Source organism: Mustela lutreola, chromosome 7 (assembly GCF_030435805.1).
Source record: "Mustela lutreola isolate mMusLut2 chromosome 7, mMusLut2.pri, whole genome shotgun sequence".
Lineage (NCBI taxonomy): Eukaryota > Metazoa > Chordata > Mammalia > Carnivora > Mustelidae > Mustela > Mustela lutreola.
This window is the reverse complement of record NC_081296.1, coordinates 111,044,025-111,188,203: the sequence shown is the minus strand read 5'-3', so window position 1 is coordinate 111,188,203 and position 144,179 is coordinate 111,044,025. Positions and strand designations below refer to the sequence as shown.

Sequence of the window (144,179 nt, the reverse complement as noted above, 5' to 3'; positions counted from 1 at the left end):
AATTTCATTATATGCATATGCCACGTTTTATTTATGCATGTATCCACTGATGGACATTCGGTTTTTTTCTACCTCTTGGCTATTGTGAATGGTGTTGCTATGAATATTCACATACAAGTATTTATTTGAATGCTTGTTTTCAATTCCTTTGAGTATATACCTAGAAGTGTTACGGTAAATTCTATGTTTAACTTTTTGAGGAACTACTAAACTGTTTTCCATAGGAACCACACCATTTTTCATTCATACTAGCAATATATGAAGATTTTAAGTTCTCCACGTTCTTGCTAATATTTGTCAGTCTTGCTGATTATAGCAATCCTAGTGGATTAGAAGTATTATGTCTTTGTGGTTTTGATTTTCATTTCCCTGATGACTAATGACGTTGACCATGTTTTCATGTGTCTATTGGCCGTGTGTATATATTTCTTCAAATCTTTTGGCATTTTGTACTTGGGTTGTCGTTTTATTCTGATTTCTTTTTAGGAGTTTGTCAAGCACCCGACATACCAAATGTCATTTATCTAGAATGAAGGGAAACTACTCTTAGACTTCCATAAGGAAAAAAATCCAAATCTTCTTTCTTCCATCATAGAAAAACATATATTTAACTAGATTTCCTTTTTAAACATGTAGTAAAAGGACCAAAGTTTAAGTCTTCTGTGTGATGAAGGTATTTGATAATACAATTTTATTTGTGATATGTGAATGAATAATATCTACCTTACAGGGTGGTTGTAAGAATTAAATAGATATTTAGTTTGCCCCTATATCCTAGGGCTTAGTACAGTGCAGAGTATATAATAGATACCCAGATGCTGAATGAATTAATAAAGTACCCAATGAAGTCCCACAGGCATATCAGATACATACATGGTCCCTTCCCATCCTCTTCGGGAGACTTGAAGGAGGGAAGAATAACCATACTACCAGAGATCTAGAATCCTCTGAACTGTGCCTATTGTCACTTGTCACCTAAATACCATGGGGTTTATGGAGCTCGATCATTTAAAGATAAAAATACGTGAGGGGCGCCTGGGTGGCTCAGTGGGTTAAAGTCTCTGCCTTCGGCTCAGGTCATGATCCCAGGGTCCTGGGATGGAGCCCCACATAGGGCTCTCTGCTCAGCGGGGAGCCTGCTTCCCCCTCTCTCTCTGCCTACTTGTGATCTCTGTCAAACAAATACTTAAAATCTGAAAGAAAAATAAAAAAAAGATGGGACTATTGAAACTCCGCTTGTCTCCATTGAAAAATGGGAGTTAGAATATGTTGGAGAGTGGCTGGGTTTAGAAAGGTAAGAAGACACTCACAGGTTATAGCATACCTAACTCTGTGATACTGAGGCCCTTGTCAGTGTGTTTCCTGATTTCATGTTCTGTATGTTGGTACATGAGACCCCCAGCAAAAAGATGCCCATTATCACTGCGTCTTAAATGGAGAGTGCAAAAGCAACTCAAGACACTGAGATGCCTTCAACGCAGGGACGTTGTTTGACTTCTGGAAATTCTGGAAATGGTTGCAGGGCAACTGTCATAATTGATATTTCAGCTGACAATTAAAATTTCAGGTAACCTCTGTCTCACAACCCACCCCCTCATAGAACCCCCCCCCCCCATTTTTTCCCTCCATTTTATCCTTGGTTATTTTATCAGGAAAATTCATTACTCACCTTCTGATATTATCGTCAACACGCAAGTCCAACACATGTGCTTACAGATCTTTATAAACAGTGTTTGATGCCAGACCTGAGGAAAAAAAGTTTATCGCAAACTGAAATTTTCAATCTCTGTAATATGAAATTGCCTATTAGGGGCAAGACAGTTTGTAATATGTAATAGGTGGAAAGTAGAAATGACTTAGTTATAGTTTAAATTAATGCAACGTGAATAACTCAAGTCACAGAAAGGATTATTTTATACTTAAAGGTAATTTAAAAATACTCTAATCAACAAAACTTGTGCTTTTAAAAAGATCTTATTTTTTTAAAAGATAACATTGCTGAACACTTGAATAACCTTTAGAAACAAAATGAAATTTACCTCTTAAACCTTTTAGGCACACAGGCACCTGGGTAGCTCAGTCGGTTAAGCATCCAACTCTTGGTTTCTGCTGGGGTCGTGAGGGCCCTGCAATGGAGTGCCCCATGGCTGGCTCTGTGCTCAGCATAAAGTCTTCTTGAAATTGTCTCCCTCTCCCTCCCTCTCTGCCCCTTTCCCTGCTTGTTTCCTTGCTCGCTCACTCTCCCTCTCAAAATCTTAAAAAAACAAACAAAAATAAAAACCCTTTAGACACAGGGAAAATACTGTGAATCTACAAATCTCTTTTACTTTCAATCCTAAACTGTAGTTAATTTCATCTCTTGGAGATACACCAGGCAGAAGGGATAGACTAAGATACTTTGGTAGCTTGGATGAGTTCCCAAAGGAAATACATTTTCTAGCAATGCCCTGAGGGATAACATCTGCCAATTCTATGCTACTGAAAGATAGTTCTTACTTTATGGGATCTGGAGAGCAGAACTTCTTTCAACCTCTGGGATTTTGTAGCAGTTGCTACCTATGGTCTGATTACACAATGGTGCACTTTAACCAGCTGTGGGTCTTCATTGGGGTTTGAAAGAACATTCAGAGAAAAGCCCTGGCTACTTATATATTTGCAATCTTCTCTCTTTCACGACCCAGACACTGACTCGGCTCTACTGGCTGAGATTGTTAGCTGAGATTTAAGGCCAAAGTAGAGCTAAAGGAAAAGGATGTGCCTGTGAAGCATCATATGCAATGTGAAAAACCATTAGAAATAACATCAAAACAAATTTATGAAAATAGCTGAATTGTTTTGCCTAGTGGTCATATTCTTGGAACTTGAAGCTGCAAAAGATGATGGTGTGGCCTTGTAAGCACTCCTACTCCGAAATACAGGTTTTATCTAAAAGGCTGTAGATGCTGAGAGACAGTAGATGATAGCCTCAGAGTGTCATCCCTGAGATGGACCCCGTTGTCGGGCTCCTAGCTTAGCAGGGAGTTGGCTTCTCCCTTTCCTTCTGCCTCTCCCCTTGCTTGTGCTTTCTCTCTCAAATGAATAAATAAAATCTTAAAAAAAAAGAAGAAGAAGAACTCTCATAGATCACTAATACAACAGCTAAACATACTGGCTTTAATTTTTTAAAATTCAATTTAACATACAGTGTATTAGTTTCAGAGACAGAATTTAGTGGTTCATCAGTTGCATAGAATACCCATGCCCATTCCATTAAGCACCTCCCGAATGCCCATCACCCAGTTAGTGAACCCATCTCCCCTCCAGCAACCCTGTTTGTTTCCTATAGTTCAGTCTCTTATGGTTTGTCTCCCTCTCTGTTTTCATCTTATTTCCATCCCTCCCCCATGTTTATCTGTTTTGTTTCTTAAATTCCACATATGAGTGAAATCTCTGACTTACTTTGCTTAACATAGTACACATTATAAATGACACTATTTCATTCTTTTTGATGGCTGAGTAATATTCCATTGTGTTTATCTACCACATCTTCATCCACCAGTCAATGGACATCTGGGCTCTCCATAGTTAGGCTATTGTGGACAATGCTGCTATCAACCTTATGTACGCCTTTGAATCACTATGTTTGTATCCTTTGGATAAATACCTAGTAGTTCAATTGCTGGGTTGTAAGGTAGCTCTATTTTTAACATTTTGAGGAACCTCCTGTTTTCCAGAGTGGCTAGACCAGTTTACATTCTCACCAAGAATGTAAGACAGTTCCGCTTTCTCCCCGTCTGCACCAACATCTGCTGTTTCCTGACTTGTTAATTTTAGCCATTCTGACTGGTATGAGGTGGTATCTCATTGTGGTTTTGATTTGTATTTCCCCAATGCTGACTTTAATAGCAGTGGCAAGCAGATATTTAAGTATGTACTGCTTATTATTGGCAACCTATCATATCACATTAATATTGTTGATTACAAATAACAGCAAGACAAGCATCTTGATGAATGCAAAATACATGGAAATACACTTTCTGGTTGTAGAGTTCTGTGTATCACAGTGTCTCACATTTTAAAACATGAATTATTGGGGCGCCTGGGTGGCTCAGTGGGTTAAGCCGCTGCCTTCGGCTCAGGTCATGATCTCGGGGTCCTGGGATCGAGTCCCGCATTGGGCTCTCTGCTCAGCAGGGAGCCTGCTTCCCTCTCTCTCTGCCTGCCTCTCCATCTACTTGTGATTTCTCTCTGTCAAATAAATAAATAAAATCTTTAAAAAAAAATAAAATAAGATAAAAAAATAAAACATGAATTATTTTATACACCACACATAGTCACGTAATTAAAGGTCTCTTTTCACTGAAGAAAACCAAATATCTATAGACTCTGACACTGGTTTCTTTTAAGTAAGTTGTTTGGTAAATGTTAACTTTTTTTTTAAGTAAGTTGTTTGGTAAATGTTAACTGTTTTTTTTTTTTTTTTTTTTTTTGCTAAGTCCTATTTCACTGTGTCTACTTTCCCTTGTTTTATTCTCTGGAATACTGCTACCCCAGGAAAATCTTTATCTTCATGATCAGGACTCTCTTATGTTTTCTTTCCTTCTCCCATTGAAGAGGACCACTTGAAGTCTTCCTTGGTAACTATGGCATATTAGTCTGTGTATTATAGCATATTATAACACCATTCATCTTGTTTTGCCACAGGACGTATTATACTACTCAGGCTATTTTCTTTATTTCTCTAATTTGTAAATTTCACTCAGAACATAATAATGGAGCAGAGATAATAAAGATTTAATATGGAATCAAGTTTAAAATTGTGTCTGCTATATAACAAAGGCTAGAATTTAAGACACCAGAAAAACTGTATTCTGTATTTTCATGTTTTTATTACAACTGCTCTTTGTTGGAAACACCTATAAATGCACAACAGTATGTACTTAGTTAACTATATGTTAGCATAGAAATATTTTCAAGATATTCTCTGCTGAACTGACTTTAAAATGTATCTACAAGTCTACATAAAACTAGACTTACCAAAATAACCTATTTTTATGTTTCCTCATTTAACTTTCTTAAACTCTGCCTAAACTGAATTCTATTTGTCTTTGTGACATTTTCCTTGGGACAGTGGGATCAGTTCCTTCCCCCCAAAATTACTGATTTTATAAAATCTGTGTGGAGTCTAATAGTTTATCACTGTTCAAGCTACAAGAACTTATCATCTCATCGCTATGGCAATGCTTGTTGCTCAAGATTTGTACATTTTCTATGTACACATTCATTGTTAAGTTGTACTCAGACACCAGATCTCCTACTTTGTTCTTGAAGTCATCTTGTGGGGGAATTATCCACTTGAGAACTTCCATAGAAGTGATCTATGGTAAGCAATCCCCTTCCCTTCCACCATGACCCTTGGCTCCACTTGCATGTTTCACGCTGGCTGTCATGTCAGTAAAGAGGAATTGTGTGATTGACCATGAAATGAAACAACCCTGGCGTCATTTTTACTTGTTTTATCTTTTTAAATTGGACTCTGAATGAATTACCAAACATGTGGGTTATTAGCTCTACAGTGCAAAGTTGCATTGCTTGACCCTCTCGCACTATGTATTGTTTTAACAAGTGGTGGGAGTAGGCTGAGGGGTGGATTTTAAGAGATGGTAATAGTTGCAAGGGTAGTCATCACAGTATTATAAACTTCTTTAATGTCTTTATATGGTCCAGTCACAGATGATATTTGAACTTAATCCAGTGCCATTTCCATCTTGTTCAAATGAGAAAATGGCTCTCATGGGAATTCTTTTGACTGCGTCCACCTGCCACAGGGTATTAGCAGATTAGAGCAAATGTGTTGGGAGGCGCCTCATGTCATCTGAGTGAACAATAGCACATTTGTTTGCCTTTCTACCTTCAAGGATATTTGAAGGTCGACTTTTGAAGAGAGCACTTTGTGAACATAAAAATAGCCACATATTTGTATAGAAATAGACACTTGACTAAGAGGGGGATCTTCCAACCACATAGTCAGAAATAAGAAAGGCCAGCATGGCAGACCAGTTCTCTTTGTGTCTGCTCTCCAGTGCGCTGAGGGCTTCGTTCCTCCTGGACATCTCCCACTTGGGGAGGCCCTGACTTAGAGATGCTCAGGGTCACACTGAAACTGTGAACAGTGGTCTGCAATCCTGTCCCACTGTTGACACAGGAGAAAATCCAAAAGGGGAGGTGATGAGAGAAATGATTTTTCTTTCCAGAATGTTGCATTCCAGAAAGGACTGAAATGGGCAGATTTCTTGATGCTGTTCCTGTACTAAGAGAGAATAAGATAATAGCGGTTAAGCCATCTTACTGGGTATTATTCCTGGAATTTTTCATGTCCCCACTGCATGGTAGGGGTCTGCAGGAATCATGCAATGGGCCCTTATTTCCTTTTCTACGAAATGGAAAGAGTAACACGTGCCTCATTCTTATGTAATAGGATGTTTTATACACACTTCAGAAATGTTCACTGAAGAAATAAACCCTATGGGCAGACAGTTTTTAAGATGCAATAAGTATCTTATATTTAACATCCATAATATCAAGTGAAAGAAGATGCTTTTTCTTTTTACTCCTTGAAGAAAACAATGATATTTTTTAGAAGTTGATCTACCATGACAAGTGGCAGAATACACTCAGAACAGTGGTCTGTGAAGATTAGTACTCCAGTAAAGAGTAAATGGAGAATTGAAAGCGTGATTAGTTTGGGTTGTCAACCAGTAATGTGGGCAGTAGGAGAACGAATATTAGAGGCTTGTAGCTAATTCCATATGCCTCTGGAAACAGGAAACTGCACTGGGCTTCCGTTACCGAAGAAGAAATTATTTTTAGCAGTGTGTCATGCCTCGTTTTATAGTTCATTTAAAAAAAGAAAAGCTCGAGCTTAAGACTGGTGAAGCCCGAGGTCTAAAATCTCCATTGGAATAAGCCTTCAAACAAATACACAGGAACAACGGGCTTGGGTGACCAGAGTCCTGCCTTCTCACAGTGGAGAGTTTTGCAGAAGTCCGGAGGAGGAGATGTGACCACGCTTCAGCTCGATGCAGGTGCAGCCTCCCTTCTGCGGAGAAAGAACAGTGTCTGGAGTGAGCCGGCATTGGTTTGTCATACCCTGTGGCGACTGCCAGTCGTTTGCGGGCTTTTGTCTATGCTTTGTGTATTACTTGACTCAGCTTGAGCCAAAGGAAGCAGCAGACTAAGCTGGAGTCTACCTTTCTGCAAAGAGTGTAATGTTTGATGTTTCTGAACATTTTTGCCACACGTAACCCCTACCCCGAGCTCCTGCTGCCTTACAAGCTCTTCTCACATGAAAGTACAAGACTCTAAAACAGTACCTTCACACACTCTACTCCCATTTAGGAGGCAAGCAGACAGTGTTTTCTGACAGCTGGCTGTCCATCTGGTGTTTGATGTGTGGCAGAAAAGCACGGTGGGGTAATAAGGGAGATGGATGTTTCTCTGGGTGACAACCTGGCGTTCCAGAGAGCAGACTCCCCTGGGCTCCCTGCCCTTCTGCCCTGAACACTGCCTCTCCCCACAGGACCGCAGGCTCTGTCTTCTCGGTGTAGTGCCGCTGAGCCCTCTCTCTTACCTACCTGGCTTTTCATTGATTCGCAATATCCTTGTCACAACAAACCTTTCTACCACTTTGTTCTGCTGCTGTCGGCATGAATCATTGGTAAAGGTTTGTAACAACTTCCATTCTTTTCCCATTTTGATTCACGCCTGAAATTTTTCATTTTTATTTATCTGTGAACGTTTTCTGGTGTCTGTTCTACAAAAGTAGGAGGAACATTTAGGCTAGACAAAAAGCCATCATCTTGCAAACTATGTCAGACCAAAGATAATTTTTTTAGACTTTGAGAAAAAAAATTCTTTTAAACTTTGATAATCTTCAGTTTGCTATGTTTGACATTAACAAACGGTTCAAATATCGGCGTACCCATTGTCATTTTACGCATACCCAGCTTAAGAATTATTTGGACAGTTAAATTCTGAAACAACTACATTTTAAAAAATTATACTTGGTATCTACAAAAATGTTTTGCACTTTTGACAGATAAATGCTTTACAAGTAATAACATGCGAAAGAAGCATGAATTATTTACATGTCAGAATTGTCTGAATTCCCTTAGTAATAGATAAAAGGGCTATTTCCAAAACAACATCAGTGCCACCCTTAAAAAAATCAATCATTGTATACACTCTAAAACATAGAAAATTATTTAAAATTGTATTCTCAGTCTTAGCATTATCTTAAAATGAGCTTTACTTGGAATTGATTAAGGAGAAGTACCCAAAGGCTGTCACTTGAGCACGAGCAACTGCGGTGAGTTGTGATTATCAGAAAATCCACCCCACTAGGAAGGAGAGAAGCATCCCAAGGGCAGCCTGGCCTTGTCACGGTTTAGAGCCCCTCTTCGGGATGGATGAACATTTTGCTGTAAAGATGACACCGACCTACTCTCTCCCCGTCCAGTGGTCTTTTCTTTGTTTCAATTCCTCTTCATATTCTTTGTCCATTGGCAATGAGAGGGAAGCTGGCGTGATTAGCTGTGTCCTGACATCTAGTCTCAGGAATCCTTTAGTTCACGAGATGGGAGAAAACTGCCCAGCGATGGCCAGCGTCAGCCAGGCCTGCTTTGGGCCTTGCTCCCACCTCCTATGTTGAAAAACCAAGTGCTTCTGTCCTCTCCACAGAGACAGAAGAAAACAATGTACTGAATTTTCTTGCAGCTTGTTAGGCCAAATTGGCTATGTGTGGAGTGTAACAAATATGGAAATCTTTGCTGTGAAATTTATGGTTTCAAATAAGTGAATCGAGGAGTTACTTTGGAGTGTTAGCACGTAGCTGTTTTATTTAAAATGGAGGGAAAATGTCCTGTTTTAAGAAGCACAGTTTGAAGGGGCCTAATGAGGTACCTATATATGCAAATAAGTAGCCTAAAAAGTAGCACCATACCATCTTGAAAATAGACTAAAAGGTAAACCAAGAAGAGGCAAGAAATAAAAAGATGTCAACACAATGTAACAACAAAATATATTTAAAGAAATGTATAATCGGTGTTCCAATATGCACTAATTATGCAGTTTCTGAACTTCAAGCACGATGAAAAGATCAAAAGAAACAGCAGTTAAAAAAACACTTTCATGAGAGGGGAAAAAAATATTTCAACACCTGAGCCTGGTTTTAGATCATTTATTTTTTATCTAAAACATAATGGCTTAATATGCTTTCTGATTTTAATTTTTCTCTGAGGTAGCTATCCTGCAGAAAATATTGCTCACTCCCCACTAGACAAAGGACAGACGGGGAGAGAGTGAACAGCAGGTAGCAGCAAAGTCAAATGAAAGACAGTGTGACCAGAAGTGACAAGGCACAGGACAGTCTCCACCGTCTCGCCCTCTCTGAAGCTGAGGTAGGACTCTGGTTTGATTTCCTAGAAGCAGGCACATGCCACAAAGCATCAGGGAGTCTGGGTTCTGTTAAAATGTCTGGAGAATGTTGGTTTTATTTTTTCGGCAGGTTATCAGCCTGTGTGGGTTTAGATCACAAGCTGGATCTCATCTTCTGTGGACAGTGTTTCATTATCAGTTTGGTTCTCAAAGCCTTCACTATGCTTGGAGGAGAGCCTATGACTGTATCAGTTCATTCACAGAACTGGGTTCGTTCCTCAGATCTCTCTTCTCTGAGATTTTCTTCATGGGTCCTTTTCTTAGGCTTCTCTGGGTATAAGGATGCTTTTCTTTAAGAGTTTTAGCCTCCTGTGCTGAAGGAGATCACAGGCCACACACTGACCACCCCCTTCAGGGTGAAGCAGTAAGAAAAAAAAAAAAAAAAAGAAAGAAAAGAAAGAAAAATAACAGGGCTTCCTCCACACCAGTGCTTCTCATAACAGGAACCCCTTTCCTGCAATGACAGAGCAGCTCCACGACTGGCCCAGGGCTGGGAGAGGAAACAAAGTAGAAAAATGAGACCCTCCCTTGCTTTTCAGCTTACAGGATTCTGCTTCCCACTCCTCTGATCAGAAAGTGAGCATTTCACTGATTTGAACCCTCTCCAGGAAAAGCTATGCGATAAGAAGCAAAAAACAAAAACAACAAAAAAAACCCCAAAAGGCCAAACCCTGCAAAAATCCCAGCAGAAAAACTGTCACCACCATGGTGGTGGTTTTTTTTTTTTTTTTTTTCACTTTATTTTTCAAATTTTGAATTCTTTCCTTAATCTTCCCTGTTCTTTTTTTACTTTTCAGAGTCTCCAAGTAGCATATTCAAAGGGAGACGTAAAGTTAAAATAGAGTTTGATTATATATATATGTAAAAATATATGCGATTACATATAAAACTTCTTTAAAAAGACCAGTAGGTCAAAATTATCATCTTGGTTATTTTGGACTGGTGAGATTAGGTTTCTTCCCCGATTTTCTATTTTTTAAATGTTTTATAACACATCTTTCTCAACTTTTCTTATTTAATTCTGTTTCTTCCTCATCTTTGGTTAGCTAAGTCTTCACTGAAGAAGCATGTAGTTTACAATCATTAGAAACCATTAAACTCTATACCAGCTAGGTTGCTTTCAGCTTCAAGAAACAGAAATCACAAACTCAGTGACTTCAATAACAAAAGTATTTTCTCACCTAACATAAAATGCACAGGAAGATAGTTGGAGAGTTGGTTGACTCTACAGCTCTATCTTATCACCGGCCGTTCTTAGGTTTGGCTTTGGCTTTCAGGTTAGTTCCTTCATGGTTGCACAATGACTGCAGCAGTTCCAGACATCACATCTGAAAATAAGCCATCCCTCTCTTTGAATTAGTATTTGATTTGACTGTAAATGACAGAAAACCCAGAGTAACAGTGACTCAGGTGTGGCTTCTTTTTTTGTTCTTTCAGACATGGTCTCCATTCCTAAGGTCATCTACCATCCCAAGTTGTTATTTTACCTCTAGCACATCCACCTTTCACCTAGAAGAATAAAGGAAACAAGAAAGAGTAGGTAGGGTGCCTGGGTGGCTCAGTGGGTTAAGCCGCTGCCTTCGGCTCAGGTCATGATCTCAGGGTCCTGGGATCGAGTCCCGCATCGGGCTCTCTGCTCAGCAGGGAGCCTGCTTCCCTTCCTCTCTCTCTGCCTGCCTCTCTGCCTACTTGTGATCTCTCTCTGTCAAATAAATAAATAAATCTTTAAAAAAAAAAAAAAAAGAAAAGAAAAAAAGAAAGAGTAGGTAAAGGGCACCTGTCAGTTTCTAATAAGGAAGAGTCTCAGGAGTTGCCACATCCCTTTTCTGTCTTTATCCTCCCTTTCCTCCCTGCTCCTGCTCTCATGCTGTGTCTGTCTGTCTGTCTCTCAAGTAAATAAAAGCTTTAAAAAAAAGTTCACTTGAATTAAGTTCTGAATGTCAAAATTATTTGCATTCAGAATGCAGAATTAGACAAGCTTCCCAGGAAAACTACAACTGTACCTTATTTAGGGTGAATAAGGAGGACCCCCAAGGAGTATAAAAAAGAGAAACAAGTTGGCATTTAGAATTTAGGTCCTTTTGATTAGTCATGGGCTGCTTTTTTTTTTTTTTTTTTTTTTTTTTTGCCACACATGAACTTTTTTGGGAAGAAGGAACCAACATATGAAAAAAAGATGAAATAAAAAAAAAAAAAGGAGGGAAGACAATGGCAATGAATGAAAACAGGTGAGAAAGAAACAAAAAGACGGCATGTATGTGAGAGGGAGGGAAAGAAGGGGCTGTGTGCTTTGGTCACTCTTTTGTTTCTATGGTAGTGAAGCAAAATTGGGCCGATGCTGCTTTATTGATTTTGTTTATAACGAAGGACCAAATATATGCAAGCAGAGTGACAAATTAAGTCTTCAGTAAACCAAAGGGACAGTCCACTATATTTCCTCTAAAAATTCAATATAAGAACTCCTACATTCTTTTGAAATAATAAAATCTAAAGATTCTGTAGACTTATACAAAAAAATTGAAGTTTCTTCTTAGGAATTAATAGTGAATGAAAGCTTTTCAATTATATGTTCACCATAGAAAAAAATTTAAATACATAAAATAACAAAGCAGATTATTAAAAAAGACATCTGATCTTGCCTGTTAATGTTTCCATATATAGCTCTTTAGTCTTTTATTTATATGCTTTTGCCAATTGGGATCACATTTTATTATTGCCTGTGGAATGTTTAAGTTAATTCCAGTTTTTCACTGTCTTACTCAGCTTGGGCTGCTGTAACAAATTACCATAGACAGGATGGCTTAAAAAACAATTATTTATTATTTCTCACTGTTCTGGAGGTTGGAAAGTCCAAGGTCAAAATGGCGGCAGACACAGTGTCTGGTGGGAGCCTTCTCCCTTCTCATAAGGGCTCAGTCCTTATGACCTAATCATCTCCTAAAGACCCCACCTCCAAATACCGTTACAGTGTGTATGGATTAGGGCTTCAACATTTGAATTTTGGAAAGACAAACATTCAGTCTGATTACAAATAAGATTGTACATACTGTTACATATAAGTTTCAAGGAAGACATTTTACATACTTTTTTTGCATCTCCATAAAGTACCTAGAACTATTCTTTTATTTTTACTACTTATTTTTACTATTTTTAGCCATTGAACAGATAGGAATTCCTATTTTCATTAATCATCACACATTGTTTAGTGTGGTCTATAATTACCTTGACTTATCAACTGGGGTTCCTTTCAACTATTATAGAAGGTACCCTGCAGGGGTCCTGTCCAAGAGGATGGCTGGAGGGTTAGCAAGCCTTCTGCTAGAGGGTCCCATAAGAGGCATCTACTTCTCTATGGCTTTCAGAGCTGAGTTTTGTACAACCTACATCCACCTATGCAGTCAGAATTTGGAGATGCCAATTCACATAACTAAACTCACAGCAGAGATGGCCAAATTAATAGAAAATTTCCAATTTTCTATGAGAAATATGACTGCAGGAAGATGGTGCATTTTCTTTTTTTTTTTTTTTAAAGATTTTATTTATTTATTTGACAGACAGAGATCACAAGTAGGCAGAGAGGCAGGCAGAGAGAGAGAGAGAGAGAGGGAAGCAGGCTTCCTGCGGAGCAGGGAGCCCGATGCGGGGCTCGATCCCAGAACCCTGAGATCATGACCCGAGCCGAAGGCAGCAGCCCAAACCACTGAGCCACCCAGGCGCCCCAATGGTGCACTTTCATCTGCAAAATTAGTACATTCTCTTCTTTTTTTTTTTTTTTTAAGATTTTATTTATTTATTTGACAGACAGAGATCACAAGCAGGCGGAGAGGCAGGCAGAGAGAGAGGAAGGGAAGCAGGCTCCCTGCTCAGCAGAGAGCCTGATGCAGGGCTTGATCCCAGGACCCTGGGATCATGACCTGAGCCGAAGGCAGAGGCTTAACCCACTGAGCCACCCAGGCGCCCCATACATTCTCTTCTTATAGTCAAACAACAACTACTAACAAGAAACTCAGATGTCACTAATGCACAGAATCAGATAAAATGTTAGTGTATATGGAGCGTTGTTATTCAGAGAGGTCACTCTTTCATAAACAGTTCATACACTCTATCTCTAGTTCTGGCACCATATAATTCACTACCTTTTTCTAAACACAATTCCAGATGACCTTGATTGGAGTTGTGGAGGTTCCTAATTGTGGGGATGTAAGTCATATACTTAGAGCCACTGCCCTAGTTTACTTCCTTAGATGGCTGTTCGTGGTCATTTTATATAGATACAGCTAGTTTAATTCCCGGGGTAAATGGATAAATTCTTCATCACCATATTCTTTAATGGTCCCTGTTCGTTGGGCATTTTGGCAGAGAGAATTGAAAGGTTTGCTTCTATTTATTAAAATGCTTACAGAATAAAAATTTAGGGGCGCCTGGGTGGCTCAGTGGGTTGAGCTCTGCCTGCGGCTCAGATCGTGATCTCAGGGTTCTGGGATCGAGCCCCCCATCAGGCTCTTGCTCAGTGGGGAGCCTGCTTCCCCCTCTCCCTCTGCCTGCCTCTCTGCCTACTTATAATCTCGCTCTTTCTGTCAAATAAATAAATAAAATCTTTTTAAAAAAAGAACAAAAATGTAAAGGTTATGGATGTATGCTGAAGATATCATTTGCTTGGCAAATATTTTTTGAATAGTTAACGAGAAAAAAGAAGTGGACTGGGGAACATACATTGTAACATTCATTGCTTTACATAGTACCCTTCTACCCTTTGGGAAATAATCCTTCCAAGTAAATGGTCCCAGTTGAGGCTGTCCAACAAGGAAACACACCTTCTTGGTCATAGGGTTGGGCGTACCATCCAAAGCAGTCAGAATCCTTCCACAAGATTTTCCAGTACCTGGGTAAGTGGGTGGTAGAAGGAAGAAGACATTTCCTCCCCAGGTAATGAACTGTGAGACTACACTATCCGGGACAATGCTCCACATGACCTCTCAAATCACTATCTGTGGCTCTAATCACCCTGTATCCTCTACAATCTTCATAGTCGTCCTTATCTGAATGTCTCATCAACCAATGGCCCAGACAGAATTGCTCATTTCCCTCGACCCAAACTGATCGTCCTGCATTACTGCCAGCGCACTAGACATCCAAGCCAGAAATCTGAAGCAATCCTCAACCACTCCCTCTCTGTGTCACCCCCAAACACAATCGGTCACTACCCCCCATTAATTCTACTTCAAAAATATTTGTAAATTTCCTCTTTTATTTCCACTGCTGTATAATTCTTTATCACAAGCTCTTAACTGGACTTCTTGCCACCAGCCTTAAAAACCTCCAACCTGTTCCATTCTGTCCCATGTTCACCCTCACCTTGGGGAGAGCAAGCTGCTCCCTCCAGCCCTTTAGGGCATGCTCCTGCTCCCTGGGCAGCCCTTGCCCTCCAGCCACACTCAGCAGCCCAAGGTTGCCTGAACCGAGTTCTCTCCCTGCTCTAGGCTGCTCACATTACTTAAAATACTTTTTTCTTTCTTTCTTTCCTGTATGTTTTTATTTATTTTTATGAGTAACCCCTGTTGATGGATTAAGATAGGAAGCGGGTGTTGCTGGTGCACGCATCCTTTGGCAATAGTTTTCATCGCTCCCCACTGGGGTCCTCTGGACGTGCGTTCTCAGCACCGTGGTTTATGCTACCACATGTCTCGCTGCCCCATCCGGTGAAAGCACATCTATTTGTGTTTTTTCCCTACTAAGCTGCAAGTTCTTTGAGGAAAGGGATTGGGTCTTGTTCAGATTTGGGTCCTATGCCGGGTTTGGAGTCTGACACATAGTAGACCCTTAATAGTCATCTACTGAGGAATAAATGAATAAATGGGTGAATCTGGGGAAGGCGTGCCATTAACTTCACTTCTTTGACTCTGTGAACCCATTCTCTTCTTGAACATGATGATTCTATGAAGCACTGCTAGATCAAGTCTTGTTTGGATACTATATCCTCATGAAAATTTCTTTTGCTATTAAAGCTGGAAATAGATATCTTCATTTTTACAGATGAGGAAGGTAAGGTACAGAAAGGCTACATGGCACACAAGGGCACACAGCAGAGCCAGGCTGGGTTAGGATCCTGGTCTCCTCTGTCCTGACATAACCCCCCCCCCCCCCCGCCCCCGCACTACTCAGCTGCTTCCCTCAGGCATCTATAATTGTTTCTTTGCGGAATATGTTGAGCATTCTAGCCTCAGGAAATGAACATTCCCACCTTGCAGACAACTCCCAATAGATATTGAACTCCTTTCTGAAATGATTTTACTCCATGTTATAGGCAGGATGGTTAAACTGAGCACCTTCCCATTTGACTGGCCCTGGTTGCCTCAAAGGTCACCTTCTCTTCTCATCTGGCCGGGAACATGAACACAGTCTCTGAGCTAGAATCCATTTGGTGGGATAATGTGCCTTCCTGGTAGGTTTTTATAAAAACCATTCATAGGTTAGTCACGAAACTAAAGCATCTGGTGCTGGAGGTGGTTGGGTGGGTGTTGAGAAAATAAAATGCAAAGCTGAGAGCTGTTTCCAGGATCATTTTTCATAATAGTTTCAGCTTTTTTTCAAGCCAGACCTGGTTTTCGTGCATGCTTCTGTTGTCTTTTCTCCCCTAGGCACTCTGTGTATCTGCCCCCACCTGTTAAAATGATGTCTCTTGGGGGCGCCTGGGTGGCTCAGTGAGTTAAAGCCTCTGCCTTCAGCTCGGGTCATGATCCCAGGGTCCTGGGATCGAGCCCCACATTGGGCTCTCTGCTGGGCGGGGAGCCTGCTCCCCCCTCTCTCTGCCTGCCTCTCTGCCTATTTGTCATCTCTGTCAAATAAATAAAATCTTAAAAAAAAAAAAAAAACCTAAAATGATATCTCTTGATTTGCCTTCACTTTATCTCTCTGATTACTGTACTTACTGCTTATGGCATTTAAACAGGTTTAACAAGTCAGCTTGACTGAGATGTCCTTTAGTTATATAACATAACCCAGTTTAAATATTTGATTTATTCGAATTGTTGAATTCAAAAGTTTGTTGGGCATTTTACATTAATTTAACAAGAAGATGTCTTATATATGGCTGGTCTGCTTGTCAAATGATTGCTTTTATTATTTCTCAGGAGTTTTCATATTTCTTGTGATTGTTAAGGATGTTTATTCACCCAAAGAATAATAGAAAAAAAGCCATAAACTCAAACCCCAAGGGGCAAACTGATGCTGAAGGCTTGCAGTCTTATCAAGGCTTCTCTAGGATCCATTTTGAAGCACAGATTACACACAGTGTGTGTGTGTGTGTGTGTGTGTATATATATATATATATATATATGCATGCTGTGGGTATGTACATATGTATCCATAAATAGATGTGTTAAATATAGCCACCGTGCATGCTTGTTGGAGTCTTAGGTCAAAGCACCCTAAGAAACATTCTCATCAAGGACAGGAATAATTTTGAGCACTGTGGGGAAATTCAAAGGAAGCCTGATTAAAATTATTGCATGAACTGATATTCATATCAGGTATTTATCAGAGAATTTGACGTTTCTTTAAAAAAAAAAAAGGCACTCAAAATGTTTACTAATAAAATCTTCAGAAATCCATTTTTTGCTCACTCATAGTTGAGAATTAATAAAAATTCTAGGTGATAGGAGCACCTGGGTGGCTCAGTGGGTTAAGCCTCTGCCTTGGCTCAGGTCATGATCTCAGGGTCCTGGGATAGAGCCCCGCCCTCATAGGGCTCTCTGCTCCGCATGGAACCTGCTTCCCCACCCCCCACCCCCCACCCCCACCCCCTCGCCCTCTGCCGGCCCCTCTGCCTACTTGTGCTTTCTCTCTCTGTCAAATAAATAAATAAAATCTTTAGGAAAAAAAAATCTAGGTTATATGCTTAAGGTCTGTGATTACACAATAGAGAAGAAATGATTCTGGGACTGATGATGCCTTTGGATTCCGGGGCGGCTCCACCTGCCAAGTGGAGGTCTGAGAAATCCTCAGATTCCGTTCCCACTGCCCGTTCTTCCCAGCAGCCTCCAAGAATGCCTGTCCAGGCAGCGTCAAGCCTCCAGTAGGGGGTGCTGTTGTCTAATATAAGGCCTATTGTTCTCAGTACAATTTGATTATCCTTCAGATCATTTCTAACCTTTGCCCTTTCCCAGGATTTAATCTGTTTAAATTGATATGGGTTATTTGCTCTTGAGTTTAATGTGAATTTAATCTTATGTTACTGTCTAATACATTACAGTGCTATTTTGATTGCTGCCGCTGTACTGATTAGCATTAATTTTCCCCAGAATGTGTTCTGAATATCAGTGAGCCTGTCTAGGAAAGTGAATGATAATTTTGTTTTAAAAACAGTGAAATATTTGATCACCTTATAAAAATGCTTGGAAGTGAATTTTGAAGTGATCGGTTCTGGAATCAAATGAAGACTTTAAGAGGAATTGAAATACTGGTTTTACTATACAAGTTCTGCCTTTAGAATTTTATTTTTCCACTGGTAGACAGATGCATTATATTTGCATTTTTGAGCCTGAGTAATTTTAATTCCATTTTTATTGTACAAACCCAAGATGAACATTTACTTTGTTTTCATTGATTAGTTATACAATTATTCTTTTCAGATACTACAAGAACCATGAACCATAATATTATATTCCTTGCTAATACATTTGGCAAAAGTATTTACATGAAAACACAATACATAAATGTAATGACTTTCTCAAATGAGTACATTGTTGCCAATCACCTTTATTTTAATACAAGTAAAATTCATTAAATTTTTCTCAATTAGCAAAGCGATTTTTCCAAATGAACTAGTGAAGGAAAAACATTGCCTGTTTTATCCTAACCCAGCTGACTGGCCTTTTATTACCAGATGCCTATTTAAAGAAGAGAAAAAAAAGGTTTTAATTTTAATACACTGGATGCAATGCTGACTTCTAGGAGATTAGGTATGCTTCTGATACACTTAGTTTCTTTTTGGTTAGTTTCAAAGTAAAAGTTAGATTCAAATGCAAAAGCCTTTCAAGCAAAGATTCTACCTTCAAGACTCTCTCATGTTGAAAGAAGGAACTTGAAGGCCCAAATGAACAAATCCTTTGAACTGCAAAACTTAATTTAAACAAAAAGAATATTGTATTTGTCCCCTTTCACTAAAATGCTTAAATCTCCCCATAAGTCTAATGACCAGATTAAGTCATTTGACACAGACAGTTGAATTGAGCCTTGTATCTGTAAGTGCAAATGTAGTTTATTGGAAAAAGAATACAATTAACTTTGAATTCACATTTATATAGTATAGATTTCAGATTAATTTAACTGTCTCTTTCTAAAGTAATTTTTAAATTCTAGTGTTGGTTATTCATTTTATGTGTCTAGTGAGACATCTTTTTTTTTTTTTTTCTTAAGAAAAATGACACCAGCTACGTACCCACTGAATAACTCAGGGTATGGGAATTATAAAATCTGTTAGATAGTCCTAATAAAAAGGCAAAGCTAAGAAGTTAACTATCCTATGTATTTATGGGGTTCCTGCTCTTAAAATACTTAATATCACTGAATCTAATTCTTGGAATGCCTGTCTAGCATTCTTCAGATGGGTTGTAAAATGTTAGTCAAATAATATTTCTAAGGATATGTTAAGACTGAAAATTCCTATTTCTTTTTTTTTTTTTTAAGATTTTATTTATTTATTTGACAGCGATCACAAGTAGGCAGACAGGCAGGCAGAGAGAGAGAGAGAGAGAATGGAGGAAGCAGGCTCCCTGCAGAGCAGAGAGCCTGATGCAGGGCTTGATCCCAGGACCCTGAGATCATAACCTGAGCTGAAGGCAGAGGCTTAACCCACTGAGCCACCCAGGTTCCCTGAAAATTCCAATTTCTAACACTGTTCTTCTAGGATAAGGGACAATTAATATAGTCTCTGTCTTGTAAGAAGCTAGAGTAAGGTGTTAAATTCTACACTAATCCTGAGGAAACTTACAAAAATCTTTTTCTTTCCCTATTATTCCCAATAGCTCTTAAATTGACAGAAGGGTGAAGACCTAAAGAAAAAGGAAAAAAGAATCACAGCATTAAATTAGGGCGATATGATATTCTCTACTAAAGGAACCAGGCTCCTTGGGGACATGGGCTGATTATAGGGCTGAGGGAGCAAATATTCAAGATGAACCGAGGGTATCCTGTAATGTTAGAGAGTAAGGAAGTGCTCAAAATACAAGCAGGAAATGAGGCATAATTAAGGAAAACAGGAGCCAACCTAGAAGAGCTACCAATGGACACACCTGGAAAAATTTAGGCAACAAAATAAATAAGACGGTATTAGATTATAATCCAAAGTATAAAATAAATACACAGTTCAACAAATACAAGTAAAAAAGGGAGAGGGGACTATTTCCAGTTGATTTATATAGACACTTACCACCCGTCTTCATTCTTCACCCCTTGCGTGTGGGCTAAGCTTAGTGACTTGCTTCTGGAGAGGAGACTGTGGGAAGGAGAAATAATAGCTTTACATGGATAAATGTGGCAAATGCTATCTGGGCTAACTCATCATGGTTAACATCATCAGTGATGTCACACTGATAGCATGTATCCCAGATACGCTGTGACAAAAATGACACTCACGTCCCTGGTCTTCCTCCCAGTCCTCTTGGCATCTGATTGCTTTTATTCTGAGGACTCCATTTGCCTCTTGAATGTGTGGGATCCCCACTCTGTTGGACTCCCAAGTTTTTCAAAATTGACAACCTCACCAATTTTGGGGGGTCTCTTTCAGTAGTTACATGAAAAAGGACACTAAAAAACAAATTTTGGGGAACTTGAATCTCTGAAAATGTCTCTTTAAGAGATATTTATTTATTTATTTATTTATTTGAAAGAGAAAGCACAAGTGGGGGCGAGGGGCAGAGGGAAAGGAGGCAGCATAGCTCCCTGCTAAGCAGGGAGACAGACTTGGGGCTTGATCTCAGGACCCTGGGATCACGACCCGAGCAGAAGGCAGACACTTAACTGACTGAGCCATCCAGGTGCCCCTCATTTAAGTGATATTTTGGCTGAGCCTAGAATGACAGAATGGAAATTATATTTCCTGAGAATTTTGTAGGAAATACACCATTTTCTTCCTATTTGCAGTCTCTAGAGAAGTCTGTTTCTCAATCTTGTTTGTTTATATTTAATCTGTTTCCTTTCATTGGAAACACTGTGAATCTTCTAATTATCCTCCGAGTTCTGAAATCTGATATTTAGGAGCCTATTATAAGTCTACTTTTTATTACCTTACTGGATGTTTTCAATGTGGAAATCATATTCTTCATTTAATTTGGGGAAATTTTTATGAATGTTTTTGTTGGTGATTTCTACCTTATAATCTCTTGTATTTCTCTTAAGTCTACTCTTGTATTTTCTATTTGTATTTTAATCTGAGTTCTGGGAGAGTTTCTCAGTTTTTCTTCTAATCCATTTATTTGAACTTATCATTTCTTTTATCAAACTTTTAATTTCCAATAAATTTTTCTTTTACATTTTTCTGAATATTCCTTTATAATGGAAACTTCTATTTCATGGATGCAATATCATCTTTTATTTCTCTGAAAAAAATTTGTTTTCTCTGAAAATTTTAATGATAGCTTTTTTAAAAAGTTCTCATGTTCCTCTGTAGTCTTTGTTTTCCTCTAAGTTGCAGCTTATTTTTTTCTTTTGGTTCATTTTGGACTTTATCTTTTATGTTAGAAATATCCCTCAGATATCTAATAATCTGTAGCTGCTTGATAATAATGAAGAATGGATTACTTAAAAGCTCAGTGAAAGTTCTCCGGTTAGCCTGGGAGGCTTGACGATTATGGGTCTTGCTGCAGAGTCATCAGTCTGTTCTGTTTATGAGAACTCCCAGCTCATATCAGTATTTCTAGGTCATTTTTCTTGGTGGGGTCAGATTTCCAAAAAAGAACCTTTATTACTCCTCCCTGGGTTTATAAAGCTGTCTGCTTTCTGGAAGCCAGGTTGGGAGGCGTGCGGGCAGTAGTTTCAACATTTAGTAGGGATACATTTTCGATACAGGGTCAATATTAGTAACTTCTCCTAGGTTCCCCTCCCCCCAAGTCCAGAGGCCCTCTTTCTCCTAGCTCTGTAAGGGAATAAGGTACTGGTTTTCTCCCAGGTAGAAGAAGGGATGGTGTCTAGTTAAATCCATCTACCACTCTTCTCATTTACAGTTCATCTTCATATACATCTTCTTAAGTCTCTGAGGCTGTCAATCCCTAAGGATTTAGAAATTCAACGTGCAAAGCATGCTGGGCTTTTGTTTTTGATTTTTCTTTCCCATAATTGCCTTAAGACTCAACTTTCTCTTTGTCGGCTTTCCACCTTCCAACATTCTGTTGCTATCATCTCCTTTCCTACTGTCTTTGAGACTTTATAGCTATTTAAAAAAAAATAAAAACTTTTCAAAAACATCTTAATATTATACTTCCTGTGAGTTTTGGTAAGGGTGTCAGAGGAAATGCGTATGCTTAACCTGCCATCTCCAGATGAAGTCCTACATGTGTTTACTGACCATCTACCTGAAACATGCTATACAACTTTAGCCTGTTGTGGCCTTGTGGAAATGAGCAGTCTAGGTTGCCCAGGGAAACCAGAAATCTGTATTGAGTATGAAATATTGAAATAAGATATTATAAATTAAATACTACAATATTAGTATGAAATAGCCCAATATAAAGTTTTTAAATATTAGCAAGTAGTTAAAAAATTTTAAACACTGTACAAAGAAAACATTTGTGAACCAAATTGAATTGTTGATTTCCAACCTATGCCACAGTTCCATTTATCCTGGGTTCATGTTTCAAGCTTATATATACAGGGTAGGTCATTCTTAATTTTCATGGCAACTGTTGCCCTAAATTTTGATGTTAATTTCTGGGGAACAGTAAGCTAGTTAATGTGCAAAAAAAGGAGATTTGGATATACTAAAAAGGGAGCCTAGAAATTCTGTATATTCTTTGCCATGGAGCAATCTATTTCCTCAGATAGATTTGACCCAACTCCTCAAAATCAACCTGATTTTCCAAGGTCCTTCTAATCAAAATGGATTCTGTAATACTATCTAGCTGCATAAAGGAGGAAGTCCTCTATCTATTGAAAGGAAAATTTGGACAAGATACACTGTTAGGTGAAAAAAGCAAGTTGGAGAACAGTATGTCTAATTCATTTTCTGTGGTAAAATGGAGAAAATACAGTTTTTTTTTAAGATTTTGTTTTTTATTTATTTGACAGAGATCACAAGTAGAGAGAGGCAGGCAGAGAGGGAGGGGGAAGCAGGCCCCCTGCTGAGCAGAGAGCCCGATGTGGGGCTCGATCCCAGGACCCTGAGATCATGACCTGAGCTGAAAGCAGAGGCTTTAACCCACTGAGCCACCCAGGCGCCCAATACCAATGTATTTTTATAGTTGCTTGTATATACAACTATAAAATTAAAAAATCTTAAAAATTAAGAATGACTATTATTAACCTATGGGATGGGAATGAGCAGATGAGACAAGGTGGAGAGGAGGCTTTTGCTTTATGCCATTTTCTTCAGGTATGATATCACCTTTTGGAAAAATCAAAATTTTTAAAGATCTTACTTGTTTGAGAGAGAGAGAGAGCACAAGCAAGGTGAGGAGCAGAGGGAGAAACAGACTTCCCGCTGAGCAGGGAGTGTGACGTGGGGTACAATCCCAGAACGCTAAGACCATGATTTAGCCGAAGGTAGATGCTTAACCAACTGAGCCACCTAGGTGCCCTGAAAGGTTAAATTTAACATATACACTACCTTAATGACAAATGCATATCCATCTAACTTAAATTTGAAAAGGGTGTTTTGTTGGCTTATGTACTAAAATTAGTTTCTTTCTTTCTTTCTTTCTTTCTTTGTACTGGAATTTCTGTCAACTCTCAACTCCTGGGTGTTGGCTGCTCTCTCTCTCTCGCAGCAGATGAGTGCCTCAAATGTACAGTAAAAATGGCCACAGATGCATGAGTCTTAGGCTTATATTACTCTGATACCTTCCGAGGAAGAGAAAACATCTTTCCTTCTCTGGCAGTAAAGGCCTAAGAATTCTGGGCCATCCTTTTTGATCCCTGAACCAATCACTGTGGTCAGGAGTTAACATACTGTACCCTGATTGGCCATGCCTGGGTCACATGGGGTTGCCTTCACTTGGACCACACAGAAAAGGGAGATGTGTAATGAACCATTATCTTCTGTAGAGCCAATTGTGCTTCAATCCAGAACAAACCTAAAGGCTCAGGACTTTATATCTAGACTTGCTACAGAATCCAGGGAGCCATGATGCTAGGAACATGGAAAATGACCATTAACTATCCAAAAATACGCTCTCCATTTATGTGGGCTGCCAAGTTGAAACTGGAATATGACATCTTTCTCTAAGACCCTACCTGATTGCAGTTATTGTTGCAAACTGGGAAACACAATTAAGTCCCTTCCCCTCACAGACTGTTTATTCCCTCCTGGTATAGTTTTTGAGTCTAAACTTGAATGGTGAGACAAAGGAAAATTTCTGATAAAAGCAATATAAGAAGCTCTGGTTTCAGAAATGCTGAGTTGATCTTCACAAAACTGCCACCTTTTTAGAAAATAAAAAACTCAGCTAAGCTTATGAAAAAGTCTTCTAACATAGGGGCGCTTGGGTGGTGCAGTTGGCTAAGCATCTGACTCTTGATTTCAGCTCAGGTCATGATCTCAGGGTCCTGGGATCAAGCCCTGCTCTGGGCTCTGTGTTGAGGAGGGAATCCACTTGGGACTATCTCTCCCTCTCCCGCTGCCGCTCCTCCTCAAGTAAATAATAAATCTTTTTTAGAAAAGTCATCTAATCTGATACCTGGAGATAAAAGAATAGGTGTGCAGTTAGCAAGTTACCTAATGCGTGCATCTCGCAGCTTTCCAGAGCCTTGGGAGAACACGTCTGCTTCAGGAGAGAATGCAGTTCTACTCAAAACTGGCCACACCCCTCATGCATTGTGAAAGGAAACAGGGTGAGCTAAACCACTTGAATCCCTGAAATATTAGCTCCCTCAACTATAAAAATGGAAATGATGAGTCTGTTTTGTAAAACTGTGGAGAGTTATATAGTGTCCTATTGCTGTTTCAACAGATTACCCCAGATTTAGTGGCTTAAAACAACACAGACTCACCATTTACAGTTCTGGGAGTTAGAGGTCCTAAATGGCTTGTCAGGACCACATTCTTGCCAGAGTCTCTAGAGGGATAATCCATTTTCTTGTCTTTTCCAGCCTGTGAGGCTGCCCACATTCCTTGGCTCATGGCCACATCACTTCAACTTTTGCTTTTGGGGTCATATTTTCCTTTATGACTCTGACCCTCTTTCCTTGCTCATAGTGATCCTGGTGATTACCTTGGCCCACCTGTGTCCATTAGGACACAGGCTTGTTCGGAGACCATTGTTCTGCAGTACCACAGGAGTAGAAAACAAAATAATCTCTGTGAAGATTTTCAGTGTTGTGCTTGCCACATAAGAGTTAACTGACCAAATTCCAATTTGCAGAATTTAAGTTTTGACAATTCATATGTTTGACTATGCATCTAGTCCGCCATTTAATTCTTGCATATTCAATATCTAGTGGGGGTGGGACACATAATTCTATGTTCTCATGGATGTCAGCCTCACTTGTTTATATATATGAGCTCTGTGTACTGACCTCAGAAGATACCTTCAGTTCAGAAGTGAGGGACAGTCCTTGAATGGAACCATTTTAAACAGCAAAATCGTTAATAAGCAATTTCTCCATAGTGACCCTTTAATGAAAGCCAAACAGAACACATAGGTTGTGGAGAATTTTCAGAGAATACTCCATGTCCTAAAAGACGCTCCAGCTTATAAAAGATAGTTAAAGGGTTATTTTTATCAAAATATGTTGTAAGAGGTCAAGGTTAGGCAATAGAGATGTTTGTGCCTCAGCGGATCTCCTCATTTGTATTATCAACAGGTTCCTAGGGTGTCCCCATATTCCTCCTCTGGGGAGGGTCCTGCGGACTTTGAGCTGTACTCAGTACACCCCAGTGTCCTGAATCAGGGTGGTGGATGCTAAATTGTGGTGTTTCTCTCATGGCCCATTATACTCTAAGGTCCTCATTGGCAAATAAGACTCCCCATGACTTTGAAGATATGCAGAATCCCAGAAAGATTCGTGAGGCTTTGTTAATATGTCTAAAGAAAGGTAAAGAAAGACAAAAGACTTCATTAATTTTATTGAAAAAAAGAAATATCCATGATACCTAGAGGGGTCATTTTTTTGCAGTAATGAAGTTTGTATTTGGTATGATGGGCCATCCCTAGTACGTGTTCCCTCTGGTTAATAATAGTCTTTGTTTGGTAGGCACTCTCCTAGGAGGGAAGGCTAATGTAATACTCACTGAGTTTTCTGCTGCTGGCTGGGAATTATCAATAGGTCATAAATAAACTACCACCACATAGGAAAGACAATAAGATTATATATACTCCTACTACCTCCAATTACAGTAAGAGGAACAATTATAAGGTTGTACTCCTACAGCCACCCTAGGGAGAAAATGAAAGCAAAATGTTCCATTAGCTTAATGAAGAGAGCACAGCAGAGCTACAGTCAAATTTTCTCACTATTAGCACCTATGGTGTGCCCCAGCGCACAAGGGAAGCTCGGTACAGGGTAACAATTAAATTTTCTGACAATTAGCCCCTACCATGTATGTTCCCTGAACCCAAAGGAGACATTTCAAAGAATTACATTTACGTTTTTCTCTCACCTCTTGACTATGAAATTTTAGTGAGTCATTTATTTGCTTGTGGAAATGGAGTAGGGACTGAAAGTTTATCTTATGGCTGATGATCAAGTACCATTGGCAGGCTTGCTGGAAAGTACACATAAACTGAGTGGTACATCTTGTTAAAGGGAAGTCTCTGAAAGACGAAAGTGGAGAAATGGTCACACTGACCTAATTAGGGAACAGATGGACTGAATCAGTAAGTTCAGGGTTTAGAGTAACTTCACTCTTACCTGTCTTAGGAAGGAGACCAGTTGGTAGGGGTGGTGCTGGAAAGGCATGTGAGGTCTCTTTATTCCAACTGCCAAAGAATCAGGTTTGCTTCCTGGGAGGCACTGTATAGAGGAGGGCACTCCTGAGACTGGCTGCCTCGTGCCCAGATTCTGGCCCATCACCCCACCTTGTCGAACTCCCAATTCCCCTCCTCTATGAAACGGAGGTACCAAACTTCCAGGGGTCATTGGGAGGATTGAGGGAGAAAATGCCCAAGGATTATAATCAACAGTAAGTGCCTAACAAATGCTAGTTGCTACAATCTCCGTTCGGAATCAGCCTAGAGCATTACGCATTTGTATGGCATAAGTAAATATTTGTGTGTAATGAATCCTTAAAATTTCCATCTGGAGGACCAAGATTTAAACTTCACTTGAGTGGTAGAGGGTGAACAGCTGACTTTGTTTCTTTTCAATTTAAGAAGTAAGAGATGTTTTTGCAATTTGGGGAGGCAACTGTCTGAACTGTTCTACAAATCTGTCCATAAATATATGGACAGATAGGGACATATAACAAGTACCCCACCGCCCCTGTTAGTCAGAGCATACGAGGCTTTTGCTTGGTCCAACTTCTCCTCCATCCCATGAACTGGAATACTGACCTTGATCACACTAATCCACAACTGGTCTTGCTTCGTGGACTGGGTGCCCCCAGTCCAGCAGGCCCCACCTGTACAAAGAAGTCTCTGGGCAGGACAAAGCACTTCTTAAGTGAAGGCCAACTCCTCTTCCTTGAAGCTGGCTTTGACCAAAGGTCAACTCCAGTGTAAGCCTTTCCCCATTTTATACCCCAGGACTGCCAGGACACCTGTTGGCCTCAGTAATTCTGAATTAGAATGAGTTCAACACAGAAGCCTCTCTTACCACACTTTCCTGGAGTTCACGCCTTCAGGAATCAGGTAACTTCTCAGTTTAAATCCTATAATTACTGATAGAAAGCTGAAAAGGAAAATGTCAAGTCAAATAGCAGACTCTATCTTACTGAGAAACAGCATTCCCTGGGATAGGGTGTTTGAAGCATTATTATCCTTAGTATTTGTGGATTTTGCTGGTGTTTTGGAAGGTAGTTTGCAACTGCAGTTAGAATTTAGGTGTTTTATGATATTGCCACCGTTGTTTAATTTTTTCAAGGGAGGTTTTTATTATTTATTTATTTAGAGAACATGGGAGGAGGGGCAGAGGGAGAGGGAGAGAAAAACTTAAACAGGCTCCATGCTCAGTGTGGAGCCCAACCTAGAGCTCTCGATCTTACGATCCTGAGATCATGACCTGAGCCAAAATCGAGTGGGACACTTAACTGACTGAGCCACCCAGACACCTCACCACAGTTGTTTTAAAATCATTTAGTTTGTATGAAGATACTGTATTTTAAAAGTAAAAGTCCTTCACCTGTCCTTGTGACACTTGCTGTTTTGTGATAAGCAAGGTCACTTCCTGAATGGTGAAGAAGTTGTTTTCATAGCACTTGCTGCTCTCTTCTGATCACCAGAAAGTTCACTCTTGCCCCCCACCACACCTGCCTTTGGTTTCTATGACAATTGTACATTATTATGTTGTAAAAATTGCACCCCATTTCCATCCCCCAGAACTCTTCATTCTTCTTCTTCTTCTTTTTTTATCTAAAGAATTTATCACTACTGACATACTACATATTTTACTTACTGTTGTGATTTTGTTAACATTTAGAGCTCCAGGATATGGGATGGTAGGCCACAGTTCAACAAAAACCATAAGGCAAAGTGAAAGGGAAAAAAGGGGGGGTGGGAGGTTGGGGAACCAGGTGGTGGGTATTATAGAGGGCACAGATTGCATGGAGCACTGGGTGTGGTGAAAAAATAATGAATACTGTTATGCTGAAAATAAATACATTTAATTTAAAAAAAAGAAAGAAAGGGAAAAAAGAGAATAAGAGAGAGAGAGAAACCCGATCAGGAAGCTTCCATAAGAGAAAGATTTTTATAACTCCACAACTTGCTTTCCTAACCTCGAGTCCTGTGATCATTGTCACTGCCATCACATTTTCCTATTACAAACAACTTGTCTCTTCTCTTTTCCCAAAATTATGTGACTAGAAATGATAAAATTTGGTTCATGTAAAATTTGTTTTATATGTACAATAGAAATACAGAGGGTGATAGGGACCTTAGAAATCATCCAGTCACCTTGCCTTCTTCCCACGTTTTTGGGATAAAGAAACTGACAATAAGTGATATAGTCATGATTGTTCATGCACCAGCACTGCCTTCTGTTTTAGTTTTGGGATAGAAAAGTCTTGTGACTTTTTTTTTTTTTAAGTCTTGTGACTTTGTAAAAAGATTGGAAACCTGTCCTTATCAAGACAGAAGCTTTCATAAACTTATGATGCCCATTTGCAATCTTGAGGTAATGACATGAGATAAGTCACTGTATCAGATGGACCGTGTGAGTAAGATGAGCAGAGTGATTGACATGGTGTGATTTGAGAGGTGGTATGAAGGCCCTATAACCCAAGATACAGAACACTCTCGGTGTCAGAAATTACACCCTTGGTTTTTATGCTCAGCTTTACTCTGCAGTCCTATTTGAAAAGCAAATCCTCTGAATGGTGGAACACACAGGTTCTCAATACTTGAGTCAGGACACAGAAACTTTGAAGTGGTCCCAGAAATCTCGGATACAGTAGCACTGAGATTCTAGGATTGGGGAAAGAACAGAGTGGAAACCAGGAACGTGCTCAAAGATGAAGCAAACATGCCGAGAGTCTGCTGCCTACTTAAGGCCAGCTCTGAGTTTCTTCTCCAGTTAAATGGGTTAAATAAATTTTAAAAAAAAAGGCTTTATAGTGTTAATGGTAGGATATGATGCAGAACTAGTCATGGTGTACAATGGCCCTGGGAAGCAGTGAGACACAGTTATTTAACAACTGTTAATTTTACTAATTAACTCTTGGTCCTTCTCACTAAGTGAATACTGATGAACATGTAAAGATTGGTGCAGAACATCTCTGGGTCTTTTCTTCCTTTGATGTACCTGGCACAAAACAAAGCTTGTTTGGTAGGCTGAGATGAAATGAAAGTGTGCCGTCACGTGTTGAGGGCAGGGTGGTCACCTCCTGATGTAGGCAGTGTAGAGAAGCTGAAACACAACATAAAACTGACCAAACATTGGTCTGGTTTTTATTGTAGCGTGCCAACAATTCTAAACAATGTTAGTGGCAAAACTGTATCTTGTTGGTCTAAATTCTAAATAATTCCTGTGGTTATTGTTGAGTTGAAATAAAATACATAGAAATCACAGATTAGCACATTCTGATAACTTACCTTTAAGAAACAATGCATCCTGCATGTAAGTTAATTTGGAGAATTCCCAATTATACCTCAGCCCCCACATATGGACTTGGCTGCATCCATTCCTTTCCAAAGTAATAGCTATTGAGGACTGTTAAAGCCTGCTCTAAAGGCAATTTCTTTTTTTTTTTTTTTTAAGATTTTATTTATTTATCAGAGAGAGAGGGGGGAGAGAGCGAGCACAGGCAGACAGAATGGCAGGCAGAGGCAGAGGGAGAAGCAGGCTCCCCGCTGAGCAAGGAGCCCGATGTGGGACTCGATCCCAGGATGCCGGGATCATGACCTGAGCCGAAGGCAGCTGCTTAACCAACTGAGCCACCCAGGTGTCCCTAAAGGCAATTTCTATCTTCAAATTTCGTGGTACTACATAATACCGTGTTTAAACAGTATGCTTGAAATTTATAATTTATCACAGTGATTTTAAAGATTAAGAAACAACTTGAGTCACTTCAATCCAGTCATTATGGGAAGTTTTTTTTTTTTTTTTTAGGATTTTATTTATTTGTCATTTTATAGGATTTTTTTATTTTATAGGATTTTTTATTTATTTGTCAGACAGAGAGAGAGAGCGAGCACAAGCAGGGGGAGCAGCAGGCAGAGCAGGCAGAGGGAGAAGCAGGCTTCCTGCTGTGCAAGGAGCCCGATGCAGGACTTGATCCTAGGACCCTGGGATCCTGACCTGAGCCGAAGGCAGCCACTTAACCGACTGAGCCCCCCACGTGTCCCTGGGAAGTTTTTAATTACAACAGTGAGACAACATGCTAAATGTGAAATATGAACTTTTTGCCCGAAAAGTGTAAATCTTTTTTCAAACATTGAATCTCTTACTAAATTTGAATTGTATTTCTTTTCTATTGAATTTTATTTGAATTGTATTTCTTTTGTTGTATTGAATTCTTTTGTATTGTATTGAATTATATTGTATTTTATTTGAATTGTATTGAATTTTATTTGAATTGTATTTCTTTTTTATCGTTAATCATTTTTTTTTTTCAAGTGAAAAATAACTCAAGGAGGGTGCCTGGGTGGCTCAGTGGGTTAAAGCCTCTGCCTTTGGCTCAGGTCATGATGCCAGAGTCCTGGAATCAAGACCCGCATCAGGCTCTCTGTTCAACAGAGAGCCTCCTTCCCTCCCCCCGCCCCCGCCCTGTCTGCCTTTCTGCCTACTTGTGATCTCTGTCTGTCAAATAAATAAATTAAATCTTTTTTAAAAAAAGCTTTAAAAAAAGGAATAACTCAAGGAAATAGAATGCTACATAGTGGTATGACTTAGTTATCTAAATTGTACTTTTTACAGATGTTTTGATTTTATTAAAATTATATCAGTTACTATATGCTATTATGCATTAACTGTGACAGACCACTGTGTAGGTATTAATTCCCCCCTTTAAAGTGCATTAGTGTAACTTACAAGTATTCATACTTTTTATTTGTTCTGTAATAAATATTTCATTTTATTTTTTTCCCCATTGGCATGATTATTATGCCAGTAAAAAACAAATCAAAACAAAACAATAAAATACCTTCCCAAAATATCCATATACATACAGTCAATAAAAGACAATTTTCACTATCTGAATTCCTTTTCTGGATATCATTTTTATTCCTTTCATGATTATCACTGAAAATAATTTTGTCACATGGAGGTGATAGGTATTAAAAATAATCTACTCCAGGTGCCAAATACTCTAGTACGCCACTAATATCTACACTGATTCTACACTGAGATCTTCAAGTAGGATCTAGTAACAAGTTGCTGCTTTGCAATAAGGCTTTACCTTGTGGTTGATTTTTCCAGTGATTACTAAGCCAATGAGCCATGTAAGTACAATTTGAGTTCCATTTTTAACTTCATCAGAAGAAAGGAGTTCTTATTATTACAATTACTTTGTCTTTACTGGTTAAATTAACATTCAGCTATTGAGGTTGCTGTGCAACAGACGATATTATTTTACCTACTGTGTGTTCAAAGTAGTCTTGTCACAGTAACAGCATGCTAGCTTGAAAAGCCTTATAACAAATAGGTAAATACATGTCTCTTGTGAATTAAAAGGGGGTAATTATGTCAGCTTTATTGCCTTTGTGGGTGAACAGCTAAAAATAATAGAACTAAAAATGTCAGGTAATATTTAACATTAAATACAAATAATCACAAGATTGTTATAAGAATGAGAATGACTTACAAAACATAATTTTTAGTTTCTCTTGATAGAGTATTCAAATTAGAATATGAAAACACATGCATAACTACTCCTTTATTTGCCCTTCATTTTAGGCAGCCCCAGTTCTATACACTAGAGTTTCAATTGCTGCAATTTTCCTGTCAAAATAGATCTTTGCTATAAAGACCCCCAAATTATTATTTTTATTTTAAAATTTTATTTTTATGCTTTAATCAAACAAAACTCAAATAAATCCTGATATTGAAAATATTTTGGCTTCCTAGAAACATGTAAATTATCTGTATGGGATGTGCTTATTACTGAGATGCATTTAGAAACAAACATCCAAACTTGCAATAGAGCTTCAAAGTAGTCTCTTTGGTTAATTAAACACTTATTCCATTGAGTCTGTCATCATACCAAGTCTTTCTGGAAATTCCATTTTCTTTGTGAATGGCCTTCAAATCATGTGGCATATTCTTCCAAATATTTGATTTCTTAAAAATTGAGTCCCATGAATATAAGACAGTTGATTAAGCTAGATAAAGTGGGTTTTATTTAAAGAGAAGAGGCAATCATAAAGTTTATTTTTCTTCTGTAGCTTCTAAATTGGCTTTGAAGGCTTTTGCAAAGAGAAGTCCCCTCATTATTTTTCTGGCTATGATGGATTCACTAGAACCATCTCTAGAGGAGACTAATTTGAAAGACGATATGCATTTGAATACATAAGCTGGTAGAGTTAGTGAAGTGAGTCTCATTTTAAAAAAATAGTCAAACAGATTCTAATGGCTTTTGATACAAAGCAATAATTGGTGGCATTAACTAAGTTCACTGCGTTTTAGCAAGAATGAACTGCTTAAAGTTAGAAGTCACTAGGGAACTGTCTGACATGACCAATTTCAGGATCATATTAAATTCTCTCCAATCTTTTTCTCTTAAATTTTGCCTAGAACACTATCAGTGGTAGACTAATGACACTATTTTGCATCTATAATTATTCTTAAACTTATTCTAAAAATTACTTGAGGAAACCAGCAATAAAGGATATGACAATAAAGATTAATTAATGAAAATCCATATAACAGGGTAGTAATATCAAATAAAAATTAGATACAAGGAGAAAATAGAGAATAGTAAAAGGAACACAATATGAAGAGGATAACCAAAAATATATTTTAAAAGCTCTAGAAAATGTTGAATAAAGGTCAACATTTCAGCTCTTAGCTTTTAGTTACCAAAGCAGAGGAAAATTATCTGTTAGAGGAATGTATATGTGTTTAAGTTCATTTATTCAGTGCATAAAAGGAGAAGCAGTGAAGCTGGTTAGCCTACCTAGATGAAAACTTTTACACTGTTGGTGGGAATGCATGTTGGTGCAGGCATTTTGGAAAACTGTGAAGATTCCTCAAAAAATTAAAAATAGAGCTACCCTATGACCTGGCAATTGTACTACTGGGTATTTACCCCAAATATACAGATGTAGTGAAAAAAAGGGGGGCCATGTGTACCCCAATGTTCATAGCAGCAATCTCCACAATAGCCAAACTGTGTAAAGAGCCAAGATGTTCTTCAACAGACGAATGGATAAAAGAAGATGTGGTCGATATACATAGTGGAATATTACTCAGCCATCAGAAAGGATGAACACCCAACTTTTGCATCAACATGGATGGAACTGGAGGAGATTATGCTGAGTGAAGTAAGTAGAGAAAGTCAATTATCATATGGTTTCACTTACTTGTGGACTGTAAGGAATAACATGGAGGATATTAGGAGAAAGAAAGGAAAAGTGAATGGGGCGGGGGTGGGGAGGAACCGGAGGGGGAGATGAACCATGAAAGACTGTGGACTTGGAGAAAAAAAGTGATCATTTTGGGGGGTGGGGACAGGTGAGCCTAGTGGTCAGTATTAAGGAGGGCACATGTTGCATGGAGCGCTGAGTGTTGTACATAAACAATGAATCTTGGAACATTGCATCAAAAACTAATGATGTATTTTATGGTGACTAACATAACACAATGCAAATTTTTAAAAAAGAATATTTAAAAAAATAAATAATTGGGATGCCTGGGTGGCTCAGTAGGTTAAGCTGCTGCCTTCAGCCCAGGTCATGATCCCAGGGTCCTGGGATGAAGTCCCACATCGGCTCCTTGCTCGGCAGGGAGCCTGCTTCTTTCTCTGCCTCTGCCTGCCTCTGTGCCTGCTTGTGCTCTCTCTCTCTCTCTGACAAATAAATAAACAAATAAAATCTTTTAAAATAAATATGTAAAAAAAGAAAACCTACATCTGACTTTGCCACTAACACAAAGTTTGAACTTCTCTGTACTGCAGTAAATATGGGAATTCAGTATGCTGTTTTCCCACATTTTGCTAGCACATGACAAAAAAAAAAAATTGGAATGGAAATAATTGGGACCTACTTCTAGTTCAGAAGTTATGAAGAAAATAGAAACAGCTGACATTATTCAAGGGTGAGTCAAAAGGAATAAATGAGCAACACCTATGTACTTTTTCTTTCTGTGTACCATGCCATTAATTCATACACAAACCTTATGAAGTTAAGACTCCTGGTTTACAAGTGAGGACTCTGAGCCCATGGCTGACTTGTGCAGAGATGGCATTTGAATTGTGTCTGCCTAGCCCAAAAGCCAGAGTATATTCTCCACAGACTACACTGCTTATTAGCCCCTCTGAGGACTTTACTGAAAAACTATCTTGAGTAGCATAATGAAAAGTTACTCCTATTTTAGATTCCCTAAGTGTCGAATTCTGATTCTCAAACCCCCCCAAAATAATTTTTCTACACTCATCTGTGTTTCCACCTTTCTGTTCACCGTATACCACCTGAACTATTATTTACTCGATACCTTTCTTTATAAATGTTCATTTTCAATTTATTTTTTAAATTTAATTTAAATTCCAGTATAGTTTATACTGTTATATATTCAATTTTAATTTATATTTAAGAAGGAAACTTTATAGGACTACTAAAAACGTAAAACCAGTGCATTTGCTAGAAACAAACGTAGAGAGAGATACCCATTAGTAGCTGTGGGTTCATGCAGCCCCTAGGAAGCTCTCAGGCGCCACCAACTGGGCATCCCCAGGGAACCCTCTGATGCAGGTCTGGGAAGTTAGGAAGGTCCTCCCTTCCTTGGGTGTAGAGGAATGGTCTTCAGCGGGAGTTACTGAGGGTCTCAGAGGCCTCGATATTATCCTACCATTCATTTTTCCACTTTCAGACATCAGAGAGGCTTGGCATTATGGTCGAGACTCAGATCTGGGGAGAAGAAGAAATATGCCCACCTTCTATCAGAACTCTGCAGCTTAGGGTATTTTATTCAATCAAGCTAATTTGGGCAAAAGGGTCAGTAAAACAAAAGTAAACAAAATGTCCCTATTCTGTGGGGAAAGAGCAAATTATTTTCAACCCTTTTTAGCATTCTAAGATTTAAGTATCCTTGTTCGGTAACTTTGGATTTTCAGGAAGCTAAATTTGACAATTCAAGAAGTGTTTTATTATATCAATAAATCAAGCAGTTTGACATTAAAAGCTATGTTACCAACTGAATAAATATTTTCCTATTTAGAGGAAAAAGTATTTCAAGAAAACTCCAGGGATAACAGCTAATACTTAAAACATTTCTATATCTTTTAGACTATAAATTCTGGGAAAGCAAGCAATCTTTAAATTTTTTCCTATACCTAGTACAGTATGTCACATAAATGTATGTTTCACAATATTCTGGATACATTCATTTCCTTACCAGACATCAGACTCAGGTTTAATCAGTGGCTCATCTTATGAAGAAATGACTTTCACATGTAACAATTAGTTATGAATGGCATAGACTACATCTTGGATGACATACAGAAAAACCTTCTAGAATCAAGCTCTATTAAAGGTTTGTGGGCTATTATTGTTATTTGTTCGATGTTTCTATTGGCGGATTTTATTTTAATTTAGTCTCACTTTTGACAGATGACTGTTTTTTCAAACCTTATAGTACGAATTTTGAGGGAATGTCCTCCTATGAATAATGACGAATTGTTAAACTTTAGTAAAGTTTATTAACTCTTACACCTATGTAAGTGATGAATCACTTAATTCACTCCAGAAGCCAATATTGCACTGTATATTAGCTGAAATTTAAATAAAACAATAAAATAAAAAACCACACCCACTCAATTCTACAGCCGGTTTATTAATTCCAAGGGCCTGGTCAAGCAGTGGAGTAGGCATCCCTACAAGATAAGATACAGCTGAACATATAAAACCCAAGCCCAAAAGGGACACTTAACTGATCAATCAGTAGAACATGTGGCTCTTTTTTTTTTTTTTTTTTTTAAATGTAAGCCCTAGGGTTTATTAAACTGTGCCTTAGTACAGGTGGTGGGGCTTGCCCATGGTGCTCTTGAGGTATAAAGCTCAGACTTTCTGCCAGTTCTTCTTGAGCAATGACACCAGGAAACTGATAGCTAAGTGGATGTTGTACACAAGCTCATCACCTGTCATCTTTATGTGGAAAACAGCCACTCCAAGATGCATCACCTTCTTCATCTTGAATTTGTTGGTGGACTTCACTTCAACTACTTTGGCCACCATGTTCTCATTGTGGGTCAGCAAGGAAGGCAACCTGCCAGCCTTATTCAGGCTTGGGCCCAGAATTCGTGGGCTCTGCTTGATCAGAGATTCTGAAGCCAAAAATGTATCCTACTTCTTGGCCAGGTTCTTGACTAATTTTTTATTCTTGTTGAGTTTCTTTAGTGCTTCATGTCCACATGAGGGACCTGTGAGGGATCTCCACTGCCTTGGCCTCATCAAAGTGCCACTGGTCCCTCAAAACACATATGAAGAACTTGGGGCAGGGAGTGGACTTAAGACTGATGGCAGCCAGGAAACATTTGTCCTTCTGAGGGTTATAGTTCTTCAGGCTGATCTGCAGTTCCACCGTCTCCAAAAACTTCCAGCACTTGCACTGGTTCCCATGTAGGACTTCCTGTACCACCTCATACAGGGTCACAGGAGACTTTGCTGCTCATGGTTCCTCATGTCAAAGGAACCACAAAACAGCAGAACATGTGACTCTTGATCTTGAGGTTGTGAGCTCCAACCCCATGTTGAGTATAGAACTTACTTAAAAAAACAAGAATAAAACCAAAAGACCCCACCAAGGTCAAATGGACAACTCATATAATTTTGATAATCTGAAGCTATAACTGTCTCATTATAGGCAGAGACAGTTACATGAAAAGGCCATTCTTAACTTATGATATAGAAGGGAAAAAACATTGAATACCTACGTGGAGAACTTGGTATCATTTAAAGCAATAATCCTTGAAGCTAGGAGGAAAGGGAGGATCACAGAAGTTAAGTAATTTATCCAGGACCACCCAACTTGTAAGTGGCAGGTTTTGAAATCAGCTGTGTATGACTTCAAAGATTGTAGATTTCCTCTACACCACTCTGCCTTTGTGGTTAATGGATATGTTCAAAATAATCATTTGGAATTCTTGGATACTGGTGACACTATTACATCAGTATATGGGAATCACTGAAAGCTCTGGCTTTATGGGATGAGAGGAGTCACAGCATATCAGGTCATATTATATTGAACAAAATCAGGATCAACTCTGGTGAATAGTGGGGAACTCACAAAGCCATTGTAGAATGAGTTCCAGAAAGGATTTCTGAGAAGGGAGCACCAAGGGCTTTAAGGTTCACTGAAGCATAACTGCAAAGAATGTGTCCTATGATGGGCAGCAACCGCAGGCCTCAGCTGTTGCTGGTCTAACAGGCTGAGCCAAAGCTCTGCACAGTATGTCTGAAGAAGTGTCACAAATGGTGACAATTTCTCTGAATAGTGCTATAGATGGCAATCACAGGGCAGAAATCACCTGTGCTGAATGTGGACCGAACCACTGTTTGAACAATGAACTTCTTATACACACATGCAAAACCATGATCACTCAAACACCATTGATTTGTTTTAGGTGGAAAGACAATCTGCTTTATTATGTATTTAACATTTAACTACTCCACTGAATCAAGACTAAGCTTCTTTTGTGTTTCTCGGTGGCACTGGGAATACAAAGATGGGAAGATAAATGTCATTGTCCTCAAGAAGTTCAAAATATTGGCATGGGAGGTGGAGGAAAGATTTGTAAACTAATAGGTGAGACCAGTGCTCTGGAGCTTATATTTCTCTTTTACTTACTTATACACATGTATATATGTGCATGTATACATATTCAAATGAAACAAGGCTTAGAATATATTCCGAAGGTAGAAGTTCTACTGTAGGTGAACTAGAGAAAACATTAGCTTATCAAATATAACATATTTTACTCTACCAAGTTATGTAAGTTCTTCCCTTACATATTTTCTTTATAATCCCCTTTATACACCATTCTGTTTTATTCATTGATCACACGAAGGCAAATCTCATACTAGCATATGTGAATAGGCATTCAAAATTATCAAAGAAAAGGAGACAGAGTGGAGGAATGTAGATTTAGTAGGCAGATGTGCTTTTGTATTTGCATCCTAGGGTGGAAGTTAAATATAGCAATAATTTCCTTAGAAATTTATATTTATCTATCTCTCCAAATCTCAAACATTGGAAACCAAAAAAATATTCCATGTATACACTTACTATCTTAGACGTTCAGGTTTCTGGAATTCTGTTTGTCAGACCTGCACAGATACGATGTTGCCTTTGGGAGGCCCTTCTGTCCTGTTTGCCTGGGGAATACCAACCATCACTTCTTTGAAGTTTCTGTATTAAAAAATGTATAGAAGTAGCCTTCCATATTACAATGCTAATACATTGTGGGAGTCATAAGGTACCATCCAAAATCAGATACTATTTTTTGTTTTTGTGTTTAGTTCTGGAGTGGCACATAAGAGTACAATACAATAGAGTTTAACATTGAGTTCTTTTTTCTTTTAAAGATATAATTTATTTATTTGACAGATGGAGATCACAAGTAGGCAGAGAGGCAGGCAGAGAGAAGAGGAGGGGAAGCTGAGCAGAGAGCCCAGTGTGAGGCTCGATCCCAGGACCCTGGGATCATGAACTAAGCTGAAGGCAGAGGATTTAACCTACTGAGCCACCCAGGGGCCCTAACATTGAGTTTTTATTGACTAAATTAAGGTTTCCCTTTCAACTACATTACACAGTAATTTTTAATGTGAAGTCACACCTTATGTTCAATTGTTTTAGGTCTTCAATATTAGATATAATGGCATGTTCTTTTAATAGAAGGAAATACATATCCTGGGCATGAAGCTACTGATATCCACATCAGTTAAAAAGTCCTCTTGCCATTATAATTAAGCTATGCACATTACTAACCACTTTTTCTGATTACTTCCTTAGCAAAAGTAGAGTTAGAGGCTTGGTATTTGCTTTATTTAAAAAAAAAAATCTTTTTTTTTAAAGATTATGGACAAAGATAGTTCTTTAGGGAAATGTTAAAGTTCATTTTAAATGTAAACTTCTATATAGTAATTCATAACTTTAAGGTAATTTTTATCAATTCTTTCTGGACTTTAAAGTAATAGATATGTAATACTCTGTAAATATATGTTATAGACATGGTAAAAATAAAATATCTGGCAAAGAGGTTCTCAACAGCCTCCAGCATGGGCTAATAATCTTTGCTAATTGTGCCAGATAAATTTTTAGGTTGAAATGTAGAAGACTGACAACCTGTCCTGGTGGTGAATCTAAGAAAACAGTTCTTCAGAAATTAGTGAGTGCATAGGAGACTGCAGAATACCGAATTGCATTCATTAACACTTATTAAGAGACCAAGTAAAATACTGTACTTTAATCCCCATTAAGTACTGTACTTTTTTTACTCCTAAAATATAAGTGATTTAAGTTGTTCATTTTAGATAGGTGAAAGCTAAAATGCTTTCTGAACTTTTAATTATTAATTATCCATTTTACCAGAACATATACTTATTAAATTTTTAAATGTCAGACTGACATATTATCATTTGCTGTCTTGACTTTTCTCAGTTTAGTTTTTATGAGGTAGTTCAGGACAACTGCAGCTCACACAAGTGCTCACACTTACCACGCTGCTTCTCCAATGCACATATATTATACATTCGCTTCAGCAACTTCACAGCTGTTTTCATTTTTTGTTCGATTGCTTTCAGCCCATTATTCCCTATGCACTGTTGTTTCTGGGAGGAAAGTTTTATTGAGCAATTTGGAAGTAATTTGAAGTAGTATAGTCAAGCAAATGAGTCTTTTTTTTTTTTTTAGGGGATACATTTTTTAGATAAAAATCTTCAAAAAAGAATATTGAAGTCTGATGCTTAAATATTTTGAAGATTAGTTAAGAAACATTTAAGTCAAATGTTATCTTTCTAAAATGTATACATAACTCATTTTTACTATCACTCATGCACCGTACTAGTCTGGAGAATAGCGTTGAAGATGCAACAAATATTCTTTGAACACTTCAATAAACACAATGCAAACATTCACTTTAATAATGTTGCCTTTGTTAATACAAAACTGAGTGCATTTTTTTTCCTTGCCCCGGCTGAGCCATGACTAGCTGAGTAGCAACAGCAGAGTGCTGAAAGAATTTTTCAACAGCAATTTGCTTGTTCCAATTTACTTTTCAAGGTTGATGATCAGGATCATTATGTTGCTTGCAAAAAGATCTATTTCTATTAATTTGACCCAGTCATTCCCCTTGTTCTCATCATGTTTAGTTTCCCTGGCAGCTTTAAGTGAATCAGAAGTGCCACTGGCACTCCGGTTCTATAGCTTACATACAAAATGAACTCCTATATTCTTTAGGAACAGAACTGTTACACCTTCTGAGAAAGTATGGGTACACTGAAATGAGGGATTCAATGAAACCTCTGCTTTTTGCTCTTCAAACAGAAATGCTCTTTTTAGTTAGCAGACCTATACAATAACACAACAAACCATTATCTGTTTAATTCTTTCTTTAAAGAAATTCTAAGAGGCCTTGTTTTTAACTTGAACACAATCATCACTCATCAACAAGATCAAAACATAAAACTTGTATATAATTTAAAAATTTTACATGATACATATTGAAAAAGGCTTCATACCAAATGTACAATACCCTAAAAATGTAAAGGGAAATAACCAAGTTATTTTCTACAGCCCCGATAAATTTCAAAATAGCTAAATGTTTTCCTGATCTCCTTTCTATGAGGGAATGTGTATTATTAGTTCCAATGTATATAGTTCCAACATTTAAAGAGACCCAGCTAAGTGATTTGGAAAATCAATGGTAATAATACTTTTCACACTAAATACAACTATAAAACTGACAAAGGAACTCTAGCTTCAATCACTGACAAATTAACAAAGCTAACAATATAAATAAAATGGATCCCACTTAATTCAGGCTATGCTTCTTAAAGGGAAAAAAATCACAGGGTTTGAATACAGTCATTAATAGCCTGCAGAGGGCACTCAAGTCCTTTGAAAGAAAAAGTAAAAATCTTAAGAGGCATAATAATGATTCATTTTTCATTTTTATTAATAGTAGCATATTAACTAAACAATATTGTTTTTACAGATACTATTATTTAAAAAGAAGACATTTAAAAAGAAGAAAAATACAGTTTGACTTCAAATGTTTAATGGATTATTAAGACATGCAAATTTCCACATGTCTTACTGGAAAAAACAATTCAGTAGGTGGTTTCCCTCCCAGGGTACCTGTCAATCCATAAATGTTATGCACCATACATTAGCACCACACTGCCGACAATTACACAGATTAGTTAGGGCCTAAAGAAAGCAATCTGGACCTCACAGTAAACTAGTAATACAGATAAGGCACTGACTGCTCCAGGCTATACATACACAATAACATTATCATCTCCATAAAACAGCTGATGAAAAACATTAGAAGCTGGTTGAAAAGGCTTTAGTTCCTAAGAGTAATTTTTCAGAGTAATTGCACGAGCTCTCCATTAATTTTCATTTTATTGAGCCTCTCCATTACTGTTAACATGTTTGGAGAGAAGATATTTGACTTTAAATACTCTTCCTTTGACATGAACACAAACATTTCATAGGGAAACCCACCAAGTCAGATACAGTAACATATATTACACAAATACACATATGTGTATACATACATTTATTTCATCTAGAGTCTCTGATGGCATATTTCAAAATATACTGCAACATTTATCAACTAAATATTGATGGCATAGAGTAGTTAATTATTAAACATACTAGTTTCTTAGCAATATAGCCAGGGATCCTGCCCTTCTATCTTTTTCTGCTTTTCAATTTTGCTTTGGTATATGTGCTGCCCAAGTGAGAAGGTCAATTTTGCTTTGGTTAGGTAACTTGCTATCAGAAGATATTTAGAAACAAATTGGTTACTAATTTGGAACTAGAGAGACTGGCTTGGCACCAACATGAATTAGATGTGTACAAGTCATTGTTTCAATTCAGAAATTGGATCACAGAATGTTTGAGACAAAAAAAAATGTGTAGGGAAAGTTATTTAAGCATGTAACTTGTATTCTAAAGTCCTACTAGAATAATGAACAATGATAAAGCATTTAAAAAATGCCTTGTCTGTAATAAAATTAATCAATAATAATTTAGTGTTTTAAAACTATTTTTGTTACAAATTATCATGTTTCTTTTTTAAAGAGTCAAACTTGAAATATACTTAAAGGAATAAATCTCCAAATTTGGTATCTTGGAAGATGAATATTGACATGGATGTTGCTAATAGTTTTCAAAAGCTAATTCTTTAAGAAGCCTAAAATAAAACACATCTTAAAATTGTATTCTTAAAATATTGTGCAAAATTCCATAAAGTATTTTAAAGTTCAAAGTTATGGAAGAAGAGAAGACAATCAAATGAGAAAAAGGCAGAAGAAATAGTAAACAATATAGCAGAAAGTAGTTATTTTGATAATTTAAAATAATCTGGATTATTTTTGTAATGGCATCACTTACCTTTATGGAAAAAAAACCCCATCATTCTGGAAAAGAATGTGATTATTCTTATGGTGACAATATAACAAGCCCTTTTTCTCAAGGAAGGACTAAGTTAACAAATAAAGCTTTGAAACTCTAAGTCTTAAGATGAATAATTGTGTATTACAATATGTTTTCCTCATTGGATTTCTTTACCACAGAGCATGACATTTTTTAATGGGGGGAGGGCAGGGAGAAACCATGCAGTTTAATAAAATAGAAGCATTTTCTCAACCTAAGTTATAGCCACTGCTTTGATTTTTGGTTTATCTCAGGGCCAATAAGTATACTCTCTAATACATGAAACAAAACTAGAAGATATACTTAGAATGTAGTCTTTGTTTCTTCTTTCTTCAAAGCCTATGTTTCCTAAAATCATTGTTAGTCGAAGCAAAAAGAAATGTTTGTTCTATTACGTAAAGAAATAAACTTCATTTGGTATTCAATTGACTTTCTAACTTAGCAGACAGGACTTTACATCTTCAAATACTGAAAATAAATTGCATTCTTGGCCCTTGCTTTAAAAGGTTAGAGAGAATAAACGCACACCCTGGTAGTGTTCTAGTGATCTCCCTAATCTCAGTTGCACTTTGTCAGAACGAGGTAACTGGTAGTTAAGTGAAATACCCTAGATCAAAGGGGGATTAATCACCAACTGAATCCTTGCTGAATAAACCTGTCATTCAAGAAAATTATTTCCACTGAACTTAGCAGAGGATTGAAGGTATTTGCATAACAGGGACCAACGTACTTCAGCCAGGTTAAAAGGTTCAGAATTCATCCCATGTTTAGCTTTTTGCCTCCTTTTCCTTTCAGCAGCCGCGTACAATGGTTTCTAATCTGATAATACAGCTAACTATCTAAATGATGTCAGAACAGGAAAGTATTGCAAAGTTTGGATGAGGGATGGATCAATTTCACTTTCAGTAACTCCTAAATCTGATTTGTTGGAATTTAAGATGTAATCCTAAAAAAGTCCCTTAAACCTGAGGACTGTTTATTAACATCCCTTTTCTGACCTTTGTCTTAGAAACAACCATTCTGCTATGGCAGCAGTCCCCACAGAGGCTCTGGATGATAACTTGACCTACCTACCTCACAGGGGTGGTATAGGAAGGAGTCTACGAATGTCTGTAAAGCAGTGTGAAATACTATAGTAAAAAATAAAAGAAAAATATTAGTTGTTACTGTGTAAAAACTGTGCTTTGAAAGACCTTAAATCATACAGTGTATAAAAGCCACAATAATTTTAACTCAGAAATACTAAGTTGGTGTGGAAAAAAAAGTTTATGAGACAGACTGTTTAATCAAAACAATAAAAAAAACTTTTTACACAAATAATTCCCTTAAGAATTCCTAATAAGGCTATTTAATTCAAATCTGACATTTAAATCAATAATTTAAAAAGGAAAAATAAAAAGTGCCCATCCCTCTAAGGGTATTACCTTACATCGTAAGAGTACTGGTGGCTTTAAAAAGTTTTAAAAATATTGTTCAGTAAAAAAATGAAGAAGGGTTTTATAAAATTCATTAACTACTTTTTTTAGAGTATATTTTCAGAAATTTAACACATCTTGTACCTTTTGGGTCTCCTGAAGAATAATTACCCTTATGATAGGACATCAAATTTCATAATCACATTTTGGCACTAAAAAGGAATTTAGCAATTTTGCATCTAGAGTTATGTCTGACACCATCCAAATCTTTTACTGGAAGTAGATGCTCATATTCACTGCAAATGCAAAGCATCTTTCAAGTTAAAAAATGCAAAGAATAGTTATCAAAGAAAATGAATAAAATCCATAGTGAGATAATTTTTTAGAAAATGATTGAAGTTTTAACCCAAGAAAGGACTCTTAGAGTGTCTTATAGCTTAAGAATAAGAACATGTCAATCACGATTAAGCTTCTGGAATCGGAATCCCTTTGAAATGCAGCTGTTTCTTCTTTAATTGTGGCAGCGGACTCTGAAGAAAAGAAAGGTCCAGCCTTAAAGATGAGTAAGGAATACAAAATAGCTCAGGATTAGTTGTGGAGTTCAAAGGTCGCTAATTACACTAAGGAGTTCCCAGACACAGGGAAAACATTAAACAGGTCACCTACCAAACGGGAAACAGACTTTGTCTTCAGAAATTATCCTGAAGTGACAGGTTTCTAGACAAAATCAAAAGCATCGCAGTGTGCCCAGCTGATCTCAACAGGATGAAAACATGAGTTGGTTTTAGTTCTGTAGCGTTATGTTAGAATGGAATGGCAACAGATGGCATCAGGTTCTCCTTCACCCTACACTTTTCCAGTATTCCCTAGATTTTCCTCAGGCTTCTAGAAATGTCAAACCAAAGATTCACTGGCTTCTCTGATTGCTTATAAAGAAAGTTTTCCCTAGGGGATTATTATACGGAATATCTGTGTACTTACTAGATAAATGCCTCTTGCCTATCTTAGTGTACTTCACTCAACATTTATACAATCAAGATGTCCAAATGGCTCCATTAATATTAACATAAGTTAAACGCTAAGCTTTCCTTCAGTTTAAGAGAGATCAAATAACTTAAGCGAAATGGGTTTTTTCTTCTTCCAAAAGGAAAGTTTTTACTACTGATTGTCTATGATTAAGCCAGAATAACAAGTTAAAGTCCTGGTCAGGCAGTTATTCTACTTTCTTTGTTACTTGGGATAATTTTGAACACAGAGCATTCCGCCATGATAATGCCTTGCAGAAAATGAGAATTTATAATGAGTGAGATTGACCTTAATTAAAAAATCATATTTAAAATCCTAAATTTATATGCACTCTCCCTTCAAACTGTCATAGCTCTTCTTCAAGGAGTTAGAAGCTTCTTCTAAGCTTTTCCTTAGGAGACTGATTAAAAAAATAGAAACCAAGAGCTAATTTAACTGAATATGAATCTGTAATGCATATTTTTATACTGCTTCTAATTCTGTTCCATAAAAAAGAAACTTGACATGGATTAAGTTTTGAGGATCTTGAGATTTCATCTTTTCATGAATGGTCACTTAAAGTTCAACTTGTCAAAGAACTGCTTTGAAAACAGAACAAGACATATAATTTGTAAAGACAGCAAATAAAAAGTTATGACTGGGTGGTTCCTGAAGAAATCAAGAGAATGCTAATAAAAACGCAGGAGTGACAAATTTAAAAGAAATAGGCTACTCAACATTGAAATAATATTAAGTAATTCTCTCTACCCACAGAACAACTTTTGAATTTTTACCTGAGTTCATTAATAATTTTCATATAATAAACATGAAAAACAGTATTATACCTAAGTTTATCTTTAAAAAATTTGGCTGCAGGCATAAAGTGATCACAAAACACCATGCTCATTTTCTGAAGGTGCCCCACCCCTCTTAGTATGCTTACTGACTTCCTGAGCAAAATGTTATTGTGGCAGATGAATAAGATTACTTATGAAAAGTAACTCTAGAACAGAGATAAACAAACACCTTAAATATAATTATTCAGATTCTTTATTAGTAAGAAAGATAGCTCTGATTAAGAATAGGTTACTATTTAAACAATATCCATTTGTTTTCGTTGACTGGTTATTTTTTTTCCCCAAGAGATTTACAGTCGTTTCTGGTATTCCATAACAATACACTGTACAAGAAGCTTACTACTCAGGTTTTGAAAGAGTGGGATTTTTTATCTTTCACATCCATCTTTTTATCTACAATCCATCAGGAGTGGCTGTTTGCAGCTCTGCAATGAGAAGGAGCCTGAGCCCATATTCAGGAAGGCACAATGAAAAAAGAAGGCTACGAATGATTAGCCATGCCTGCCACAGGAGCAGGAAAGTATATATGGTAGGGTGATCCAGCACTAGTTTAAAATAAACCTAACATGAATCACTACTATTTTATGCTTTGAATCATATTCGGGTAAAATCAAAAGGGCAACAAAATTGACAACATTAGTCTTCAAAATGTTCTTTAAACTATATCAGGCTAAAAATATTAAATAAGAGCATTTTATAATTAAACCAATGACTCTTTTTCTCTCACAGGTTATATGCACACACATTAAATATAAAAGACTAATGATTTAATTGAAGTTATGTTACCATTATAAAAATCCCATTTAAATATGAAATAATTACAATAATAATGATCCATATGTTACTGGTGCAGGAGCTTTAGAATTCCAGATATAATAGTCAGAAGAAATTAGTTTCCGGTCTACGAAAAAAAAAAAAAAAAAAAAAAGAAACAAATGATAAGACTGTATTACCTTAACAAAAATTCAATGAAGAGCAAAGTCATGATATTTTAAAAATGGGGAAACAATTATTTTAAGAAAGGCAACAGTTTGAAATACTCACTTTAATTTCACTTTATCAAGGCATTATAATTTTTACAACTTTAAAAATATGGGTTTATTAGATATTTAAATCTATCTTTGAGCTTATTTATGCCAAATTTATTCCAATATCCCTCATTTATTCCACTTTGATCAATTTTTCTCATGGTTTCCTCAAATTCTGTTTCTTATAGACCATGACATCAACTACAAAAAAATTTAAAATTTTTTATTGGTTTCCAATTCTGTGACCTCTCTTTACCATGGTCCTTAGTCTCATCTTGCTGTTCTTCGCCCATTCCAAATTTTAGAGACAGAAATAAACATCCTACTTTCTAGTAATACTTTTAAAAAGCTGTCTCAACAATTTCTTAAAGTTCTGATCAAATTTAAGCTTTCTGTTTTAATAGCTTTGTAGTTTTGGACAAATGACGACCTCTTTCAACTAAAGTTTTCTGATATGTAAATTTGAGCTAATAATGCTCATTTGGAGTTAGACCCATATAAATTCTGTTTATTACACACATTAGTAAATATCTAATTCTCTCTTTTCTACCTTTCTTCTTCATGTCCTTTTTCATAATGAAAAAGATAGAGGTAGAATGTATTACTACTTATTTATTTATTTATTTATTTAATTTCTGTCTGAAAACCTAGTTAACATTGAAAAGCAACACAGCATACTGATTAGCGGGCAGGTTGTAGAGCTAGACTGCTTGGTTTGATTTCCAGTCCTCCATTTATTAGCTACACGACCCTAATGCCTCTGTTCCATCAGCATCCTCACCTATAAAAATGGAGATAATAATTCTCACATAGAGTGCTACAAGGCTGTGCCTGGCACATGGTAAGCAATAAATGTTAGCTATTATTATTTAAATTAATATTACTGGCATTAATATTTTCAGAACTAAGTTGTATATTTTGAAAATAGATAGTATTGTCAAGATGATGTCAAAAGAAAGGTCTTATATAGTTACACAGTGGCAATCAGGTTCTGAAACTAACAGAGGAAGGAAATAAAAGATTGGTCATAATTATGCATTATAAAATAACCTCTTTTATTCAATATATTAATATTTTATATTAATTTATATTAAGATATACTAATATTTTACATTAAGCCAGTATATTACTGAATAGCCCCATCCTATATTATGCTTTCTGAGAATTGCTATAATATGTTTAGCTAATATTAATAAGATACTTAAAATATTTTAGACATTACCTAAATAGAAAACATATCTTCCATAGACAATCTAAAATATTGGCCTGTTTGCCTTCAGTATCCCATAGATAGAATCCAAAATATTTGCATTTAGACAAAACCACTGGTTTGTTTAAATTGATATAATTATATCATGCTTTTATTTAAAAAAAAATGCATTGTGAAGACTCTTCCATGTATATGTATTTCTTTAAAATACAACCAAAAAATGATGCATGAGAAAACAGGGAAATTCTAAGGAGGTAAAGAATATGACTCATTCTGATTACACAGAATTTATTATTGCCATTTGAAAGCAATTGCTCAGAATTCTGTAGTTCTGAGTTCTATAATCCTTTTGAAACTTTCATGTACAAAGTCTTGTCTTACCCTAACTATTTTGGGGATCTTAATCCTTAGTTTAAGAAATATTTATCTAGGAGTCCCTGGGCTCAGAAGATCTTGGGGTCATAAGTTTGAGCCCCATATTGGGTACAGATATTACTTAAATAAATAAAACAACAGTTCTGCTTATGTTTAGCTAACATTTAACCTCATCCTAGTTACTCTTCTGTTCTGTGATACTGTAAGTATTTGATCTGAATTAAATAATTCTGAATTCATTTATAAATTGCTTCTTATCTCCCTGTGTTTTCATGTACAGTGTATATGTTTACTTATAACCAATGAACTCACTGAAGGCTGGAAACCTTCTTTCTATTGCCCTCCTACTTGTAAAAAAAAAATAATGCTCATTGACTATAGCATTTGCTAAAAATATTTAAAATTTTAAATAATAGGGACACCTGGGTGGCTCAGTCAGTTAAGCCGCTGCCTTCAGCTCAGGTCATGAGCCCGGCATCCTAGGATCAAGTCCCATATCGGGCTCCTTGCTCAGCAGGGAGCCTGCTTCTCTCTCTGCCTCTGCCTTCCACTATGCTGTTTGTGCATACTCTCTCTCTCTCTGACGAATAAATAAATAAATAAATGAAAATTTAAAAAAATAAGTAAATAAAATTTTAAATAATAATCACATCTAACATTTATTGAAACCATGCTACACGCTAAGCATCATGCTAGGCACTTGGTCGATATAATTTTATCTAAATCTTGTAACAATCCCGAGATAAACAGTACTATTATTTCCATTCTATAGATGAGGAAACTAAAACTTTGAGAAGTTTACTAGTTTGTCCAAATTTATGCAGCTAATAAATTGTCTGAGCCAGACTTAGACTCTTGTCTATCCAATACCAAAGCCCCTGGGAACAATTTTTGAATAAAAGAGTATATTATAACCAGAGCAAAACAAATCCAACTTTATACTAAAGCCCACCTCTATGCCAATCCTTGCTCACCCAGACCATTATATAAACAAGAGAAGGTAGAGGGCGATGTAAAGTACACACACTGTTACACAGGCTAGGATCAGGTCAGAATTTTTATAAATTGGGATTGTTCTCTGATCTCTTTTTGTTACATTTTAATTTTATCTTTGGTAATAATTGCATAGCACCATTTAAATTCTCTCAAGCTAGTTTGAATCTGTACAACTTACGTGTACTTATTTTTGGTTTTCCTGATGCAAAAACTTGAACTGAATGCTGATCTGCATTACAACCAGTGAGTGTATAATCTAAGATCCTAAAGTGAAGCTAGAAAAAGAAGAGAAATATACCAAATTGAGGTGATTATTGATAAAAGTGATGGCCACATTTTTTTCCCTTGACACAATTTTTCGAATTTACTTCATGTAGTTCACAAAATAAAAATGTGTGTATCCATGTGTGCATACATACACATATACACTTTTCCCCCTTCGCATTAGGAACATTTCTTTGTAAGGCTGTCATTATGAAATGCTTAACGCCCACCAGATACTTCACTAATATGGACTTTAATCTATGTTGCAAAGCTTCCCTATTTTACAAATGAGGGCACTGAGGTTCAGAGATGGGAGCAATTACCATTCCAGAATGTAAGCAGCAGAGCTGGCATGTGAACTCAGACTCAACAGACAACAAAAGCTGGTGTTTCTTCCCTTAGGGTATCTGGTATTCTGCATATTCTAAGGCTATATGATTGTGATCTATTTCAGATCATAATTCCTTTACAAGCAGAAATTATACACTTTCTAGCAAAACACAAGATTACAATTACTAAAGCTGAAACAATCTGTCTCATGTTGGGAGGGAATGAGATGTTCTGCTTAATGTTCCAGAAAACTGAAATTCAGTTTTTCTAGAACTAAGCTCAGAAATCATCCTTTCTCTCACCTATGAAAACTTTCTAAAATGTAATCCATATTTCTGGATTTAATTGATAATGTGGCATCATCAGTATAAATACCAGTTATTACACTATTATTGTAGAAAGGGCCGTTAGTACTTTCTCTGAAGGCATAGTGGTGGGGTGCCTAAGTCATAGTGATAGTCACATGAACTATCAAAGGTCTATGTCTTATCGAGGGAGCTCCAGTCTCCTTTTGCTGTCCTCATATTTGCTGCTAGAAGCTCCTGATTTTGCAATATCTTGCAATCTTTTCTGCTTCTTTTTTTTTTCTTTTCTGCATTTCTTCTTCCATCTCTCATCCCTGCAAATTTCTCCCATTTCCTAACTTTCTCCTTTTGATTGCCAAACTTTCTCCTTTTGATTGCCAAATCTCTTTTTGATTGCCACATACATAGAATATAAATTTTCCGATCTTCTAAGCAACTTTTTTCCTATTGCAGCTCATATTATCTCTAATTATAAAGGGCTTTAGCTTGCTTGTTTGATATAATTCTGGATTCTGGAAGTTATAAGAAGATTGATTTCCATATAACTAAATATTATAAAAATAAATCTATTCAGTGAACACAAATATGTATTACATGCTTGCAATGAGATTATAACTGAGTAGGTGATAAAAATTAATAAAAAAAAGTCATAATCCCTACCTCTGCAAGACCCAGAGTGTAGTAACATCCCACATTTTTTCTAAAAAATATCTGAAAGTAGGAATTTTTATAATAATCCTTGAAACAAAGCTTGTGGATATAGCTGAAGCCAAGATAGAACAAATGAATATCACTAGTATACTTCTGACTTCATTACCATTTCCTCTAATTTTTTTTATCAAATAGATTTCAATCTTTCTGATTTCTCTACCATTCTATTTGGATTTTCCTGCTACTCTTCTGATCACCCCTTCAATTCCTCTCAATGGGTCTTCTAAATCAGCTACTTGTTTTCTTTTTTTTTGGATCTTACTCATTTTCACTGCCTCCACTATTTTTTCTCCACAGGTAACCCCTAAATCCTTATACACTATTGAATTTCCTCCTGAAAATTGAACTCTAGGTTTTCAGCTACTAATTGGACACTTACATTGTGTCCAGCTATCATCAGCATACATGATATGTAGCTCACTTCCTCCCAACTTTCTCCATATTAGTACTTTTTCTAAGTATATTCACCCTTCATCAAATATTTGTGGTAGGAAATGAACTAGATACTGGTGACAAAAACAACGAATGAATGACATTCATATGGTCTCTACCCTCTTGGAGCTTCAAGTATGACTTAAGCTATATTTTTTTAAATGTTTTTAAATCTTGGACATAAAACTATTTTTTGTTTCTATATTTAATTAGTGATCAATGCTTTACCTTTATCATAGCTTCTCTAGCAGTCTTTCTTTCTCTGACACTCAGAGTCATTAACTTAACACCTTTCATCAGGAAACAAGTTTTACTATTTTTTTTTCCTACTCACCTTCCTTCTCACATCCATTCCAGATTGATCTTCATAAAGTATTGTTTTCTGAAAGACCACTCCCATACTCAAAAAACTATAAACATTTTCTAACAAAGGAATAAAAGTCGGAATGCAGACCTTCCAAAGCTACAGTCTAGACCTAAATACTTATTTAAATTGATGTGTTACTACTATTTCTAGCACTGGATCCTAGGTGTGCCTTGTCATCCTTCATTCCTTTGATTAAGTCACTTATTTACCTATATAAATGTTGGTCAATCATCAAAGTTTCATTTTCATGCTTATATGGGCCTCAGAGTTTTGCTTAAACTCCATCTCTATTGCAAAGCTTTCCTTGACCACTTTGGACAGAAATGCTCAGTTTCCTTCAAATACCAAAAGCGGTTAGCACTGATCAATTACTGACATGCATCAGGGGAAAATTTCTGGAGGGCAAGGGCTACATCTTATATTTTTTACATACGAATCTTGAATGTGATAACTAAGGGCTGGGAAACAACTTCATTACTGCGATGTGTTAAGGTTATACTTAACTGTTTCACCTTAAAAATTTTTTAAGTATTAAGTGAAGTAGAAAGTGACTAATACTAAACAAAAGGAAATCTTACAAAAATCTGAAAAAAGACTTAGCACAGACAAGAAGTTCCCCCACAAAAAATAGCTAGAAAACAATAAAAATCAGTTAGATATATGCAATTTAAAAACAAGGGAAGGGTTTCTACTGTAGTGAGCCACATAAATGTATTTACCTTTAAATATGCTGTACCTCCAATGCAAATCTCATCAAATGGCTGCTTCTCCTGACTCTTGGCTCCAAAAGTTACAGTTCCAGAAAGACTAATTTCCATTGATTTGGGGAACTTCTGTCCTAAAAACACAAATGCACCAGTTAACTATTCTAAAGTAAGTAGATTCTACAACAGATGGATGAAAAAAAAATTAATAAAAGCTCACCAATAATCCAGACCAATAAGCTTTTCTCTCGAAATACTTCAAGTTGGCCAAAACTAACTTTGCATTCCACATGTGTGATTGGACCTCTTTAAAAAAGAAAAGGACACAACAGAAAGAAAAAATGATCATAAAAGAGTTTTAAGAGATCTAAGTTAAATGTAGCTAGTATTACTTAATAGAAGGACAAAATAAAAGCAGATTTATATTCAAGTTTGCAGAATAAAGTAGAATAAATAACAAAAATCACAAAAAAACAACAGAAACAATAAAAGTTTTTGGTGATGATAGACATTATTAATTCTAAAGACAACTATAAAATTATATAGAATGTCTTAATACAGCCCTAACAGTCATATGGATTGACGTAATGTTAAAACTATTATTTTACTCTATCTTTAGGCATCCTATGAAAAGAACATCCTATGCTGTAGAACAAATTTAAAAGCAGAACTATAGAGGAAAAAAATCTTGTTATCTTTGGCTTAATTCACCAGGAAGCTGATAGTTGGCTTTGTCTTATATGTAAATAGTACCTAGAAATTGCTAGATATAAAGCCAGCAGTGAAATAATCCCTGAAGAAGCTACATTGGCTTAAATTTGTATTTACTAGTAAGTTTATATATTTACTAACATTTATAAAATTTAAATTCAATTAATTAACATATAATGTATTACTGGTTTCAGGTACAGGTCTGTTACTCATCATCATTATATCATATTCCCTCCCGTATTTACTAGTAAGTTTAACTAGAAAAATAAAGATACGTTTAAAGGTAACAGATTACTTTTATGACTGAATTTTGGTTCAGAATCAGCATTCATTTGAGTAAAATAAAGTTTTTAGATCTTAAAAATAAGGTAAAAAGACAAAGATAAATAATTTTGTAGGGCAATGGGAATGTACTAAGAAAGGCAGAAATCATGGCATCACGTTGTTTTATTCCTACCTATTATAAAAAGGTATATGAGCTTCACAGAATTCAAAATTATTTTTCACACTTTCATGAAGTTTTAAGTTAACTGTTATTTTTACTTGTATTTCTTCCTCTTTCATTTGATAAAAACCCAAAATTGGTGGGACTGGGACCTGGAAACAAACAAACAAATTTTTGTATAATTCTCAGGTTAATGGGTTTAAAATACCAATGATGACTGAGAAAAAGGCCTTGCAGTAATGTAGTTATTATGTATAAATTACTCCACACTTTTTTGGTAATAGATGAGAGAGCCATTATTGTTCTAAGGGCAAGGATTTTTCCTTCTCTGTTTCCAGAGATAAGAAAGGTGCCTTACAAAGGTTTGCAATACATTGTTTTCCTCGCTTGCTCATTTAGGTTCCCATCCTCCAGATTCTCTATGACATGCAACATAAGATGTGCACTAGACATATTGTTTCCTGATGCCCTGCTCACAGTGCCTGCTGCTCATAGTTCCCTATGTTTATCTGTGACTCCCCCACCTCCTAGCTTAACAGTAGCTTACTCAACTGGTTATCAGTAACTGATTGAAGGAGACACTGTCTGTAGGCTGAAGTAAGCCAATCACTCTTTCTGGTACATTTGAAGTAATAAATAGACTCTACTTATGTAGAGTAAGGTTTCAGAGTTATAGGTCATGTGGAAGCAGAGAAAGCCAGTTGGAAGAGAAAACTGAATAGCAGAGATGGGAAAGACAGTACAAACATTGAGTACAGAGTGATTTTAATTTTGATTTTCTTTTTATCCTTGAATAACACAGACTGCCTCTTACATTATCAAAATAAATTCCCTTTATGTAAGCTAGCATGAGTAGGTTTTTCAAACTATTGACTCATAATCAGGACAAAAAACAAATAGTATAACAAAAAGGTTGGGTTTTAGAGTGTGGAAAATCTGGGTTTAGGGGCACCTGGGTGGCTCAGTCGCTAAGTGGCTGCCTTCGGCTCAGGTCACAATCCCAGGGTCCTGGGATCGAGCCCTGCATCGGGCTCCCTGCTCAGTGGGAAGCCTGCTTCTCCCTCTCCCACTCCCCCGCTTGTGTTCCTTCTCTCGCTGTGTCTCTCTCAAATAAATAAATAAGATCTTAAAAAAAAAAAGAAGAAGAAAATCTGGGTTTAAATCTAGACTGTTACTTTTCAGTTATAAGACCTTGGGTTGTTATTTAACTTCTCTGAGACTTTCCTCATCTGTAGAATGGGGCAAGTAATACCCATATTAAGGGTTTTCAAAGTACTGGAGAAATCACATGTAAAGTGCCTAGGACAATGTCTGACACAAAAGTTATTCAACACACAGTATCTGTAAATAATATTATGCGTTTATAACCCCAATTGCCTAGGATTACAGGACTTTTATGTTCATAATTCAAACCATGACTAAATTATACCAGGATCTACTGTGGGACCATGGAGTCTTTATTAGGGAACATTGAAAAAAAAAAAAAAGATCCCATGACTTTGAAAATCATTCAGTGCTATTAGAGACACCAGACACCAGAGAGAAGAGGCATCTTATTGAAAGACCTGAATCTTCATCTTCATTCAACAATTACTATCTGGTAAATAATGAAAAGTTCTCATGTGGGCCAAAAGTATGAACAATTTGCTCACAACAGAATTCATAAACACAAAGATTAGTAAAGTCTCAACATTTCCAAGGTTATTTACCTGTGAAGTATAGTAGCATAAGTTGAATGACTCTAAAGGAGGAGTGAATGGAAATTTGTAAGGTCCACTAAATGCAGAATCATCCATTGTATCAATGCTACTAGAAGTCAGAATGGCAGAGTCAAGAGAAGTCACACAAGGATGAACGAGAATATCTTGAAGTGGAGACCCATTGGTGGGGAGACTCAAGCTGATGGTAACATTTGGCATGTTTCCTTCTAAATCACACTGTAACAGAAACAGAAACAGATATTACCAAGATCTTAGAGGCATGCATCCTCTGTGAGGCTTTTATAAATTTATCTGAGTCATTTCCCACAACTTAAATCATTTTTCTTTTAAGGTATTGTTCTTACTTTCTGTTTTCAGGCAGTGGTTCTATTATACTTTCAGACACCAACAGGAATGAGGAGAAACTTCCTAGAGCCCTCTGCTTGTATCTAAATCCTTAAAAAACTATTTTAAATCCACTGACATCTCTTCATTTCTATTGCAAACACACTGGTACAGGCCCCTACAATTCCTGTCACAGCCCTCCAAATGTATCTAGATTTGTTCTCCTCTAATCAATCCATCTCCTGGAGCTACCCTAACAAAACAGAATTCTAAATATATTGTATCCATGCTCAAGATCTTTCAATGGTTCCCCCTCAGTTTTGCATTACTTTTAAGCCTTTCATTGCTTGGCTCCCATCTACCTCTTTAATAATTTTCTACCCTGCAATTGGGAAGCTAATATTTTTGGAAGGTTATGGAAGTTGGATATGACAGCTTCACAGAACTCTCTGCTCCTGCTTTAAGGATGTGGTGGCCAGGTACAGTACTTTTCAGAAATTTCCATGAATTTCTGCTTTGAGGCTGTAACAGATAGACATGGTGGCATCTCAGACTTATCTGTGAATTCTGGCTTCTCCAGACTAAAGTCATTAGCAATTATTTCTGGGAGGCTGCAGCTAGAAGATCAGAATTTTTATTCTCTCAACTCCTCTTACACCTGATATGAGCCTCAAAAAATTCAAAATTATTTCATACTTTCATAAAGTTTTAAATTAATTGTTATTTTTAGTAAGCCCTAAATCCTATATTAAATATCATTAGTCCCATAAACCTTGTAATGGCTCTTTTTCTGACCCAACCAGAATGATACACCTTACTTGTGTATCATTGTGTAATTACATACATTGTGTAATTACATGGTAATTAACCATGAACCTCTATTAAAAGCATCCAATTGAAACTAGTCAAAAGGGCCATAAAAAGTTTATTGATATGTTTTGTTTGGTAGATCAAAACAAATATTTTAAGAGTTAATAGAACTTAGCAGGTATAATGTTTAGCTCCAAATGCAAGCAGCTAGTTCTACTATCACATACACAGTCCACATCATGTAGTAACTGCCCACCCCCTACAGGTATTTGTCGGTGTCCTGTTTGTTTCCCTCTTGAAACTTTAAGTTCTTTGAAAGCAAGAACTTATATTTTTCTTTGTATTTCTAGTGCCTAGCACATTGTTATGTACAAGAGACATTCAAAAAAATGTTTACTGAATGGGCATCTTTTTCTAATTGTGGACCCTACCTCTGTTTTCCTAATGTGACATGTTTTGCTCATGTTTTATCTATCACTTGACATATGTGTGAATTCAAGAATATATCTGCTATACAGTGTAAACACTTAGCCAGCAGGCATTATGAACAGTACCAGGTATTAGTACCTCATAAAGATTTTTTGGTAACAGTTACAAAATGTCTATCACATTTGAAAATAAAGATGTCCAATACACCTTACCACAAACCTTAAAAATATTTTAGTGTTTTGAGTTTTAAACCATCTGCTACTTCACTCTATATGTGAACTAGAAAGAACAAAAAAAAAGTTCTGTTTTTTGACAGGTATTTATGGAGATAATAAAGTGAGCAAATATCAATAGTAAGTATTATTACAATATTTAAATATTCATTTTATACTTATTAAATCAGTCTAATATTCTTAGAGGGTTTGGAAAATTACAGCCATTACAGAAACCACCAATGGTTTATCTGCTGGCTAGTCATTTAAAATACAGATCATCAGTCATTTACTATAGAATGAGGACCGTCATTCTTGAGAAATGTGGGTACTACCATTTAAACCAATTTGGCATATGTAAATCTCAATTTTAACTAGGTATTACAAAAACAGAAGGGACCTAGGAAATTAACTGATTTTAAAAATGAGAAAAGACTGTAAATATTATGACTCTTCCAAGGACATCAAAGAATTAGTGGTGGAGTGAGGACTAGAACTTCAGTCCAGTGGCTTTTGGTTCACCAGGTTTTCTACTAGGACTAAGATTAAATGAAGATAATTATTTCCATTTATACTAGGGCTCATAATAAAACTTTAAATACTAAGCTCCTGAAGAATTTTTTTAAAAATGTTTGGCTAACAGATGTACTATTTACATAAACGCCTTAAGAAACATTTAGTGCATGGATGATGGTATACCCCCATTCTTTTTATTTTTAGAAGAAAGTTTTTTAAAGAAGAAAGTTCTCCATCATGATGATTTATATAGAAACTAATCCAAAATTCTTAGCAATAAACTAGGGTCAGCCTATCAATGAGCTGACATATTTAATACCAGTTAATAGCAAATTATATATAACATATTCCCTATTCATTGCCACAAAATGAAAAAACAAAAATGGTGAATTTTCCTTTTATTTCACGACTTACAAGAAAGAAGAATTCAGCTATTTCAAGTTTTATGAATGACATAAGCCATGACATAGAGCCATTTATAATAATTCTTATTTTTTATTGGGGGGAGGACAGATGAGGGGGAGAGAGAATCTTAAGCAGGCTCCATGCCTGGTGCAGAGCCTGACATGGGCCTCAATTTCACAATCCTAAGATCATGACCTGGCACAAAATTAAGAGTTGAACACTTAACTGACTGAGCCACCCAGGTGCCCCATCATTCATAATAGTTATTTTTAACACATTAATAACTGGAATGTATTTTTGATCATGATAGAAGTGAGTTTAAAACAGACACATAAACTCTTGTGTTACTTTAAGGTTAAAGAGGAAAAGATCCAATTTGTCTGCCAGGACTGTTCTATTTTCTGTTCTTGAAATCTACTTTTACCTATAGCATTTGTACATAGTCCCTCTACATTAAGCTTGATTAAAAAGTTTATATTCAGGGGCACCTGGGTGGCTCAGTCAGTTAAGTGACTGCCTTTGGTTCAGGTCATGATCCCAGGGTCTTGGGATGGAGCCCCACTTGCTCAGCGGGATCCTGCTTCTTCCCTCTCCCTCTCCTGCTGCTCCCCCACCTTGTACTCCCTCTGTATCAAATAAATAAATGAAATCTTTTTAAAAAAGTATATTTTCCTAAGTGCAGAGAATAAAGGATATCAGAAAAAGAAAAACATTTAAGAATATTATTGCTATATAGTAGAAATTATAGAGAGGTTTAATTTTCAATTATTATTCAAAATGGCACTCTTCACTACTAATTATATTGTTACTCCTATTGTCATTTCCTATTTTTCTATCCTGAAACCAGAGAACCCTATATTAACCTATAAATATGTTTAAATAATATAAGAGCCCTTCAAAATGGTTTTAGATATTAAAACAAAGATTTGTCAATTTCATCCTTTTGGAAAAAATGGAAAATAGGTATGATAGTTTTAAAATATTTTCACAAATTCTTTTGACATTACTCTTTTCAAAAGGTGAAGCCTAATTCTAGTCCCCTTGAATGTGGAGTGGACTTAGTGACCTGATTCTTTGGAACAAAAAGTGGTGAAAGTGGTACCATCTGACCTTAGCTGAGGTAATAAAAAGAACAGCTTCTATTATGTGCTTTCTCTTTCTTTCTCTTTCATCATTTGATCTATAGGAAGCCAGTCACCAAGTTGTGAGGATATTCTTAAATATATTCTTTAATATATTCTTCTATTGAGAAGTCCATATGGAAAAGAACGGACTCCTCCCACCAACAACCAGCACCAACTTGCTACCCATGTGAGTGAGCCACCTTGCAAGTAGATTTTCCAGCCCCAATCAAACCGGCAGGTGACTATAGCTCCAGCTGCAATCTTGACTGTGATCTCATGGTAGACTCTACACTAGATGTTCCTATGAGGATAATAAATGTTTATTGTGGGGATAATGGGACAATTCAGTATGCAGCCATATATAGCTAATGTAAATCATAAGAAGGGACTCGGTTGGGCATCTGTCTTTGGCTCAGGTCATGGTCCTGGGGTCTTGAGATGCAGGCCCACATCAGGCTTCCTGCTCAGTGGGGAGTCTGCTTCTCCCTCTCCCTCTGGCTTGTGCACTTTCTCTCTCTCAAATAAATAAAAATATTAAAAGAAATTCAATTCATAATGAATGCAAAAAGGTAATATTCCAATATTTCACATATTTAATGATTGCTATTTATGATAAAAATCAATAATGTCATATAACAATGTAAAATAAAGTTAGAAAATTTTACTTTTCTTCACTGGTGTTGAATGGTATGATAAAACAAGTGTCAGAGAAAATCTCACCTTGCAAGTGACAGCTCCAACAACTTGCCATGTATCTGCTATATCCTGTTTATCATATTGCATGGATTTTACCTTTTCAGTGATAGAAATAGAAACTTGTGGTTTTCCTTTGTATGTTCCAACTCTCCAGGCTGGCTGTTTTTGTGGATGTGGCACAGAAGCAAAATTAATACTGTCCAATGAATTCTGTAAGTTGGCGTCTAACAAAGTTCCAAATGGACAAGCTTGTAGAAACAAATCAGGTAGTTGGTTCAATTTTGTATTTAACTCAGTGTCATTTTTTTGACCCAAGAAAAGAAAATCCTGTATCCCAAAAAGAAGTTCAAAGCTTTGTGAAATTCCACTAATGCTAATTAATGGTGGATGAGGGGATAAAGTTTGTTCAACTAGTGGAACACAAGCATATATCATGTTATTCTTCAGAAAAGCAACAACTGGCCAGAGTTCTCCACCTCCTATTACGAGTCCATAGACAGATGTTTTATTGATGTGTGAACAGCTATCACGACTTTCTACAAAGTCCTTATTATCATCCAATAATCTAAGTTCAAAAAGCAGTGCTTTAAGAAAGGGACCATCTTCAGGAATAGGCACATAACTTGTTCCATTGAAGACTCTGGCTCGTTTTTCAACAGTTGGATACCGTCTGAATTATGGAAACAAAAATATTATAAATGGTTCTTCCAAGGAAAATAAAAACAGAAAAACCCCCCAAAGCCCCCAAATAAAAACAAACCCAAAATACAAGGCTAAGAGTAATAACAACAAAACACACAGTAACAAACACATATACCCATAAAAACCACAACCAAAAAACCTTATCACATATTAAATTTTCTACTGAAGTAACTAACTGTTGTATACTTGGTATATTATATGAAATTATAATGTCATTATTTATTACTGAAAATAGCCTAATTTAGTTAATTTTTTAAATAGGTAGAGCACACAGGGTAGCTGAGTGTCTCAGTTGTTAGGTGTCTGCCTTTGGCTCAGGTCATGATCCCAGTGTTCTGGGATCCCTTGCTCAGTGGGGAGCCTGCTTCTTCCTCTCCTGCTCCCCTGTGCTTGTGTTCCCTCTCTCGCTATCTCTGTGATAAATAAATTTTAAAGAATCTAAAAAAACAAACAAACAAATAAATAGGTAGAACACATGGTTCTAATTCAAAATTCCAGTTTCTTGGCCACTCAGATTCCTGCTTGGTAGGCCAGGAATGTATACTTGGACTTTTCAAGCATCTCTAAGAACTCCCTCCCCACCCCCTGATTCCATCTTAGTAGAGGAGAATCAAAAGAAGTGGTTCAATTTAATCTGCCGTAATTTCGGATTCATTAGTTGAGATGATGCAAATGTAAAAGGAATGTTCTATTCTACTCAATTAATAGTGAATAACAAATATCCTAGGTCTTCTTGCCAACTCCTTAAAATGTAAGAATATTTTAGCAATAAAAATGTTTATCTCTATGGCCCTGAAAGAGGTAATAAAAATAAAATCTGAATAATCTTTTATGGTTTGCACATCTTAGACTGAACAGTAAGTTACTAATTTATCCTTTTTTGGGGAAAAAGACTAGAAGATGCTTCATTTATAAAATGTTACATCACATTTTCTTAGTTTAAAAAAAAAGATGTATTTTTTCCTATTCCTTTTTGCTCTACTCTCATGTCCAGAACAAAGTTAGTTATAGGCTATTAACTTCTATGTAAGTCACCTAACTTCCCTAAGTCTATTTTCTTATTTGTAAAATAAAGGGGGTGTCTAAAGAATACATCAGCAATTCCCACCAAAAATCAAAACACACCTGGTTAACATATTTTTTTTCACTAATACCCCTAATTAGATATTGATATTTACTAATAATTTTTAAAAAGAAAAATAGGAATGTATCCAACTTATCTGTATATTAGTAAACTTCACTCACTTACATTCTGATGTACTTCTTGATTGACAAAAGAAAAGAATTAGCTACCCTCCAGTAATGGCTTAGCAGTTGAATGCCATGCCATTTCTTTCTCTGGGTCTCTGGATAATAGTTGAGAACTTTGGACTAAGCTCTAGCCCAGTGTCTTATCCTTTGGTTATCTGGAGGATAATTAAAGTCCTTCTTAAGTGTAAGAATTTCAATGTTGGATGTAAAGATAAGAAGTTAATCTGGGAATGTACACAATACCCTGGTATGTGCTAATAAATATTTTGTTGAATAACTCAACCTACCATTTCAAATTTATTCTAGACCTTTTCTAAAATAGGACTCAAATTTTGGGCCCTACAATTATGGGGTACAATAACAATCTAAGCCATACTTAAGACACTATTCCCATACATCTGGACAGCAAACTTCTAAATCAGAATCTAAACCAAGTTTTGTTTTGGGAATGTAATTGCATACAGACAGACCATCGACTTTTAAAACTCTTAAGTGATGGCCATTAACCTTTGGCATATATGTGGATAATATGCCATAGTATGTATGTTTAGCTCTTACACCAGGCCCAAGAGGCCACAAAATGAAAAATAACAAAACTAATTTCTTTAATGATACAGAATTAAAAAATGACAGATGAGTTATTTGAACCCAACTTGCTCCCTCCACAGAGATGCTGAAAAGCCCACCCAGACATATCTGAACTTTTCTTCTGAAATACCCTGAGTACAATGAGAAAAAAAAAAAAAAATGAAAACAACAATGAGTTCTTCAAGGAACTTATTTTTTTTTTTTTTTTAAGATTTTATTTATTTATTTGACAGAGAGAAATCACAAGTAGATGGAGAGGCAGGCAGAGAGAGAGAGGGAAGCAGGCTCCCTGCCGAGCAGAGAGCCCGATGCGGGACTCGATCCCAGGACCCTGAGACCATGACCTGAGCCGAAGGCAGTGGCTTAACCCACTGAGCCACCCAGGCGCCCAAGGAACTTATTTTTATAAGCAGTAAAAAAAAATCTTATCTCTGCAAGATATTAAGATAAGTTACAAAGCCATAGATATAAATACAGTATGGTACTGGTCCAAGAAGAGGAAATAAAGTAATAGAACTGGAACAGACCAGTATTTATAAGAGAAACGTAATCACCTCTCAATAGCCCCACAAATCAATGAAAAATATATATATAATGAAAAAATAAATTAAACATACAGGAAAATTGGCCCACCCTATAGGGAAAAATGGATCCCTCTATTAATACCACGCCTGAAGATGGAATAAAGACAACCTAAACAGGACAGATAAAATGATAGAAGAAAATAATATTAACAAGATATCTTTGGAAAATAAGGATAGAGAATGACTTCAAGAAAACTCCCAAAGTACTAATAACTTTGACTGTAATAAAATTAGTGGTTTCTGTTTAATCAAGTGATACATAAAGTTGAAAGTGACAAAATGAGAGAAAATATCTGTAGTACCTAAAAATGACAAAGGTGTGGTATCAAGAATATACAACGAATACAGAAGAATACACACAAATTAATGTCAGGAGAAAATTAACATGAAAACAAACAGACTAATAGCAACCCACAAAGATAAAATGGACAAGGAAATGTCCAAGCAATCCACACAAGAGGAAATCCAAAGGGCTAACAATCACAGCTACACAGAGAAATGCAAATGAAAATAAGATCTCCTTTAGAGCAATATTGACAAAAACTAGAATAAAGGTTAGGAAAGAATGAATGGAGATATAGGAACTTTTGCTTACTGCTGATGAGAAGAGTGTAGATTAGAGAAAGTATTCTGAAGAGATAATTACTTGGCAATATTTAGTCAAAATCAGCATAGATAGGTCCTATTAGCCTTTTGAGGCTGCCTACTACATCACCGTTCTGATGGCTGAGTTGGAGGCAACCTGGGATTATCATCACTAGGGGAAGAGTACAGGTAAAACATGGAGGATTAAACCATAGAGTACAACAGAGCAATGGACTAGACCTGCATTGTCCAAAATAGGAGCCACTAGCCACATGTGATTATTTAAACTTAAAATTAAACAAAATTGAGTTCCTCAGTTGTAAGAGTCAAATTTCAAAAGCACAATAGCTACATGTAGCTAGTGGCTACAATATTAACGGCATAGATTTAGAACATTTCTCATGTCTTTCATTGCAGAAAATTCTATTGGACAGTGCTGCTCTGGATGAACACAAAGTAATATGGGTATTTCTTTAAAATAGTGCTGAGGGGACACCTGGGTGGCTCAATTGGTTAATCCCCTGCCTTCAGGACAGGTCATGATCCCAGAGTCCTGGGATCGAGTCCCGCATCGGGCTTCTTGCTTGGGAGGGAGCCTGCTCTCTCTCCACCTATGTATGCCTGCCACTCTGCCTGCTTGTATGCGCTCGCTCTCTCTCTCTCTCTCTCTGACAAATAAATAAATAAATAAAATCTTTTTAAAGATTAAAAAAAAATAGTGCTGAGAAGTCTGGCAAATATAAGAAAATGAAGTCTATAGCACACTTAATTGTGTAATTTGAAAAATGCATAGGCAAACACAAATAAAGGGATAGCAAAAAATACCCAAGAGTCACCTATGAGAAGAAGAATGGCAGAAATAAAGATACTCAAAGGAATATAAGCACTTTGGATGAACCAATGAGGTTGCTGAAACATACTAAGTATTATTAAACTCCTTCCTTACTTGAGATACAACAACAACAAAGCAAGCCAGGTATTCAGGAGAAAATGGTAAACTTTAATTCTGATACCCTCAGTAACAAAAAACAAACAAACAAACAAACAAACAAAAAGAATGTTTGGGTTGTGAAGAGGTAATCTTTCATACCCACACCACCAACCAGTTTCCTTTAAAATCACACTCATCTTTATCTGCCTCAGTCTCAATGCAAAGCTCTGCTACCTCCCTACAGAGCTTTCCTCAGGGAAGAATAAATATGTTGGCAAGAAAGAACTGTCAATAGCCACTAAGAATAAAAGGTGATACAGATTACAGAACTGCCACTTACATTTTACAATGAGTTACTGTATAATTCTCATCACAGAGCTATTTTGATAGAATGTGGCAAATTCTAAAAGTGGAGCCAGGTCAGTTTACACCATTTAAGAAGAAATGAATACGATTTTATTTTTTGTACTTTTCCAATTTTCTTCAATTAGGAACTTTAAAGTAACCCATTTGCAAGTTCTAAGAATGAAACATAATATGAAAATAATAGTCTTTTATTGATCAGCCCAGATTTTCCGGAAGAATGAGCTAAAATGTCCTTGAGTGATCTTTATTAACGAAAGTAGAAAAATATGAAACATGCTTAGCGCTCAGTAAGTTAGTTTCCTTTTCTTGCCTTTGGTCATCTCCATCTCAACCCTAAGCAGGTGAAGTTAATCTTTTTTTTTTTTTTTTTAAAGATTTATTTATCTATTTGACCGAGAGAGAGAGAGAGTGGGAGTGGGAGAGGAAGGGGAGTGGGAGATGGAGAAGCAGGTTTCCCACTGAGCAGGGAGCCTGATGTGGAGCTCGATCCCAGGACAATGGGATCATGACTTGAGCCAAAGGCAGACACTTAACAACTGAGCCACCCAGGTGCCCCAGGTTAAGTTAATTTTAAGATATAGTAATGGTAATATTGAAAAACTCATAATACTTAAATGTGCTAAACAACACACTTAATTCTCAAAATACTATTACGTAGTGGTGTTAAAACTTCCAATTAAAAGATAAAACAGAAATTAAGTAAGTTGACCAAGGCCGCGGACAAAGACACATCCCAAAAGTACAGTACATCATCCATCCCTCCGATCCATCACCCCTGAGAATTCAAGCTGCATTTACCTGGAGAATCTGACGGTGCCACAAAGAGGAGTTCCCGGCTCGTGGCTTATGAGCCACACTGCCCGCTGGGCCATGACAAGCCACTAAAGCATCAGCTCATCCCTAAAGTCGCCACGTCCCTAAAGTCGCTATGGAAAAAGGACACGGACCGGCTTTCTGATGGGCTCCTACCAGAAGACCCGAGGCCACTTTCTGCCCCACCACAAACAGGTTGGGCTCAGCAGAGACGCTGGCTCCTTCTGGTGAAGTGACTAAAACCTCGGAGTCCCTCCTGTCAACACCTGCCACAACACTTCTGTGAATCCTCACCTAGAATGCCGAAAATCTATCCTCCCCAGGAACCCCAGCACTCTCTTCCTCTAAGGTCCACTTCCGGGACGGTGGCCCGCAAGGATCATGCTTCCTCACTCGCCCCAGCGACGAGTGTCTCTGCCGTTCGCCGTCTGCAGGGTTCCCTCTCCGGCCCCTCCCGCCAGCCAAACCGGCGCGCGCAGCTCCACTTCCGGCGTACGAGGCGGTGACAATGGGAGCGGCGCGGGCGGCGCCGGGAGGCAGCTGACAGGCGTCTGCGGCTTCGCTTCATGGCCGCCCTCTCGCCCTGCCTGGGCCCTGTGGGGAGTGGGGGAGCCCGCGGCGTCCCCGAGCCAGAGCTGGCGAGCCAAGAGGGGACCTGTGCGCGGCGCCGCTGAGGCGCAGCATGTGAAGAAGAGACGGCTTCCAGTGCGAGGCGAGCGTCTCAGCCGGCCGGGATGGCTACGACGGCCGAGCTCTTCGAGGTGAGCCCCGGCGGCTCTTCGGGGAGTGGCCGGCCCGAGGTGCGGGCAGCGAGGTGGGCGGGCGGAGGGGAGGAAAGGTGCGAAAGGCGAGGGGTGGGGTGGCGGCTCCGGTGGCGGCGCGGGCGGAGCGTGAAATGGGGGAGGGGTGGCTTGGGGACCCGGGTGGGGAGGTGGGCAGGGAAGGGAACTGGAGTCCGAAAGGAGGAGGGCTGGTTTTGTCCGCAGGGCTGGAGGGGAGCCTCGGAGGTTTAGGGTTTGAAAGATGTGCTCGGGATGAGAAGTGGGAAAGGCTGACTCAGGGCGCGGAGAGAAGAGCCTGCAGCCCCAGGTTGGGCGAGCCCCGTCTTGTCGCTTGGATCCTCGCGTAATATTCGAAGGGGACCACCTGAGATTGGGACGACTGGGGGCTTCTTGCTGTTGAGTAATTACAGTTATTCCATTAGTAAACGGTACAAGTGGCCCTCAGGTGCCTGCCAGTTTTCCTTCACATTCGAGAAGGTTGAAGTGGTTTTTTTTTTTTAGGACAATAAAGGCCTACTTAGCCCTTCAGACTTAAGGGGGAGGCGAAACTGGAAATTAACATTTATGTTCGGGTCTCCAGGAATTTAAATGTATTTGAAAGCCATGTAACCGCAAGCTGGAGAATCCTTAGCGCCTGAGACAATGAGGATTCAAACGTGTTTTCTTGAACGTTTTCACTCCCTAAAACTTAAAATTTAATTTAGTGAAATTCAATATAAGAAGAAGCTATGATGTTTGAGATAAATAGAAGAGGAAAATTCTAATTGGACCACCAAACAATGAAACATACGAAGGATCTCTTTTTGTAAAAGAAATGAAAACAGAGATGTAAAGGAAAAGGAAGCAAAATCCCTTTCTGTGTGTGTGTTTCAAATTGAATAGCGCAAGTGTGATAAGTGAGAAGACTACGGTTCTGCAAGTGAGGATTGGATTCTTTTTCTGCTTGAGTCAGCAGGTTTTTGGCTTAAAATTTGAATGCCACAGTTTTTACAACAATTGGGAACTTTTCATTTGTTACTGTTACTATATTTTGGGTTCCTGTGAGCTCTTGGGTAGATAATGCTTTTGTTGAGAGGAATAACATACCATTGTTATAATAACTAATAATCAAATAGTAATTTGTGAGTGAACGATTATAATTACAAGAAAGAATTTGGAAATATTAATTGTATGTTCTCAGATGTGTTAAGAGGTATATTGTGTTAACTTCTCTAATTCCAAAATCGTGCCATCTGTTTATTGATTGATGCAGGAGCAGAGAGACACTCTTTTGTTAAAAGCTTTTACTGTGTGTTTCTGGGTAAGATTCTAAACAGTTCTGTAGTTCCTTGTTTTAACTTTCACATCTTATGAAGATAGAAAGCTGTATATGAAATTGAGATCTTTAATTTGCTAAATGAAATATGTGACCAGTCAGCTATTCATAGAAAACTTACTATTTTCTTACAGAGTTCATAAAGCATTAACCTGTGACTTAATGAATTCTGTATCTCAGACCATATTATGCATATTATGTCTATTTTTCTTTAGATGTTTGACCACATGACTCCACCTAACTTAACTGAAAATATATTTGATTTTTGCCCCCCCCAAGGGTAAAGGGGATATATGTGTGTGTTTGTGTGTGTGTGTATGTGTGTGTGTGTGTGTGTATGACTGTGAAATAAATATATATTTGCTTTCTAAGATCATGCTATTTAGTAATTGAACCAAATTAGGGTGTAATGTAGCTGAGTGACTTGTTATGTATAGCTGGTAATTGTCTTAACTGATCAGTGATAGAGACAGACCAGTCCTGTCTGCCAGAGGGTTCATAGGGCAACCTTAAACATGCTTATAGATCTTAAATCATGTGACCTTCTCTTGTTGCTTCATCACATTTAAAAGCCCATTATGTTAAAAGTTATAACTAAATGTTAATAGTTACAATTAAGAAATGTATTTATCTTTTCAGCCTACAGTGCACTCTATTCTTGGGTAAGCTTTCCTCCCTACGTGAAAAGTTGGTCTTTGCGTTAGAGTGAGGAGGAAAATAAAAAACAAACCTCAGTCATTGCTGCTATTTCCTGTTGCTACTGCTGTAGGATCTAGATTGTAGGACATGTCAGGGAGTGTCTTTTTCCCTTCCATTTCTTAGTCACAGCTGGAGAGCTGTAGGAAACAGTTCAGGATGTAGTCAGGATATTTTGTTTTTATGCATCCTGGTTTTAATGCATGATTAAGTTGAATTCTCCTTTCATTTCCACATTGAAAAAGAGGTTACATCAATACAAAATTATGCTTTGAATCCATGAAGTTTTTTAAGTGTTAACTCTACTTCTTTTAAAATCTTAGTGTTGGTCCTGTGAAACTTCCTTTTATAACGTAAGCACCCTCATATGACGAAATCAAACTCCAGGATATTTCTTCAGTTGGCAGAAATGCTAAAGTTATAGATGATTCAGTTACTTTAATAGTGTATATTCTAGAAATTGGCAAGAATACCTTCATAGTTTCAACCCTTGTTGAACAAATTTTCTGAAAGATTCTATCTCCAGTGAGCTAAATTATTCCTTCAGGGTGGACATTGTAAACAGGCTTTCCCATGTGGTTTAGATTATGTTCCCTGCATATAAAAAAGTGGCTGGGGTAGTGAATTCTTCTGTTGTTGTAAGTATTTCTTTATTTTCTTACTGCACAATTGAGGACATTGTACTTCCCTCTCACTTGCTGTTTTTCTCTTCTGTCATTCCTGAAGTCTTCTTTTTGGGCAGGCTGCCTTTATGGTAGAGTCTATTGTTAACCAGGATCTATTACCCATTCATTCAACAAATATTTGTTGAATACCTATTAAGTTCAAGATAAGGTGCCAAGATTAATGAGGCTGCATGTCTCAAAAGCATGCCATAGAGTGCTTGCTTAGGCAGCACATATATTAAAGGCATGCCTTAGAAATAGTAATACTATGGAATGAGCTGCAAAAAATCGAAAATGGTTTAGAGACCAAGTAAGTTTTGGAAATGGGCATACCTTGCTTTCTGAGAGAGTTACATCATACCTTAGTATATTAAAGGTTCTGAGAAGTTTATTTCCCAAACTAGTTGACCATGAGACGGTTATATTTTCTACTGCTTGTTAATTTTGTGAATTCCATGAAATGTACTTTGGACAATGTTGAGTTACATATAGAACCTGCCCTTATTATTAAATATGGAGAGAGAATGAAGATATATAACGGTTTACATTGGAAATAAATTTATAAATGGTGTTAAAGATAAAGTGTTATAGGAATTGAGAGAATGGGAAGATTACCTCCAGAAGTGGAAAGGATTAGGAAGTGGTATTTGAGTGATACAGTAAGGATCTGCTAGATTTGAGTTTGTACAGCTGGGTGGAAGGACTTTTTAATAAAGCAGACAATAAAATCCAAGACAAAAAAGGGAAGTAAGTGTAGATCCTTGAGGCAAGGGAAGAGTTCTACTTTGGCTGTAGTATAGCATGCATAAAGAAGAGGAATTGCATGTAAGGTAAATTGGGGGTTTAACTGTAGAGATCGAGATCCTAAATGCCAGGATTTGGAATTTAAGTGTTTTCTTTCTTGTTAAGTATAGGCACCTTGATAATTTTATTTGAGGTCAGGTATTTTGAACATGATAACAATGGTTGTTTGACCTCCAGATTAGAATTTAAATAGCCAAGAACACATTTTTGCACACAGATACATTTATGTTTCTTGAGTTTTCAAACTAAGTTACAAAATATTTAAACACAGTTACTGAAAAAAGATCTCTCTTGTTCAATTAACTAGGTAAATATATATTAACAAACATGAGATATATAAGTAAAGACTGCCCCCTTTACCTTCTGGTTGCTGAAATGCTACTTGTTTTAGCCATATTAGCTGTTAGATAATTGTGGAACCTGGCTACTAATTAATTAATTATCATGTATTTGAGAAAATGTGTTCATTCAGCAAACATTTATTGAGTACTAGGGCAGAAGTCATCTCAAGTACTGGAGTTAAAACATGGTTTAAGTTAAAAACCTAGTTGGGGGAGTGAAAGGAAAAGAACTCTGTCCTGTCAACACCAAGGCTAGTCTCCTTACTCTGACACCAGATATATGGGGATTTCACCTACAACATTTCTGTTTTCCAGCAGACGCTGGGTGTTCTGTAATTCATTTCAGTTCTGACACGGTCTACTGGGAGTTACCTCAGAACCCAGAAGTTAAGGGCTCAGTACCATAAGTATGTCCCCATTTTAGATACCCGTTGCAGTCCAAGTTGTCACCTGTGCTTCTGACAGTCTAGCTATAAATTGGAGTTCTCAAGACTCCCTCTTCAGGTTCGATAATTTGCTGAAACAGCTCACAGAACTCAGGAAAATGGTTTACTAACTAGATTACTAGTTTATTTTAAAGGGATATGACTCAGGAACAACCAGATGGAAGAGATGCCTAGGGCAAGGATGGGGGAAAGAGTATAGCACTTTCAAGCGCTCCCTGGGTGTACCACCCTCCCAGTACCTTGATGTATTCAGCAGTCTAGAAACTCCCTGAACCCCATACTTTAGGGATTTTTATGGAGGCTTCATCACATAGGAATTACCAGTTATTAACTTAGTTAACTCAGGAGTAGAGGGGCTTCTAATCATGTTTGATCTTTCTGGTGACCAGCCTCCATCCAGGAGCCCTATTGCTTCAGTAGAACAAAAGACACTTCTGTCACTCAGGAAATTACAAGATTTAGGAGTTCCATGTAAGACAGTACTATCAACTACATCACTTAGGAAATTACAAGGGTTTTAGGAGCTCTGTGTCAGGAACCAGGGTCAAAGATCAAATATTAGAACAAAAGATGTTCCTAGCACATTTATCACTTAGGAAAAAACAAAGACCTTAGGAGTTGAGTACAAAGACTAAAATATGTATTTCTTAAAATAAAGTATACATTTCTTATTATTTTATGGTATCACAGGGAAACACATTAATAGATAAGACTGTTGTACAAGTACAGAATCTCTTCCTGGGATAATTAGGAAAGGTTTCATAAAGTAATGACATATAAATTGGGTGTTGATAGGGGAGTAGAGACTTTTCAAGCAGAAGGGCATTCCAAGGCAGAGACAGAAGTGACTGATTTTTAAGGTGTGGTGTGTTTAGGAAAGATAGGGTCTGAGTATGCATGTTTTAGGCATGTGGAGTGGTGGCCCATAGCAAGGCACTGAGACCACAGAGGCAGTTTGGTGGAATATTCGAGAAGGCCTCCTTACAGGCTACGCTTATGGAAGCTGATACGACTTTTTGAGTGGGGAGAGAGGAGTGGAGAGGCAGATGATTTTAATGTTACTGTGAAGAATGGCTTTCAGTGGGGGAAAAGATTGATAGTTGGGAAAATAGAGGGTGTACCCAACCTGGCATAGTTCCTGTCTTGGTAGGTAGTCCAGAATTATCTATTGATTGATTAATTCAGGCAGGTGAAATTCAGTGGGGACAGAGAAGATAACAAATGTGGAATGACATTTTGAAGAAGAATCAAAAAATTTTGGTTACTGAGGAGTTAATTCCAAATTTTTGAAGTTGGGAAGTAACTGTGACAGAGAAAACAGGAAGGAACCTTTCAGGGGGAAGGAATAATGTATTTATTTTTTTAAAAAAACTACATTTTAAATTTTTAGTAAGATATTTTGGTGGAGAAGTTCAGAGGGCAGTGGGAAATATGAATTAGTAACTCAGAAGAAAACTACAGCTAGAGATACAAATTATCATGGGAGTTGTTACTCTTTATGGGTGGCAGTTAGATAGACTTAGGAATGGATGACATCTCTCAGCTTTGTCTATTACTATTTTGTGATCTTTGACAAGTTACCTAATCTTTTCATACCTTTTTCTTCTCTATAAAATGGGGATAGTAACAGTACCTACCTTAGAGGTTTATTTGCAAGATTAAATGAGTTGATAAATTTAAATGGCTTAGCAGAATGCCATAGAAGAGTATAGCTTTTTAAAATTATTATTGGTAAGTGGGTTGGGAAGAGGACTAGATTGAGAATAGTCAGGGAGAAAAAAATCTTCAAAGAAGACTAATAGGAAATAATCCTAGAGGGAGGAGATAACAGTAGGAGAGAATAACAGAAAGGTGCTGTGGAAGGTTGTGTTTTTCAGGATGGCTGCAGATCTTAATTATCCTATAATGGGATGTTGATGCTGTGCCCACGGAGGGGTAGGGCCCGTGCTCCCTTCTTGAATCTAGGCAGGTCTATAACTGTATCAGAAGTGTTGCTTATGTGATTTCCAAGGTTAGATCATGAAAGTCGATGTGCTTGATCTTTAGATTCCCCCCTTAGAATCTAGCAACTACGCTACATTGCCCATTGGGAGAATCCAGGCTTTTGGTTGACTGAACTCCCAGACTACGATCAACATCAACTTGTTAACTTGAAAGTAGGTCTTCTAGCCCCAAGTTGAACTGCCTCAGCAGATGTGACATGAAACAGATGAGATTTCTCTGTTGAGTCCTACCTAAATAGCAGATTTGTGAACAAAGTCATCATCATTCTTATTTTAAGCCATTCATTTATTGGAGTGGTTATTATGTAGCAGTAAATGATTAGAACAGGGCTGATCAACTCCTTATCTACACCAAGATTTAGTAGACCTCTATCACTCTCCTTAGAGTGGTAGAGGTAGAGGCAGATGCTTAAAGAGTATTTACATTTGAGTATTTTGTAGTCTGAATTCTCTAATCAAACCAACCAGGTGGTGAACTTCTGAAATGAATAAGTCTTTAAGTTGAGGATCATTTGTTGACTGTGTGTGTGTAATTAGTGTAAAATATTGAGCCCCTGTTGTGCTCAGGAGTTGAGTGATACACAGTTTAAAAATTTTTATAGGGGCACCTTGGTGGCTCAGTGGGTTAAAGCCTCTACTTTCAGCTCAGGTCATGATCTCAGGGTCCTGGGATCGAGCCCCGCATCGAGCTATCTGCTCAGCAAGGAGCCTGCTTCCTCCTGTCTCTCCGCCTGCCTCTCTGCCTACTTGTGATCTCTGTCTGTCAAATAAATAAATAAATAAATATTTAAAAATTTATATATATAAGATATTTTAAAAATGTATGCTAACTTTTCTGATGCTATTTTCTTTCCTTGGAATTGAAATATAAAAATAGTAGTAACAGAATGTAGTTAACTTTATCATATGTAGACATCTTGGCTTTCTAGGGATGTAATGAATCAAAAAAATAAATGATTCCAGGGCATCTGGGTGGCTCACTATTATTGAGCGTCCACATCTTAATTTCAGCTTGGGTTGGCGGGCTCTGCGCTCAGCAGGGAGTCTGTTTGGGATTCTTGCTCTCCCTCTCCCTTTGCCCCCCCCCCCACTTTAGCTCTCTAAAATGAATAAATCTGTAAAAAGTTTTTTTTTAAGTGAGCGAGTCCTTGGATCTATTTGCTTAATTTGATCCCAGAGGCATTTTTTAAGTGTGTGTAAATATATTTAATGTGTAAATTTGTAAATATATTTGATTTGAAATGCTAATGTAAGATTTGTTAGATACTTTAAGTGATAATTTTCATGGTGTTTATATAATTTTAAAAGACACCATAATAGAGTGGAAAAATACCTGATTTGAATACTGGTTTAATACCTTGACAAGATTTAAATTTCATTGCTTTAGTTACTTATATATAAAAATGAGATGAAGGGTCTAGAGTAAGATGATATTTAATGACCATTCTAGCTTTAAACTTTTTTTTTAATGTTATTTCTTTATTTTAGAGATATTTAGAGAGAGAGAGAGAACGAATGGGAGTGGAGCAGAGAGGAACAAGCCAACTCCACGCTAAGCACAGAGCCCAGCGTGGGGCTTGATCCCAAGACCCTGAGATCCCAAGACCTGAGCTGAAATCAAAGAATCAGACACTTATCCTTCTGAGCCACCCAGGCACCCCTCTAGCTTTGCAATTTTTTTTTTTTTTAAGATTTTATTTATTTCTTTAACAGAGAGAGAGAGAGAGAGAGAAACAGAGATCACAAGCAGGCAGAGAGGCAGGCAGAGAAAGGGGGAAGCAGGCTCCCCAATGAGCAGAGAGCCTGACGTGGGGCTCGATCCCAGGACCTGAGATCATGACCTGAGCCAAAGGCAGAGGCTTTAACCCACTGAGCCACCCAGGCAATTTTTAACCCTATTCTGTGGTTCTTTTGAGACTGGTATAAAAAAAAATACTATAACATTCTGTTACCTTTCTCTTTGGGGCATAGAAATCAGATATTACTTTACTGTCAGAAGTGAGATACATTCTATTCTGAAGAGAGATTTTGCATAACAGAATCTAAAATATTTCATAAAATTCTTAAGTACCACGAATTAGTCATCTTCAAAATAATTCTAATGTGATTAATTGGCTAATTTTATCATAGTTTAAAGAGCTAGCATGCCCTTCAAGTTGGAATGTTAAAATTGACTTTAGAAAAGTGGGGCACCTGGGTGGCTCATTCAGTTAAACTTCTGCCTTCAGCTCAGGTCATGATCCCAGAGTCCTGGGATGGAGCCCCACATTGGGACCCCTGCTCAGTGGAGAGACTGCTTCTCCCTCTGCCCCTCACTCAACTTTGTGCTCTTCTTTTCTCTCTCAAGTGCACACTGTCTCTCAAATAAATAAATAAAATCTTAAAAAAAAATAAGTAAAATTATTCATCTTATAGTGTTGCCGATAATTTTCAAACTTACTTTGGCAGAGTTTGCCTTAGTTGCCATTTAAGTGTCTTAATGTGCTTTATCTTCCTACCTTTCTACTTCACCAGACTGACACAAAATAAAGGGTTTATAGTGCTTTAAAGAAAAAAAACAATACTTACTAAATGTACTTTATCTATTAATCCCCCATAAAACACAGTCTCTTGAAAAACAAATCAAATGAGGTTAAAAAGGAGAGGCTAAATGTAGTAAAATTTAGTTCCAGTGCCAGAATTGCATAAGGTTCATATTTGGTTTTTATTGAAATTTTGAGTTTTCCAAAATTGGGAATGCCTGTTATTTATTTTTGGAGTGTGGAGTGGTAGTACTGCCTTTGTGGTTTTGGATATGTGGAACAAGGCTTGATTTTTCAAGATCCTTTGCAGGAGATTTGGCCATGGCCCCAATTTAGCAAGTGTTTTGACTTACTGTGCATCTGTGGTGCTCAGTATTATTCTGTTGACCCCAGTTGGAAGCAAGCGAAATGTATGACAGATGCTATGCTTGGTTTCAATTTAAGTGAGGAGAAGAGTGAAACTTATAAAAGTTATTATAAAACAATAAATGATACAAGTGTCAGTATTGTTCTGTGTTGAGATTTGAATTTTTAAGCGTTGTTAGGGGTTTAAATGAAAAAAATCAGGGAAGGTCATGTAGGGATGGAGCTCTTCAAGGAGGAAATAGGAATTGAGCTGGGCTTTGAGTAAATATAAAAAGGTGTTTAGATTGTTGGAAGAGAAAGAATATCCTCGTGGGATGAGTTACCTGGCCACAGGTAAAGAGGCAGAGGTAGCATAGATGTGAAGAGAAGACTGGAATAGGCTGATGGTAATATGGCTGTTCATTTTGGAGGTAAAAGAAGTTGGATAGGAAGTGTAAGATAAGAACCTTAAAGGTGGATGTAAGAGTGTGAGCTTAGTAGCTTAGGAATTGCATAGGAAGTTTCTGACTAAAAGAAAGCAGTGTTTTAAAGATTAATTTGGCAGTGGTATGCACAATAAATGTAATAAAAATACTTTATAGGTAGTACTTGTGAACCCATGGGTTAGTGCTTTAATAGGACCCCAAATACTTCCTTATGAAATCCTCTGAGCCTTATTTTTTTTTTTTCATCTAGGCTAGGGGAAAATATTACAGTTTATTTTTAGTTTGTGGGTGGTTGTAACACATTGCATTCAATCTATTTTTTGGAAAGATACTTTAAGAAAACATAGAAGTTTAGTTTTATCAAAGAAACAATGTTAAATTAGGGATTTATGTTCCTCTCCAAGAGCATGATATCTTAATTTTTAGTAGAAGTGACCACAAACTCCATGGTTTCCTTACAACTGGTAGCAGTTGTAAAAAATACAAAATCAGTTTAACAGACTGACACAATAATCAAGTATGTAAAGTTGAACTTAATATGGTAGTGTTTTAGTCTGTGGTGCATACTTCTTTAGGTTTTTGTTTTTTGGGGGACAATTTTTGCTTTTAATTACTGTAGTAAAGTAGAAGGTAAGGATGTAACTTAGGTTTGTGAAATTCTAAAAGATTTTTTGGGGGGAATTGTTGACAGGTGTCTTTGAGAATACTTTGGGGTGAGTTGGTCATTTGGAAGTCTTAAAATCTGTTAGTTTGGCTCTCTTTCTTATTGTAAATGCCTTTGCAGCAAGGTTACATGTTAGAGAGCAAGTTCCTGGGATTTATTTGGTTTTATAAGCAGAAAGCATTTTGTTTTGTTTTGCTTTTTGCTTTTTTGGAACTTGCATTCCATTGAGAGCTGTAGCTGATTTATCTTAAACTCTTGTCATAATTCAATTGTCTTTGAGGGTAAAACCTGTACTTTACTTCCAGGACACTGTTCTCTTCTGATTTTTCCTCCTCCCTCTACTGATCCTTCCTGCTTTTGTCTCTTTTGTTGGATCCTTTTCCTCCATCTATTTGAATGTTGTTGACATGTTCTTTTCTTTCCTAGATGTCATCTAGTTCTGAGATTTTAAATAACTCTAAAATTATATCTAGCTCTAGTTCTTCCCTGTAATACAAACTTATTTTTCTCATTATGTGCTCTGCATTTTCTCTTACTGTATATCGAATAGATGTCCACAACAGATCATATGCAAAGCATAAGTTGTTTCCTCACTCCCTCTTTCCATCTTTTCCCAGTCTTGGTAAATGACACCACCCACTATTCACACAGTTAGTTGTTCAGGCTGCAATCCTCCATGAGTAATCATAATTTCCTTTTTAAATTTCTCCCCATATCCAATCCAGCAGTTTGTATGAATACATCCTTTAAAATGTCATGAACCCGATCATTCCTTAGTATCTTCACCATTGTCACTTTCGTCTGAACTATTACCATTATCTCTCAACTACCACAGTATTGCAGGTTGAGTTCTCTGAAAAGCAGACTTTGAGACAGAGTTTAGTGTGCAGAATATTTACTAGGAGGAACCCTTGGAATGAATATCTGTGAAGGGACAAGGTTAGGATGCAGGATTGGGCCTGTGGATAAAGAGAGCTATGGTGGGCACCTGGGTGGCTCAGTGGTTTGAGGCCTCTGCCTTCGGCTCAGGTCATGATCTCCAGGTCCTGGGATCGAGCCCCGCATCGGGCTCTTTGCTCAGCAGGGAGCCTGCTTCCTCCTCTCTCTCTGTCTGCCTCTCTGCCTACTTGTGATCTCTGTCTGTCAAATAAATAAATAAAATCTTAAAAAAAAAAAAAAGAGAGAGAGAGAGCTATGGTGTTGGCCGCGTGAGCTATGGTGTTGGCCGCGTGAGCTATGGTGTTGGCCGCGTGATGGTGTTATTGGCCCCAGTGGGGGGTTCTGGAACAAAAATGAACTGTCAGAGTTGTCCTGCTTTGAACCAAAGTGGTTGGGCCTTTATAAAAAAATCCCTATCTTAGGTATTGCTAGATCACACTGGGAAAAGTATGACATTGAGTGAATTGGTTCTCTGCCACTGAAGTGATCCCTGAAAATACTGCCGGCTGAAAGTTCTCTGCTGATAGCACCACACTGCTAGCTGCTAGAACAAGACCTTTCTTGAAGAGAGATCTGGATGACATATCACTATGTCTACCACAAACCACTCCTGTGCCACTAGACTCCACCTTTTCCTATGCACTTGGGAAGCAGCTCCTCTCACGTTCCAATTGGGGGGAAAATTAGGAGGTAAGTGGGGTGAACTATGGCTCCCACTATTGTGGCGGGTTTCAGGTTACAACTGATACTCATTTCTCTAGTCTCTGTTTCCCTTCTCTAGTCTCCATTCTAATACTCCCTTACCTTCACCTAAATGCCTCTGCTAATCTTGGTGGCTTTACTGGTTACCATGCCCTTCTTAGGCCAGGGTTGCTGTGCTTGTTTGTGTACTTTCAGAATTGGTCAAAAGAGTACCACGAGATCTCCATGAAGAGATCTGTGTGTCACAAATATTGTTCCTGCACCTATGATGTAATAGCAGCCCTACCTTCTGATTAGAATCAGTTGCCTCTGCCAAAGATAGTCATTCCTCTTCTTGCCTTTATCCACTGGATGTAAGCAGCTGAAGTGCCCAGGCAGCACTCATAGTTATTTTTTAATGGGACTTTTATTTTATTCTCAGGTGAAGAGATCTTTGCCTTTGGAGATCAGACCTCTCTCTAGACCCCAAAATTGTAGGACTAGAAAGCACAAATTGAGAGTCATTATAAGCAGGACCACTTCTGCTTTTGTGCATTGTTCTCAGACTTATGTTTTTCCTGTGGGAACACAGCATGATATAAAGGTTTTAAATTCAGAATATATACTGCCTTTTGGAGAATAGTGCTCCATCTTTATAGTTATTGTCTCTGAACTTCAGCTGTGCCTTTAGCAGGCTGTTCCAATGCCCTGTCAGACTAGTAGCTTCTGGGTGGTGTGGTCTATGATATGACCATTGGATCCATGGTCACCTCCTTTGCTGTAAAGTGGGTCCTTTGAGGTGATGTGGTATGTGGGATCCAGTGCCACAGAAACAATATTCCCTCTGAGGAGAGGCATAACCAACTCAAATGTTTCTATTCCTGTCAGAATGAATTACTTATCTAGACTGGAAAGGAACTAATGTAATCAACATGCTACTACGTGGTTGATTAGTTTGCTTGAAGGATGTGGCTCTTTCAGGGGCTTAAAGTTGGTCTTTGTTAATGTTAGGCTCGATATTGAACTTTGATGATAGCTGGATCAGCTTTAGTAAGTAGGACCTCATGCTCTTGGGGCTGTGTTGTCTCTGTTCATGTCCCCTCTGTTCATGTCCCCAGGGTGCTGATGCTAGGCAAAGGCAGACTGATGTCAACTGATAGAGTCATTTTGTCTACCTGATTGTTTGATTCTTCTTCTATGGTAGATGGCTGGTGATACAGAGATCTTCACACTCTGTGCTCACTTACATGTATCCATCCACATGCCTCTATCCCAGATTCCTCCATCCTCAGTCTTCTAATTTTCCCCTCTCATAGCCAGTCCCTTTGCCATTGTCTTTGACTCCATATATATGCTAACCTAAGGTCCATTCTCTGTCCACCTAATCTGATGAGCAGGTATATTTTGCAACGCTTTGCCTGTTCAGAGGATTTTTTTTTTCTTGCTGCTGAATTTCAAGGCCACCTGAGTGAGGTTTTAATTGCAGCTGCTGTCCATTTTTAGTTGATACCTGCATGCCTAGCCAACTCTCCAAAACCAAGCACAGGCTTTTTCCTTCTCCATCACCTGGTTGTAAGAGATCCCCCATAAGGCTATATATGTTAATTGAAGGAGGAATGCTAGTGCAATAATGGTAGAGATCATGGGAGTTTGGACTTTATGCTTATGCAGTTTGCTTTCTGGTTTTATTCATATCTGATTCTGGGTTTACTCCATCCATCTTAAGATGACGAGTTCCTCAGTCCACTTGACATAATAACTTCATGAGTCTATTAGAACCCAACTGATGCTATAAAGTTCTGGATACATGTTCACTTCATGCCGTATGGTTAGGTGTGCTATCTCTGCCAGGGTCCAGTGGCACATCAGGAGTTATTTCTTAAAAGGTCTATAATTCTCTGCTATAGATGACATGGTCTTGCTTTATTATCCAGATATCTGTATTGTGATTATCCTACTGCGGCTTGCCACAACTCCACTTGGCATTGTTTCCCAAAACTGATACCTTTAGTAAACACTTGATTCCTTTAATACTATACGGTGTGTGAAGTTGTATGACCCAGACAGCAGTGTTGGTTGTCTGGCCCCAACTTGTGCACAGCCCTTTCCTGCTTTTATGTCACTTGATATATGTGCCAGAGCATGTGCATTCAGAACCTGGAAAGGCCTATCAGGTATTGTGTGTCCTTGTGGTGGAAGGTACAAGGTACAATAATTGTCCTTTACTTTAGGTGAGATGTCTTGGCATGCCTCGATTACCTTAAAATTTTACTGATTCAATGTGCCCTTGCGTCTTTGTATAGTATATAGCAGTCTCTTGAGTGCATATATCTTATGAAGACCTCTCCAATGATGTTAGTTACATATGATGAATCAGTAAGATGTTCTTCAGAACGTCCAAATGGTACAGATTATTTTATAATAGAAGTAGGAGAGTTCACATGGTCTTGAAGCAAAGCTGTAATGTATACCATTGTCTGTTCCATGTCTGATCCTCTTTTTTAATAGGGATAGAAAATAGTGTATCTGCCAAATCATTAGCCATATACCGTGAGGATAGGAGATACTACATCTGGCATGACACCTATAATGGGCTACTTTCTGGTTGATTTTGAGATAATCACCTCCCAGGATTTGTCTGGCAAGACCCAGACTAATGAATTAGGTGAGAAAATTATGAGGAATGTAACTCCAGCATTCTTTAGATAAGACGTTGGCATGGGGTAGACACTGTTTTTAGAGTTTTACTGATAGAGAGCCATGCCCTTTTGTTTATTCATTGTCCATGGCTACATTTGTACTATGGCTGCAGAGTTTAATGGTTGTAAGAAAACTGTATGGCTTATAGGCCTAAAATACTTACTGTCTGGCTCCTTAAGAAAAAAAAATTGCTCATCCTTGTTTTAGACCTTTAAGAGTGACACTAAATTTTGCCCTTCCACCTGATTTACTACATCGAGTAGAGGCAATTTCAGAGACACCTTGGACTTCCCCACTATAAAAGCTCTTACTCTATGGACCAAGGACCCAGCTGGGAGTTACATCAGTCATCAGGTGTGTCTATCACTGTTACATGTTTGCAGACTGGGGAAATGGCCAGTAGTTGGAGTAGTGCAGCCACTGGATCTTGGCTAAGAATCCGTTTATTTCTTGGTTCCTGAAAGTCCTCACTTTCTTGAGTCCATGATGTTTGGAGTCAATCAAGTATTGGAATCACCTAGGACCTTCTAAACAACAGACCTCAAAATGTTTGAGTGTTCCCCTTTCCCTAGTGCACAGTACTCAAGTAAATGGTCATAGCTCTTTTAGGGGGAAGGAGTAGTAGAATCATAACTGCATATATTTGTTAGCATATTGGAGAGTCCTCCCTTCCAGAATCTGGCCCTTTTTTCAGTAAATAGCTGGAAGTATATCATAGTACATCCTCTATGACCTTGACATAAGCTCTGGACTCCTACTACCTGTTTTGTATCTCATCTACAATATTCTCTGCTCTAGTCACTCTGGCCTCTTGTCATTGCTCCTATGTCCAGTTTGTTCTCTCTATTTGGAGCATTGCTTTCCTCCATAGCTTATTCCTTAGCTGTGTTCAGGTCTTTGTTCAAAATTTGTTTTCTTAGCCTTTGCCTGATTACTTCTGCCAAATAACTACTTTAATCCATTACTCTGTATCCTCTTTAGTTTTCTTCATAGTTCTTATTTATCATTTATCTGTTCGTTTGTCCCTCCCTTTCATGACATCCATAGGGGCAGAGATTTTTCCCCTGCCTTGTTTACTGCTATTTCCTGGGTTTGTAGAATAGTCAGTAACATGCACTAGGCCCTCCATGAATATTTGTTGAATGAAGGAATATTGTATTTTGAGAAAATTGAAATATTTCATATTAAAAAATGCTTGCTTGTTTTTTTTTACCATGTCAAATATTTGGCTGCTGATGTATAAATTTTTGAACATATATATAATTTAATAAAACTGGTATATTGAAATTAACAAACTGTAAATTTCAATGAAGTTTGAAAGTTGAAAATTGCCATAATAAATTGCAATTTATTCTTACCGAATAATAAATTAATAACCCATGAGAACTATGATTATTAATTATTTACTTAGATGTGCATGTGTAAAATATGACAAGGAAAAGGAACATGATTATTATGTAAAGTTATTTATGAGAGTATTGTGGACTTTTGGAAGACGTGACTACTTTCTAAATTAATTTAACTTCTTTTATTTATTTATTTTAAAGATTTTCTTTATTTATTTGAGAGTGAGAGAGTGAGAGAGAGCATTAGAAGGGAGAAGGTCAGAGGGAGAAGCAGACTCCCGATGGAGCTGGGAGCCCGATGAGGGACTCGATCCTGGGATTCAAGGATCCTGACCTGGGGCGAAGGCAGTCGCTTAACCAACTGAGCCACCCAAGTGCCCAATTTAGCCTCTTTTAAAGAAAAAGCTCTGGATTTTACCAGAAGTGAATATTTGGACCTCTGAAATCAGATAAATCCGTGTGACCTTGGATTAAATAACCTTTTTGTATCACACAGTTGCATAGGTATAAAATGAATCAATGTTGATAAAACCTACCTCATAGACTTGTATTAAATGAGCTAAAGTATGTAAAGTATTAGGTACATAATAAGCCCTTAAAAATTAGCTGTTGTCAACATTATTTAGGAGTATTTCATATTCTTGTCAGATTTTAAGTTTTGAAGTAGCTCAGTTTCTAAAGTTCTAAGTAGCTCTAAGCAAATTCCTTTATCTTGAGTCAATGTTTCCCAATTTACATATGTAAATAAAGAATTTTTTGACATACATAAACTTTTATCTCAATAGAAATGAAGTAGACAGAGAAGAGGTTTGATTATTTAAATGATCATATGTTTGTTAAATGTGTTAATTATATTTCAGAGGGCCAAAAATTTTCTTTCGTGGGAGATCTAATTTATTGTTAGGACTTAATTCTCAAACATGTCAGCACATGGATAAACTGTTCTTTTTTTTTTAAAGTAGCCAACAACCTTGTTTACTTTCTGTGCCTCCATTCTATCAGATAGCTTCTCTATAATGGCAATCTTATGAGAGAAACTGGATTAATATTACAGCTATTTTTCAGTTATTTGACTGCTATACAAGAGACTTTTATAGGTAAAATGTAAAGTTTTAAAGTTTTTTTAATACCTACTTATATTGTTTTGTGTTCTTACTGCTCAATGTTTACTTTTTTCTTTTAGCAATTAGTGATGTTAACAGTCGTAAAGGTTTTATGGTTTTCTTATAAAATATGAACCAGTTTGAAAGTTGATATTGGATTCTGCCTTCAGACAGGCATGTGACAGTGTATCAGTTGTCTGATAAAATTACTGGTATGCATTATTGGTGGGTCATATGATTGGAATGTTTATAAATATAAGTAAAAATTTTAAAAGACATGATCAGTGATGTGCATATGCCTTCATGTGGCAGTTTTTAACTTTTTAGCTTCACTTGTTATACTTACCATCTAACTTTAGGTACAGGGAACTACTTGTAGTTTCCCATAGTTGCCACTCAGTTTTACATAGCAATAGAACAGAATGATTCAAATCTCAGCTCAGCTTGTGTTACCTTGGTTAAGTAATTAAGCTCTCTTAATTTTAGTTTCCTCATCATATAGTGAGGATAAAATAGGACCTTCTTTACAGGTCTTATGAAGAGAATAGTAAATGAAGTAATACATGTAAAGTATTTATGTGAGATGTTATTCTTGTTGGTACATACAAGTTGTTGATACATATAATAAGAATGTGCACAATGCATATTCTTATCATGATGATTATTGTCAGCCTGACTGAAATTCGTGCTCTCATTCCTCCTCTCACATGAGACTGGTGAACGATTCTCTCAAATACCAGTGTGGTGGTGGTGGTGATGAAGATGATGATAAAAAACAAGTTTATTATCTGTTGGCCCTAATTGTCATCTCTCATGTTTCTCCAGATGTTGTCCATGTGATCTAGTCTATCTTACTTCTCAGTTCCTCTAATAGGTTAGGTTCTATCTGCTCTTTCCTAATAGGAAAAATATTTGTTCCATTATTGTCTGGCTGATTTTTCTTCTTTATTCTAGTCTCAGCTGAATTGTTAGGTCCTCTGAAAGTTTGCATGATGTAATGCCTACTTCTTGCCAGTCTTCTCTCCCTTACTGTCTTCCCATCATCTGTTCCTATTGTGTAGGCTTAGATCCAGGACTTTTCTTTTGCTTACATTTATCACAATTACAACTAGTTTTGTCTGCACTTGTTTATTGTTGGCATCCTTACCTAGATCATTCCTATGAGGCCTTGCAGGAACCCTGTCTGTTGAATTAACATCTATATTCTACTACTATGCCTAGCACATAGCAATTGCTTAGCAAAATTTGCTGAATTAATAAATACCACATTTCTGTTGCCCAACTACCTGCTGAGGTAAAAGTTTACTAGAAGTGTTTAATATTAAAGTTTGCACACATTCTTTCTTTTATGTATCACATATGATGCATTCTTTATAATTTTTCCCCTATTAGGATGTGAGTTTCTTGAGGTTACAGTTTTTTAATATATCTTTTTATTTCAAAGCCTAACAGTGCTTGGCACTGGAAATTTTATTGTTCAATGAATGTTTATCAATGAAAATATGTTTTTAACATATGATTAACAAATGGAGAATTCAAACTAGAATCACCAGCAAATGCTACTAGTTTTAAGTTACATGCTAAATGGGAGGCAATGTATGATATCCAGTTGTGTGAAAGAAGGTAGTATGAAAAGTACATAAATTAGTGTGTATTAGTCTAAAAAATTTATTGTCAGCTAATGGTGAACATTTGAATGTTTAGTTTCTTGATTGGGTCTTCTACTTGAATACTCTTTTTTTTTTCACAATTTTTTTCTGAGAAAATTTAGAAAAGTGTATGTGTATTCATCAGTATTATATGTAAACATTTTTGCATTTAATTTTTTAGCATGATTTTAATAGGAAGATAGTTTTTCATCCTGCAAATTTGTCATTATTTTTAAATAATGACTTATTGAATATTTATGAGACAATTTTGAGGTATTATACATAATACTCAGTGAACATTCAGCAAAAATTGTTGTGTTCGTATCTGCTTTCCCCTTAGAATTTTAAAGGTAGAATTACTGGGTTAAAGGGTATAAGCATTTGTAATGCTGTTGATGTTATTAAATCATTATCTGTTGTCCTTCAAAAATATTCTACCTATCAATGTTTCTAAAACATGAGTGTGTGAATTTCAGTTTACCCTCTCCTGTGTTGCATATTGTAATTACCAAAAAAACCACTTTTTCAATGTGTGTCATTAAAAAAAAATGATAATTTGATTTTATTTGATGATTAGTGAGGCCACAAGTATTTCATGTTTCTCGTATGTCTTCTATAAATTGTATCCTTTGTTCATTTTTCCATAGGGATGTTCTAACTAATTATAATACTATTCTAATATTTTAATATCCTAATTTTTATTAATCTATTCATTTTAAAAAATGAAACAGCCTTGTACATTTTAATAATATTGATGTATTTAAATGGAAATTTAATTCCATTTTAAGACCTCACATAGTAGAACCTGTTTCATTTTTGTAAGTAGCGTTAATTTATCTCCTCCGAACTTTTTAAAAGAACATTTATTTTGTAAACTAGGAGCCTTTTGTGGCAGATGAGTATATTGAACGACTTGTGTGGAGAACCCCAGGAGGAGGCTCTAGAGGGGGTCCTGAAGCTTTCGATCCCAAAAGGTGAAGTAAAAATGTTTTTTCCCCCATAGATCCAGTCTAGTACAAATTTGTGTTTGGAATAGAGGTGACTATTGAAATTCCTTCCAAAGTTTGTGTGAAGGGATTTTAGTTAATACTTGGCCAGTAATGATAAAAGCATTAGAATTAGGGGTTGTTTTCTTTTATATTTCTTTTATTTTAGAGAATGACTTCAAATAGTGTTAGGGGAGGGGTTTTATTGTGTTAAAATAATTTAATTTTTTCTCCAATTAATAATAAATTAGAAAAGGTTGATTATATTCTAAAATAAAAGCATGTTGAATATGTCACTATTCCCTGGAATGCACAATGTTATTTTTATATAGTCTATAAATATTTTTATAGTATATATATTAAATATATATTTTTATCTTTTTGACTATTTTCTATAAAATTGATTTCTATTCTGGCAAGTAGAAGAGATTCTGGGTGAGGTTTTCTTTTTTTTTCCTGGGTGAGGTTTTCATTCATCATAAAGATAATCCCAAAGATGTTCTTGAGAAAATTAACGTGGTCATCCCTACTTCAGGGGATGGTTATTGATACTTTATTACAAGTGAACTGGCCAGTTCCTAAAGATTACTCATGGATGAATTGATATAGATATTCTGATTTTCCTCTATTAGGTTATTAGAAGAATTTGTAAATCATATTCAGGAACTACAGATAATGGATGAAAGGATTCAAAGGAAAGTAGAGAAGCTAGAGCAACAGTGTCAGAAAGAAGCCAAGGAATTTGCCAAGAAGGTACAAGAGCTCCAGAAAAGCAATCAGGTAAACAGTTAAGCTATGAATAGTTTACACAAGTTATAATATCTTTATTTCCTTCCACTATTAAGTTCTTTAAAAACTCTAGTCACGTAATAGTAACTGTTGAGGTTTCTATCAACTGTTCCCATTTCTGGGGAAAAATGTCAGTGAATTGTTAACAGCCACTCTTAGCACTGACTTGCTGTTGATCTGTGGTTTGTGATCATGGTAGATCCTTCTTAGGTTGGAGTGGTATCCAGTACAGTCACAGTGCAAACTTTAGCAGACCTGCATTTTTAGGGGCTCATGATTAGCTTGGATTTTTAAGTAGTCATTTGTATTCTCATTAAGCATAAAACAAAGTTAATACCAGAACAGCTATTGCCTGGATCAGTTTTTCCCCTAATCTGGGAAGTTTTCTACAAATCATGTGGTATATACTCAAACGAGAACTGTGATGCCACAGTGAGAGTGGATTCAGAACTCTTCCTCAGTCCATTTTGGAGTAAAATCAAATCACTAGCCTGGCCCTGTGGTAAGTAAGCAACTTCCAAGCCATTCTTTTTTTTTTTTTTTTAAGATTTTATTTATTTATTTGTCAGAGAGAGAGAGAGCACACGCAGACAGAGTGGCAGAGGGAGAAGCAGGCTCCCTGTGGAGCAACGAGCCTGATGTAGGACTTGATCCCAGATGCTGGGATCATGACCTTAGCCGAAGGCAGCTGCTTAACCAACTGAGCCACCCAGGCGTCCCTTTCCAAGCCATTCTTAAGTCCCAAACTGAATCTGGATCATGTGAACCCCTTTTACAGCTTGGGCCTTATCTGGAACCTGATTGCCCTTTATAAATGTAGTTCATGGAGTCCTGCTTAGCATTGCTGCCTCCCAGGGTCTGTTCTTTAGTGTTAGGAATTAGCGAACTGATTTCCGCTCACATTATATTTATTTGATTTCCTTCACTTAAGTATATATGGCTGTGGAAAAATATTTAATAAAGTCAGTAATTTATGTAAGACAGAAAATGCCTTTTTAAGTAGTCAAAGTGATAAGATTCCAAATACTTATAATGCAGTTTTCTCTTGGTAATAATAATAGTATTAATAGTTAATTTAAGAAGCTTTGGAGACTAAAAAAAAAAGAAGCTTTGGAGACTGTCTGCTCTGCCACTTACTAATGTTATAATCTCAAACAACTTCCCTGTGCCTCAGTTTTTTCCATCTATAAAATAAGTTGTTAAAAGGATTAAATAATTAAATACATGTAATGTGCTTAGAACAGTGTCTGGCACAGAGAAAGTCCTTAGTGAATGTTTGCAGTTTCTTCCTCCCTCATCTCATAACTTAAAGTCAGAACAAAAGTGCCATACTGAATTATCAGCAGTTTTGTTATTGGCAATTCTAAGGCATTACAAGTTAAGTATGTAACTTTCAAATACCACATGACAGCCTGTGTACCCTGGAAAAAGGGGAAGAATATGTGAGGAAGTATTTACCTTTGCTTCGCTTGAATAATTGTTACAGTCTTTTGTGTTTTCAAAACTGGGCAAAATCATCTTACCTTATTTCTAATACTAGCATTTTTTCTTCAGATATTTGAAATAAATGTTAAATGCTCTATTTTTAATTAATGCCTTTTATTTCTGACATTTTTGACTCAGTGTAGTAGCAAGCAAATTGTTCAAATCACTGGTCTCTTTGATACTTAGTTTGTTGATTTCAGAATCATTGTTTAGGACTTAATTGTACTGGGAATGTTGTTAAATAGGATACTCTTTTATTGCTTAACAAATATTCATGATAAAATATTATTTTTATAGTTAAAGGTATAAATGTGTCCAACTTTGTTAAAAAGTTTTCAGATCATGCAGTGCTAATGGGCATAAATTGTTCTAGTTAGCTCACATATAACTTCTGTGTTATCTTTAGTTACCTAAGTTAGAGAGTAGAGATGAGACTAATGGTCTAGTTTTGATATGAATTCACTTATAAACTGGATTCTCTGATTGTATTTTATGCTTCTGCGCATTTTTCCTAGGTTGCCTTCCAACATTTCCAAGAACTAGATGAGCACATCAGCTATGTAGCAACCAAGGTCTGTCACCTTGGAGACCAGTTGGAAGGGGTAAACACACCTAGACAGCGGGCAGTGGAAGCTCAGAAATTGATGAAATACTTTAATGAGTTTCTAGATGGAGAATTGAAATCTGATGTTTTTACAAATTCTGAAAAGGTGAGTACTATAAGAAGGATAAAAGCACCTGCATCACTAATAACAATGCCCAAATTATGAACTATATTTATTATTTTCCAGTTACTACTTTCAAATCACCAAGTATAGCTGACTTATTAAAACTTTTTATTGTTCTGAAGTATGTTTTAATGCACTTGCTGCAGAGTACTGATGAAGTGTGTATACTCAGATTTTTAATTGCAGGATTGTATGGAATTTTTGTTTATGAAATTGTGTGTGTTTTGATAATGCTGAGATAACTGTGTTAATAAGTTTTTCTTTTCCATAGTTGACTTAATATTAATGTAATTTAACAGTTATATTCCATTGGGTGAAGATACAGTCTGACAGGCTGAAGTATCTTTCTCCATGAGGAATGCAGAGCTTCTAATTTCTATTACTTGAATAAAGAGCTCTTATAAAGAATTCAAGTATAGTTTGGACTAAAGAGAATTGAAAAATCTGAATTGTTTATATTAATCCTTTTCATAGCACAAGTCACTTAATACTGGTCTAAGTATTAAGTATTGGCTGTTCTACAGTCTTGAAAGGAAGATACTTAGGTGACTTTCTTCCTCCCATGGAGAAAAATCAAAATGCATGAAAAAATTCTAATAGATAGTATATGCATATGGTAACATTGTCCTCTAATATATAAATATAGTTCTCCCTGAATTATTCCAAGTTTACTCCATGGAATATTTTTGATTGTGGAATGTTAAAAGTTAGGTATTGTTGAAGTTTACTTTGAATTAAGCAACACATTTTTGTGAGTAGGAACTGTATAGGCTTATAGAATTTATAATTTTTAGAGATCTTTGAAGAAACAGTTACATATTTTACAAAATTCCTGTAAGGAAAGGACAGTATTTTAAATAATTAGTATGGGGCTCTTGGGTGGTTCAGTGGATTAAAGCCTCTGCCTTCAGCTCAGGTTGTGATCTCAGAGTCCTGGGATCAAGCCCCTCATCGGGCTGTCTGCTCAGCGGGAAGCCTGCTTCCTTCCTTTTTCTCTGCCTGCCTCTATGCCTTCCGGTGATCTCTAGCTGTCAAATAAATAAATAAATAAAATCTTTCAATAAATAAATAAATAATTAGTATGAGCAGTTATGTTTATAGTATAAAATTGAATTGACAAGATTAGCATTAAGAACATTATCATATTTAAACACTTGTTAAACAGTGGCCATATCTAGCTTTTATTAGATTTATGTGATTTTTAAGCAGAAGAGTAGATATGCATATATACAGACACACACCCCATGCTCAAACAATGAACTGTTTTCCAGGATAGTTTATGGAATGTTTTATTTTATATTTACTAAATATAAACATGTATTTATAATATAAAAGTATATATTTATGCATATTATAAATATGTTTTAAACATGAAAAGTATATAGTTTAAATTTTATAACTTGGATTACCTTGGATTATACCTATAGGATTATGAAAGCTATTTATGCTATTATAAACCAAATGTAGATAATTTATCCAATGTGAGTTGTCCTGTTTATCTGAATGCAGCCAAGGCAGCCATTTATAATCTAGGGGAAAAAATATGCCTGAACATGCATATTTTTAATCTGATTTGTATTACTTGTAATATTTTACATCTTGAAATTAGGTTCTTTACATTTTTTAAAAAACATTTCAATTGGGGCACCTGGGTGGCTCAGTGGGTTAAATCCTCTGCCTTCAGCTCAGGTCATGATCCCAGGGTCCTGGGATTGAGCCCCGCATTGGGCTCTCTGCTCAGCAGGGAGCCTGCCTCCCCTGCTCTCTCTGCCTGCCTCTCTGCCTGCTTGTGATCTCTGTCTGTCAAATAAATAAATAAAATCCTAAAAAAAATTTTTTTTATTATCCTCAGGTAATTGTATAGTTCTTGGTATTATTGTTACCTGTTAAATTTTGAGGTTTTAATTGGAAGAAGTCTTCAAATTGCTAGTTCATTCACTTGGTCACTTAACTATAATTTTTGAGGTCTAAGTATAGACCTACGGTTTTTAAGTGAATTCCTCTTCTCCTTTGCTTTACTCTTTTTTATATTCCGTTTTCTTTCATCTTGTGTTCTTTTTTTTTTTAAAGACTTGAGAGAAAGAGAGAATGTGCACACATTGGGGGTAAGGGGGAGCAGAAGGAGAGAGAGGGAATCTCAGGCAGACTCCTAAGCACAGAGCAAAGAGCCTGATGTGGAGCTCAATCTTATGAGCCTGAGATCACAACCTGAGCCAAAACCAGGAGTTGGACACTCAGCTGACTGAGCCACCCAAGTGCCCTGTGTCTCTTTTTCTTATATTTTGTTCCTTTTCCCCCCAATTGTTTTATTTTTCTCTCATGTCTTCCATAAGTTTTGAGTTACTGTTTGCTAACTGTGAATCATTATTTTTGGCTTGGTACTATCACAGTTAACTATACTTAGGAACTCATATATGGTATTAGACTGTTAATTATCAGATAACCTTCTGGCTATCTCAATTTCTATCTTCCCAAAGGAAAGAAAATCACCCACATAGCTAGGGAAGTGTATGATTGTGGAAGGAATTGGAATGGGAGAAGATATTTTCCTGCTCCATAGCCATTTTTGTTTTTTTTTAATCTTTGTTTCTCAGAATCTTTAATTTTCTTCCCTAGGAAAGACCTATTTTATGTCCATAGTACATATTTCCTCTTACCTCTGTTCTTACAAAATATGTTAGCTGTTTTTGTTCCTAGAATCACAGCTTATTGTGCTTCATGTAGATCATGCCTGATGACTCTGATTATCTTTAACACCATTTGCTAGTATGGCTGGTCTCTCACCTCACTCGAGATTTAGCAAATGATTACATTGTGGTTTGACAACTTCTGTACTTACTGTTGTAGTACATTTTAAGTGATGAACGACCCTAAGAACTATAGTGCTTTAAATGATTTTTCCAAAACAATTACCTATAGAAATTCAATAAAATTAAGTGTTATTTGCTACTATATTCCCACTGCATTTATGCAAAGTTTGCAAACAGTACATAATGGGAACTTCCATCTCTTAAAAGATAGGAACAAATTTCTGATGGAAACATCGAAATGGCTGTGGTCCAGGCAGGTCTTTTCTGAAGGGGATATTGGTGAGGAGAAAAGGATGGATATTGCTAGTCCAACTAAATGACATGGTGAAAAGCGATACTGCAGTAGTACCTGTGCCCATGTACAGCAGGATTGAGTGAGTGATAACTGAAAATGACAGTGACTTGCTGACTAGGAGAGAAGAGATAAGTGAAACTGAAATCTATAATCACTGTTTGAGAACAGTGATATTTTTTCTTTGACCCTGCTGTTAACCACTGTTGCTTTCCAGACTTCACATGATACTTAGAAAGAGCTATAGTAATGTTTTTAGCTCTTCCTTCATGTTTTTAAGTCTTTTTTTGTGTTTTAGTGTAATAGAGAGTGAGCATAAAATCAGTTATTAAGGGTGTGCTGAAATAAAACTCAGTACTTATGTGACATTTAAAGAAAAAGTGACTATTACATAACCACCCTACGTATTAGTGTAAGTAATCACAGTCACATATTTGCTAATAAGAACTTCAGACCCTTGACCTTAGCCCTTTAATTTTACAACTTATAAATAAGTAAACACATTTTTGTACCATATTTAATTCAGGAGACTTCATATTAAATTCTGTCTTTGCTTTTAGAACAAGTTTTATAAATTTATGTATTTATTAAATGACAGGTATTTTTATTGTTTTATGCATTTAGCTTAAAGTAACATATATGCAATAATATGATCTGAATTACTTTCATAAATCTTATTTGTCTTTTTTGAGTTCATAAACCAGAAGAGAAATTCTTGCTTTTAGCAAACAATGACTTAAGTTTTTTCCAAGTAAATTTGAGCTACAGGTTTCATTAGGAAGGGACTGTGGCATTATAAAATCACAAAATTTCAATACCAGAGAGACAAATATTATGTTTTATTGACTTTGTATTAGTGATATCCCAGATGTCTTTCTGTTGCTCGCAAGGTTTTATTTTTGTGAATTTTAAAAGAAAATTGTTGGAATGAGGGTCTGTGGGCTATTTTCAATTATAAAAATGTTTTTGATATGCATAGGGTTTTTTTTTTTAATTACTGCTTTCATTTACTTTTGAATAGATAAAGGAGGCAGCAGACATCATTCAGAAGTTGCACCTAATTGCCCAGGAGTTACCTTTTGACAGGCAAGTTTATTTCTCAAGAGCTAATTTGAAAATATGCTATAATTTATAGATAAAGTTGTATTTTCCCCTGTACGGTTTTGCTTATTCAACAAGAATTTATTGAGTAACCCCTTTGTACAACACATATAATAGTTGACTGAAGAAATGTAGTCTCTTAATATCTACATTTAATGATATACCTTGAAGTACTTTTAGTCCTTTGTCTCTTCTGAAAAGAAATTGCTGAAGGAGAATTTTGAAATTTACTAACATGATTATTTTGAATTTTTATTTTTTGGACTTTGATAACCTGGGTGGGAGAGGACAGGGAAAATTTAAACATGGGATCATTCAGCTGTTTTTTTCTTATATGTAGATAAGAATTCTTAAACTTTTGGGGGTTTTAGACACCTTCAGAAAGCTGGTAAAAGCTGTAAAGTTTCTTCTCATAACTCAGATACACACAGATTATGATATGCAACTTCATGGAATTTTAGACTCTTGGCCTAGCCACAGACTCTTCCCTAGGGACACCAGGTTCAGAAACCTTGCTTTAGATGCAAGGCCCTATGGCCGTTGCTAAGTCAGGTATTAATGGTTTCATTTTAAAAGAAACTTTATGGAGAAGATTTTTTTTCATGATTTCCCTTCAGTCCATAGAATGGTGGACTTTTTAATAAAATCTTATTTTCCTCATGAATGTCTGAAAAAAACAAGTCTTCATATAACAGACAATATATCTGTTATTATTTGGGGCAGTACTTGGGGATCCTTGGGTACAGGTAGAATATAAATGTATTGCTATACTTAAAGCTTGCAATACAAACATAGGGTGAGAATGAATTCTCTACCCGCAAACTCTGAGTCATCATGTAGAATGAGCTGTGATGGTCATGTATCATTTAGCTGTTGCTAATAATCTCATATTTTTCCCAGCATGATGAATCATGATTTTTTTTCTGAATAATTCTGTTCTATTTATTTTATTTTTTTTTTAAAGATTTATTTATTTATTTGACAGAGATCATAAGTAGACAGAGAGAGAGGCTCCCTGCTGAGCAGAGAGTCAGATGCGGGACTCGATCCCAAGATGCTGAGATCATGACCTGAGCCAAAGGCAGCGGTTTAACCCACTGAGCCACCCAGGCACCCTCTGTTTTGTTTATTAACATAATATTTTATTAGGGCCAGAAAGATAGTCTCATATATTTTATAAAGAAATATTAAGTCATTAAAACATAGTTGAAAATCTTACGGAAAATCTTTGTTATGTTACTAAAATTTATTGAAGAGATTGAGCTCATATTTTGTGTTAAAATATACTTTGAGGGGTGCCTGGGTGGCTCAGTCGGTTAAGTGTCTGCCTTTGGCTCAGGTCATGATCTGAGGGCTCCAGGATCGAGCCCTGTGTCAGGCTCCCTGCTTGGCGGGGAGTCTGCTTCTCCTCCACCCCTCCCCTGCTCTCTCTCAAATAAATAGAGTATTTAAAAAATATATATACTTCGAAAAAATCAGAAAAGAAATGGTATCTTCAAAATATAAATATTACAGTATATTGCTTTAGTCTCACCAAGTACTATCATTCCCATCTCCTTGATTGATTGATTGATTTTTAAAGTTTATTTAACTAATCTCTACACCCAGCATGGGGCTTGAACTCACAATCCAGAGATTAAGAGCTTCATGTTGTACAGACTGAGCCAGCCAGGTGCTTCATGAGCAATGATTTTTAAAGTCATCCCCAAAACCTCTCTATCTCATTTCAGAGTTGGACCATTTACTTAAGAGGAGCCCGATGTGGGACTCGATCCCAGGACGCTGGGATCTTGACCTGAGCCGAAGGCAGCCGCTTAACCAACTGAGCCACCCAGCGTCCTGGGATCGAGTCCCACATCGGGCTCCTTGCTTGGCAGGGAGCCTGCTTCTCCCTCTGCCTCTGCCTGCCACTCTGTCTGCCTGTGCTTGCTCTCGCTTCTCTCTCTATGACAAATAAATAAATAAAATCTTTAAAAAAAAAAATAAGTAAAATCTTAAAAAAAAAATAAAAAAAGAAGTTACTGGTTATTCAATGAGAATTTCATTAATGAGAACCAGTTACCCCATCTGAATTGCCCCAATTCAGTTTTGTTACCTGGCCTGCTTTCTCTTCTGGCTGGCTGGCTAGCTGACTAGCTGGCTGGCTGTCTTGCCTGCTTTCTTTCTTTCTTTATTCTTCACGTCCCTTCTTCCCTTTTTCCCTCCCTCCATCCTTCCCTCCCTCCCTCTTTTCCTTTTCCTTTCCTCCCTCCCTCTGTCTCTTCTTCCCAGTGATGACCTTTAGTAAAAAGAGTTCCCTTATACTCCCCAGATTCTTTTTTCCCCTTTTATTAACATCTTAGATTACTATGGTACATTTGTCATTACTAATGAACCTTATTATTGATTTTTATCTTTCAGGTTTTCAGAAGTAAAATCCAAAATTGCAAGTAAGTTTTTAATAGTATTTAAAAGTATTTAAAATAGCATATTAAAGTATTTAGTTTTGAATAGATAATAAAAATACTTGTGTAAAAGAAAAAAAAATAGTAAAAAGAGAGATAGTGGAAACAATGTCATCCTCCCTCCCCATCCCTGAGTTTGTCTCCTCTTCCTTAAAATAATCATTACCAGTTTCTTGTGTATTCTTCAGTGTGCTGTAGATATGTAAGCATAGGAAAAATCATGTGGGTGTGCATGCGTGCGTGCATGTGTGTGTATAGAATTTAGTTCTACTGTCCCCAGTTATTTTAAAATAATTGGCTAGCATACTATACAAATAGTTTTATACCATATATTTTTAATTTAACAATGTATCTTGGAGATTATTTTATATCCATACATATATGTCTCAAGAAGGTGTTTTTTTTTAAAGGCCAAGTGCATATAAGCATTTTGGTACTGATACTACTCCTTACATGATTAGTTTTATTCTTTTCAATCTTTGGGTTATATTTTAAGTAGGTCAGTCTAGGTTTCTGGAAAAGCCACAATATTTGTAGGCTCCTGTGGTAACCTGGGTCATGTTTGGGATGCCATTGCATAGAAGGTTCAGAGAGCCACTTGTTTTCCAAGAAGTGCTACATCAGAATGACATAGATAGTTGGACTTCCTGGCACTGTTTTTGATTACTATAGATAAGTCCAAAGTTCAGGTTTTCATTCAGAACATTAGTAGCCTCTGTAATGGAGTGAATCAGATGCTATGTATTATCTTAAGGTGAGATTTGGTGTTGAATCCACCATTGTTCATGGTAAAGACTTCTGATCTCTAGTGAGGAGTTTTATAGTCCTCTTCACCCTTTCTATAGCTTTAGGTTTAAGATTTTTTCCTATCTCTTATTATCAAAAATGAAATCCAGAGGTTTATCTCAGTTAACTGATTTTTTAAGTAACACTGGTAAATGGTAATCAGATCACTGGTTGGGAATATTTTATTGTGTTGAAAATAATAGATTTATGTATCTTGGTACATTATAAGGCTAGATTCACTTTTTTTTTTTGTAATTCTTTAAAAAGAAAGGTAGATCCATTGTCATTATATTTGTAAATAATTTATATGTTTGTAAATAACTTGAATACCTTGAATGTCCCATTGTAGATAAATGACTTTCTTTTTATGTTTAGGTAAATACCATGATTTAGAATGCCAACTGATTCAGGAGTTTACTAGTGCTCAAAGGAGAGGTGAAATCTCCAGAATGAGAGAAGTAGCAGCAGTTTTGCTTCATTTTAAGGTAAATAGTAATTAATAAAAACGAAGTTTAGTTTTTAAGATTGTAGAAATTATATAAATTCTGTATAGTATAGTCTCTGATTTTATTATAGTTGTATAACTGTATCACAGTGACAATTTTTATTGTTTTGATATTTGAATATATATTTCACATAAATAATATTAAATTTTAGGTATTATTTTATATTCAAAAATATTGATATTTTGTCAGTTGATTTTTATATAGGTTGACAGAGAAAATCATACTGTCTTCTTGTTTTTAAATAATTTATGTTTTTAGTCAAACATGTAATAGGATGAAAGCAAGAAGATTTAGCTTTAGTGGCGCCTGGGTGGCTCAGTGGGTTAAGCCTCTGCCTTCGCTCTGGTCATGATCTCAGGGTAGGGATCAAGCCCTGCATCAGGCTCTTTGCTCAGCGGGGAGCCTGCTTCCCTCTCTCTCTGCCTACTTGTGATCTCTCTCTGTGTCAAATAAATAAATAAAAATCTTTGAAAAAAAAAGATTTAGCTTTAAATTTCTAGTGGAATGTAGGAATCAGAGAGTAGATGGAATATAACTAGTAAAAGATTTAAATTAAATTCAGAGGATCACGTGGTAATACAAAGGAATATTGTCTTCTTGGAATTTGAATTTGGGAAAGAATCCCTGTATGGCATTGTATTTCTACAAAGAAAGTGCTTAAAGAAATAGTGTTTGCTTAGTTTCAGACCACAATGCTATGAAACCAAAGTCAACCACAAGAAAAAATTTGGAAAGACCACAAGTAAATAGAAGGTAAAGAACATCTTACTAAAGAATTAATGGGTCAACCGGGAAATTAAAGAATAATTGAAAAAATTCTTGGACGCAAATGAAAATGAAAACATGACAGTCCAGAACCTTTGGGGTACAGCAAAGGTGGTGCTGGGAGGGAAGTATATAGCAATACAGACTTTCCTCAAGAAGCAAATACATAACCTAATTTTACACCTAAAAGAACTGGAAAAAAGAACAGCAAATAAAGCCTAAATCCAACAGGAGAAGGGAAGTAATAAGGATTAGAGCAGAAATAAATGATACAGAAATTTAAAAAAAAAGTAGAACAGATCAACAAAAGTAGGAGCTGGTTCTTTGAAAGAATTAACAACAACAACGAAAAGATTGATTATCAGAAAAAAAAAAAAAACATTGGGGCGCCTGGGTGGCTCAATGGGTTAAGCTGCTACCTTCTGCTCAGGTCATGATCTCAGGGTCCTGGGATCGAGTCCTGCATCGGGCTCTCTGCTCAGCAGGGAGCCTGCTTCCTTCTCTGTCTCTGCCTGCCTCTCCATCTACTTGTGATTTCTCTCTGTCAAATAAATACATAAAATCTTTAAAAAAAAGAAAAAAATTAACGAAAGATAAACCCTAGCCATACTTACCAAAAACAAAAGAGAAAGGACCCAAATAAATAAAATCATAAATGAAAGAGGAACACTGCAGAAATACAATTATAAGAGAATATTATGAGCAATTATATGCCAACATATAAATTCCTAGAAACAAATAAACCACCAAAACTAAAACACGAAGAAATTGAAAACCTGAACACACCCATAACCGGCAAAAAAAATTGAATCAGTAGTAAAAAATCTCCCAACAGACGAGTCCAGGGCCAGATGGCTTCCTTGGAGAATTCTCTCAAACATTTAAAGAAGAATTACTAGCTGTTTTTCTGAAACTGTTCCAGAAAATAGAAATGAAATGAAAACTTCCAGATCTGTTCTTGAGGCCAGCATTACCTTGATCCAAAAACCAGAAGGTTTTAAAAGAACCCACTAAAAAGGGAAATTACAGACCAATATACAGTCCTGGTGAATGTGGATACAGAATGTGGATGCAGAATGATACTATCTAATTGAATTCGTAGTACATCAGAAGGATTATTCACTATAACCAAGTGGGATTTATTCCTGGGCTGCAGGGGTGTTCAATATCTACAAATCAATCAGTGTGATACACTGCATTAATATGAAAGAAAGGATAAGTACCGTATGATATTTTCAATAGATGGAGAAAAAGCATTTGACAAAATACAGTATCTTTTCTTGACAAAAATCCTTAAGAAAGTAGGAATAGATGGAACATACCTAAACATAATAAAGCCCATATATAAAAGACCCACAGCTACTGTCATACTCAGTGGGGAAAAACTGAGAACTTTTTCTCTAAGGTCAGGAACATGACAGAGATGTGCACTCTTAACCACTATTGTTGAACATAGTACTGGAAGTTCTAGCCTCCACAGTCAGACAACAAAAAGAAAAGGCGTCCGAATTACCAAAGAATTCAAGCTCATGCTTTGCAGATGATATGATACTCCATAGAAAACTGCTGCAGCTGATACAGAAATTCAGCGGTGTCACAGGTAATAAAACCACAAAGAAGTCTGTTGCATTTCTGTGCACCGATATTGAAGCAGCAAAAAGAGAAATCAAGGAATCAATCCCACTTACAGTTGTACCAAGAACCATAAGATACCTAGGAAAAATCTAACCACAGAGGTAAAAGATCTGTACTCTGAAAACTGTAGAACACTTATGAAAGAAATTGAGGAAGACACAAGGAAATGGAAAAACATTCCATGCTCATGGATTAGAAGAATAAGCATTGTTACAATGTCTGTACTATCCAAAGGAATCTGTGCATTCAGTGCAATGCCTGTCAAAATAACACCATCAATTTTCACAAAGCTGGAACAAACAATCCTAAAATTTGTATGGAACCAGGAAAGACCTTGAATAGCCAAAGGAATGTTGAAAAAGAAAACCAGGGCGCCTGGGTGGCTCAGTGGGTTAAGCCGCTGCCTTCGGCTCAGGTCATGATCTCAGGGTCCTGGGATCGAGTCCCGCATCGGGCTCTCTGCTCAGCAGGGAGCCTGCTTCCTCCTCTCTCTGCCTGCCTCTCTGCTTACTTGTAATTTCTCTCTGTCAAATAAATAAATAAAATCTTTAAAAAAAAAAAAAAAAGAAAAGAAAAAGAAAACCAAAGCTGGTGGCATCACAATTCTGGACTTCAAGCTGTATTACAAAGCTGTGATCTTCAAGACAGTGTGGTACCAACACAAAAATAGACACAGAGATCAATGGAACAGAATAGAGAACCCAGAAATGGACGTACAACTCTATGGTCAACTAATCTTCAACAAAACAGGAAAGAATATCCAATGGAAAAAAGACATTCTCTTCAACAAATGGTGTTGGGAAAATTGGACAGCAAATGCAGAAGAATGAAACTGGATCATTTTCTTGCACTATACACGAATTCAGAATGGCTCAGACCTAAATGTGAGACAGGAATCCATCAAAATCCTAGAGGAGAACACGGCAGCAACCTCTTTGACTTTAGACACAGCAACTTCTTACTAAACATGTCTGTAGAGGCTGTAGAGGCATGGGAAATAAAAGCAAAAATGATTGGGACTTCATCCAGATAAAAAGCTTCTGCACAGCAAAGGAAACAATCAATAAACTAAAAGGCAATGTATGGAATAGGAGAAGATATTTGCAAATGACATACCTGATAAAGGGTTAGTGTCCAAAATCTTTAAAGAACTTATCAAACTCAACACTGAAAGAAAACAAAAATCCAGTCAAGAAATGGGCAGAAGACATGAACAGACATTTCTCCAGAGAAAACGTACAAATGGCTAGTGGACACATGAAAAATGCTCCACATCACTGAGCATCAGGGACATACAGATCAAAACCACAATGAGATACCGCCTCACAACAGTCAGAATGGCTAAAATTAACAAGTCAGGAAACAAGATGTTGGTGAGGATATAGAGAAAGGGACACCGTTAGTGGGAATGCACTGGTGCAGCCACTCCGGGAAACAGTACAGAGATTTCTCAAAGAGTTAAAACTAGAACTACCCTATGAATGAGCAATTGCACTTCTAGGTATTTACCCAAAGAATACAAAAACACTGATTCAGAGGGGCCCATGCACCTCAAGGTTGATAGCAACAATGTCCGCAGTAGCCAAAATATGGAAAGAGCCCAGTTTTCATCAACTGATGAATAAAGAAGATGAGGGGGTGTGTGTGTGTGTGTGTGTGTGTGTGTGTGTGTGTGTGTGTACACAGAGATATGTGTGTGTGTGTATATATATATGTATGAATATTACTAAGCCATCAAAAAGAATTAAATCTTGCCATTTTCAGTGATGTGGATGGAACTAGAGGGTATTATGCTAAGCAAAATAAGTCAAGCAGAAAAAGATAAATAGCATATGATTTCACTCATATGTGGAATTTAAGGAACAAAACAGGTGAACATGGGGAAGGGAAGGAAAAACAAGATAAAAACAGAGAGGCAGGCAAACCGTAAGGAATTTTTATTTTTTTTTAAGATTTTATTTATTTGACAGAGAGAGAATGTACAAGCAGGGGAAGAGGGAGAAGCAGGCTCGCTGCTCAGCAGGAAGCACAACATCAGGCTTGATCCCAGGACCCAGGGATTGTGACCTGAGCCGAAGGCAGACGCTTAACGGACTGAGCCACCCAGGCACCCCAAGAAACTCATGACTATAAGGATTACAGGGTTACTGTAGGGGAGGTGGAGAGAGATGGGGTAAATGGGTGACAGGCATTAAGGAGGGCACTTGTAATGATTACTTGGTGTTATATGTAAGTGATGAATCACTAAATTCTACCACTGAAACTAATAATATGATGTATGTTAACTAACTAAATAAAATCTAAAAGAAAAGAATAAATACATACAAAAATATATATAAAAAACTTCATATTTGTATCTAAGTAGGGAAATAGAAGTAATTTTTTAGACTTTTCATTTAAGTAAAATACCTGTATGAGTATTGAGAATGGCTCTTTAAACAATAGTATACTTTGCATTGCTTACTTGTTTTTAATGTATGAATTGTTAATGAATAAAAATCATTATAGAGAGCTTAATATGACAAATTATTTGTTTAAATATGTTCTGCTAAAATAGATTGAGTTTTAAAAGTAAATTTCCAGAAGGCCAGTTGAGTACAGCTCTGTTCAAATTCTTGTAGGGGAACACAAATGCTTTGAACCCAAGAGAGTAAAGAAGGAAGTACATACATAAGTATACATGTACATACATACAAGGTATACATATGTACGTATGTAAACCCTTTTTCAAGATTGTGAATCGGTGTGTGGGTGCGTGCACACAACATGTTTTAGAGTTGAAGGAGATGGCTAGGTGATCATAGGGCAAAAGACTTTACAGAAATCTTATCTGTGTTCTTTCATTCTAAAGTGCTACAAGGATATGATCAATTTCAAAGGAAGCAACTGAGAGAAGATACTATGTTATTAGTTTTCTACATTTAATTTTACTTAAGTCCAATAACTATTACTATTGGTGATTCATTAGGACATAGACATAGCTTTATTGCATGTAATAATTCTTTTATTGAGATTATTACTATTATGATTATTATTGTAGTTAAACCAGAACTGTGATAATGTATTTCTTTCTTCTTCATAGGGTTATTCCCACTGTGTTGATGTTTATATAAAGCAGTGCCAAGAGGTAACATAATAGTACACTTTATTGGATTTTATTTTATTTTATGCTAATCTGTATTTTTAGAACCATTTAAAAACTATATATTCACTATGTAAAATGGCTCTATTTAGGGTGCTTACTTGAGAAATGATATATTTGAAGATGCAGCAATACTCTGTCAACGGGTGAACAAACAAGTTGGAGATATCTTTAGTAATCCAGAAACAGTACTGGCTAAACTTATTCAAAATGTATTTGAAATCAAACTGCAGGTAATTTTAAACATCAACTAAATGGTTCTTAAAGCAATATGTGAATTTTTTTCCTCTGTTTTTAAAGTTTTTTTAAATTTAGTTTATTCATATAATGCCCTTTGGGATAATAATCTGTTTATTCAGTGAAGGGGAAAGGAATGACAACATCATGCTTTTTTAAAAAAATACTGTTCATCAAGGAAAAAGGTACTAATCATAATCACTAAGCATCATCAGAGCACGTTTGAAATTTATTCCAATTTTAGTATATGTGCTGCCGAAGCGAGCACTTGAAATTTATTCCAATAGCAGTAGTAGTTGTAACAGGTTATAGAGGGGATAGAGGGGTAGCCTCAGATTTTAATTTTTATTGGGTGCTCACTTTGACCAATAGATGGCATATGTGAAGTTGAGTAAAAATTGCAAGTGCAATCTGTAGAATTTTTTTTATAATATGTACTAATATTAAAAGAAAAAACACAGTAATTTAATTTACAAACCTGACTCCCATAGAATTATACATTAAAGCAACGTTTCCCAAACTGTGTTTACTACTGGATTAAGCAACACTGATGTGTTTTTTTTGAAACATAATTCAGGACTTTTCATATGCTTTGAAAGTACTAATGTGTATTGTGATTCTCTGGAAACAGGAGTGTAAAGTACAGCATTTCCCAATTTTAGAGTAGTATCTGTTAATGTCTCAAGGAACACTAGGGTTATATCCAGGCCACAGTTTGGGAAATGCTGCTTTTAAGGAATTGACTATATCAATATAACCTCAGGTTTTGCTTTTTAAATGTACTTTATGAGGCAAGATGGGCCAGTTTCAAAAGAAAAGATATTTTGAAATTCTTAATACTTACTCCCAAGAGGGCTATAGATGAACATGTAAATATGAGAAGCATTAACAATTAAAAACCTTATTTTTTTTATATTGGTATATTTTCCATGCATTGCCTTTACCATTGTATTTTAATCAGAACAATTAAAGAATGTAGAATAATTTTAGAGAAAAATATATTTACTTACATGACAAAATGTTGACTTTTTTTTTTTTTTTTTTTTTTTTTTTTTAGACTTTTGTGAAAGACCAGTTAGAAGAATGCAGGAAGTCTGATGCAGAGCAGTATCTCAAAAATCTCTATGATTTATATACAAGGTATACTTTTAATTGCTAGAATATGGGAAAATAGTAGCAGCTCAGATTTCCTTACCTTTTTTTTTTTAATAGAAAATGAAGTATTCAGGAATTTTTGAGTAATAGTTTGTCAGATAGCAATATACCTTTTAGCATTAAATCTTAGTTATATAGACTACTATTGTACAAAGAGCAGTATTTTTAGCTTGTTAACTTAAGGAATTGGATATTATGCTGTATAGTCATGTACTTTAACTTTTTTTTTACGTTAAGACTCAAAAATTTTGTTTCTGGTTTTAATTGTAAGCTAGTTCACTGTTCTTTCATTCTTTTTTCTCTAAGAGATAGTATAATTACATTTATCTGGCATTTAAAACGTTAGAAATTGAGAAAGTCACAAATTCTTAGCAAATGACAGTTTCAGCCGTAAGTATATATGAAAATTTACCTTGGGCTTTGTAATCGAAAGTGTAATATTTGGAAATACTGTATCAGAAGCTTCTTGTGGAGTTTTTCCCCCAGTCCTTTTGCTGTTCATCAGTGTTATCATTTTGAGAGGAAGGTTTTCAAAATTAATCATAGTCAGGAAGTCCATCCCAAGTATTTATTTGAAAACTTTTATCGTGAGCCTGTCTTTAATAATGTGAAACAAAAAAATTAGAGGAAAGTCTACATGGAAAAAGAAAAAAGAGAATGAAAGAAAGTAGATCTCTCAGTATTCTGACGTAGATACCATATCAGGAATGGCATTAGAACATATTGAAGTCATTCTGCCACTGTTGACATTTCTAGACTGGTTGGTTGTCTCAGTTTCCTCTCCGAGAAGCAAAATTATCTGTAGTCAGTTTTCTAAACTGCAGTGTTGTTTGTAATATCCTTTCTGCATTACATATAGCCCTGTGCAGCTGCTCTTTGTATCCTAAGTGCCTTTCAAGGTTTAAGAAATGGTGGTTTAACATGTTATTAAAATCACATTGTAAAAATATATATTCCTTAGTATTGTCACTATACCTAAAATATACATTAATCTTTTTTTCCCCCTTTTCCATGAAAAGAACCACAAATCTTTCCAGCAAGTTGATGGAGTTTAACTTAGGTACTGATAAACAGACTTTCTTGTCTAAGCTTATCAAATCCATTTTCATTTCCTATTTGGAGAACTATATTGAGGTGGAGACTGGATATTTGAAAAGCAGAAGTGCTATGATCCTACAGCGCTATTATGACTCAAAAAACCATCAGAAGAGATCCATTGGCACAGGAGGGTGAGTGTTTTTGTTAAATGTTGTAGTTAAAGCTAAAGATTTTAAGAACTTTATTATATTTGGACAAAGTTGTCAAATATTAACAGTCAGTGAGTTTTCTGTGAAGAACTCCTTTAACTCAGCTCATTTACACCATTGATCAAATCCTGTCTCTTGAGCCACGTGTTGAAATGCAACATAATATAATTAAAATGTAAAGTAGAATACCAGCACTATAAAGAGTTCTATAGTCTCCTTTTTTCCCCCCCAGATTGAGTGAATTATTCCAGGTTATTAACTAGGAAATACGTTGTTTCTGTTGTTGCAGGTGTGGGGGAAAAAACAGCAAATAGTTTACAGTTTAGATACCTTGAGCTTTTTGATGATCTGGGGATAAAATTAATATCTTGAAACCTGTAATTATTCACATACTACAAAAAAATGATTTGCTATAGGATTAGTGGTACCTCTTATCCAGATCTCAACCCATTTGATTCTAGAATGAAGCAGAATGACTTAAGCAGACCCATATAATTAGAATATAGAGTACACTCAAATCAGTTTCTTGTTTCCCAGTTGGTCATATACTAAATCATGATCAGGGAGTGGTTATAATTAGGAATAAGAAGTGACATCTGAAAGGCAGCAGCAAGTAAGGGAAGAGATAAACTAAAGAACAACCATGAGAATTAAAAAAAAAAAAAGTAATAGTTTGGGGTGCCTGGCTGGCTCAGTCAGTGGAGCATGCATCTCTTGACCTCAGGATTCTAAGTTCAAGTCCCATGTTGGGTGTAGAGATTACTTAAAAAAGAAAAAATCTTTATTTATTTGTTTTTAAAAGATTTTGAGAGCAAGAGAAAGAGCATAAGCAGGGAAAGGATCAGAGGTAAAGAGAGAAGCAGGCTCTCTGCTGAGCAGGGAGCCTGATGTGGGGCTCATTCACAGGACCCTGGGATCATGACCTGAGCTGAAGGCAGATGCTTAACTGAGACACCCAGGCTTCAAAAAAATAAAATCTTTAAAAAAAAAAAAATCATAGTGGTCTAGAGCTAGGTATTCTAGGAGCAAAAGAAATCCAATCTTCTAGAGATACCACCATATAGTAAATGTTCAAAGTAACCCTCAGTCACTAAGAAAAGCTAAATTATGTTTAATATATCTTGTTTAATAATGATAAAGAAATGTGCAATATGCTCAAATGACTAAATGTATTTAAAAAACATGAAATTTTAAAGTTTATTTTAAGCAGGACCATTAGTTATATTAACTTATTTGGAATAGTCCACTTTATAAGGAAACCAAACAAGAAACTTTTGGCTGTTGAGTCAGAATTATAGAGCGGAGAGAGAATTTAAGGGTCATAACTCCAAATATACTCATTTCTCAGAAGATAATTTTCTGTTTAGAGATTAAGGCTTGAGGCGCCTGGGTGGCTCGGTCGTTAAGCGGCTGCCTTCAGCTTAGGTCATGATCCCAAAATCCAGGGATCAAGCCCCGCATCAGGCTCCCTGCTTGGCGGGAAGCCTGCTTCTCTCTTTCCAACTCCCCCTGCTGTGTTCCTTCTCTCACTGTGTCTCTCTCTGTCAAATAAATAAATAAAATATTTTTTAAAAAAGATTAAAAGATGAAGGCTTATTTTACTTTGTAGAACTAATTATTGGAATTAGAACTTCTAGGTCTGGCAATTAGTCCATTTTTTTCTGATGATGTATACTAAGTTGAAGAGTACTTGAAATCTGTGTAAAGTGTTCTCTTTTCATTTGTTGTTATGATGCATTAGTATTCAGGATTTGAAAGAGAAAATTAGACAACGTACCAACTTACCACTGGGGCCAAGTATCGATACTCATGGGGAAACTTTCCTATCTCAAGAAGTGGTGGTTAATCTTTTACAAGAAACCAAACAAGCCTTTGAAAGATGTCATAGGGTAAGAGTAGTTATAAATTTATTTTATTTATATGGTTGTGTTTTTTAATCTTTGCCTTGTTTATAATATATAAATGTGCTCTCTGGTTAGGAATAACTATTTTTTGTAATAAAAAATGATAGAGGGTTTGTTTTGGAGAACAGAATTATTTTAAAATTATTTAGAGGCATATTTTAATATAACTTTAAAGTTGAATATACAAATTTTTCTTCTATAAGCGATATTAAATCAAGATATGAGAGGCAGATTTAGAGCCATCTCATAAAGAAAGAGAGCATTAGGGAAAGAAGGGTGTTTTAAGAACCCAGATAGCAAAGGAAAAGTTGACTCCATTAAAATTTAGAATTTCTGTCCAACAAACACACTTTAACAAAGGAAACAGATAAGTCACAGCCTGTGAGAAGGTATTGTAACCAATATTACTAGCAGAAGATTATGTAAAACAAATAGTGGGAAATAATTGTACAGCATATGCTATGTCCCAATGCTCTTTAGATATCCAATAGCTCAATTCATCATTGTAACAACCTTGTGAGGTTTTTATTCCATTTTACAGATGAAGAAACTGAGATACATACTTCTTAAGCAATAGAATGGAGAGTTGAGGTAGTCTTAATTTTTTTACTTGTATTGATATATATGGTCTATATTTTATATTGATGGACAGTAAATCAGTATAAATTACTCATTTAAATATAAATAAATAGAAAACAAAGACTATTAAATGCCCGTCGGGGTTCTCAGTACATAAAGTAACTATCATCTGAGTCCATTATATGTGGTAGCCAAGAGTGAGGTCTCTGGAATCAGCCAGAGAACACAAAAGCTGGCTCAACCACTTCTTGTGGCCAATTACCTAATGTCTTTAAAGCTCAGATTCCTTACCTACAAAGAGGAGATAATATATGCAAATTATTTTGAAAGAAGTTTTGATAAACACATGTAAACAAATACAGAAAATGTAAATTACCAGGAAGATATTCAGTCTCACTAATAGGAAGATGAAACTTAAAATGGGAAAATAACTATCTTATTCTCATTCAGTCTGCAAAAATTAAGTCTGATGATACTAAGTGTTGGTAAGGATGAGGAGCAATAGAAATTTTCTTATGCTACCAATGGAAGTAAAAATTGGTATAGTTTGGATAGTAACTTGAGAATTCCTTAGAGAAACTCATAGGTCTATATACCATGTCTAACATCATAGCAGCATTGTTTATCATGGTGAAAAATCAGAAGCAAATTGTGTGCCTCGAAAAGAGAATTGATAAATTGACATTGTTCATACACTAGAAAGCTATAGAACAATTTAAATGACTAAACTAGAGTTATATGTATCATATATCTCAAAAATACAGTGTTGAGAGAAAAGAACAAGATGGGGGAAAGATATATTCAGTACAATACCACTATATAAAGTTTTTTTAAAAAGTAGAAGAATACCTCATATTGTTTAGGGATGTGCACAAGCATAAACATGATAGATACAGGGTAGTGTTTGCCATGAGGGAGGAGTACCTAAGGGACTTTATTCATATGTAGGACTTCCCTTCCTCCCTCCCCCGCAAAAAGAAAAAAATCTGAAGTACATTTGGAAAAATGTTAATATACAACACATCTAGGTGGGTGATGGGTGTATTTGGTAAATTACTGTCTCTAGTTTTCTGAATGCTGGAAATAATGTTAAAATATTTCTAAAGATCATTGAACCTGAAGCTGTCAACATTATATTGTTTGCATCATAGTAACTAGCTCTGTATCATGACCTTTTGTCTGGAAATTAAAAGATGGAAATTCAGTTGGAAGTTCAATGCAATCTGATCCAAGAAACACATGTTTACTTTGTAGCAGCTGATATGTTAGACATTGAGTTTGTAAAAATAAGACATATATATTACTTTTGCATACTGTAGAGAAAGAAGGGAGACATATAAATGATCAGTGCAAAATAGGTACACCTTGCTGGAACCAAAGACAATGCAACCAGCTCTGCCTGGTTAAAGAATTGAGGAAGAGTATTTATTTGAAAAGGTTTCAAAAAGAAGGGAACATTTTAGGCCTGAGTCTTAAAGCTACATAAGTTATCTTCAAGAAGGTGATTCTTGGAGAGAATAGTTCATGTAAAAAGTAGTATGCAAAGATCAGCTGTGCAGCATAAAATGCTTGAAATAAAAATATACATGGGAGAGTAATGAGAAAGGAGGTTGAAAAGATAAATAGACTTTTTGCATACCATGCTTGAAAATTTAGATCTCACCTTGTAGATGATGATGATGCAAGCTTTAAAGGATTATTTAAAAAGGGCAGTGTAATAAACAGATTGATGCTTTTTTTCCTTTTTTTTTTTTTTAAATAACTTTGAGATACCTTTGACATTTAGTAAACTACATTTATTTAAACTGCACAATATGATAACTTTGATAAGTTACGTCTACATTTCTGAAGCTTTAATTTCAGCCAAGATAATGGACAGATCCATCACCCCAAAAAGTTTCCTTTTGTCCTTTTATAATCCCCCTTTTCTCTTCCTTCATTTCTGTCCTCAGAGAACCACTGATCTGCTTTATGTCACTGTAGATTTGTTTTCAAAAGGAGGGTGACATTTGAGGACTGAGTCTCAAAAGCTAAATAGGATATCTTTAAGAGGTTCATTAATTTTCTAGAATTTTTTGTGAATACTATGTTATAATATGTACATGTGTTTCTGGTTTCTTTCACTCAGCATGATTTTTTTAGAAATTTATCTGTGTTGTATATGTTACTTAGTATACTCCTTTCTGTTGCTGAGTCTTATTTCCTTTCATGAATATACTACAGTATATCTCCTTACTTATTGATAGACATTTAGATTGATTTCAGTGTTTGACTATTATGAATGAAGTTGCTGTGAACATTCAGGGATATGTCTTTATGCAGACATATGCTTTCATTTCCCTTGGGTATATACTTAGTAGCAATATGGCTGAGTCATATGGTATTTCTTTTAAAGGAACTCCCAAACTGTTTTCCAAGGTTGTTGCTTCTTTTGATATTCCCACCAGCAGTGTGTGAAAGTTTCATTTGCTCCCCATGATCTCCAACATTTGATATGATCAGTCTTTTTAATTTTAGATAGCCTAATGGTGTGTAGTAATATCTTAGTTTTAGTTTGCATTTTCCTAATGATTAATTGAGTATCTTTTCATGTGTTTATTTACTATTTGTACATATTCTTTGGTGTATTTTGTGTATTTTGTGCATTTAAAAAATTAAGTTATTTTCTTGTTATCCTTTGAGAGTTCTATATGCATAGATATAATAAATGATATATTCATAGATAATAAATGACATATTCATTTATCAGATAGATGATATGCAAATGTTTTCTTTCAGTCTGTGACTTATCTTTTTCATCTTTTAACAGTGTTTTCAAAGACTAGAAGTTCTATTTTATTTTATCTTTTCAGTATTCCATGATTCATTGTTTAAGCACCACACACCCAGTGTTCCATGCAATACGTGCTCTCCTTAATACCCACCACCAGGCTCAACTAATCCCTCTCCCTCTCCCCTCCCCACAAACAAAACCCTCAGTTTGTTTCTCAGAGTCCACAGTCTCTCATCTCAATCCCACTCTGATTTCCCCCAATTCACTTTTCCTTTCCTTCTCCTAATAGCCTCCATATTAATCCTTATGCTCCACAGGTAAGTGAAACCATATGATAATTGACTCTCTCTGCTTGACTTATTTCACTCAGCATAATGTCCTCCAATCCCATCCATGTTGATAGAAAAGTTGGGTATTCATCCTTTCCGATGGAGGCCTAATACTTAGGCCTTCATCATATATATGGACTTTACCTTCTTTATCCATTCATCTATTGAAGGCATCTTGGCTCTTTCCACAGTTTAGCAGTTGTGACCATTGCTGCTATGAACATTGGGATACATATGGCCCTTCTTTTCACATCTGTATCTTTGGGTTAAGTACCCAGTAGTGCAATTGCCGGATCATAGGTTACCTCTATTTTTAAGTACCCGGTAGTGCAATTGCCAGGTCATAGGTTACCTCTATTTTTAATTTTTTATTTTTTAGATTTTATTTATTTATTTATTTGACATAGAGACAGAGAGAGAGAGAGAGAGATTACAAGTAGGCAGAGAGGCAGACAGAGAGAGAGTGGGTAGCAGGGTCCCCGCGGAGCAGAGAGCCCAATGTGGAGCTCTGTCCCAGGACCCTGAGGTCATGATCTGAGCCAAAGGCAGAGGCTTAACCCACTGAGCCACCCAGGCATCCCTATTTTTAATTTCTTAAGGAGTCTCCACACTGTTTTCCAAAGTGGCTGCACCAACTTGCATTCCTACCAAAAGTGTAAGAGGGTTCCCCTTTCTCCACATCCTCTCCAGCACTTGTTTAATGTCTTGTTAATTTTGGACATTCTGACTGGGGTAAGGTATCTCAGTGTGGTTTTGATTTGAATCTCCCTGATGGCTAATGATGAAGAACATTTTTTCATGTGTCTGTTAGCCATTTGTATGTCTTCTTTGGAGAAGTTTCTGTTCATGTCTTCTGCCCATTTTTCGACATGATTATCTGTTTTTTTTTTTGAGTGTTGTGTTTGAGGAGTTCTTTATAGATCTTGGATATCAGCCCTCGGTCTGTAGTGTCATTTATGAATATCTTCTCCCATTCCTTGGGTTGCCTCTTTGTTTTGTTGACTATTTCCTTTGCTGTGCAGAAGCTTTTGATCTTGATGAAGTCCCAAAAGTTAATTTTCAGTTTTGTTTCCTTTGCTTTTGGAGACATGTCTTGAAAGAAGTTGCTGTGGCTGATGTCAAAGGGGTTACTGCCTATGTTCTCCTCTAGGATTTTGATAGATTCCTGCCTCACATTGAGGTCTTTTATCCATTTTGAGTTTATCTTTGTATATGGTGTAGGAGGATTGTCAAGTTTCATTCTTATATATGTAGCTTTTCGATTTTCCCAGCACCATTTATTGAAGACACTGTCTTTTTTCCACTGTATATTTTTTCCTCCTTTGTTGAAGATTATTTGACCATAGAGTTGCAGGTCCATATCTGGGCTCTCTGCCCAGATGTATGTGTCTGTTTTTGTGCCAGTACCATGCTGTCTTGGTGATCACAGCTTTGTAGTAAAGCTTGAAATCAGGCAACATGATGCCCCAAGTTTTGTTTTTCTTTTTCAACATTTCCTTAGCGATTCAGGGTCTTTTCAGGTTCCATACAAATTTTAGGATTGTTTGTTCCAACACTTTGAAAAATGCCAGTGGAATTTTGATCGGGATGGCATTGAAAGTATAGATTGCTCTAGGCAGTATAGACATTTTAACAATGTTTACTCTTCTGATCCATGAGCATGGAATGCTTTTCCATCTTTTTGTGTCTTCTTCAACTTCTTCCTGGAGTGTTCTGTAGTTCCTCAAGTACAAATCCTTTGCCTCTTTAGTTAGGTTTATTCCCAGGTATCTTATGGTTCTTGGTGCTATAATCAGTGGAATCAGTTCTCTAATTTCCTTTTTTATATTTTCATTGTTAGTGTGTAAGAAAGCAGCTGATTTCTATACATTGATTTTGTATCCTGCCACATTATTGAATTGCTGTATGAGTTCTAGTAGTTTGGGGGTAGAGTCTTTTGGGTTTTCCATATAAAGTATCTTGTCAGGGTGCCTGGGTGGCTCAGTTGGTTGGGCAACTGCCTTTGGCTCAGGTCATGATCCTGGAGTACCAGGATCGAGTCCCGCATTGGGCTCCTAGCTCTGCGGGGAGTCAGCTTCTCCCTCTGATCTTCTGCTCTCTCGTGCTCTTTCTCAAATAAATAAATAAGATCTTAAAAAAAAAAGTATCATGTCATCTGCAAAGAGAGAGTCTGACTTCTTTGCCAATATGAATACCTTTTATTTCTTTTTGTTGTCTGATTGCTGTTGCTAGGACTTCTAGTACTATGTTGAATGACAGTGGCGAGAGTGGGCATCTTTGTTGTGTTCCTCATCTCAAAAGGAAGGCTGTCAGCTTTTCCCTATTGAGAATGATATTCGCTGTGGGTTTTTCATAGGTAGATTTTGTGAAGTTTAGGAATGTTCTCTGTATCCCTATACTTTGAAGAGTTTTAATCAGGAACAGATGCTGTATTTTGTCAAATGCTTTTTCTGCATCAGTTGAGAGGACCATGTGGTTCTTCTCTCTTCTCTTTTTGATTTGTTCTATCACACTGATTGATTTGTGAATGTTGAACCACCCTTGCATCCAAAGACTAGAAGTTCTTAATTTTAGTGAAATCCAATTTTACACTTTTCTGTTATGGATGGTATTTTGTATGTAAGAAATCTTTGCCTAAACCATGGTCACAAAGATATCCTATTATGTTTTCTTCTAGTAGTTTCATAGTTTAAGGTTTTATATTTAGTTCTGTAATTAGTTTTGAGTTAACTTATACATGTCCCATGATGTATGGATCAAAGTTCAGGGGTTTTTTTGCATTTAGCTCTCCAGTTGTTTTAAGTGTTATTGGAAAGATGGTCCTTTTTCCACTAAGTTACATTGGAACCTTTGTCAAAAACTGCTTGACAGTTTGTATGTGGATCTGTTTCTGGACTCTATTCCATTCCACTTAACTATTTTCTTTGTGCCAATACTACACTGTCTTGATCATTGTAACTAGTAAGTCTTGAATAATTTCTTATAAATTATTTTGTATTCTCATTGGTCTTATAATCAGTTTTTCAGTCTCTGGGGGAAAAAAGTTTGGGATTTTGATGACATTGAATCTATGGTTGGGTTTGTGGAGAAGTGACATCTTAGTAATACTGAGTTTTTAGATACACTACGAACAAAGTATATCTGTTAATTTATTTAAGTTTTCTTTAATTTTCCTTACCAGAGTTTTATAATTTTTAGTGCTATTTTAATGTGAGTGGTATTTTTTTAATTTATATTTTGGATACTCTATTATTAGTGTAGAGAAAAACAATTGATTTTTGTTTGTTGACTTTACACCTAACCAAACTTATATATTAGTTCTAATAGCCTGTGTGTGTGTGTGTGTGTGTGTGTGTGTATGTTGCACAGGATTTACTAAATAGACTGTCATGTTTTCTGCCAATAAGGCAGTTTTACTTGTTCCTTTCTGGTATAGAAACCTGTTATATTGTTCTGTTGCATTATTGCATTGCTCAGAACCTCCAGTACAACGATGAGTGGAAGTAATGAGAGCAAATACCTTATATTATTCTTGATCTTAAGAATAAAGCATTGAGTCTTTCACCATTAAGTATGACATTAATCATAGGTTTTTCTTTATCAGATTGAGGGAATTCTTTTATTTTTAGTTTTCCAAGTTTTTATAAGATTAGTTATTGGATTTTGTCACATGCTTTCTTTTTATTCTGTTAATGTGCTGAGTTACGTTGATTTCCAAATGGTAACCTTTCATTCCTTTGATAAACCCTCTTGATCATCATGTATTATCCTATGTATATATTTTTGGATTAGGTTTGCTGAATTTTTTTGTTTAGAGTTTTTGTGTTTGTGTTTATGAGGGATATTGACTTACACATATATTTTTTCACACTATGTCTTTGTCTAGTTTTGGTTGTCAGGGCAATGTTGGCCTTGTAGAATGAGTTGGAAGATAGTTCTTCCTCTTCAATTTTCTGGAAGAATTTGTTTAAAATTGGTATTATTTATTCCTTAAATGTTTGGTAGGATTTATGAGTGAAGTCATTTGGGCCTGCAGTTTTCTTTGTGAGAGTTTTTAACTACAAATCCAATTTTTAAAATAGATTTAGAACTATTTAAGTTACCTATTTCTTTTTAATTGAGCTTTGGTAGTTTGTCTTTAAGGATTTGTATATTTCACATAAATGTTTGAATGTGTTGGGATTAAGTTGTTCATGATACTTCCTTATTACTTTTTTAATATCAGAAAAATCTATAGTGATGTCACCTCATCATTCTTGATATCAGCAATTTGTATCTTTTTTCCTGATCAGTCTGGTTTATTAGTTTTATTGATTTTCCCAAAGATTCAGCTTTTGGTGTCACTGATTATTCATTTTGCATTTTAACAATTTCCACTCTGTTACTTTTCTGCTGCTTACTTGGATTTCATTTGCCCTTCTTTGTTTAGTTTTGTAAGGTGGAAATTAAGGTTATTGATTTGAGACAGTTTTTCCTTCTCCAATATAAACATTTAGCCTTATAAATTTCCCTCTAAGGTAAGCTTTAGCTGTATACCTCAGATTTTGATATGTTGTGTTTATTTTCATTTAGTTCAAAATACTCCCATGAGTGATTTAGAAGTGTTTTAGTTGTCAGCTATTGGGATATTTTTTAGTTTTTTCTGTTATTTGTTCAAATTTGATCCTGTTATGGTTAGAGGATGTACTTTGTATGATGTGAATCCATTTTAAATTTGTTGAGACTTGTTTTCTAAACCAGGATATGATCCAACTTTGTAAATGTATATCCTGATGTTGTTAGATGGAGTATTCTATAAATCTCAGGTCGTTGATTTACACAGTGGTTTACATCTTCTCTTTGCCTATCAATTTTCTGTCTACCTCTTCTATCGATTATGCATGGATATATGAATGTATATAGGCGGGTGGAAAATTTATTCTTTATTGCTTGTTAAGAGCATCTGTTGAGCATGACTGAGCAAAAAAGGGAGGTGAGGATAGTGGTAGAGCGACTAGTGAGTAAATTTTGAGGTGGTATTAAGGTCAATAAGGGAATTTTGGGTAATACCAAACTTAAAGACCTAAATTGGGTCTTTAAAGGTAAATGAATTACAGAGGCAACAATCAGTTGATAAATAATATAGGAAGCAGTAATAAGATTTTGAGAGGTAGTTTTCTAACTTTTTAAAAGAGAGATAGTTTTCTCACTCTAATTACTGATAATTTTTCTGAGTAGTTAATAATCAGCAGTATAACAGAAAAAATGGACATTTTATTGTTATTAAGTTTACTGTGTACCATTTGTGCTTAAAATACTTACGTGGATTTTTATATTTTTATTCTCACCTCAGGACTAGGATGTAAGTAATGTTAACATAATTTCCACCTTACAGATGAAGAAATTAAGGCCTGTTGGGGGTTAAGTTATATCTTAGGGGTGATGAAGCTGGGCTTTGAACCTGTCATATTTTATAGTGCATTTGTTACTGATTTCCCTATTCCTACCCCTCAATAGAATAAAGTATCCTTTTTATTCTGAGTTTTGCTAGAGTAGCTTTTTTTAAAGTTGGTGACTCTGAAACTTCTTTGACAACAACCCACAAGAAATGGATTTTACATAGCAGTCAGTGGACATTTGTTACATGTATGTGTATGTATATGATGTTTTTGTGTATATTTATTTCATAAAACTATATTGGCTTTAATATGTACCTTGTACTTTATTTCTGGTTGATTATCTCATTGCTTCCCTCTTTCTTTGTTGTCACAATCCACTAATGGATTGCAACCCAGGTGAGAAAAACATTGATGTAAGCCAGGAGAATTGTATGTAAATATGGAGCATTGTAACTATGTGTCAGTGTATGTGAGCAAGGCATTGGCAGTGGAGAGGAAGAGGCATAAGTAATTGTTTTGATACCTGAATACTGGCTATATCTTATACAAAGTTGATTGCTTTAAAAAAAAAAAAAAGCACTTTTTAAAAAGACTGGAGGAGTGATGTATTTGGTTTTTGTTTTTGAAGCTCTCTGATCCTTCTGATTTACCAAGGAATGCCTTTAGAATTTTTACCATTCTTGTGGAATTTTTATGTATTGAACATATTGATTATGCTTTGGAAACAGGACTTGCTGGTAAGTATATTTATTTGTATTATACTTTGTGTTAAATTCTTTGATCATGCTTAACTATACACATAATGTGTTGTATATATTCAACACTATATATGTGTCAAATTCAGTTCAATGCAATGAATAATGCTTTTTGAGCATCTGTAATGCAAGAACTTGTCAGGTGCAGAAAGTTACACAAAGACACAGTTCTCTCACATTACTTACATCAAGCGGACAGGGTAAGCTACATAAGTCACTATAGTGTGTGTATACAGAATGAGGTACAATGCTTAAGTTATAAAATATCAGAGGAGCAGAACTGAAGGTGAAAACAGTTCTGGTTGAAACAATTGAGTAATGTGAAGTTTAGAAAGGAAAATATTCCAAAATAAGCCTGGAAAGTAATAGATTCATATTAAAATTTTTCCTTTGCTTTTCGTCTTTTGGGTTTACTGGTATTAATAGGATAATAATGATTTCTTTCCTAAATTCCAGCCACATTAGTTCAGTTTCCTCCTTGAACTTTCCACCTGTTCAGTGTGCATCTCAAATTTAACATATCCCTACTGAAACTCTCTCGTCTTCCATTTAAACCTGGTCCACTCTCATTCTTCCCCATGTCCTTAAAAAGCATTACTATTTACTAGTTGCGCAGGCCCCAAACATTGGAGTTGCCGTAATTCTTCCTTTTCATCAATCCTGATAGCCAGTCTATCAGCAAATTCTATCAGTATACTTCAGAAATAACTTGAATTCATCTACTTTTCTCAAGTTCTACGGATACCACCCTAATTTAAATACCATCATCTTTATCCACTCCTACCTGGTCTTTCTGTGTCTTCTCACTTCTCCACATGACTGACTCCACGTTAACAGTCAGTTTGATTATCATTTCTTTGTTTAAGACCCTTTAGGAATTTACTGGTACTTTTAGGGGGAAAAGAATAACAAACTTTACAAAAACATGGCTTTTGATCTGTCATCTTCTTATGTGTACATCCACTTCTCATATTGTACTTCTTCTCACTACCTTAGCCATCAGCCCCTCTGGCCCTCATTCTTTTTTTTTTTTTTTTCCCCCCCTGATTCAGGCTTTCCCCCTATTTCCCAATTCCTTTTCCTTTAGCTCTTCTCATGCCCAACATTTCAACCTCTAATCTCAACTAAGATATCATCTTCTTAAAGAAGGTTTTGTGGATTACCCTAACTAAGATAACCCTCTAGTCTCAGCCTAGTTACTCATTATTTCATCACTCAATTAGTGTTTTTCATAACACTTATCACAATGAAATTTTCATCTGTTGATGTCTGCCTCCACTTACCAGAATTCATTCATTAACACATACCTTTTAAGTGCCTACTTCTGTACTCATGGAGCTTTCATTCTTAGATAAGATAGATAAATGACTAGAAAGTGCAATGAAGAAAAACTGAGTAAAAGAGAGTGAGAAGTGTTGGGGAGGTGGGAGGAGGAATTCAGGAGCAAAGGACTTTTTTTAGAGAGGTGGGTTAGATAATGCCTCTCCAAGGAGATGTATGAACCAGAGAGCTGAATGGTGTAAAAGAGTTAAATGGAGTATTTGGAGAAAGTATATTAAGAGAACAGCATATATGCTCTTCTGGATAGGAATCTTTTTTTTTTAAGGCTTTTATTTATTTATTTGACAGACAGAGATCACAAGTAGACAGAGAGGCAGGCACAGAGAGAGAGAGGGAAGCAGGCTCCCCGCCGAGCAGAGAGCCCGATGCAGGACTCGATCCCAGGACCCTGAGATCATGACCTGAGCCAAAGGCAGAGGCCCAATCCACTGAGCCCCCAGGTGCCCCTGGCTAGGAATTTTATCTGCCTTATTCACCATTATTATCTAGTCCTTAGCAAATAGTAGATGCTCAAAAATGTTTGTTGATTGTATATCACATCCTTTTAAAAAGTTTTTTTTAACACTGAAGCAAAATTACCCATAATTCAGTAAACTTGTGAAGCATTTTTATCCTGTTTCTTTTTTAAACTTATTACAGTGGACTTTTTTTTTTTTTAAGTTTATTTATTTTCTTAAGTAATCTCAATACCCAGTGTGGGGCTCAAACTCATGACCCCCAAGATCAAGAGTCACATGCTTTTCTAACTGAGCCAGCCAGGCACCCCAATTATAGCGGACTCTTGACATCAGGTGTTTAACATTTGCCATTTGCAAATGACTTAATGTGGCAGTTTGTATTGGGATAATAATACCTCAAAGATACTAAGAAAATTGAAAGAGATAATGAAAAAAGTAACAATAATTTGAATCCATATGGTTATTTAGCTCATATGGAAATCTAATATCTTCATTTTAGTAGCTATATTCACGATTTGGAAAGGCTTAGAAAATTTACTGGTAGGATGAAAATGTCTCATAATTTGTAAGTTTTCTTCCATGTAGCCATTTAATTAGCAATTACTGTTATTTCTAATGATAGTTCAAAATTTTGTCATGTGTGTATGTGTGTGTATATGTATATATATATATTATAAAGTTAAATGAAGTTAACTATCTCCTATTACTAGACATATTGGATTTTTTTCAGCAGTTTGGTAATATAAATAATGCTGCAGTGAACATTGTAGAGCTTAAAGTGTTTTCCTTATTTTGAATTATTTTCTCTGTATGAAATCCCAGAGGTGAAGTTAGCAGATCAAAGTGTGTTACTGGAGGTGGCTGGCTCAGTTTTGTAGAGCATGCAACTCTTGATCTCTAGGTTATGAGTTTGAGCCCCATATAGAGGCTAGGGTTTACTTTTAAAAAATGGGGGGAAAAAAACAACACAAGGTGTATTACCAATTTTTAAAAATTTCTATACATATAGAATTTTCCAAAAGTGTTTTTTTACACTAATTTACACTGCTGTTGGTATATATGGTTGTACCTGTTCTTCTGCATAACATTGAATACTCCTTTAAAAACTTTAGTGGTTAAAAACATACATAAATAACTACCTTAATTTTAATATCTTTTGTTAATAGTAAGGATTTTCCCTTGTAAGTTTTTGTTGGAGCCTTTAATTTTCTTATCAGTTGGTGATTTTGACTTTTATGGGAAAATGAAATATCTTTGTTTTCACTTTTAAAACTTTGAAAAAAATCATCATCCTATAAAGAATTGTAGTTATTAATTTCATTTTCTCATATGTGAATATTTTCCCGAACCCACTATGCCTTTTAATTTTAGCTAGAAACATAAACATCTAAGGTTAGAATGGACCTTAGAATTTATCTATTGCTCTTTTACAAAAAAGAGGAAACTGAAGTCTGGAGAGGTCAGCTTTCTTTTGGAGTTAGCATATTGAGTCGGCTGAGTATCCTGCTGAAAATGAAGAATTTATTTTGTAGGCAGTGAGGAAACTTTGAATATTTTTGAGGAAATAATGGAGAGCAAGATGAGTAAAATGTGTAACTTTAAGTATGTTACTCTGGCAACAATACATAGCAGGGAAGAGTGATTTGAACCCAAGAAACTAATAAAAAATTATTTTAACTGTTACCAGAGATAATGAGGACTTATTAAAAGAAAAATGGTGGAAATGTATGCATGGCTAATGTGGAACCACTAGACTTGAGAATGAGAAAGGAAAGGAGAAGATACAGTTCAAGATGATTCATTTATTGATTTTTCGGTTTATCTCAGCAAATAATGAAGACTGGGTAGATGGTGAAATTTTTCATGTAAAAATTTTAGATTCACTTCATTAAGTTATTGAGCTTAATTTTACTCTTCTTTCCACAAAAATTATTGCTGATTTATTAAAATAGGATTTACTTTTATTTATTATGCCACGTTCTTTTTTCTGTTGCCAAGATGAATTTCTTCAAGTATGATTCTAACACGTACATGCCTTCCAATTTTAGGAATTCCCTCTTCAGATTCTAGGAATGCAAATCTCTATTTTTTGGATGTTGTGCAACAGGCCAATACTATTTTTCATCTTTTTGACAAGCAGTTTAATGATCACCTTATGCCACTAATAAGGTTAGTCAAATTGATTTTTCTTGGTATTTCAGTGACAATTATAATGCTATATGTATACAGGTACATAGCAAAAATTTCATAAGATTAATTGGACAGATTTTAATAAGGCATTAAATAAGATTTGGTTTATATCTTCCTATCAGTTTATGTGAACTTCTAAAGTATGTGAGGATTAAATATTGTAGAGTATACGCACATGAACATGCCTTATAAAATTTGTATGTGTACTATTATTAAAGAGGAAAAATATTTTTTAAGAAGAGGAAAAGTGTAAAAGATAAAATTTTATTTTATTTGTTTATTTTATTTATTAGAGAGAGAATGAGAGAGAGAGAGCACAAGAAGGGGAAGGGTTAGAGGGAGAAGCAGACTCCCCACTGAGCAGGGAGTCCAACTCAGGACTCTATCCTGGGACTCTAGGAGTATGACTTGAGCCGAAGGCAGTTGCCCAACCAACTGAGTCACCCAAGTACCCCAAAAGATAAAATTTTAAACATTTTATTGTACACATTGATATCCCAAGAAATGAGTTCATAAACAATCTCAAAGATAAAGATAACTTGTGATCCCTGAATCACACTTTAAAAGGAAATGTACTATTTTAAGAGCTGTAATGCCTTTTGGTGCAAAATTCACATGACTATTAGGGTTGCATATTCCTTAATAGTTTAGGTGGTTTTTGACATTTAGATGGCATTCAGAAGGCAAATGTGATTGTCAAATTTGTTTTCATAATATAGGAAAGCTAAATACAACTGGATTGGCTATTAGTTTCCAAATTTTAATTAGTATAATTTATTATATTCTTAAGACTCTGGTAATAGCCTTTGGGGTTTGTTCATTTTTGTTTTACTGTTAATCTAGATATTTAATTAAAAAGGAACCAAATAATCCCAAAATTTCAAAATCACATATATTTATATTCTTAAGGGATATCTTCTCTTACATGAAAGTAACAAATCTAAACCTTCCTCTTCCTTCTCATATAACTGGTTAATTTTTCCTAGTGTGACTGTTAGGCATAGTAATACTACTTAATTTCCTAGTATTAAATTGGGCATAGCAATTACTATGTAACGTGCTTCTTGGATTTGTGAACAAATTAAAACAAAACATGTGTATTTATAAATGTTTATAACAATACACATGTGCATATGAAAAACTTTTATAAGGCTGCTAATATGATTTTTTTTTCCCTTTAAACATTTAATAGCTCTTCTCCTAAGTTATCTGAATGCCTTCAGAAGAAAAAAGAAATAATTGAACAAATGGAGACGAAATTGGATAATGGCATTGATAGGTAAGTTGTTAGTTTTACCTTTTATGTTTTTTATGTTTATTTTTAATTAATTTCTTTAAGATTTTTAAAAAAGATTTATTTATTGATTTTAGAGAAAAGAGAGCTCTGGGGGAAAGAGAATCTCAAGCAGACTCCCTGCTCAGCATAGAGCCAGACACAGGGCTCAATCCCATGACTCTGAGTTCATGACTTGAACTAAAATCAAGAGTCAGGTGTTTAACTGACTGAGCCACCCAGGCATTCCTTTAAGATGTTATTTTAAAGTCCACACCCAACGTGGGGCTCAAACTCACAACCCTAAGACCAAGAGTCATATGCTCCACCAACTGAGCCAGCTAGTAGCCCCCTTTTTCTCTTACGTTTTTTAAATTGTAAGAATACCATTACAAATGCATCCTGAAAATGTTTTTCAGTATGTTTAGGTATGCTTTTAAACTAGATTCAATTGAAAACCATTTTTATAGGCCACCACTTTCTCCTCCTCCTCCTCTTTCCCTCTCTCTGTCCAAACTCCTTAAAAATGGTATGTAACATAGAGGATTTTATTTTCATTTAGAATTTTCAGGCTTATTATCTGAAATGCTTTAATTTTCTGTAAATTTCATTAAGTGAATACATATTCTGTATTCAAACATTTTTTGTAACTTTTTTTGTAGTTAATCACCTTATTAATATTATAGAGCAGTGGGTCTCTTTTCTCGAGATGATGTGGTAGGCATATATTAATGATGATAGTTACCACTTCAAGCATTTGGTGTATGCTAGGGACATGGGGAGGTTAGATATGTTAAAATTTCAGAGATACAGGAAAGATGTATTTTCTTGGCGTCTTCTTAATATTTTTCTGTATGAGCCTTAATCTCAGAGTCTTTGCACTAGTTGATGAATTGAAGGCACAGTATTCTGTAGTGGTCTCATGAATGTGAACTTCTCATATTTTACCCATGTACCATGGGGCCAAGAGGTGAGCAGAGCATTCATCTGTTACCTTCTGATATTTTCAGACCAGTATCCATCTATAGGTGTTAGGTCAGAACCCCCTTGCTTTTAAAACTCACATCATCTTCTCTTATTGCTGTGTCTCTCAATCATTTATGTTAGTCTCCTGCATTTATTGAGGGTTTGGGCATCTGGCTTACAGTTTTTCTTTTAACCTTAAATTTTAGGTTACTTCTACTTCCATGTGTGTGACCCATTCACTTTCTTGATCATCTTTACTTTAGCTACTTAATTTCATATCCTACTAGACCTCATTATCATTGGTAACAAAAACCTCAAACTTGAATATCCCACTCGTTGCTCACAATCTTCTGTTCTTCCAACTCCATAACCTGCTTTCTGACCTCAGCAGAAACTCCAGCCCTTAATATATTTATCTTTTACCAATCTACTATCCTTTTCTTTCTTTATTTTTATGCTTTGGTTGTTTGGTCCATCTCTTAAATTAGTCCCTTATAATTACCATAAAATCTGTTTCCATTAACCTTACCTATCTTATTGCAGATCCAAGGTTTTGGATCAGTGCAGTCTCTTTTATTCCCATAACTAGATGGCTGACCGCTGTTGGGATAGTAACACATAACTTGAACGTTATCGGTGCTGCCGTAAACCCATGTTCTCATTTCCCCACTGAATCGTTAGTACCATTTGTTCAGCTTCCTGCTTATCCTTAGACTGTGAAACTCCTATTCTTCTCACCAATTCTTCCAAACGTTGGCCATTTGTCTTAAATCCTCTATTGTCCCCTCTTCCTAACCAGTCTCTATATATGGTGGTTTGGTTTTTTTTTTTTTTTTTAAGATTTTATTTATTTATTTGACAGAGAGAGATACGAGAGAGGGAACACAAGCAGGAGTGAGAAAGGGAGAAGCAGGCTTCCCACTGAGCAGGGAGCCAGCTCAATATGGAGCTCGATCCCAGAACCCTGGAATCATGCCCTGAGCTAAAGGCAGACACTTAACAACTGAGCCACCTAGGTGCCCCTCTATATATGGTTGTTAAGGAAGTAAGTTAGTGACAGGTTTCTCACATCTTTAAGACTACCATAATTAAAGTATTGGGCAAGAGCAGGAAGCTAATAAAACCAAGAGTTCATTTCTAGCAAGGCCTAGAATTTATTTTTTTTTAAATCTAAAGTCTACCGATAGTAAATAATTTTATGGTGCTCTGAAGTTAAATAATTTAATTTAGTATAAATAATATAAATTAAAGGAAATTTAAAATAAATGGATAAAATGCATGGTGTTCTTAATTCTTTAGGACATTAAATTGTATGATTGGACAGATGAAGCATATCTTGACTGCAGAACAAAAGAAAACAGATTTTAAGCCAGAGGATGAAAACAATGTTTTGATTCAATATACTAATGTGAGTAAAATAATTCAGTATACTAGTAAGAAGATCTATATATAATATTTTCATTAACATTTTCATTGATGTGTCTTACTGCGCTTTAAGTTTTTTCTTTTATACTTAGAGATTAATGAGACACTGTATGTATTTTCTTATTAGCTAAGCTGATACACATTTCTATGTAATAAGTGTAGAAAAAATTTTACAGGCCTGTGTTAAAGTCTGTGCTTATGTAAGAAAGCAAGTGGAAAAGATTAAAAATTCCATGGATGGGAAGAATGTGGATACAGTTTTGATGGAACTTGGAGTACGTTTTCATCGACTTATTTATGAGCATCTTCAACAATATTCGTACAGTTGTGGGGGTGGCATGTTAGCAATTTGTGATGTAGCTGAATATAGGAAGTGTGCCAAAGACTTCAAGGTATGTATTCACAAATATAAAACTTGTAAATTTTATAAATGGGCTCAAGAACATAAGTTTGTAAATAGGCTCAAGAACATAAGTCAGACCATTAAAAATGCATGCTGACTTGTAATCACTACTGAAAAGTTTAAAACTTGTTGATACTGTAGTGAGACAGATCTAACATTTCCTAATTGAAAGAGTAATGTTCTAATCATATTTTCAGTCTTAACACATTTTTGCTCTGTGCTGTATTTTAGACAAGGCCATATTTCAGTTCAACAGTCCAAATGACATTGGTGACTTCCATAACCAATGCTGTGTATATATCACACATCAGGAAAATAAGTTCTTTCTTCATGTACATCTCTGTGAAATCAGTTTTCCTTAAGGCTTAAATTATTTAAGAAAAGTGCCATATTAATGGTAACTAATTCTAATCCATAGAAGTATAAATGACAACTGTTGAAGGAAATTGGCATGGATCTTTTCAAAAAGATTATACCAAGTTTATTTAATGTCTAAAATATTTAGGTTTTAACAATTTCAGGAGTTTTTATAGTTTTTAATATTGAATCCTCCCACGTTAGTAAGTCTTAACAGTATGTAAATGAGAAAAATTTATAAAATAATTATAAAACTAAAAATTGTTTTGTGTCAATGTTATTTTTTTCTTCTCTTATTTCAATTCAGATTCCACTGGTATTACAGCTTTTTGATACTCTGCATGCACTTTGCAATCTTCTGGTAGTTGCCCCAGATAATTTAAAGCAAGTCTGCTCAGGAGAACAACTTGCTAATCTGGACAAGAACATTCTTCACTCCTTTGTACAACTTCGTGCTGACTATAGATCTGCCCGCCTTGCTCGACATTTCAGCTGAGGTTGAATATGCAAGGGAAACGTGTTGTACTTCAGCAGGCCTTGGTTGATAGAAAGCACAGGAGACTTCTTATGACACAGCCAACATTTTATGGAAAAATGACTGTTTGGAGAAACAGCAGCCATACTTACCCTTGAGATTTTATTTGAAATTTGGACACTACTGGCCATATTTTGTTTTTTCCCCTTAAGTTGAGTTTTAATTCTGTTCTTGAACTTACAAATTTCAGATTCTAAATTTCATATTCTGTGAAACTACATGTCACTGTTTTCATCCTGGAAAATGTTGGTGTCAGAAGACAAATGTGATGTTATCAGTGTTCCAGTTGATATTCTTTAACACATTCTATTGGGAAGTTTCACCATCCTATTTTGCATTAATGGTAAAATACAACAAAACTGCATTTATTATTTACCAATTTTTAATGACCTTTTCAGCACTTGGTAATTGTTAAACAAGTTATTTTAGGTTTTCCTATTGAACTTTTGCCTCTTTCAAAAAGTTAGTAATTGAACATAATTTCTGTAGTTGGTTAATTGGATTTTTTTCTGAGGTATAATAATATTCCAAGAAAACTGTTACAGACTAAACTAAAATGATGAAATGCTTTATGTAGATACTAGGTGTGGATCAGGATACATCTGCTTTCTGGGTAAAAAAAAAAACAAAACACCTTAAAGTTTACTATTTCTTATTTTGTAAACGGATTTTAAGCCAATGCTAGCAAGAAATTAATAAGTCTGCCTTATTTTATATTTCACTTAAGATAAGGTGGAGGACCTTAACTGAAGGACCCTATTTATTCATTATTTTAATATTATAAGGGAAATAAAATGAGGTATAGTCTAAATGGTGAATATGAGAAATATCGACAGTGTTTAGCAACAGTACAGTCCTTTAAGATTTCTTTCTTAATGCTAAACTGGAATTTGATGGGATGGCTAACATAAGTAATCTATTTTAAGGAGAACCAGGAATTGATAGCGTTACATATTCTACATCTGGAGATGAGCTTTGTAAAAATTGGTTGCTTTTCAAATCTATAGTTTCTGTCATTATCTTTTTCAAGGTATTTCTGAAGCAGTTCTTACTGATTGGAATTGATTGGATTGGCTTAATGTGGTGACATAATAAATCACTTATAAAATTTTAAACATCAAGTGGAAATGTAGAAAGGCTATTACTCTACAATTTCTATAAACTTGCTCTGTAAGAATTCATTCTTATCTATATGTAGTGTTTCAGCTTCCTTTGTGTTTTTCATAATCATCTAGGAACAGATAAACTTTAATGTTCAGCTCATTCTTGGCATTTTTTTTCCCTTTAAGAAGATTTTTGGCCTAATTTTGACAAACTACTTTTCTATTAAGACTATGTTTCTGAATGGTCATCAATTTTACCAAAACTTCCAGGTACAGCACTAGTTACTGTTTAAATTACTATTGACTGAATATTCTTCAATTTCTGTTTAGCCCAGTGTTACCAAGGTAAGGAAGAGAAACAAAGTATGCCAACTTTTATCAAAGCATTTCAGGAAATCGTGGCAGTTTTAGAAGGCTGTCTAGTTTTCTATTCCTTAGCCAAGGGAAGCCAGAACAGATTTTGGATACTAGAAAAAGTCATATGCTTGTACTATTGCCATTTTAGAAAGCTCTGATGTGAATTCAAATTATACCTCTGTTACTTAAAGCCAACAATTTTAAAGCAGTAGTTTTACTGGCCATTTGAAATCTTTGTACACAGTGTCAATTTGTAAAAAAAAAACAAAAACAAAACAAAAAAAAAACTTAAATAAAACATGAGAAACATTTTAAGACTTCCGAATCGGAGAAGTGCTTCAAATTATTTTGTTTGGATTAATTTTTAAAATGTAAAGCCTATACATGTTGCAAAGATATTTTGTTAATTATTATTTCCATGCTTGAGTTTTGTGCAATATTTTCCGTTATGTCCATTGACCAAGGCAGTGACAAAGAAAACTCGTAAGTGAATACTTAGAAGTGTTAACATTAATGCTTTAATAAACAAATTCCCTGCAGTTGTTTTTTTATTTCACTCCATTTTTACATCTTTAGGATATCTGTACTTAATTTTATAAATTATTTCTATTCAAGTTTTTAAGATGTTCCTTATTTTTTATAGCATAGGTCTTCTCACTTCCTTTTTTAGCAGAAAAGTATTTTATAGCTAAGATTAGAAATTTAACCTAAACTGATTATCTTTCTCTAAGAAAAAAATGGGTTTTTTTTTATAAACCCTTATGCATTCCTTGCATTCTTTGTATTCCAGTTTTTAAAGTATTTTTTATATTTGTGGCCACTACAAAATTATATCCACAATTTATGACTCAAAAGAGATGATCAATAAGTAAGATGTTTTTCATGTGCACATGGTAAAATTTTAGGTAGCAGTATCAGAACTTTGTGTATTATTAACTTTAGCCAACATTGAATAAGGAAGATCTTTACAGTTTTCTACAATTCCACATGAGCTAAAAGGCAACATTTAGGTAATGTTTGGAAGTTGCAAATATGCACCAAAACACTGCAAATTATATTTCTTCAACTTGAGTATATTCTGTTTGCATAAAATGGTACAGAAAGTGAAATACAGAACACAAGTTTAAGAAGTCTAGTGTGTATGTTATGATACTGAAAATGACAGTCAACCAGAGTAGATGAATAGCCCTTATGAAGAATTATTAAATGATGCTTGGATGGACCTTTAGATAGTTGACTACTTCAAGTATTTAGCCTCTTTTTGAGCATCTAGCACCTTCCCTTTTTAAATAAGAGCTGTTTTGATACATTTAAATTATTTTCTTTCCTCTATAGTTTAAAATATTTCACTATCTGAATATCAGCCTTCTGACTTACCATGAAATAATTGAATTATCAGACCGACTCAAAGTGGAGAATTTACTGCTTCCTTAAAATGCCTTTTTTTCATCTGTGATGATGAATGGTTACTAGTATCTGGATAAAGAGATTTTGATTCCTGAAATGCCACAAAGCCTTTTAAGGTAGTCATGTTTATAAGGTAGTGGCTAAGGCATGCTTGAACATATGAGAATAAGCAAGGTTCACTTAGGGCATAATTTGTCATTGACTTAAAAAGCTCACTTCTGGGAATTTAATTTTTTTTAATACAAAATTATGGTGTGTATTACCCATATATTAACTCATTGACTCAGAAGTGTGAGATGTTTCCTAGAAGTGTACTGAATTCTTATGATTTCTTTTGGAGAATTTAACATCAAAAGTACTTTATGCTTTTATCCAAGTGAAATTAGCTTAACTATATTCAGTTCCTGTAGTACTCCCTTCTGCCTGAGAAAATTGGACCTGAAATATATTGTGTACTTTGGAGGAAAAGACCAGTCTATGTTGTTAGAGTAAATAATTCTGCCTAAAGTAAAAACAGCAATTTTAAAATTTTGATGCATAATAAAAATAATGATAGTTACATTTATCTAGTCAGGTTCCATGTACTATGCTAACCATTTGTATACATGATCTCATTAGATTCCAAAGCAGCCTTAGGAGTTGGGTACTATTACCTCCATTTGACAGATGAAACATCTGAGGCACAATAATGTTAAGTAGACCTACTCAAGGTCTATAGCTAATAAAAGGCTCAGATTGAAACCTAAGTCTTTCTCACTCTATGTTCTGTACACTCTTCTTGTTTAACATTTAAATAGGCTCTTAGTTTTGATAGCCTTATTAATTTTTTCTTAATCTAATCCTCTTCTCATCCAATGTTTGGTTCACTGTAGTGTTTAGACTATGAAGTTAGTACACAGGATCAGTCGCTAATTTACTATTGGTTTTTTTAATGTGCCCAGTGTGTGATCATACTTTTTAAATTTGGTTTTTAAAATTTTATAAGTGGTCATGAAATTTTAATTTAATATTAAGTTTATATTTAGTAGAAATATTTCAACCAAAAAGTTCTTTTTAATATTATTTTACATAATTATAGTACTAGGTCTGCTTACGAATTTTTACAGAAGGAAGAGCCCAGATATTTTGTTTCATATTTTATAACATAGGAGTAAATGACAACTCTACCTTGGAAGATATGAGGAAATCAATATTTTTACCTTCAAAAACAAGACTACTTTAATGTTATAGGTTTGCCAATTCTGTTAATTATTTAATGTGTTTCGTAGTTTTTAAGTGACTAATGCTGGAGTGAAAATACAGGGAAAACGTACTCTGTCTTAGCAATAGGTAGGTATTTTCATGTAATCAAAAATTGCATGCTTAATCTTTTAAAAATTGCCTTAACTCTTTTACTCTTACCACTGATCAGTCCTTTCTCTTTCCAAATTTAGGGGAGAAACAACTCCTCAAGTGTATATGGGAGAGAAACCTTACACATAACAGTGTAAGAATTCTAACTGGTGATTTGGAGCAGTTAGGCTGATAACCCTGGGCTTAACAAGGTTGATATTTTTAAACTTGGCCCTGTATACTTTAACACTTTTATTTGGGTGGTAACATAAACTTCAGTTCTTGTGATAAATATCACTTTTGGGGGGAGGGAAAAGTAATTAACCATACTTGTTCAGTTTATAAGTGTCTTAGATGGTTGCAGTCTGCCTCACCATACAAAGCCAATTTAAATATGAATATATCACATCATACTCCAAACACCAAATAACCTCAGAGGAAAGTCATTTATTCAGAAAGCGTAGATTTGTGCTAGACAGCAGTGATGCATTACAAATATATAATTATTTGCACTAATATTTGAGCAGGTGGAATGGATTAGAACATGGTCAACATTATGCTGCTGATAACATGTATTTTTCTATATTAATATGTACTGTGCAACATGTATTAAAATTGTCAATAATTCATTTTAGCCAAGATACTAATATTTATATTACTATGTTGAAGAAACAGTATCCAACTGAGCCACTTTTAATTTAAAAGTCTGAAACTGGAATTAAGTTTACTTTGAAAAACCACTTAAATTACTTTATAATCATGAGAAGGTCAGTAAAACAGAATTATCAGTGACTGGTGACTTAATAGGAAGAAGTGTGGAGGGTTAAGAATAGGGCTAGGAATCTGCAGTGAGTAAGTTAAGTTTCATTTATTTATAGCTCAGACGAATGACTTCCTTTTATTTTCACTATTAGCAGTCTTAAATGAAGGAAAATGTCTTATCCCTTCCAGAGTATCTTCATATTAATACACTAAGTCTGAAGATTGGATGGAACCAACTCCCAAGGAATTAACCTCCAATGGTGGACTGTAAAATTTTTTAGATTAAACTTGGAGAGGTAGGAAGCCTTCTTGATAACCCCTGTAATCTTAAACAGGCAGGTGCCTTTAAGTGAGACCATCCCTTTTTACCTGCCTATCATTTTAATCTTTTATATTGTGGGTAAATTTGGTTCCTTTGAACTCTGGTATTTTGTAGTGGAAATTCTATAAAATCTGCAGCTTTTTGATGTAGAGAATATTATCTAAACGGAATCTGAACAGTGCTGACCTAAGGAGAACTGTGACACTACCTCTAAGTGTATTGTTTGCAAATGCTGTGTGCTGTTTAGAGGATTCACATTAAAATATGTGAAAATACTTGATAAGGAATAATACTAAGTGCCTCTATATTAGGATTCTCCAGTAAAATGTACTTTCATTTTTTGCCACCAGGGGGAGAAGTTATTTTTATAATAATATCTACATTTTTATTTGATTTTAAAAACAGAACTCACATAGTTTCTCTCTACTGAACAGCACCTATGAACATATCACTATCCTAACTGATAGGAAGAATGTGTGTTTGTATGTGTGTATGTCCATTTAAATAAGATTGTGAAAGTCATGTGAAAAATTTCTGGGTCAATTAATAACATAAAACTAAGACAGTTTTGGTGAACCTGTATGTGCACAGTGGACACAGGAATTGGAGAAATTTCATTATAATTATGTTTTTGGAGTTATATAGCTCATTGAATTACATTATCAGCTCTTTAAGAATAATCTATTGATTAGTTTTCTGCATTCTGCTTTCTAAAGAAAAAAATTTTGAAATAATCTCAAGCTTACAGAAAGGTTGTAAATACTGTACAAATAAAATTTTTCCACTTTGAGATTAAGTTGCTGTCATGATGCCCTATCACCCTACAGTACTTTTATATTTCCAAAAAGAAAGAATTTTCAATATAACCATAATACACCCATCAAAATTAGGAAATTAACACATATTTCTCCCTCAGACCCTATTTAATTTTCATTAATTGTCCCACTAATGTATGAAGATATAGTTCAAAATCACATGTTGCCTTAGGCTGCATTATCTCTTGTTTCTTTTACTCTAACAGTTCCTCAGTCTCTCCTTGACTTCTGCTACCCTTGACTTTTGTAAGATTATAGGCCATTTGTTTTGCAAAATGTCTTTAAATTTGGATTTACCTGTTTACTTTTGGTTAGATTCTAACTGTGCTTCTTTAGCAGGATATTATAGAAGCAATTCTGTGTTCTCATTGCATTCTGTTAGATAGTGCATAATTTCATTTTGCCCCATTTCTGTTGATGTTCATTTTGATCACTTGTTTATGTATCAGGCTTTTCCACTATGAAGTTACTGGGTTTTTTTCTTTGTAAGTATTTTTTGGGAGAATTAGTTGAAGCTGTGTATATATCCTGCTAATCAAATTTTCAATTTATTGATACCAGTATGAATTCATGATTTTCCAGTCAGTGGATTATTATCTGTTACTTCCTTTGAATCTCAAATTGTCCCACATTTAGCCAGTGCAAGCCCCTTCATGTTGGCTCCTATGCTCTTTTGATATGTTGCCATCATTTTTTAAAGCACTTCCTCAGGCACATGGGATTCCCAAACTCATCTTGTACTTACCTCACCCCAGCCCTAGAATCAGCAATTTCTCTACCATTTAGTGGAAATTGGTATCTAGAAACCATGATTTGTGTGTGAGATGTGTTTTTGATGACTGAGATGTCACTGTCACTACTCACTCTCAGTGGACAGTGCTAGGGGGTTTTGTTTATACATACTTTTTTTTTTTTTTTTTTTTTAATTTATACACATACACTCCCTTTCCTGTGTAACATCCTTCTCACTCCACTTGAGCTCCAACAGCGCATACTGGGTTTCTCTCCCACTCTGGAAGGCTTCCTCACCCTATTTAGCCACCAAAGCTTTGGCTTTAGGACAAAGGGGAATGAAAGTGGTCATTACAGAAAACATGTAAAAATTTTAAATAAAAATTACTCATAATTTAATCACTGAGAAAAAATTATTTTTTGGTGTGTTTTCTTTTACTGTAGTGAGCTGTTAGTAAAGTCACATTGAGAATGGTTAAAGTGTTTATGCCAAAACACGGCACTTTAATTTTGAAAATTAAATATGAAGCCCATGTCATATGTTCTTCTTTTTCCCACTGTGAGTAGTTACTAATTAAAGATAAGGATACCTCAGAGAAACTGACTGTGTGAATGCAAATTTGATACCAATAGGATATCTTTACTAATAAAGCTCAGAGGGAAAGGGATCATACATTTGTCATTTTATAGGCCAAAATATGTATATGTTTTAGTAAGACAGACTATATGAGAAAAGGGTCAGTATCTGGGATGAATTTAATACATGTTATAATGAACTTCATGTGAAATAGGAGTCTGTGCATGGACAAATTACTCAACTCTCAGTTTCCTTGTTAGGTCTCTATGATTACCAAAACTCTTTGATTCTGAATCCAAGAAGATGCAGGCATTCTATTAAGAGCTTATAGTGATGTCAGAAATAGATTAGCTCAACAAGCCACCTCTGAGCCCAGCTGAGAATATGAGAGAGCCCTAAGCTACCAGGATGCAATGACCAATGATTAAAAGTTAAGGCTCTTGATCAAACAAATGGCAGATGCACATCTTGGCTTTGTAACCTTGTGCAAATATTGTAAAGTGGGGAGAAGAGATACTTAGGATTGTTTTTCATTTTCACGGATTTCTTTCTTTTTTTTTTTTTTAAGATTTTATTTATTTGACACAGAGAGATCATAAGTAGGCAGAGAGACCGAGAGAGAGAGAGAGGGAAGCATGCTCCCTACCAAGCATAGAGCCCAAAGCGGGACTTGATCCCAAGACCCTAGATCATGACCTGAACCGAAGGTAGTGGCTTAACCCACAGAGCCACCCAGGTGCCATCTCATTGATTTCTATGAGCTTTTTAAAGGAGTTTCCAATCCCCTGAAGCATCACTTCATTCATTCATTCTTCATTTAATAAACATTGAAATTCTATTTTTGCTAGGTATTGCATTAGAAGCTAAGGATATTAATAAGATCCTGCCCTCAAGAGTCTAGTGTAATGAGAGAATGTATGCAACTAACCATAGTGCTCTATAATAAGTACGATAATAGTAGCATGGAACCAGGTGCTACAAAATCTCAGAGAAACTGTTTTCAAATTTGTGGGCAGATGGAGGTGAGGTAGGTAATTAAAACTACTCAAATTACCATTTATTAAATACCTACTAAGTCAAGCACCTTGCTAATAAGTACATTTGTTATTTCACTTAATTCTCATGCTGCAAGGTGGGTACTGTTATTATCCCCACTTTACAAATGAGGGAACTGAGGCACAGAGAAGTTTGATGACTTGACTAAGGTTATATATATCCAAAAAGTGATAGAGTCAGAATTCAAATGGTACCCACAAGCTTCCAGAGCCAATGGTTTAACTACTTTGTTTTATTACCTCTAAAAAGATTTCCCTAAAGAAGGTTACATTTCAGTTGGGCTTTAAAAAGCAAGGATATATCAGGATATGGGGCAGGAGGTAGGGCATTCCAGATGGAAGTGTCTCACTCAAGAGTATGTAGCACATGAGTCTATGGTATATTCATTGAATGGCAAGACTGAATAGAATTCCAACTGTGTAATCTATCAAAAAAGGAAAGTAAAGGTGGAATACTTGGGTCAGAATTAGCTTATTAAGAATCTTAAATGTTATGCTTGTTGTTTATGCTTTATCATGAAGATGACAGACCAACCATTGATGATTAAGCAGGTGAATGACATGAACATTTCTTAAAAGATGACTGATAGGAATGTATGCAGTGGATGAGAGGGGAGAAGAGAGCAGAAGCATGGTTACTGCTTTAATCTGGAAGGTAAAGGCCTGAACTAAGGGGAAGCACAGAAATGAAGAGGAGGTGATGAATTCGGGAAACGCTTGGAAGAGTAAACCAATAGGACCTATCTATTGCTTATTGGATGTGGAGGACAAGGAAGAGAAGGAATCAAAGGCAATTCCAAGATTCTTAGCTCCCGTATCCCGGTGAACGCTAACATTGGTTTACATGATAATGTATAATATCATATACCTTAGCAAAATAGGTTTAGAGAGAAAGTCAGAGTGCTAGAAGAATATCTGTTCTCTCATGAGGAGAACTTGGTTAAGATCATATAAAAAATTTAAACTTTTTAATCTGTATTTTTTCAGAAATACTGGAAGTTCTAGCAGAATTTAAAAATTCCGTTGGCTTTGAAATAGGGGAATGATTTTGAAATCTGAATAATAATATTATTTGATGATTGTGTAGTTGTTCAGTTTTTGTATTTTACTTTAGACAAAAAAAAAAAAAAAGCTTTCTTAGTGTTTTAGTGTATAGGTATATTGGATAGACTCAAAAGGAATGACACCTCTTCCCCTCCCTCCCCATCAAAGTCAGTCCTTTAGAAAGTTTAAATTGGGAAGTATATAGATGACTTCCTATGGTTGGATCATTTACATGTTCTATAATTACCATTATCTGACTTCAAAATAAAACACTTACCATGGTATTTCCTTTGTAGGTGCTTAAGACCTGTGTATATATAATATTTTTTGTCTTTTCTCATTTCTAAAATAATGTGTATATACTATAAATACTCCAAACATTACAGAAATATACAACGTATTATAACCAGAGATAGATAATGTAGTGTGCTGCTTTCCTGGCTAAGTCTACACAAGGTCAATTTTTTAAAAATACTGAAATTCTAGCAATTCCAATCCAACACCTTCAATTCCCCCCCAAAACCTAAAGTTGTAGTGTTAATAAAGCTTTACTGAATGCTTGGGGGATAACCAAAGAACAGCTCCAAAAGTGATTTACTCTGCCATTGGCAGTGATTTTTTTCTCAGGTTCATGAGACCCAAATTCAATATCTGGGACCCTGTGGAGTTTCTATCAAGCTCCCAAATGTTGAGGCCAATTTAATGCCCATTAAAAAACTCTCCAAGAACTTTCATGCTCCAAATCCAGACCCAAAGAAGTTCTTTCTGACCCCTCCCACTCCTAATTCCAAGGCCCCTTCATTTTTTTGCTTTAAGATGATTGAGAGAGGGACTAGAAGGTCAGTTACAGTAGAGTGGATTTCTCAAAGCCCAAGTCAGTTCATTTTAATAATACCACAGAGAAGCACTGAGAGTCCTCTATCTAAATCTACATATAGGAAAGCATTTTTCCAATGTTTCAGGAGTCAAGCTTAGCCAACACCAATCACATTCAGTTATTAAACAGAACTAATGATGATAGCTAACACTCATGAAGCATTACTTTGTGCCAGATGTTATTTTAATGATTTTACACCCAGTCTACAGAAAAACTCTGAATAGATACTAATATTGTCATCATTTTATAGATGGAAGAGTCAAGGCATGGAAAAATCCAGTGCAAATTTACCTAGGTAGGCAAAGATAGAGCAACAATTGAACATAGGCAGTGAGACATTGGTGCCCGTAACTCTTAACTCTACCATGTTACATTTCTGAGAAAATCATCTGTTTAGATGATAACATCTGGATTTAGACTTCTGATGACCTCACATGTTTCTTCAAGATCAACTGGTGAAGAGTTTATCCTGCATAATTTTCCCCAAACAAAAGGTACATCTCAAATTACAATGCGTTTATCTACTACTGGGTATCCTAACTATCCAGCAATCCCCCAAAGCTAGATCATTTATAAAACAAATGAGCCAGAATACTGAAAAAGTGAAAAATTGCAGTAATCTTGCTCAGAGTTAAACTCTTAATAACTCTTAATAATCAAGCCATGGATTTCGACTGGTATAATCTTTTCAACTTGTTCTTACCCTTAAATTGATATTTTTCACTTTCAGTGTGTAGATTGAACATTAATGTGGCCCTTTGTAACATGAGCAAATATACCTAATCAGCATAAAGAGTTTGGAGAGTGAGGCTTTCCTTTCTTATTTAGAGCCAGTGGGTAAGAATTCATTGGCCAGTTGATAATGTTGCCTAAACATTAGGCTAGCCCAGACCCAAACCTGGTCCATGGTCCAGATTCCAAGACAGGCAGTAAAGACTCCTTAGGCCCATTTTAAGGATACTTTTACACAATTAACAAATCTGTGAATGAGCAGCAATACAAGTGTGTGAATAGAGAGGTCGCAGTGTTTCCTTTGCTCTTTGTGGAAGGGTGCCCCAAATTCAGAAGTTTAACAAAGCACATTTCTAATGAGGAATCACTACAAAACTTTACCTCATAGAGTTTTATTAGCCTAGGCATTGAGGTCCTGTTGGCACTTGATTTATTTTTTTCATTCAAGTCAAATATTTACTGAATACCTACTATATGCTAGGCGCTGTTTTAGGCACAGGGGATATATCAGTGAACAAAAACCCCATTTGTTGTTGAGCTTACATTCCAGCAGCAGAAGCCAATATAATTTTTTTCCAACAGTATAACAAGTAAATTTTAAAATACATTAGATGGTGATAAATGCTTTGGGGGATAAAATAGATCTGGATATAGGGAAAAAGAAGACTTGGCAGGGAGGAGTTTCCACTTTAAATATGGAGGTCAGGATGGCAGGATTAGCTTTGTATGTGTGCAATCTGCAGTTGCACATGGCCCATGCAGAAGGGACTGACCTTGTTTTGATGTTTTGCTGACATCTTGAAATTCTTATTTTATCTTTGAACTTATGCTTCTCAAGTGAAGTCTGATGGGACAAGGGAGTATGTATATAAGTAGAGGGCAATTTTTATGTCTGTTGAGATTCTACTTGAAACTGCAGTATATTGGCATACTAATTTGGGAGAATTAGGTATTTTTAAAATATTAAGTTCTTTCCATTCAAAAAGATGGTATGATTTTCTATCTGGTTTTATGTCCTTCAGTGATACTAAATAGGCATTTTCTATTTAGGGTCAGCACATTTCTTTTTTAATTTATTTAAATTGTGTTTGAACTTATTCCTTAGGACTTTTCTGGGAGAACAGCAATTTCAGTACAAAGCACCTCTTTTTCACATTAAAAATCCAGCATTTGAGGGCACTTGGCTGGCTCAGTTGGGGGAGTGTGCAACTCTTGATCTTAGAGTTGTGAGTTCAAGCCCCATGTTGAGTATAGAGATTACTTAACTAAGTAAATAAATTGTTTTTTTTTTTAATCCATTATTTTGTCCTTTTACTCATAATCATAGAAGGGAGAAATTTTTGGAGAAACATACAACTAGAAACGTGTTTTTTGGCATATTGTATTCCTGGCCGTGCTTCGCTTGTAACTTTATTCTGAAACTCATCGGAATCAGATGCATAATCCCTTTCTGGAGAAAACAGACCAGTGAGTCTAAAAGTTAGAGTAGTAGTGGACAGGACAAGGTCTCTATTGGCCATGAGAACACACTGCTCTGTGATTACTTGTTGGAATAGCTATGGTTGTCAGTAAGACCAAAGAGAAGTAGCTAGAAAGGTCAATAACCCCGTGTCCCCTTGGGTGGGGTCTACATATGTATCATCGACACCAATGGCCAATGAGAACTGAATGCAAAGGGCAGCATGAGCAGGGACCACACTGGCTGATGTGGTGTGTGGTCCAGACTTGATTCGCACAAACCAGGGAAAATGGAACTCCTCCCAGATCAATAAGGCTATACATCTTATTATAAACCACAACAGACACATTTGATCAGCAGAAGTATCTTCACCAGCGGTGCAGGACATGCAAATACCTGGAGATGGAGCAGTTAGATGAAAAATAAGAGCAAAATCAGGAAAATAACAGCACCGTGGCAGAAAAAGCCAGACAGTCTAGACTAAAACTAAGTGGACACAGAAGTATTTGATGGGCTGCGGCAGCATGGCAGCATACTTCTGGAGACGTTGTGATTCACAGAAGACAATCAGCCCAGCCAGGATGAGCATGGATCCAAGAGGAGATGAGGCAGGAAAAGGGGTCCAAGACTAGGTCTAAGACTGCTTCTTTCCATTTCAGACTCTAGGAAAACAGCTAGCCTTAAAGAAATCGTGCAAATACAGTGAATTAGTTGTGCTCAAACGACCCACCTCAGTGGACCTATATGCCATTCACTCATGTAGGCATAGTTCCTTACCAATTCGTGTTTCTTTGTTTACAGTGGCTAAGGAGATCTTCATTTGGGTGTTAGAGTAAAATCAAAGGAATCTTCTGCTCCTGGATAAATTTCAAGCCATGATAGTGGTTTCCACCAGAACACTTCATTGTCAGGCTCCAGTTTCACAGACTGCTGCAATTTTGCAGTTACGGGAAGGTAGAATGGAAAGCTGTTGTTCAGATCCAAAATGGCAATACCACTCTTAGCATTCATTTTTCAGCTGAGCATTGTCTGAACCAAAGGCAGGGTAAGAGTTAAGTGTGTCAAACTGTATGCACAAAATAAGAAAAGGGGAGAGAGAAATGTTACCAGCATATTTTTAAACAAAAGACATGAAAAGGGAAGCTCTTCTAAGTATAAAAAAATTTTCCTTTTCATACATATTGGCAGCTGGGGGGGTTATTATTGAGAATATGGGTAAAGTTACTGCCAGTTTCTGCTGGTACTCATGCTTAAAAAGAAACTATGGAAACCAGGAGAAGGAATATTAATTAAGTTCAAATTTGGAATGTCCTTGCCAGGAGCAGATGAATGAATTCAATGAAGCAACCTGTTGGGTTGTAATTCAGCTTTTTGTTAGCAATTTAATAGAATGCTGAACTTTTCATAAATTAACACTTTGTTTTAATAATCTTATTAAAAGGTTATTTTTTTTATAAGATTAGTCCTAGAATGTGATTTTGTTTTACATTTAAAGAACCAGGACATATTCTTTTTCTTTTTTTCACCTTTTTAAATAACCACATTCTTGGTTATTAACAAAAAGTGTTTAATACATTTATATGTTAAAAAGCACAAAATAATGTAGACGAATAACTGTCTTTCCCATTCCAGACTCTCAGTCTTACCCCACCACTAACTGAAGAAAACCATTACCAATTTCTTGTGTATTTCTTTATAGATGTTATTTGTACATCGATTTCATATAAATTCACAGAATATGGTTTTTTTAGACCTCTTACAGCTCTTTGTAAAGGTTCCCTAACATATATTACACATGCATATATGTTTATATATATCTTACATGATATATATATATATTTATTACCCTTTGATGATTACATCTTTTGGGTATTATTCATTAAGAACACTTGCCTTTTAAAAGAATATTTCCTAATAGTGAAAGTCATATGAATGTCTGGGGCGGGTAATGCTAATGAGAAAATACAAAATGGGAAAATTATTCACCTGAATAAACCTGGAGAGTTTACAAGTAAAGCTTCACTGGTCACTGCAGGGTTTAAAGTTTCCACTTTACAATGTAAATATGTTGTGGTCGTCTTAGTTCTGAGACTAATTTGCTTCTTTCTGGTGGGGAGGATAGCAACGTTGAGAAAACACTGACTAAATTGAAAACCAGCTCCATTTAAATGTGAAGCTGCATTTGAAACACCAGCATAGTCTGCTGAAGGGCTCTGCACATTAAGCTGCATGCCTTGCTGAGTTTTATTCCAAATAGACAACAGCAGATGGTAACAATGCACTTCTCATAGATGGTAGGAGGGAGGCAGTCTTGTTTCAAGTAATACTATTTCTGGGCGATAATCCAAAATGCGCAGTAGGCAGAAGTTAAAAGGAAGCGCTTGCTTTTAGGTTTTTAAAATATATCCCTTAATCCTGGGTGATGATTGACAATCATGATTTAGAGTATGAGGGGCCTCTCTTTAATCTGGCAAGTTTGATGTTATTTGCGTATCTAGTAGGGCTTTTATTCAACTAAAACTAAGTGGAAGCCTGTGCAATTGATGCCGCATTTCAGAATTGATTTCTGGCCTGGTACTCTATTTACAGATTAGTAAGTACACGGGATCCGTCCTCCTCATCATCTTTTTGAAATTTAAAGGCTCTAAAAGGCACATTTACAATTAAAATGTTTCTTGCTGTGTAAGACTATGACTAGGAGATGACGTTTTCCCCTTATAATTTAATTTCTTGAGAAGAGAAGCAGTCTGTAAGATTATATTAATCCTGATTCAATTCTTAAAATATAATACTAGCCATTGGTATTTACAAATGGTCAACATGTTGTCATTATTGGCTTCGTGCAATTTGCTGTAAGTTCTTGGGAGAAATTTTAGGAATTACCTCCAAGCCTCCTGCTCCTATTTAAAGGTTTCTAGCAAAGCCTTTGTGGGGAATACATCAGTGTTCTGCTATTGAATTTCCATTGTTTTATCAGTTTTGATAATAAATTGATTTAAAAGCACACAGCATTAAAATATAATTAATCATAAACTCCAAATCAAAATATAACTAAGAAAAGAAAATGCACAAGGATGAAAGTTAGGTGAATTTTACAACAGTGACAACAGAGCAATTTTCATTAAGGCATTTAAATCCTAGCATTAATGTCTCTCTCACAGTTGCCTTAAAGCAAAATGGGGCTCATAAGAAGTGAGAACTAGATATGAAGCTCAAGTGATTTATTGTTCAAAATATCTCACTATGATATTTTAAATCATGACTTGGGGTAAAACTTTAAGAAATAAATCCATTCATTACCCAAAAAAGTGGAAGGTACAGAAAAGTATATAAAGAAGGTAAATATTGCCTTCAATCCTGGTTTTCAGAGATAGCCACTCTCGTGTATAGTCATATATTGTTTTTCCTCATTATGTTGCAAAGACCCAGATTTAAGGGCTAAAATATACTTCCCGGGAGACATCCTGGCTGCTGGGGGCATGCAGAATTCGGAAAGGGAAACTTGCAGCCTCTGGAGTGGGTGTCACTGAGTGACACGAAGTGCTGCAGGTTTGGTCTGTGTTTCCTATCTCTATCCACAGAGCTTTCTTCCCATAGAAACCCCAGTGATGGGATCCTTTGTGTTTAGAATATATTCTAACCTAATAAGTGAATGTTGATAATACTTCTTTTTGTTAACATTTCAAAAGCCTGTTTTTGCTGCAGAATCATGCATTTGATATTTAAAGGCTAATAAAATAAATCCAAGTGATAGAAAAGTTGTATGAAAATCATATTGGAATATCCATCGCAAACAGTTATTAAACTCAAATTTCCTTTTTGCCCTTGGTCTTGCAGTTTCTTGCCACTAAATGATTGAGCGATTGCAAAAATTTTCTGGAAACACTACCTGCCTACAGCTTTGCTCAATTTATTCATAAGAAATTTCATAAGGTAATTCATCAAATCTCAATGAGGATTTTCTGAGACGTATAGGAGGTAAACGTTAAGTCTGCAGTCTCAAAAATTAAATCTCAACTCCCAGAATGCCAAATCCAGGGGAAAGTCAAGGACCTTCCTTTCTGGTCAGTGATCAATGGCCGTCATCTCAGAAACCTATCTTGTCACATGGCTTGCCTTCTGCCTGCCATCCTCTTCGCCCCCCTGACTCCCACCCTCACATCACTGGCTACACATTTCCTATGAGATGCTGCTCTGATATCTCCTGCGCCATGAAACCAATGCCTGCTGCCCTCAGCAAGGTCACCGTTCCCTCCCTCTGCCCTGCCAGGACGCCTCACACTCACACACACACACACACACACACACACACACTGCAGCTCTCATCACTATTTATTGTCTGTTTCTCTTTCCTGTGAGCTCCCACAGCCTAGCACAGCATTAAAGAATGATTTGTTGACTGATTAAATTACTAAATAGATGAATAAACACATGGGTGGGTGAATTTGCTCATGAGATAAAGGTGTCTGGCACCTCCTCTAGTTCATACCCATAGTAGCCATAATAACAGTCTCTGATACTTATTACTCTTACTGAAGACTTATCAAACATTGTGTTCAGTATTTTAATGAGTTGCATGTTTGTGGTGACATATCCCTGTTGCACACAGAAGGAAACTCTGATTGGATGGAGTCAATCACTTGTCCAAAGGCGTAGGACCAGCAGCTTACTGGGCAGGGACTCAAGTTCAAGCTGTTTCATTCCAAAGCCTGTGTACTCACCATTGTCACACGCTGCCTTTTTCTCCCACAGGCAGTCAATAAGTTGAGCAAATGAATAAAGGGGTGAATGCGTGCTCTCCCTGTATGGAAAGAGTTTCAGTAAGAAGCAGGAAGTTGTAGTAAGATTTAGCACTGGAAGTGTAGTAAGTGCTCAGTAAATGACAGCATTATTGGCTTTGTTATATAATCATATGATCTACCTGGAAACAATCAACCCAAAGAGCATCAGTGAAAATCTGATATGAAATTAGGGCTGGATTTATTTATGGGAAGACTGTGGCTGTCAAACATACTTGTTCAACATCTGTTTAGCGATGTAGGTCAGTACTGGCAAGAATACTTTCTTTCCTATT

General features: G+C 36.0%; 2 protein-coding genes and 1 pseudogene across 3 annotated transcripts; 1 reads left to right on the top strand and 2 right to left on the bottom strand.

The window, feature by feature from the left end:
• Window positions 1-36,247: 36,247 nt before the first annotated feature.
• Window positions 36,248-40,214, bottom strand: LOC131837243 (large ribosomal subunit protein uL1-like; annotated as a pseudogene).
• A 6,957-nt stretch (window positions 40,215-47,171) lies between these two features.
• Window positions 47,172-66,744, bottom strand: AP5M1 (adaptor related protein complex 5 subunit mu 1). 2 transcript variants are annotated; one of them, XM_059182180.1, is made up of 9 exons: window positions 66,605-66,744; window positions 66,296-66,423; window positions 60,515-61,160; window positions 55,963-56,190; window positions 54,266-54,405; window positions 53,318-53,403; window positions 53,113-53,231; window positions 50,163-50,259; window positions 47,178-47,276 (listed from the first exon to the last, which is right to left on the bottom strand). In XM_059182180.1, the coding sequence occupies exons 2-9, from the start codon at window positions 66,367-66,369 to the stop codon at window positions 47,194-47,196; spliced, it is 1,473 nt and encodes a 490-aa protein (XP_059038163.1). In that variant the 5' UTR covers window positions 66,370-66,423; window positions 66,605-66,744; the 3' UTR covers window positions 47,178-47,193. The 2 variants fall into 2 exon arrangements, with proteins under 2 accessions (XP_059038164.1, XP_059038163.1); XM_059182181.1 differs by lacking the exons at window positions 50,163-50,259; window positions 66,605-66,744 and having other exon boundaries at window positions 47,172-47,276; window positions 66,296-66,563.
• Window positions 66,745-66,812: 68 nt separating this feature from the next.
• On the top strand, window positions 66,813-128,530 carry EXOC5 (exocyst complex component 5). Its single transcript, XM_059182179.1, has 18 exons — window positions 66,813-67,071; window positions 86,637-86,731; window positions 87,376-87,523; window positions 89,533-89,727; window positions 93,869-93,933; window positions 96,349-96,377; window positions 97,554-97,663; window positions 103,167-103,211; window positions 103,319-103,459; window positions 104,521-104,603; window positions 105,638-105,847; window positions 107,607-107,754; window positions 117,457-117,565; window positions 121,431-121,551; window positions 122,765-122,851; window positions 125,111-125,219; window positions 125,413-125,628; window positions 126,304-128,530. Exons 1-18 carry the CDS (start codon window positions 67,045-67,047, stop codon window positions 126,490-126,492), a joined length of 2,127 nt encoding a protein of 708 aa, XP_059038162.1. The 5' UTR covers window positions 66,813-67,044; the 3' UTR covers window positions 126,493-128,530.
• Window positions 128,531-144,179: the final 15,649 nt, after the last annotated feature.

What these genes read in the sequence shown, in the direction of transcription:
- AP5M1 (XM_059182180.1), bottom strand. Translation starts at nt 66,369, where the DNA reads ATGGCCCAGCGGGCAGTGTGGCTCATAAGCCACGAGCCGGGAACTCCT. An exon ending in TATGCTACTATACTTCACAG is followed by an intron (nt 54,406 to 55,962) that starts GTAAATAACCTT and finishes GTTTGTTTCCAG; the next exon opens with GTCCCAGTCCCACCAATTTT. An exon ending in CATATACCTTTTTATAATAG is followed by an intron (nt 53,404 to 54,265) that starts GTAGGAATAAAA and finishes TCTTTTTTAAAG; the next exon opens with AGGTCCAATCACACATGTGG.
- EXOC5 (XM_059182179.1), top strand. Translation starts at nt 67,045, where the DNA reads ATGGCTACGACGGCCGAGCTCTTCGAG. An exon ending in AGCTCCAGAAAAGCAATCAG is followed by an intron (nt 87,524 to 89,532) that starts GTAAACAGTTAA and finishes CATTTTTCCTAG; the next exon opens with GTTGCCTTCCAACATTTCCA. An exon ending in TTTTTACAAATTCTGAAAAG is followed by an intron (nt 89,728 to 93,868) that starts GTGAGTACTATA and finishes ACTTTTGAATAG; the next exon opens with ATAAAGGAGGCAGCAGACAT.